Genomic DNA, 120,402 nt, shown 5'->3' with positions numbered 1-120,402 from the left:
TGTTAAGATAAGAATGAGTAGTTACGATATCCTTTTGTCTGCATTTGTGTGACATCCAGTGGCTGGATGGCTTAATCACAGGCTCCCATTGCTTGTGAAAGGTGTTGAAATGGCTCACAACTCTGTTTAGAACATGAAAGCAGGAAATGTATTGGATATTAATGCTAGCAGAGCAATTGCTTAATTTTGGTTTAAAAAAAAACAGGTGATCAAAGCAGCTCGTTCAAGGGAACACCTTACAGATTTGTAGGTATGTAAATTGTTGTAGCCGTCAGAGCACTTTCCCACCGCTCCTGATGTGAACTCATCTTCTCAGTGTTCCCCCTGGGCACGGAGAAGTGAATAAACAATATCTCACCCTGGTCAGAAATGAGTAATTTCTGTTTTCCTGCATTTAACCATTGAATGCACCACGAGTGTCAAGACTGTAATCAATTTTGTCAGAAGCAGTACTGCGATGGAGCCAAATTTTTATTAAAACCTTTGAAATATCCAAAATAACCAAATATAGTAAGATTGACTGTGCCACATAATATTGAATTAGGCTTCTAAAAAGTTGTTTTAATGGAAGGGTCTAGAACTCCAGTCTCATGTTTGAAATAGCTGCCTGAAATTAAAGTAATTGGTGACAGTTTTGCAAAATATTTTCTATGCCATCCTTGTAATGACAACGACTTGGCAGCAGCACTGCTCTCAATATTTGTAGGAGTTTGTCCATTCTCTTTTTCTTCCATGCAGATAATGAATTAGTAACAGTTTTGTTTATTGCACACTCACATAAAAACCACAGTTATCCCAGAGCATTTTTGTACACTATTATAAGTAGCACCTACTAATGCTGAAAAGGAAAAAGATGAGAACATAAAAGTTTCTCTGCTTTTCCAGTCTGCTTTACAAGATCCATAAACCTGCTTCATAAATCCAGCTAATTTCTTGTGTGTGCAGGCTTTTTATACAGCAAAAGGAAAAATACAATATTTTAAAAGAAATATTATTTTTAATCTCATAAAACTTAACAGAGAAATTAAGCACTGATGTCTAGTGTCTGAAATGACTTTAAAATTGTGTTTTCAAACTGACTAAATTGCAGGCTTAATATTTATTGCTGGTGAACTATTACAAGGATGTAAAAATATTATTTTTGCCAGTAAATTTCCTGTTAAATAAATTGGACGCACACGCAAAAAGACTGTGCAGGCCTGCGTACTGCATACGAGGCAAATGTTACCGGCAGAGACAGGAAAACAGCAGCTGTGCACCATTCTTGGACACAAAGTCCTCCGGAGTCACGAGGTTAGCGCAGGATCTGTTTTTTCATGCCTGGTTTTGCTGACTACAGAGTCACTTAGTCAATGATAATAATCAGAATAAAAGTCCTCTCCTAAAGTTAGTCCAGTTTTATGCTAATCTATGGCAAGGAAAAGCAAGTCAAATCTGTCAGAATTGTATCTAGAAGAAAACAAAGATCAGATATATGAAAATGCCCTTGCTGAGATCCAGTCCTTTGAGCTGCCTCTTGGAACCACCCTAAGGTATGCATATTTTAGATAATTTTATATTGTTCATTTGTTCCATTCTATAGCTGTTCTTTCAGTCAGCCCAACATATCAGAACCTTTGTTTTCCTGACCCTGAAATCTACAGGAAAGTTGAATTTAATTTCAATGTGAGGGGCCCTAAATGAAAGAACACAAACCAAGGTCACCTACTCAGCTCTTTCTTTTCACCAGGACAAAGCTATCTGTTACTGAAGGCTGGCTGCAGATTCTCTGTGAAGAAAGAAATTACTCTTAAACATGAAAACAAGGGGAAATTTGCTCTTCCCTGTAGAAGTGTTTTTAGTGTGATGTTAAAGGCTACATTTAAAAAGAATTGTTTCTTATTCTTAGATTTTTAATAAATGCAACTTTTATTAATCACTAAAGAAACAACCACTTAAGGTTTTACCATTAATATTCCTAAATATCTGAAGATTTTAAATATTTTTTTTTTCATTTGCAGCTTATGGAAGCTGTTTAATGATAACAGTGCAACTGAAAAAAATTTCCTCTACATATTAATCCCTACAAAAAGTAATACATTATTACTATTATGATGTTATGTACCTAAGTATATTGTCAGTATCTGTAGCAGAGTTTTAAAAATAGCCTGCCTGGCACTGTAGGCATCAGGTTGCAGTGACTATCGGGCTAAAGAAAGAAAATTTAATTTACCCTGAAAAATGTACGTGTCATTCTATTAATTCAGTAATTTGGTGATGGGAAAAGAAAGGATCGTGGGAAGCTTGTTACTGCATTTGAGTGATTTCTTGAAGGAAATACTATTGCAGCAGTAGCCTGTAGGATTTTTCCTATTTTCTTTCTGCAGCATTCACTTTGTAGGCACTTGTCTACATTTGGAATAGCCCTTGTTGATTTAGTAGGTGTCATCAATAAATTCATCTGAATCAACACTGAATATGATAAAACCACAAGCATAGACAAGATGTGTACGGTCTTCAGTGCCATTTATTAACTAGCGTCCAGGTGTAGTTGCACCAGGGCAGGAGAGATGGTGAGTGATTACAGTAACTGGAAGGGTGCCAAACACAATTGTAGCTGGCTGGTGTCTAGACTTTGATGCATTCACAGCTGTAAACTGCTGTCAGTTCCTCACTGGAAAAGTAGCCACACATCATCACCCTGAAGTTTTAAACTTCAGGCCTATCTCTTTACATTGGCTTCCCACTCGTGCACAGATAACTTTGCACAGAAAGCAGGTGTATCCTGTCTCCTGAGTATGCAAACAAAACCCAAGGACTAGCTCTTCTTTGGCCACAAACCACAAAGTGTAAAATTTAAATAGAAAATGGGCTATTCCTCCTTCTGTGAAAAATTAAGCCTTGCTGTACGTGGGCTCGAGGGCACTAGGAAACAATGCGCCAGTTTCTAGTGAAACACAGCGAGCCAACGCACAAAAAGGTGCACTTTTGGGTTGTTCTATTTTTACCCCGTCCTCCAGATTTCTATCACCTAAAGAATGGAAGGAAACAAGCCGGTGACCTAACCCGAATGCAGTAACCCCTGCAGAGCATCCCCCGCGGGGTAGGGGTCGGTGCCCACCCCGCCGCCGCCTCCACGCTGGGGCCGGCACGGCCCGCGGTACGCGAGCGGCAGCTGTTAAAAGCAAAACAAAAGAAATAAACAATTTTTTTAAATCCCACCCCCAAAGCCAAACGAGAACTGGGCCAGAGAAAAAGACCGGTTTGGACCCTGTAAGGCGTCTGTGGCGCGGTGCTGCGGGGCGCGGGCGGCCCGTCCGCAGCGCAGCCGGGAGCGCGGTCGGCCTTTGGGCGTCCCTCCTGTCACAGGGCGCTGAGGGGGCGGCAACAGGCAGGGGCGGCTGCCCGCGGTCCCCACCGGACAGCAGCGCCCGGAGATGCCCGGGAGGCGGAGGGGCTTTGCCGGGAGACCCCGGCCCAGCCCTTCCCCTGACAAGGGCCGCGGGGCAAGAGCGAACTGGGGTGACCCAGGCGGGCGCTGCCCCAGTGCGACCCGGTCCTCCTCGCCCCGTGCCGAGCCGCCTGCCCCGGTCTGCGCCGGGAAGCCCGCCCCGGCGGCTCCCGCTGCCCCCCGCCCGGCTCCGCGGCCGCCTCCGCCCTCGGTCCCTCCCCGCCGCCTCCCGCCCGCAGCGGCGCGGCCGGCGGGTCCCTCCCATCCAAGATGGCGGAGAGTCTCCCCGAGCATGATCGGATCCTGCAAGAGATCGAGAGCACCGACACGGCCTGCGTGGGACCCACCCTGAGGTGAGGGGCGGCGGCGGGGGCCGCGGCGCCGGCGGCGTGTGGGGGTCCCCCGCCCCGCCCCGGGGAGCCGCGGCCCGGCCCGGCCCGGCCGCGCTTTCTGACAGCTCCTCCCCAGAGACGGCGCCGGGCCGTCCGCAGCGCCTCCAGTGGGAGCGGCCGCTCCGGGCCCGGAGGGGGATGCGCAGCCCCCCGCGGAGGCCCGACCGCCGCCTCCCGCCCCGGCCCTCCACAGGGTGGCGGGGGGAGAAGGGGCCGCCGCGCTGCAGTGAGGGGCGGGAGCGGGGCCGGCGCGGGGGTGGGCGGCTGTCACCCCCGGGCCGGCGGCGCTGACAGGGAAGGGGGTCCGAGGGGAGGCGACGGCTGTGCCCCAGCCCCTGGGCTGGTCGCCCTCTGTCGTTGTCTGCCGGGGAAGCGGGGCGCTGCCCGTCTTCCGGCGGGGCCTCGGGGCGGGTGGCGGGGCCGGGCCCGCTGTGGGCTCCCGCTGGACCCGGTGCCGGCCTCTCCGTCGGCCCGGCGGGGAGGGCTTGGAGATGGGGCATCTCCCAGGGGTGTGCCGGTACCCCCGGGCCAGTGCTGGGAAAGGGACCGAAACCGTGTTGTGGGTGGGTGTTTGCATCTGCAGGGCTCCTCCGTATGCTGCCTTCCCTAACGCAGCCTGAAATCTGCCCCGGTCAGGTTCCTTCTGGAAACGTGACAGTGTTCAGAGCATTTCTGAAATGCCATGACTTCAATATTTAGGTTTTCTTTCCCCTTTTCCCTCCAGTTCCATATACAGCCGAATGGTGTAGCGGCATGTTGAAGAAAAGGGTTTATCTTTTAGAGAGGAACGTGTCAGTGCCCTTCAGCGTGAGCTGGGGAGAGAGGGGCAGGGCCTGGAGGGAGGGAACCGGGGTACGGAGGAGGTACAGGAGGAAAGGGCATCTTCATCCTGGAGCTGTGGTGATGCTGCCCTGACTGGAGATGTTTGAAAGAAGTGGAAAAAGCACGGACACTGGCCAAACCGGGGAGGGAGAACTGTGAATTTGCACGTTATCTCTGTGGGAAGGCACGGAGAGCCTGTGTGCAGGGAACTGGAAAAGGCAGTTTGTGTGGCAGCATGCTGCAGGGTGACGAGCACGTCGCTGCTGGCTTTCCCTGGAGAGGCAGTGGTGTCTGCTGGAAGGCCTGGGCAGGGGTGGGAAAGTTCAAACGCTGGGTAGGTGGACGGGGAGCCCAGTCCCAAGAACTGATGGAAGAGAAATAAATGTACATTGCATGTGAAATGGGTCACATTTCACTTTGCAGTGAATGTTTTTGTGATGGGCTGCGTGTCGCTGCAGTGGGTCCACCAGCACCAAGGGCTGTGTGGGAGGTGGAAGTCCAGGCGTTTGTGCGAGGCTGGGGCTAATCAGTCTTCAAAGAACCCAAATGGGGAGTGTGTCTGGGCCACCCCACCATCACCCAGGGGCTACTTGTGGAGTCAGCCGTGTCCTGGAGGCCAGCTTGGAGCAAACTGTGCTCTCATCTCCCCTTACTGTTCCTTAAACACAGCCAGTGTTGGGAATAGTGTGGAGGTGGTGAAGCTGAGTGTCACAAGATGCTTCACCTGTGAGTGCTTGTGAGCTCAGGTAGAGAGAAAGCAGCTGAGATGCTTTCAGACTTGAGTTGACCCTGGAGACAGATTAACCATGTTTCAGCTAACAAGCCCAGGCAAGTTGGAGCTGATATCTGCAAAAAACACACCAAAACAGAAAACTTAGCAACAAGATATTAAATGTAATTGCAGTTTTGCTACCATCTTAGTATAGAGCTTGTATTGGAGGAACCAATGTAAAGGGCGTAGAGAGAATCAGGCTGCACAGTGGAAGAAGGCCTTTGGGTGGGGGAGGGATGTAAAAGGGGGAAGGGAAAATATTAATCTCTCATCCATGTTAAACATTTGAGATGTGTAAAATTTTTTATAAATATGAACATTTAGTTTCTTAATTTCTTTGTGTGTTCCTGTCCTTTCTTTTTCTATTTGTGTTCTATCTGTTATCTAACATCTTGTTATCTAACTGAATTTTCAGAAGGGGAGTTTTGCATTGCTGAATTTCAGAATTTTTAGAAATGAAGTACATGTTGGTCTGATTTAACCTCTAGTGTTCATTTACAAATCAAAAATATGAGGCTAAAGAATGGTTACAGCTGGCTGAATGTTTTGAAAGAAGTCTAGCCAACATTATAGAAACACGCTGCTGCTTTATAAGAACAGCAGTGCTTAAAATCAAAACTGTAGCTATCTGTTCAGCTATGCCTGTTGAAATTTGTGAATTGCTGTGTGAAACTGAAAAATCTAAAATCCCACATCTGATTTCAAGATCTGTTTCAGTGAACACAAGCATGAATGTAAAATGGAGCATTATTTTCTTCACAAGATCTAGGTTTTACTTGCCAAACAATATAAATCAAAGAAGTGAGTGGAGTCATTCTATGTGCAGTTGCATAAGGCTACAACATAAAATGATCCATTGATTTCCAGTCGTGGAAGCCATTGATGCCAGTTGTCTCATGTAATGACTGAAATGACATTCATTTCATTACATGAGATGGAATATTTTTGTCATCTATGGTCTATAATGCTGGAATAATATTTATAGCATCATGACATGAAATAAAGTACCAGTGTACCTACTTAAATAGCAGAACAAAAGGAGGAGCTTGAGGTGAGCAGTTCACATAAGTAGTGTGAGGTAATACTAAATGCTGAATATTGTAGGATATGCAAGATCTGACTTATCCTTAATTGTTCATATCAAGATCTTTATATCTAATGTATCTGTGCTTCACAAAGGGAGTGTAATTTTTTTGTGGGCCTTATGTAGATTCCATGGAAACATGTTTCTGCTCTTGTTTTTCTTCAGTGTTTCATTTGCTAGTCTGGTACAGCTGCCTCTGCCAGGGTGCTGTTTCCTACCCTGCTGGAAGAGCAGCTGCACTTGTGCTTGTGATGTAAAAAATAATAGCATGTATTCATATATAATGCTCTGTGTGTAATTTGCAGATAAGGAACAACATACAGAGTGATCCCGTGGGTGATTTTCTAGTGCTGAGATCCACCCATGTATAGGAACATGAAATGCAGGTCCTTTATAGGAGGAATCAGAGTACAGGTAGTACAACTGGGGTTATTTACTCTGAAGGAGAGTAAGTTACCTCCTGAAGATTGCTCTGCATCTCAGGAAATAGAAAATGAAGAGATTGTATTTGATTCAATTAATTCTCATTTAAAATTTTAAGTGGATGAATTTATTCATTTAAAATTGCTGTTATTTAACTTGCATCTCTAAATTTAGTGACACACACTGAATAATTTTAAATGAGACTTAAATCAACTGTATAACATGCCTTTCATTAAATAGGCAGACTGTGTATAAAGCAGGCCAGGATTAATTTTTTTTTCAGCAGACTGTGAAACTTTTATCAGTGTCTTTCTAGCTTTAATGGCTAACTAAATGAGATTAATGACAACACCTGTTAAAGGCTCATCACTCTCACCTTTTTATATAATGTGTTAATATTTTATAATTCATGCCATATACATACTGTTGGGCTTTGCAAAACCAGGGAGAGTTGTCAGCGCATTTCTCATGTTTGAAAAGGAAAAAGACAAAAAGAAATAAAGAAAGGCAATTCCCATATCTGTCTCCAAAAGAAAAGAAAAAAAATATTAAACAGCTAATATTTTCAGGCACTCACTGAACTCCGTACAAATACATATTAGCAAAATTTCAAGAGTCAATTTTTAAGAGTGTCTTCACACTTCTTGAACATTTTGTTGGACATGCCAGGGTAGTTAATAAGATAAATTCTATTCAGAAGGAAATAATTGACCAGCAGGTAAGCTGGTTAGTTTTACGTTGGTCAAACTAGGTCAAAGTGGCACTCAACAGAGTTGATGATGATGTTCTGCCAGTGTCCTCATACGCTATACTTCTGGGTTTTTTTGAGCTTATGGTAATGTGTAATATCTCAAAGCCCTTTAAAAAAAAAAAAAAGAATTAACTCTTAAACTCTAGTTTAGCAGTGTATTGCAGAAGCATATGGTGGACTTTTTCTGAACACTTCATCTCATGAGCTTTGCATCACTGAGTCTGCAGTGTTCTGTGATCCCCATGGACAACCTGCCAAAGGAGTACCTCCATGCCCATAATCAGCTGGCTAAACAACTAATACAGAAGTAAAATAAAATTTAAAAATTATGGGGGAATTGATGATGGCAATTTTATAGCTAAGGTGGAGTTGATAAGCAGGTGCTATTGCTATTGATGTGTCTGTACATGGGATGTACTCTGTGATTTTGACCCATTGATCACAGCTCAGAAAGCTCCTCAGAAAGTCAGTGTAAAAATGCTTTTAAGCAACTTCTCTGTTCCTCTGCTCCTGAAATCTGTCATCACCAAGCTGATGTAAGAGCATCTTCTAGACTGCCGTAAGTTGTGCTGGCCATAACACTTCTTTGCAGAGTTATTAGAGGGCCTCCTATGAAGATTTCTTACTGGCCCATTGTCTCTGGCTATGGGAGTCACACCACCAAGAGCTGTTAGGTTGCTGTGTTTCTGTCTGATGCCACAATATGCTGCGGTGACCTTCCGCTGACCTAGGACTGCATTTCGCTGGTAAAAGCAGCACTGAGCCACCCAGCTGCAAAGCAAAACCACTTCTGCATTGTGCTGCTTTTTTCTCATTTAGGTTGAACAGAGTTTGGAGGTAGGATGTAGAGTTGTTGTGAGTCTTATAAATGAATATGGATGAAGTGTTAGAAGTGGACGTGAACTTCCATCCTTGTGTTGCAGGAAAAGCTGAAGGTAAAAGGCTTGCTTCAGTGAGGCATCATTAGAGGAATAAATTGAGGAAGAAAAGGTAGCAATAGTGATCCAAGCCAAGACTATTTTTACCTTTTCTGACCAAGGTTTCGAAGAAAATTCAGAGGTAGAAATATGGGGTGAGAGTCTAATTCTGCTTTTACTTAGTTGTGGTACACTTTGCAACTGCAGGTGCCTTGCCCAGACTGAGGGCCGTAATCTGTATTTTGGAGATATTCCTGTATCCATTGAGGTGCCCTGTCCAAAGCCAAGTGAACAAAGTGCCTAAACTACCCTTTGGAGTATGACAGGATACTCTGAAGTCTCAATGTAACTTGCCTTAGTGAAAGTATATGCTGTTATTACTAGCAGGCATGATTTAGTTATATAATTCTGTATCTTTAGCGGGATAGTTAGCACGCAGTAGCATAGGCAGTATGAATGACTTCTCTAGATGTGGGAAGATAGTGCAGCATTAGCACAGTCGCAGGCTGGGAAATACTTTTTCTGAGTGCTTGCCAGTGGGCTGTTGGGATTTGTGATGTGGTTCTCCAATGACAGAATGTGGTTGCCCTCATTTTGCCCTGTGGTCTTACTTGTCAGGTATGATTGTCTAAAGGCATTTTTCTGTGTTTTAATTATTTTGGTTTTGGATTATGAGCCAGCAGTTCGCATTTTTATCTATAATTTATCCTTGTTTTAAATATAGAGCAGACATAAGAGGACTCTGAGACATCAACCAATGCTTTGAATCAGAATTGAAATGGTTTGATCATGTATTTCAATTTCAAATACTATGAAATGTTTTACATTGCAAGCTATTTTTATGGTTTTAAAAGCAGTAGTCTGTGTCTTCCTTGATGGTCTGTCTTCAAGCCCCTGCTCAGTTTTCAAGTTAATGTGTTTTGTTCCTGGTTCCCTTTCGAACTGAAGTTACAAAGTAGCCCAAAGGAACTAGAAATCCCTTGTATGCTAGCTGTGATCTTTTTTTGATCAGGTCATAGAGTGTACTTGGATGTGTATTTATGTATCAGTTTATCTTTATTATAATAGCTAACTCCTGTTTTGCAACTGGGTTGCTATAGAGTAAGGAGAATGGCCTGCTTGATGAGAACAGTATATCCTGAAAAACCAGTGGCTGGCTTGTAGTGTGGGTTGCAGGTTTTGTTACTTGGTGCAGGATTTGATGATATTCTGAGTGTTTGAGTTGAAAGGCAACAGTCAGATAAAACAAATGTGAGCAGGTCTATCGCAATGTGTATTTCTATGAAGGAGCAATATTTTCTTTACTGCTAGTCCATTACATAGAGTCAAAACAGTGTAGAAGAGTGCGTGCTGCAGGCTGATTAAGCTGGCATTTATATATTCAGCAGCAGAACTGCAGTTCTGATTTTTCTGTGGGCTAGCGTGATATTTCAGGCAGATTTGCCATTGGTGGCAAAAAATATTTTAGAAGTAGGTGAGGATTCACTTCCATTGATGCAAGTTTCAACATAGTACTTCTCTACTTTTTATAAAGCCTGAAACTGTTTGTGGGTAATAATATCTGCAATGCATTTTTCTGTTGTGCAAAAAATCTTTAGGTTCAATGCTGATTAAGTTTGTCATGAAATATGTGTCAGCAGATCAGGTTATCTTGATCTTTTTAAGTTTTCATGCATCAGTTTCTGACTCAGTTCTTGCAGTGTTTTCCAAATGGGCAACTGCCAAGTGAAGCTTTAACCTAACTAGTAACCTATGTGAAATGGCTCTCTCCAATTTCACAAATATTACCAAAGAGCTTGAAATTGTTCCCATGTTTAGGAAGCATGTTTCAAAATACATTAGAGCTTTTAAAATAGAGGGATCATCTGCTGAGATATCTAGTATAGTGTACTTGATAGGTGGCTCATGCAGTTTGTATCATTATGTCTCATCTAAATTTAACCTTCTCTTCATATGAGTGGCTTATTCACTGTTATATCAGTTAAATTCAGGAAAGCCAATTGTTATTCATGTAATTTCTTCATCAACTTGTTCCTCAAGCTGATTTTATTTAGTGTCTGTTGACCCAAATTTTGGACCTGCCATATGCATAGGAAATGCATATTTTTACATTCTTCACAAATACCAGTCACATGGGTACTTATTTTCTTGCAGATTTTGTTGGGAAGCCAACAGCATACACCGTACTCTACCTTCCTGTGTGCATTGCTGAACCATTGCTCCAAGCCTTTGCAGTTTCCTCAATACAGATGTCTACCTGAGGAGTCTGAGCGTAATTCAATTAAATATAGGCCTGGTTTTGACCTGTAAGTGCTAGAGCACTTGCACATACAAGGCTGAAATTACAGCAACTGCAGTTAAGCAAGTTTTGTCATGCTGCATTTTATGGATTCTACTACTAAACTGAGCTCATAAAAATCTATGAGGATGGATATTTCTTAAATAATGCTTCTAAGATAATGCCAGGAGTGGGTTTGCAAATAGGAAACTATTTCTATTGGTTGTAGTAAACTATTAAGTACTAACTCGTTCAAAAACATCAACCTAGCTTTGCATCAGCATGAAGTAATCACATTAGATTTTATCTTACTGAAGGGCTTGCTATGGATAGTTACAAAACTAAGCCTGTTGCCAGACTTTCTGCCTATTATCTGGCAATGGATGAAATGCCCAAACCACAGACCTTGGTAAAACAATGACATCATGTTCAATTTGATGTTCAGTTTAAAGTATGCTCAACAACACATCTCTTCCTCATTTTGTCCATGTCTACTGAGGAATTAGTTGTATGCCTGACAAACTGTGTCCTATGCAGCAAGGGGTTAATGATCTCTCCTGGAGCCTGGCTGAAGCCCTTCCTGTACCTCAGCTTTGGCCAGTAATGGCAAACTAGTAGGGAACTTAATCACTGACAGAGGTATTAAGGAGGAAAGCAGAAGGTTTTAGAGTGCATCAGCCTCAATGGAAAGACTTGGGGTTTGACAGAGAGGACTCAAAAGATGTCTTTGAACAGCTCTGCCCTAGGGACTGGCAGAGAGGGCTGGGACTTTTTTTTTTTTTTTTAATATAGCATGAGAAAGGTGTTCAGCTCTAATACTGTGAGTGAGATTTTCACTATGTCTCAGAGGAAGTAATGTGCTTGTGAAACTGCAGTGAGTGTAACTTGCAATTCTCCCATGAATCAGAGTAATAGAAAATTAATAATGCATGTACTGTAGTATGGGTACCTAGGGGAATACTCTTGAGACATTTCAACTTCAAAAAGAAGTGTTTAAACTTTCAAGTATCGTGTACTTCAATTTTAATACACTCTCCTTTCTATTACAGGCATTTAGATGTTTCTGTTGGTAGCAGCTCTCACTGGGACTTTCACAGTTTGCACGCTTCCTTACGCACAGAGTGACTTTGAAGGATCTCTACCCCATTGATTTCAGGGAGGCAGTGTTTTCTTCCAAGTTTTGTTTTTGGTTAATTCCAATATAAAAGTAACATAGTTGACACTGTTTTGTAGGGTATGTTTGTTCTGTTTTGTTTCATAAACTTCAGAAACAGTGATGAGGTAGCCAATGTGTGGTACCTCATCTTGAAATGTGGAGCTTGTGTGGTGTGCTGGAGTGTTGCCTTTCCCTGAGGCGTGAACAGATTTTCTGCCGCTTAGTCTGTTTATTGAGCAGGTAGACAACTGGAGTAAGGAAGCAGAGAGTAGTAGAAGTCAGTCAGTTCAACGCTGTTAGTTGCTTACTAACAGAGACAAACACTGAGTTAGTTTTAGTTGGGCTTTTGAATTAAAACCAGACTTTTTTTTTTAAAGTCATCTTTCATTTTCTTCAGTGATCCTGGGAGAAGTGCATGTGCAAAGGATATATAGTACAGGCTGTTGATTTGCATGAGAGAAATACACGATGATTTTCTATGTATAGGCTATGTGAGCTCATAGTTAACAAAAATTAATAATATAAAATTAGTGGAAAATATATGCTTTGGTTATATGTTTGCAGAGCAATGTGACACATCAGAGAATTATCTGGTTCAATCTGTATTGAATAGAATACATTCTTAATCAAATTGCGTTTGGAACTTTTAAATTATTGGGTATTTTATTTAATCTGGAACTTCATGATTTCTAAAACAGTATATTTACATCTGTGTAGTGTTGGTATTCAAAGCTCATTGAAATAAGCAACTTAGGCATTTGTGACATTAAATGTTCTATTTCATATGTTTCGTGAAGGCTTTACCAATAAGATTGGTACATATTTTTCTGATTGGTACATATTTATCTTTAGGTATTACCAAATACATAAATATTTGTCTAGATTATGCCTAAGGCACCCCAGATAAAGAAGACAGATTAGCTGTAGGTTGTAATAGATGGCTAATTATTTCTGGGACATGTGTCATAGAAATCTGATCAAATCTTTAAAAAAAAAAACCTTACAAGCTCACAATTCTATTTACAGATTAATCCATTGCTCCTAAAATGGAGCAGTTTATGTTACAGTCTGTGGAAATATCAAGGGAAGATGAGAATATTGCTATATGGACTTCAGTTTCTTCTTTGATTTTCTGTGAAATAACTGGTTCCAACTATTTTCCACTGCATCCATTTAGGCATATGAAGCACATGGCGAAACTTGGCATTTTGTTATGTGGCAATAGCTAGTACCAGAGTGAGTGAAGCTGGCATTTTCTTTGCTGTCTTTTTTATCTACTATTACAACACAAAATTAAAAAAAAAAATAGTAGCGCAGCACTTGTTTTTCAGTTTCTTGCTTCATACATCAGTAAGTCGCACAAAGGCTTAGCAGGAAGAGGCATCTCCTTGGTCAGCAGTGTAAAAACAGGAAGGAGGAAGTCTATTGCAAATCTGGGTTTACTGATTATCAGTTCATGTTTCGCTGCAGAGGATGTCCATTAACAGCCATCAGTGTGATCCATTGCTTATCCAGCATGAACAATGACTGCTGTAGTGCTGCTACTACAGAATATGGACCTTGCTTATAGGAAGTAATGTTAACTAACAAACTGTACTCGGACCCTTCCTGCTCATAGAAACAGGATACTATTAGTGAGAACAATTCACAGAAATTGCACATCCAGGAAAACCAGGCAAGTAAAGTGCAACAGCTAAACTAAGATTAAGAAAATCTTTTCTCTGATTAGGCCGTAGCTCGAGTTGTATGTTGCTCTGGCAGGTAATGAGATCTTTTAAATAGAGCGGTGAGATGTAATTATGAATAAGGATGGCAGACCTGGACCCTAGTTAGCGCCTCACATAGAAAGGCTGCTTAGGTTTTAAGAAATGTGCTTATTACCATAACTCTAGTTGAATTACAGGAAACACCTGGACATTATTTTATAAAGCTTCTTAGGGTGTATGCAGCAACCTATATGAAGTTACTCTGTGGAAAAATCCCTACAAAGTTTGCAGTTTGTGTAAACAGAAAATATCTTTGTGTATTGTAGGACAAAGGAAGTTTCTGCAGTGTTTCCTGTGAAATTGCAGCTTACATGGAATGTGTGATACAGTATCATGGTTAGGGATGCCATGGTTATAGTCACAGTGACAGGTCTGTTTTTAAGGGCAGGATCTTAATTTGCATAGTCAGTATTTTGTGCTTGCTTTGATCCAACCGAACTCATTATGCAAATTTGAACTGTAAATATTGCTTTATTTTATAACTTTGTTTAATCTCCCCCCCTTCTTTTTTTTTTTTTTGCTTTGTTTTAAATCAAATGAGAAATGGGGGGAGAGGACAAACATCTACTGGGACACTTCTTGCAATGTGTGTATGGGAACTAGTTGAGAGGCCAGCCTCAATACAAAATTGGTGTTTGTAGCAAAATATGAATTCTAAAAACATGATTTTCCACAAACACAGTTTCTTCATTTGAGAGTTGGTTTATTTGTTTGTGTGTTTTAAATATTGCTTTGAAAAATTAAATAAAAATTGTATATCTGAGTTTCTTTTTTTGTGATTTGGTTTAACTGATCAAAGCGATCAGCTAAAAATGAATTTTTTTCCCACATTGCTAAATCTGAAGCTCTACAAATGAATCTTTTTCTCTTGTGTCCCTTGCAGTTCAGAAGTTGCATGGTCAGGCTTACATTCCATGTCAAATTTGTACAACTATTGTGCAGATATGTGTAATTCCCATCATCGTTACAGCATTCATGGAGATGTAACTGATTGGCACTTATTAAGTGGTTATCAGTACCCTGAAAGGAATGTATGGATACAGTTTTTAATTGCTTCATACGTCTTGTGTAATCAGGAAATGAAAGACTTTGTGGCAATGTAGGCAGGGGTGGGAACCTGCAATTTGTCCTAGAAATGGGACAGAACTGGAGGGGTTGGGGGTGTTTGAAAATGGTGGAAGGTGTAAGTCATAAGTGAGGAGTTACTTTGTCCTGTAAAGAGATTGGTATTTTTTCTCTATATTCTGACATGCATTTTTTTTCCTATTTTTTAAATAGATGATCTGTTTATAAAGTCTTTGCTGCTTTTAGAACCTATTATTATAAATGATTACTAGGAAGAGAATTGTTCACTCTAAAAATTTGCAGTAATGCTCCATAAGCTTAGAGGTGTTTCTCCTGAATATGGGTTGGAATTAAAAATCAAATCATTGCCCATTTAAAAAAAGTAAAAACAAACACACAAAACCTGAAACCCCAAAACTGTCAAGAAATAATAAATTTTTTAGAACTCAGAAGGGATTTGTTCGATGTATTTTTTTTCTTTATCTAATAGACAGTTTTAGTAAAGATTTTAAAATGTCAGTTATTTATCACCAAACAGGAATTCATATTATCTTCTGAAACATTATCTTCTTGTGGAAGTATGGAAATTTTATTTTTAATAAAATAAACCCTTCAAATTAATTTTTGCTTGAAGCCTGAGTACCTGAGCAGTTCTGCTTACCGTTACTTTAGTTCTCATTCTGATCACTCTTGCAAATCCCATTTCCATGCTAAACTCCCACTAAGTAGATTACAGTGGAAGTTGTGTTCAGGTTTCTGATGATTCTCATTTTCTGGTGGAAAGATGATATAGATTTGAAGACTGGGGATGAGGAGGGAAAAAAGCAAATTTGGGGTATTTGCTGAACTCTCAAAAAATGTTTTTTAGGGTCTTATCTTTTTACACGTACTAGTCTACATGCACTTCTTTTGCCTGCCTTTCTAGAAGTCTGGTCAATGTATTAAGTTAATTTCTGGGCTTATGGGTTTGGTTTTTTTTTTTTCCTCCTGTAACTTTTTATATTCCTTCTCCTTAGTGAAGTGCTGATTCTCTTTTAATCCCATTTGCACTCAGGCATTTAATGACATGTATCCTGGTTGCATGCACAGAAAACATTAATATGAAATGATAGCAGAAATATATTTTTGAAGCTGTACTGTAACCATATGTAAAGACATCTGTGATAGTGGCTTTAGAGAGATAATGCATGTGTATGGACTTGTCATTATAGAATGGATCAGATGATTTGAGGGTAACTGAGTTTTTAAAAATCATTATTTTGTGAAGAGTCAGGTGGAATTCATGGTAGGTCAGGTTTTACAGTTCTTGGATGAATTTTAGCTCTCTGGAGATTAGCCTTTTTGCTTACTCAGTGGCTGGTATTTTTCTGTATAGAATGGTGCCCTCTGGTGCTTCAGTAGATTTTTGCATATAAACACAAAGCATCAATAAGACCTATTAGATAGATATTTTTCATATTGGGTATCAGTTTTGAAAATAAAAACTTTAGGGAGGTTTTTTAATGGTATAAAGTAACCTTGTTTGATTTTCTTCAGTTGGAAAATGGTTGCACATCTGAAAAATCCTCCTTCATTTTTTTTTTATTGAGACCTGAATTCAAATCTGTTTATGCTTGTCATTCTCCCTTCAGCCCAGCTGATAGGAAAAGATAAGGTAAAAGTATCTCTGTTGCAATAAAATTGAGCCAGTGACTGAGACATCTTTCTCCTTTAGGTTAAGCTGTCTCTGACTATTGCTAATTCATTTTTTGTCTCTTTCGAGTACTTTCTGCACTATCTTGTATTTACCTAGACTGGCATTAGTATGACTCATATTGTCCAGTTGTTGAGATGAGTCAGAAAAAAAGGTCTCTTTGTCTATATAGAGTTCTGGGAAATATAAACAAATAACCTGCTACACATTACCAGAAAAAATTCTTCAGCTCTGCTTGTGCTCTTTACAGGTGCCCTGCTTGCCCCATCAATTAGGAATGAAAATAGTACCTGCCCTGTCAGTGATTCACAGTACTGATCACTCAAGTTAATGTTGTCTCATTCCAGACTGAAAATTAAGGTGGGGTGGGGTGGTGTGATGTGTTGGGGTTTTTTGGGTTTTTTTTTGTGCCAAAATCAAGGACAAACTTCTGTTTCCACATCAGTGATTTTTTTTTTTTCTCCAGTTTGAATACTCATACTGAGGAAAAGCTTACTCTTCAGAGTTTCACAGTGTGAATCAACCACTAGTTGTCTATAGGTTTCTAAAGCTGTATAGGTCACAGGTTGAAAGCTATTATAACACAAACTGATCATGTCTTTCAGTTTTGCACAGTTCAGATTTGTGCTATGTTTCAAGCACCGGCATCCACTTCAGGGGCCCGTAACGCTGAAGAGGATCTTTCGTTCAGAAATGTTTAAATGTAAACAAAATTGGAAAGAATTATAAATTACACATGTAAAATTTATCTTGATAGCCTAGGCACGTTTGCCCCTTTTTATGACACTTCCTACTGACATATGTGAAGCATCTTGAAGTGAGGGAGAGATTTTTAGGGTAGAGGTAGTTGCATGTAGTAGTCATCTCCTGAAGAAATGCATCTGGAAGGGTTACCACTTCCTCACTTTCTTCCCAGCAGAACTGTGTGTGTGTTGTAAATTCTGTTAATTTTGTCTTGTAATTTAAAAGAATTAGCTATAGGATGCTTTCAGGATTCTGTGTCTCTCTCCAAGATGCTGGAATAGGGTGGTTTGTCTGCCTGATAGTTTATCTCTGGAAAGTGTAGAATTGCTATCAGGATTGCTTGCAGTGCCATAATCTGTTGAAATGTATGCCTTCAGATAATTATTCAAAGATAGCAATTACTTTATTTAGATACATATAGGTAACTTTTGAAATGTATGTATGCAAAACAAGCTTCAGTATCAGAAATAAACCTTACTGTACTCTCTCTGAAGTTCTATAATGGGCAAATCAGGCATGCATTGCCTCAGTTGTGTTTGCAGTTTTGAGAAAAAAGCCTAATTTCAAATAAGCCTAATTTCTGTCCGTGGCCGGAGGTGGGATGGCTCTCTTGAGTACACTTACACTTTCAAAAAGGCCAGTGAGTGCTTTAGGTCAGACTTCCTTCTGAAGCCTCTGAAATAGGATATGTATTGTGTTCTAAGAGTACAGCATCTTAAGAAAGTTAGTAAAAATGTTTGTGTTCTCACTTCACAGCTAGGTCAGAGAGTTGGGATGCAAAATGTGAATTTCTTTTAAATACTGTGATGATCTATTTCTTTAAATGTAAGCAGTCTGTCTCAGGAGTTTTTCCACTAGTGTGCTGAAGAGGGTTAATTTGTTATTGTTCCCACAAGATGGAGCTGTCTACATATGTAATTAATATGGAATTTATACTGTCAGTGAACCTTAAGGAGCTCTGTCAAAATACTGTTTTAGATCACAGATCACCATTTTATTAGTACCCCTGCAGAAAAGAGTGTAATGTAGAGCATAAATTAGTAATGCTTATTTTAATAAGGTAGGCTAATCTTGTGGTTAAGCGGTGCATTGGGATGTACACAGTATTGATTTCTTCCTCCTCAATTTTAAGCATTTATTCCCTGTATGATTTTGAATTAAATATTGTGATGATACCCCTGTTAATTATCAATCAGTACCTTATTTATCATCATTAAACTGAAGTATAAGTAGCTTTAATACTGAGGAAAAAATAATAAATACTGATTCTTGTAACAGTGAATACTGTATTGTACATCTTATGTGCTTCCAGAATTTCTGGCTCTGTTGTCTAGAATTGTTTGCTAACATTTTAAAGAGAAATGTTCTGATCACAAATTATTTCCCTCTCTCAATATTTTAACAGCATGTCTGCCAGCGTTGGCAGATCTGAAACTGATAAAAAGGTATCAAGACAGCCATGCTGAACTGCAGCTACTGGATACCCTAAACTCATCAGACAATGACTAAGTCCAAAAAGACAGTGCAATGCTACCACCAAAGAAAGTTTGGTGGTACAAACTCAAGTATGGAGCTCCTATTGCACCATCTTTTTACGGTCTTGTTCTCATTTTGGGTATATTTGGTCTATTGTGTTTTACTACTGTTTTCACTTACAGTTGTGTTACACAAATTACAGTTATGAGTACACAGCAATAGATGGAAGTCTCCTGTCTTTGTGGTAATGATACACCTTTCTCCCTGCCCTTTGAGAACACTGGAAGGAGACCCAAACTTGGAGACTCCTTCCACCCTTAATGGAAAGGCTCAAGGAAGCAGTAATAAATTGAACTTTTTGCTGGTTTTTGCTCTACCATCCACTGCAGTATAGATGGTGAGTCCAGCCCAGTCAGGGGAAGCTTATGCATGCCTGATATCTGTGAAGGCACTATCTGATGCCTCTGGTCCTCCTAATCTTGTTATTTCTTCTTGAGGAATGGTGCTCTGGAGACAGGTAGGTCTCCCTCTGTGTCCACCCTGTAGGTTCCAACATCTCTGACCCTTTTCTTTTAGAGCAGCACGCATGTAACCAGCTCATACTGTGTATTTTGGAGAACCACAATGTCAGTTGTTGAGCCCTTTTCTCATTCCTTCCCCATTTCTTTGCAGGTAACAGCCTTATGTTCTACATGCTTCCCCCCATGTCTTCAGATGCAGAACATTAGGTTGCCTAATGAGAGCTCACTTAATGCTGACTGCGTCTTGCACCTTCCTTTCCTCCCAGGCCAGGTTGCTGCTTTTCCCTCCAGCCAGCACCAGGTTCTGGGTGCAGGTGTTTCCTACTGGCAGGTGTGGGTCACTCATGGACTTCCACCACAGCCCTTTAAACCTCAGTCGTCCTGGGCAGCCTTGGGGGATCCCCTTCAGGCAGTCTGACAGGAACCTTAGGAGGAGAGACTGACTGTCACACATTTGCTCCTTTCAGCTGTCATTTTAAACTGTGGTGGTGGAAAGGGTGAGGGTTATTTTCCCCATAGTGAACCACTTCATGGGTCAACAACCTTGGATTTTCCCCTGGTGCCCTTTGGAGGAGAGAGCCTGCCTTTCAGTACCATGGCCTTATTTTCCTATCAATTGTAAACAAAAGGGGGGATATTCTAGGAATATTTTATTTAATAGATTTTTTCCCTGAGAAAATATCTATAGCAAGCAGGCTATCCGGAATTGGCTTTCTTCCTTTGGCTTGTTACCTTTCTCATTTCTCTAACTTCAGTTGCTTCTCTGAGTATATTGTCCAAGCTTAAAAGGAAATCAAGAAGGATGAATAATCTAGTTACAAGAGTCTTTTCAATACCCTGTTCTATATCCTTTTCTTCCTTGAAAGGTGAAGTCCTTCTCAGCTGTAGGTCTGTTGAAGGGGTGATGATGACCCCAGATCTTGGCAGAGCCCAGCTGTCTGGTTAGCAAAGAGGTTCTTGAAGAATATGGGAAGTCATACTTCTCCAAGAAGATCAGTAGGGAAGTCATACTTCTCTCTCTAGTCAGGTGTTTTAGGGGCTTTGACTGACTGTGCCTGGGTCTTGAATTTAAGACTGTACTACTTCTACAAGCAACGTTGGGACCATTGGAACTTCAGCCTTTCCCCCTGACACCATCTTAAGATTTTTATTATTTATTTTTTTTTAAAAGCAGCTTCTCCTTACAGCTTTCTGGAGAAAACTTTGTGATTATGGAAGGAAATTAGAGGCTAAAAAATAAATTTAAAGATTTTTATAATCTGATTTTTTTGAACGCTTGTAGATTGCAGTACATGTTTGTACATGTATGACTATATCATCCTCGTATTGCCACTCTCATTCTATCTGAAAAGCTGCTTCAAAAATTACCTGTCTCTGCTGTTGCTGCTGTATCAAGTTATCAATAAAATTTTGGAACTGCCTTTGCCTTACCTTTCTTGGGAGACTTCATACCTTTGTTTTCTAGTATTGTTCTCTGTAATACCTCTTTTTTTGCTTCCTCTGCTAAAGTCTAAAGCTTTAGATTTCCCCTATCTTCCTTGCTCACTCTCATGCTTGAGCATTTTTCCTGTGCAGCTTTCTATTTCTGACACAGCTCAACAAGCTACACCGGTAATTTCTGCTGGAGTCATGTTCCCTGATTAAGGTTTATAAGTGTACTGTTCAAACAATTAGTAAAATAAACTAAAAGACCTGATTTTAGCCATTCCTGAAAGTTAGATCCCATTGAGGTAGCAGCCTTAGGCATGTCCGTGTCATGGTTTTGCTTTAGGAGATGTTCGGCGCGGGCCGGAGGAGGCAGGGAGCAGTGGGGATTGCCTTCCACCAGGAGTCCGGCTGCTGCCGCACAGTGCTCTGGTTGTTCTGGCTGGAAGCATCCAACCCTGATTTAGTTGGATAACTCTGATGTTAGGAATACCAGAAAAGCAAATTTGTATGTTTGCACTTCTTTATATTTAGCGAAGAGTGGAATTTGATGGAAAAGCGATCCATGCTATTTGAGGTGGTCGGAGAAACTGATTCTTTTGTACCCGTATTTGAGCATTAGGGCATGAATAACAGACCAGTGAGGCTCAGGTCAACCATGATGTAACTGATTAAGCACCTGGATTAATGCCATAAGGGCTGGGTTCAGTTCTCAGTTTTGCACCATTTCTTTCTTTTAATGCTGATTTTGGTGGAGTGGATCACAAATGATGCCACTGCAACATCAAGTTTGCGTGCTTTTATTTTCTTTTTAAAAGAGCGAGACTTCAATAAAGATCCTTGCATACTGTTTTTAACTGGGGGGAAAAGTAAACTTTGATTTTGTTATTTGTATTTAACAGGTCTGTGTATGATGACCAACCAAATGCACATCAGAGGTTTATGGAAAAACTAGATGCCTGCATACGTAACCATGACAGGGAGATAGAAAAGATGTGCAATTTTCACCATCAGGGTTTTGTGGATGCTATTACAGAACTTCTTAAAGTTAGGGCTGATGCAGAAAAATTAAAGGTAAGGAACCAGTTTTTCAGAGTTTCGTATATCATTGTCTTTGAATTTAGAAGGAGGACTTGACACTTACTGAAGAATAAGAATTTGGTGATTATCACATACACTCTGATGTTTGCAACCATTTTTTATAAGTGGATTATTTAGGAGTTGTGATTAGAGCTGTGTTGCCTGATCCAGTAATTTACATTTACAAAGCTGAATATTTAATTAGGTCTAATTCTGATTTTTTTAAAATGTATGTTTTCAGAAAATATTACCAAAATTATTTTGCCCTTTTTAAAGGCTTTCTCAGAAGGTAAAGAACAAACGGTAAAACCAGTATTTCCAACATCGGTCTTGTTCTCATTATGCGCTTATATGTCAGATCTTAGAAAAATTTAAAATCTTGATTAGAAAAAAAAAATACTACAACTATTCATGAAAAATAATTTTGTTTTACTCTGTAGTGAGTATGAGAGTAGGTGGAGTTAGTAGTTTTCATTAGAAATGAGAACTAACATTTACTCCCAAATCAGAACGCGGAACAATGAATTATGAGATCCGTCCCTTTTAGCTCTCTTTACACTTTTGAGAGCAAAATATGCACACCAGACAGAATGAGCATAGTTCATCAGAGGTTATGATTAGAAGAGCATTATATAAAGGATATTCAGATAACAAGAGACCAAATACAGCGTCAATGAGGTCATTGAGCATCTTTGTTCAGAAATTAATGAGATTTTTAATAAACTAGAATGTGCTTCCTTATTATGATGACCTAATGAGTCACTTACTATGTGGGAAAATCTGAGGTCGAGCTTTGCCTGCACCTGCAGCATTAAAATGTTGCTGTGGTTTGGAGATTTCCACGTTTGATGTTAATCAACCACCCAGTGTTTGCATTCAGCAAAGTATGAATGTTTAATTACCATAAAATGCAATCACCATTTCTTACAGACAATGAATGGCCCATAGAGCTCATTGAGGTTATCAAAAAGGGACCAGTGGTCAATTGGGTCAGTGATTTGAATTGTTTGACAGACCTACAGAAACAAGGAAAGTTCAAAAATCCCAAGTAAATTTGAGAAGTTTGCCACAGAATCTGTTAGAAAGAACTGTCATAAGTAATTGAAGTTAACAAAAGCCCTTTGCGATCAAAAGTTCAAGTTCAAGCTGTAGAGTTAATTTGAATTTGCATTTCTTTGTTCTAAGTTTCTCATGAAGCATGATCTGATTACAAGGGTGAGCAGTCACATCAGGGCAATATATGCATATTTGTCTAACAAAGGTGAAATTATTTTTAAGGTCCAAGTTACTGATACCAACCGAAGGCTTCAGGATGCTGGGAAAGAGGTGAGAAAATGGTGCTTCCTATATGGGCATTATGTATATTTGTAGCAAATGAAACTTACTTGCATAATTTATTTGTGGTTTTTTTTTTTTTTTAAATTTTTGTTTTTTAAATCTCTAAGGTGATAGCCCAAACAGAGGAAATCATCCGATGTAGAATTCAGCAACGGAATATTACAACAGTTGTGGAAAAACTACAGTTGTGTCTTCCAGGTGAGTGACCTGTAGCTAAGTATGATAGCAAATTAAATAAAATAAGTCACAATAGCCAAAATGAAATTTTTTAAGTTGTAGGTTGTAGTCCTGTAACATCTGGCTTAACAAAAAAATTAACAGGTTTTATAAAGATGTAAACACGTAGCTTCCATGTCTTTTACAATACTTGACTTAGAGCAGTTATGCCACTTTGTGAGAAGACACTGAGACAGATTTTAATGATGCTAACAATGTAGCCACATACAGCTTTAAATGAAGTAATATTTTTAATATGATAAATAATGAATTTGTTGCTTAAGAGGGTGGTTTTTACTGTTTGAATTCTAGGCGAAATACTAATGATTCTATTTCAATGTTGTATTTGTAGCTGTGTGTCATCACAGCCTTTTTTTTTTAATAAAACATAAAAGCTCTAAATGATGTTTCAGAAAGGTAATATTATAGGATTGCACACAGCTCTGTAAGGGTTTTACCCTTTTCATGATACTGGCATAAAACAGATTGGAGAATTTTTCTTTGTAATGTCTTATTGTTGACTTGTGAGTGCAGTAGGTGGTACTGTTGCCATTTAATGGAGACAGGTCATAGACTGGTAATGCAGATGAAGTTATGGTATGTGGGAAGTGAATGAATATGTTCGGTATATATATTGTCACTGTTTTGTTTAATCTTAATTATTTTTCATTTAAAAGCTGTCAAGAGTTCAGTTTTTTCTTTCTTAGCTGTGTTCTAGAAATTTTTTTGGCTGGTTTTATCACATTTATGTTACAGTAGGAATTAAGTCAGGTAAATTTAGCATATCCTTTTCTATGGTTTATTTTGTCCTTTACAGTATATATTTTCTTCTTTTATTAACTAAAGCCACAGTAAAATCTCTGGGTTAATCTGCTTGTTTTTATGCAGTGTTGGAAATGTACGGCAAACTAAAAGAACAGATGAATGTAAAAAGGTAAGTGAAATTATTTCTGTGAGTAGAATATAATATTTGTAAGTAAAGTGATAGAATAGCAAACACTGATGTGGGCAAGTAAGTATTCTAAGTCCTGAAGCTTGGTACGTGTAGTCTTCTTTTCATAATACCTTGTCTGTGTTTCAAGAATGTCACTGCAAGCAAACAAGTGTTATATTAAAAATAAATACTTTTAGGAGCTTAGTGATTACCATGAAAAATAATGTTTACTTAAATAAGCATGAGATGTAGTGAAATTATGATTCTAAAATGTCAAGTAAAGTGTATTATTTTTTTAATACTTAAAAGAATTTGAGTAAGAGTAATAATATTCTTGGGGAGTAAAAATCTTTCAGAGTACATTAACACCTGATTAATCTGTCATGATGTATTTAAGTCAAATTCATAGTCCAAGAGAAAAGGACATTTCACTCCATATATCTTTTTTAGACCTATCTGGTATCTGTATGCTCATCTTCTGTGTACATAGGACTATGAGAATGAAGTGCAGAAAATGTGACTTGGTTTTTTTCCCCCTCTGTGACAAATTGATATGTTAAAAAAAACCAAACCATAACGGAAAATAGATTTCTAGAATAATGGTTTCTAACTGGTTTGTGACTGGTTGCTCCTTCCTCTGTTGTGTCTTCACTTTCCATCTTCTCAGAGAGCCACTCACTGCTGCTGTAACCCCAGTATCCCCAGTTCTCTCTCCATGGCAGTTTGGCCGCCCCTGCCCCCTGTAGCTGTCATGCTGTCCCGCTGGGGCTGCTGCTGCTGCCTTGCACCTTGTGCACACCCACCCCAAGAACACTACTGCTGCTTTTTATTTCTTCCTGATTTCTTCAGCATCATTGCCACCTTCATCCCTGCCTTCTTTCGTACAGCCTCAGTCACACCGATCGCTCTGTGTCTTCTCTTACTGGATTCATGATCGTTGTTGCTGCCGCTTTGTGTGCCTGGCACCACTGCAGGGAGCTCCTGCTAACAAGTCTGTCTGGACCCGACTATTTCCATTTGGAACGAACTATGCATAGTCAGGTGTCTACAGGGCTACTGTGTAATCTAGATTTACTTCTGAACTGTTTGTTTGGATTTCTTTTGTCTGGATAGCCAGCACCTCCTGCTATACCGCTGGACTCTGAAAATCCTCAACAACGGCCACTGTGTATGAATAAATCAGCTCTAAAGCCTGTGTGCAGACATGTCCAGAAAGCATCAGATGTACTGTGCACATCAGATCAATCAGCATTGCAGCAAATCCGATGCATCGTCATCAGGGGTATATGTGCTACGTGATACCTGTGCACACATGCTGTCTGGGAGGTGGTCTGCAGAAATATAAGAGCTTTAAGAATAACTTAATAGCTATGGCACTATGCTGGCTCTTATTACAATCAAAACTTGCTAGATGTGAACCAGTGTGGTAGATTTTATCAGCTTGGCTACTATACACTGTTTGCTCTAAACAGGACACTGGTTTGACATCTGCTTAGAGTAGCTGGCAGCATGTTGTTGCAGTGCTCTTGGAGCAGCTCAACAGAAGGGTGTAAATAGTCCAGTGCCCTTGCTACTCTGGTCAGAGAACAGACTGCAGGGTCTGCTGTCTGAATTGCATCGCTTCCTTCTGCAAGGTGGTCTGCAGAGTGTGCTATGTTTAGCGTGTTGAAAATATAGAAACACTGGGATCAAGGCATGCATTCTACCATTATCTTGCTCTGTTAGGCAAGATAAGCAGCCACCCCGATTTTAGAATTGCCAGGGAAGGTATGGTTCCTAATGTCATAATGGAGACATCACTTAGGTGAGATAAAATTGCAGCTGGCTTTTAGCATTTTGACTCCGTGTTTGCTAGTAGTTTTGTAGAGTCTACTTATGGTTGATGTGCTTTCTGAGAAATCATCAGTACTCTTTAAATCTAAAACAAAATTTCTATTATTTAAGAAATTCAGATCCTTCCTGTAGAAGGAATTGCCAGACAGGAAGCCTTAAAAGTCAAAGGACGATATACTGAATTGAGGGGTTTGGACATGCCATTGTCATACCATAAAAAGATCTAAGGGAGAGAGGAGATGCCATGGCTTTGATGTACCATACCTTGAAATCACATGAAGTGCAGAAGGTTTAGACTCTGCTTCAGGCTACTGCTCCAGCTCAGGTATCTCTCTCATTAGCTACGCTACAGTTACTACTTTGCCTGTGACTTACAATTCCCTATAATACAGCCTAGAGGTGGCTATCACATGGAACTTGCAGGTAATTCTAATGGTAATTTCTTTTTGGCTTAGCAGGCAACAAATACAGAAAATGAGTGTATCCTGGCCTTTATCACTAAGTAACTGAGCAATAGCAAGGGCATCCATAGCATCAGTGCAGAGACCTGATAGCTTATGTGTACAGGTACAAGGAATTTCAAAACTGATCTTCCTAAGTTTTGCTGTGAATATTTCCTGGAAGAATCAGAGAGAGAAGCATTCACAATCCCTGTCTTAATGAAACAATGAGGAATGTTTATGTTAGGCAAAGATAGTTTTTTCTCATAAACCTTCACTGAGGTTTGTTAATGCAGCAAAACTTTCATTGGTCTTTTAAAAAAAGACGCATTCCGTTTGACTTTCTCTGCTTGCAGACATTTAGAATATATTTTCATTATTCCATTGTCTTAGAGTCTTGCACTATGAATTTCTAATGTTTAAAGGAAGGGATAATGAAAGTATAGATAGTCTGTATTTTTGGGGGACAGTTGTTTTAGGATAAAGATGGGAATTCCATTTTCTTTTCTCCATGGCAGACACCTTTTAAGGTAATGCAGAATTTTTGGTCTGGAACACATACTGATTTATGCAGATGGAATGGAGGTTTACTGATGAATCCAAAAAGCCATCTATTGATAACAACTTTTGGTCACTATGAACACGGGCTACATTTGAACTGATGACTTAGAGGTGAAAGGCTCTGTATCCTATTCATATATCTCCTGAGCCATGCATAACACAAGTTGACAAGAACTATAGTTGTGAGAGGAAGTAACTGCGGAATCTGCTTTAAACAGTCACAGTTGGCTGGAAAAAGTTATGGAGGGTTTAAAGTCTCAGCTGAGGAAGCACAAGGGAGAGGCATGGTTTCTCCACTGCTCTCCAAAATGCCTAGTGGGGGCTATGCATTTAGACTGAACTACTTAGATCTTTAAGTTGGAGATAAGATCATCACACATTTTGTACAGCTTTGTTACCATAGCCTGTGTGTTTGGATTTTGATATGTGTCTGTGGAGAAAGTTCCCAGCTATTTCAAGAGCTTGTGGTCTAATTGGGAACTGTTAGAACTGGTGGTTTGCAAGTCGTCTTCCACAAAAAAACTGCAAACCTGCTGTACAATGAAAATAATGAAATATATCAATATGGTAAGGATGTTGCTGAATCTTCCTGAAACTACTGTGAGAAGGGCTAAAGAAAGAGTATGGTCTTTCAGAGTGAGCTTTTTGCCCTGAAAAACTTGAGTTTGTTTTCTGACCTTACTTTCTTCTGAACCCTGGTAAAGACAAGAGTTGATTAATTAATTTAGGTTACTAAGTCTCATTGAGACAGTCATGCAACCTTTCTCTGCGTAAACCTTACAAGCATTCAAATAAACCTGAAGACATAAAGAATGCAAATAGGAAAACTTCATAAGATATATAATTTGGTTCTACCCACGTCTCTATGGAAAGCTCTTGGAACAGATAAAAGTGATCGTGATTTGATTTTGGTTTTCTGCATTGTTTTGAAACCATGTCAAAATGAAGCACTGGATTTTATCAACTGCAAATCAATACTTCCTCGAGGTATCATGGATCTGGTAAAAAACCCCATCAAAGTGTATATTGATACTGAACTGTCAGCTGCTTTCTCACAACCCTATTTGTTTGATAATTTATATTTTTAAAAAATCTCCTATTACATCATTATGGATGAAAAAGGTATTCCACAGATCTTGTTTTTGACATACAGCAACTGTTTAGTCTGATTTTCAGAAATATTGAGCTTTTGACTCACTTTACAGAAGTTTCAGAGTTAGTAGTGCCTTGATCTGAGTTCATTGTCCATTGGGGCAACAGATGAAGTTGGTTTGCTGGGGAAGTTTAAAGATTAGGTTTAGAATTGTTAAGGCAACTAGATTTAAAAACAAAATAAATAAATAGTTGTTCCTGTGGTGAAAGGCTTTCAATTGCAATTTCAATATATCATCTTCAAGATCTCTGTGAATGTGACTTTTCTACAGTATTATCGAAAAATTCCAATGAACTCCCATAAATTTGGAGGAGTACAAAAAGCTTTTCATATTTACTTAATGGAAATGTAGTAAGCAGGAATATACAGTATTTGACTCTGAGGGAAGCACAAAAGTTGGAGAACAACACTTTTTTCTTTGTAAATGAAGTTTGTTTCCTTAATTAAAATAAAATGAGAATTTTAAGGTTATTGTCTCTCCTCTTGTTTTTTTTCAGCAGGAAATTTGGGGACGTGACTATGTGTTTCTTTACTCAAAAGGCTTGTGTACAAATGCGTTATTCTCAGTAAAATTCACAGCCTTTGAGTTCATCTTGCTCCTGTCCTGTGTAGCTTCTTGACTGCTCTAGTTTAATATGATGGAGCTTTTTTAGTAAGTTATAGTATTTGACTTAACTCTTAACTGCCTCCAAATGACGCTCTGATGATAAAAATCTTAAAAGTTCTGTCATTTAAAACATAACTTAATACTTTGTCTACACTACAAACTGACATTTCTGTGTAATGGTCACGTTCTTTTTCTTTTGGATTTTTTTGTGTGTTGTTTCAAATTCAAATACAGACCTGGCTACTCTGTGCCTGGGACTTGGACATTTGGTAAAATGCCAGCTCAATTTTAGAATACCATGATGCAAAACACGAATATTGATCTTCTGGGGGTTTTTATTTGTGATTTTTGTGTTTATCCCAGCCCCCATTCCTGCTTCCTGCTGGTTTTAGAATTTTCCATTTTTATACTTTGGAGATGTTAGTAAAATCAATTTTATAGTTTTCTGGTTCTGATGACAATCTTATATGACCTCTATTGGTGTTTCAAACTAGTGTCTTCAATTTCAAAGCTTACATTATAAATTTTCTTACAAGATTCTGACAAATTTAGCTGAGAAGAATGGACAGAGGACTGCTATAATTATATGAAAAAATATAACACTGAAGATACTTTTTTTACTCAGTTATAGTCAAATGGGCAATCTTCACCTTGCATGATTGATGATATATGATGGGAACTAATAATATTGTTGTCAAAATCTTTAGCATTGAGTTAAATCTATGGAATGTTTTTAATGCAAAATAAACAAATACACCATTCCATGAAATGATATGCAAAACTTTTTAGTTAAAATCCTGACCTGCAGATGACCTTCAAATTAATAAGACTTGAGTGCTTTATCAGAACAGATGTTAAAAGGGCAAGGTCCTGAGCTCCATATATGTATAATTAGTAAGGGACTCTAGAATGGATTTAAAATGGATTATGTTAATTCTGATCTTAGAGACAGCAGTCAAAAACCTTCCAGATGAACTAACAGTGTTCTGATAAGCTGATCTATATAATTTAAATAAAAACCTTTTATACGATTTTGATGCTATTATGGTTTTATTCCCCAGAAGTCTCACCATGTGGCACTCTTGGTCATTTACTATTTAAAAAAACAAAAGCCACACACATAAAACCCCCAGACCCTTTCTTATCTGCAACATTCTTGTTGCCTTATGTATATTTTATATAAACCAAGTGTATAATAAACAAAAGCTCCTAATTTACACTTGAAACCTCTTTATGTGCACTCTCCTGAAAGCAGTTGTGTTCTGGAATAAAAGAGAAGTTTTTTTCCATCCTCCAGCTATGCTGAACTGTTAGCTTAGAAATGTCTTGATTGAGAAAATTCAAAACAATGCATTTATTTCAGACTGGAACAAGAAGTTATGACTGAAGTATTAGTGATTTATTATTGCTTGCCTACAGAAGGGGAGCCAGCAGCTTGAATTGTATTTCAGTTTGAAAGTGTTTACTCACTGTATCTATAAAGTAGTATCCAGAGGCAAAAGAACTGGAAACGACACTTTGCCAGGTTTTCTTGAACTTTTGAAGGGACTTTGCACATATTCAGCTTTTCCCTTTCAAAATGATTTGGTAATTTTCCAATACTGATTGTGGAGGACTTTCAGGAAGAAAAAGGGAACTAAGGTTATAATATGAAAAGCTAAAAATGGCCTGAGGATATTCCTATGTATTTGTGGAAAGAAAGGGTTGGGACTAACAGCAAGTTAACTCAGTCTGATCTCAGTTTTTCTACTTTTCCTGTTGAAGACCAAGCTAGAAGGCATTGGTTCACCTTGTTCTGTTATAATAGGCCAAACTAAATGCATTTTTCCAAAACCCTCCTGGGCTCAGTGGCTGGTAAGAATCCTGCATCAAGGAAAACTCTCGTCACATCCACAACTAATTGCTGTCCTGTTCATGTTTAACCTGTTTGCTGCACCTCTCTTTAAAATGTTGACAACACAGATTTACTGATCGTGGTGTTTCTGTTTATTGCCTTCTTAGTTTAGCTGTCTATCCCAAAATTGGCCCAATTCTATTTAGCTTCATCTTTTCAAGAAATTGGAAATTTTCACAAGCATTCTGCCTTAGGAGAATTTGAAACATTTGAAAATAAAATAGAGAAGGGTACTGACTTCAGGAACAGGCATGTAGGAGCATGACTCAGCTCTGAATCACCTCCTTGTGGTGTTCATTTCTGTACTGATTATAAGAGGAAGCATGGAAAACCAATTTCCCTCAATTAAAATTTCCATCTTCAAATATTTCCCTAAATCAGCTGAAAGCATTGAAATTTTACTTATAAGCTACAGGCCTGAAGTTGATAAATGGTTTTAGCAAGTAAAAGTCTTGGCCCCACAACCCCTGTAATGTATGAGACAACTGAGAGTGAAGACATGTAAATAGCTGTAGTAATAGAGTTGATATTCTCAGTATTTGGTAGCTTTCTGTTGTCAAAGTTGGCTGAGTTTTTATTTATGATTTTAACTTATTTTGCAGTTAAATCACTTTTTATACTTAGTTTTAACTTGAATATTTCTTTAAACTCATTGTCCCTTATGTAGAATTTCACAACATAATTATGAAAGTACTATACAACATCTGCATAGTGTATGGGCGTGAGAGGAAGTATTTCTTGCCATTTTGTTTTTTCCCCCTCTCAGGCCATGTCTTCCATATTTCTGCTACAAATAGTCTGTGGGCTAACAGAACATGGAAGAAAAAGAAAATTATGGAGTCTTTGTTAGTTTGTTTTTTTTTTTTAAACCCTCTGACCTTAACGCTTGTTCAAAGTGGTTGTTTTCTTGGTCGGATATACTGTATTTTGTCAGAAGAGTAAATAGATACGTGGTTTACAGTAAAATATGATATACTGCTGGAAAAAATATTGCTTGTGATAAGTGTATACCTGTCTTTTCCAGCTAAGGATGGTGGAAAGAGGGTGGGTGTGGATGTGTGTATATGTTCACATGTACTTAAAAAAGGCAGATACATACAGGCATACTTCTCCAAGTTTTTTTTAATTGTTTGGTGCATATACTGTAATGTTGGGTGATTGGCAATTCATGTTTCAATAAAGAGAATTCATAAAAAGCCCTAATAAATTAAATCTAGAAGGGAAGATGATTGTTATGACTTTAATACCTCTATTCTGCAGGATGCTCCATGTGGTGTTAGGAATTTATTGGTCAGAACAGCTAATCCCATAGGAGCCTACTTAAAATTTTTACTTGACTGAGTCACTCAGACAGTTCACTCTTTTTTCCAAACTAAAGCATTATATGGATGACTCTTGGTTTCTTAGTTTTTCTAAGAACAGAGGAATTTCATTAGATATATATTGATTGTGGGTATGATATTGATATCTGATATTTGATAAACAAAGTATTGTATTAAAATTTGATAAGAAGCTACATAATTTGATTTTAATCTCTTTGTAGATACTATTCTGCTTTAAAAACAATGGAACAGCTAGAAAATCTATATCTTCCTAGAGTTAGCCAATACCGATTTTGCCAGATAATGATAGAAAATCTTCCAAAACTGCGTGAAGAAATAAAAGAAATATCCATGTCAGATCTCAAGGATTTCTTAGAGAGTATTCGAAAGCATTCTGACAGAATTGGGGAAACTGCCATGAAGCAGGTAAGCTGACCTCACGGGATGACATCAGTCCTGTTGTCCACTGAAAATGCCAGTGTTGGTAGCCTCAGGTTATCCCAAAAGGTTTGTCTGAGGATTATAGCCATCACATAGACCTTTGAGTAAAGATGGGGAGCTGTGAAATGCTTGCGAACATCCTGGGTAGTTTCTTCTCCTGGCCACGAATTCTAGCGGTCTGTGGCTAACACAGGAAGCAGCAGTGTGACACCTCGGTAGCATCATCAAACTTTCCTTCCAAATGTGTATCTGTGGCCTAGGCAAGAAGGAGCTTCCTCCCTGGGAAAGGAAGGAGAAATGCTATATTTATCAAGGTGCAAAAAAGCTGTGAAATACTTTGAGTAGTCAGCTCCTAGACAGTCTGTAACTCAGCAGCTACTACACCAAAACAGAGCGCAGCCCATCTGGGCAGCCAGCAAGGATGAGTAAGACTAAAAGAAATGTTGAGATAACTGCCTAGTTCTTTCTAAAGTACTGCTAACATAGGGCATGGCATTGGCATGTTACCCTCCAGAGAGGGCACACTACAGAGGAGAGAGGGCAGAGGACTGAGGTGAGAGCCAGGATGAGATTGGGACAGCTGGAGCCTGTTCCATCACAAAAAAGCACTGGTACAGGGCAAGCTTTAAAGCAGTTAATGCTTTTAAAATTTATTTGGGGAGCAAGTAAAGTTTTCATTTGACTTTTTGCTGGGCAGAGTTCAGGTTGGGTTGCTATTTTGTCATCTCAGGTTCTTGTAAAATACAGCATTGGTTATTATAAATGAAACTTAATCACAAGATTATACTGTGTTTCCTTGTTGCATTTCTTTCAATAGTAAGGTCAATATAGTGCATTTGGCTTCTGCAGCTGACTGCTCGCTAAGGCTTAACTGAAGATAGCAAACAAATATCTGGAAACTCTGTGATAACTGTACTTCATTTAAATATTGATTCTCTGTTTGCAATTTATGATCAGGAAAAGTACAGGTTATTTTAAAAATTTTTTCTACCTTTAAAATTGCATTCTGGGGATTAGGGAAAAATTATGCAAAAATTAGCTATTGAACTAATTTATCATCCCAGATTGATTAAGGACAGAATCATCGGTGTAGGCTGAGAACACACACCTTGCAGCTATACTGGTGTGTGTACAATAGCACCATCTGTTTTTCATGTCATAGCATATACTTATCAGTGATGAAATCTGCATTACATCCCTCTTTATTGGTGCTACTTTTAAAACAGGCACAGCAGCAGAAAACCTTCAGTACCACTCTTCAGAAGCAGAACAATGTGAACTATGGTCGGAATATGCATTTAGGTAGAAGCAGGATTTTGGAATCCAAGAATGAAATTACATTGAAGCGAACTTTTGAAGATGATGATGACCATGAAGAGGAGGTAACTTTACACTAATCAGTATGTCTTATTTAAAATGATTTTTGTAGGTTTATTGAACAAAATGTGCAGTATACTATTAATAGATGGTCAATGTTAGTTAGGAAGGACCAGAGAACACCTTCAAGGGACACCAGTCCAGATCAGCATTTTAGGGGGAGAAAATACTGCTGAAATATTAGTTGTGTTAATGCTAACTTTACATCATGTTTGAGGACATTCAAACTTGTAATTATTCAGGAATTCAGTTGTAATTTAGATTATGCAGTACCTGCCCACTGTAAATGATTTGTGGCCCACTGGAATATTCTGCTCTTGCTAAAGCCAGCATTTCTGTGTTTGAGGACTTCAGCTTGTGTTAGAACTCTTTTATCTGTCAAATACTCAGTATTCATAAATTGAATAGAACTAGTGTTTAGACCTTTAAATCTGGTGCTCTGAAACACAGTGAAAGGAACCTGGTCGTCTGACACAAATAAAATCTAGTACTGTAATACAAAGGGAGGGGAGAGTTGAACAATTAATTTACTCTTTTGTGATAGAAGCCATCCATTTTTGGGTCCTGAAATTACTGACAAAAAAACTGATACAGTTACTCTTTCAGTCATTAAAGCAAACTTCTCCTACCACTTTCTAGGAAAACAATAGTTTTAGTAGCTGTAAAATCTGTCAACAGAGTTGGCTTTTGCTGGTCCCAGTTTGGTCATGCTTTTGGATTCAACCCCAATGGATTTCCATGTTCATATGTACTTCAGATTCATCAGTCTACTAACTTCACACTCTACTAACCTACTAATTCTCCCCTAAGTCTCCAAATTTTAAGAAACCAAGTTAAGCAGTTGTAATATTAAGGGCATTAAAACAACTTGAAAGGATAATTCCATACCAGTAAGATGTCTTATGAGGTATTTATTAAGTGGACAAGTTCTGCTGGTAACATATCACATTTTGCAGATTATATGGTTTTTATGCTTTATATACTTTTTTTCCCCTTTCCTTCTTCAGGTTTTAACTGCTCAAGATCTTGTAGACTTTTCCCCAGTCTATAGGTGTTTGCACATCTATTCAGTTTTGGTATGTATTAAGGTGACTTCAAAAGATATTTTGCTTTTTGAATTTGAATGTTCATTTTCATATTTTTCATACTCTGGTAAGTTCCCAAGCAAATATATTGCTTCTAGTAGTGGTAGTTCTTGATGAACCAGCTGAGATGGGCAGAGTATTCAGGGCAGAACTGCATGTTTTATTTTATATGCCTAATAAGGACACACAGCAAGACATTAATTACATAAGTGTTCTTAAGAATAGATGTAAAATATGCACATCTCCCTCAATAGTGGTATGGGCACTTTTGCAGTTCCCCCAAGTGTTCCATGTTACCCAAATATTTGGGGGGATATGCTCAATATTACAAAGCACAAGAATATTCAGTCTGAATCTTGAAGAAATCAGAACAGTAGAGCAAAACAGCAAGCAAAAACTGGCTTGTGACAGACTGCTCAGGCAGATTAGATTGGATACAATGGCAGAGACACAATAGTCTATTTTAGCTGCTGTAAAAGAGATACAATGCACAAGCTAACAAGGATGAAAACTTTTCTTGAGGAAACTTCATAACAAATTATTTATTATTTTCTCACATTTCCTATTCTCAGTTACTTTTGAAGTCAGATTATTTGTAGAATAAGTATTGGGCATAGGGATGAAGTACTTTTAAGTATTGATAATTGTACAATCTCAGCTGGACTTGGCTTCAAGCGTTCAGGTTGGGTTATCCTCTATAGAATCCTTGCAGCTGTGTAACATGAAAGCTTATATCTTGAAATAATGTTTAGAGTGTTACTTCACTGTTACTTTTTTTAAAGAAGGAATCCAAACAAAAGCATCAGTAATTACATCAGTAATTATTCATCTCAATTAAAATAACATGAGGACAGAAAGACAGGCTACCAGACTATTGAAAAAGAGTGAACCATTTCTTTTACAGAGGAAATAAGTCTGAAATAACATAGAAAAAGAATGTGTAAAGTTAAATACACCAGTTACCAATTTCTGCTTATTCTTTGTTTAGTATAATAAAAGAACAGGAAATGCAATTGATAGATGACATTTAAAAGTAATACGTGATTATGTTTTTCACTTTGCTAAGGATCCTGGTGTTGGATCCTTGATCCAAGATACAATCTTTGGGTTTGCACAGGAAGTTTACCAGCTTCCAAATTTACTAGAGACAGAAAACAACTTAGACCCTTAGGAAAAAGCGTTGCTGAAATCTTCGGAACAGGGCTCCTGTCTTTCCTGCCAACATGATGTAATTAATAAGCTATGACAGGATAATCAAGAGTTGTGCATTAACCACTTCTTGGAGTCCTTCTCACTTACCTCCTGTTGTAAACCATCTCTTTTGGAGTTCAGATAACTTCATGATGACAGCAAAGGAGAGGAGTTGATGCCAGGTGGCTATTAATTACATTTCTATATTAAGGACTTCACAGCAAACATCACCTTAGTGAATTCTCTCTACAGCTTTCTACAGCTACAAAGCTGTAGAAAATATTTTATTTTTATGCAGGACAAGTGTTTTCTACTCTGCTGCTACGTGTTGAAGAAAAAAGCAGGATTTTATATACCTCAGAATACTACATAGCTTGTGATTGCAAGATACATACGTACCAAACATAGACTGTATTTATTGATAAGTAACCTTTCTTTAAAATAGAAAATTTTTGGTGATATATATAAAGAACTTTTTTTAGCCCACATATATTATGTGAAATGCTGTATATTTAAATTCTGCTGAAAACACCCTTGATCCCTTTGGCATGTAATGTTACCTTTTAATTAAAAAGCAATATAGTAGTATAAAATAAATGTAATTTTGGTGTGAAACAACACTTGATATATGAGCAATATTCCTAGAATTTATAACCCACCATGAACCATGAGTATAAACTCATGAACTTTTGGAAGCTGGGCAAAACAAATGCTTTGCTTCGGTGTATTTTATCTTGCTTTTCCTTTGCTTATTCAGTGAGTGAATCATCAGGGTTGTTGCTGTGTTCTGCTGATTGCGTTAGAACATCTGTTTAAAATAGTTGTTATGCCTGAATTGCTGATCTTGATTGCACAGGGACAGCATGGGCTATAAATAATCATGAGATATTTTACATCTCCGTTTTTGGTGTGGATTTGAGAACAGCTACTCTTTTTCACTTGGGAAGCTTGTGTCAGGACTGAGTAGAGATTTGGCATTGGAAATAGAATTCAATAATGGCTTTGTGCATCTGAAAACTGCATTGAATATTTGGGCTGGAGGTGAATGGTTAGTATGTCTGATCAGGATGTGTTAGTACGAATTATAGCACATAGTAAAGTTCTGCTGGAACAGGAGGTGTTCTAGTAAATTTGCATCTCAGTTTCAAGTAGGTTTTTGTTCTTAAGCCAAGTCTCTCTTTTACCGTTAGATTTTGTTAGGTTAGCAGTATTTCTAAATATGATGAAATAGTAATGCTGAACTGAAAATCCTAAATTTAAACTTTCTTTGTTATATCTGATAAAGGAGTTGGGTAAGTAATGCTGACTTAGTAATATACAATCTCTGTAATAACTTGAAGATTTTTGGAAGCCAAGTAATGGAATTCTAAATAGCACTGGCCTAATAATAAGCTCATGAGGTAAAAACAAACCTTAAAAATGCTAAGCTGCTTTATTCTGCTTGCATACAAATTACATTGTGTTCATTAGGTAGATGAATCAATGTAGCACTGATTTCAAATGGACAGATGGTTTCTACTGAATGGTCATCTTAATGAGATGGGTAGGAGGTCACTTGAATTCCTCACAATATAATCATTAGGCACAGAGGGTATTGTATCTTCAAGGACTGTGATAGGAGAAAAATCCAAATCCACAGTCATTATATTTACCAATTCCAAAGAGAATAAGCAAATACTAAATAAATCTCATGTAGTTTTTTTTTCTCAGGCAAAGCTAATGCAGGCAGTGTTCAGATGTATCATACTCGCAGATATGTTTTTGTAACTTACCTTCACAATGCAGTTAGTTTCTTGAATAACCTAGGGAAACATTTTAGGAGACGAGTTTCAGTTACAGGGTAATAGGTAATATGCCTTGTCTATAAATATTAATATACTCTGAAAGGTGTTGTTTGTAAACATAACTGTTGCTTAAAATGCATAATACTTGACAAAATTAGGGATATGAACAAAATTTTTATTTGCAGTAATTTCTGCATATTTCACACATGCATAACTTTGCTGGTGTCAGCTAGAGGTCTATATGTGGAATAAATGCAAAATATGTGGCTTAGTTTAAGAGAATTCTACCCTTAATTTGAGAAGTGTCTTTTTCATACTGAGACAATGTTCTCGTTTTAACTACTTTTGTCTTGGTTTAGGGTGATGGAGAAATATTTGAAAATTACTACAGAAAACAAAGAAGGAAACAAGCAAGATTAGTTCTGCAGCCGCAGTCAAGCATGGTAACCAATACTTTTGCTTTTGCATTTTCCTGGGTTGTACCTGATACTTAGCGATATTTTTATTCCTAAACTTGTTTTCTTTTTCATTGAAAGCATGAAACAGTGGAAGGCTATAGAAGATACTTCAGTCAAATTGTAGGGTAAGTTTTCTAAAGAGAGATTTCTTTCAGTTTTACTATATTTATTTTTAATTCTCCCTCTGTTCTCCCATTGTCCAAAAACTTTCTTCTGCAAGATTCAGTTTCCGCACAAATCATGTGGGTGGTTGTTGCTGGGTCTGAGCGGGGAAGAGCATTCAGCTCCTACCAATACAGTGCCCCACAAGGACCCTCCAGCGGCCTGGGCTCCAGCTGGCATGAAGCAAACTTTTTACATTTTGACTTCATGCTGGGGAAAGCAGAACACCAAAACTAACAAAATGTCACTGCTTGAATTAGAAGGGTTTGACTGTGTTTGTGCGTGAAAGGGTAGAATTTGCTCTAATATTAGAAAACAAGTTGATAATTTAAGCGTTATTTTGTTTTAGTTTCTTTGTAGTAGAAGACCACATTTTACATGTAACCCAAGGACTGGTAACTAGAACATATACCGATGAACTCTGGAACATGGCCCTTTCCAAGATCATTGCTGTTCTTAGAACACATTCAGTAAGTGAGAAGTCTTATCAGTATTGCAGTTTAAATCCTCTTACTTCAGAGTTCTGTATATTAAAAGCTGGGATAGTAACAAAGTGAAAAATTACACCCCTCTCATGTTTTCTTTTCCTTGTGATTAAAAATTGCTCAGATTTGGGAGGGAGCCTGCCAAGCTTTTGTTTTTCCAAACAGTATCAGGCTGTGATCTGCAGCCATGGGCTATTTGCATAATCCCCCACTGATTTACAACTCACTGGGTCTTCCAAACCTTCTCTTAGTCCAGCAGTTTAGAATATGCAGAGTTAATCTGCTGTTATTATTGCAATCCTTCCTCATTAGTCTCAACTGACCTCTTCATTAGATCAGATTGAATAGTTCAGCACTGAAAGCACCACCAGGAAATAGTTCCTAATTATCATTCCAAATGCTGTGTTTCCAAAATAAACTCCACCAGCAAAACCCTTGGAGCTATCTCTTCAATGCTATAGTAGTAATATGTTTTTGTTGAAGTAAAGGTATTAGAAAAATCTTCACAGCTGTTAAAGTGTAATTCTCTATCAACTGAGTATTTCAGCACCTTCAAAGTGTGTCTCCTAAAGTTACATTTCTGCCTTAGCTCCAATGATGCTGAATAGCTGCACGCTATATCTTATTCCTCTGTGAAAACCCATGGAATACCATTGTTCACTCAGACTGACTGATCGTGAATTGCTTCAGAGTTTATTATTGGTACAGCTTTTACTCACAGAAAAAAAAGAAAAGTTTTATCTTTCCCTTTTTAATGTTTGCTAGAAGCAAATGCGATGTTATTTTAATTTTATTACAGTTGAGCTTTAATTCAAGGAATATTTTACATTTCATATATACTGGGGAAGAAGTTCAGTGTGTACTATTAACTATAGTTTTGTCATAGACCCCTTACTGATCAGTGGTCTCATACTTTTTAATTCTTTGTAAAGGATTTGGGTACATTGAGATGTATTCAGCATTTTTATAAGCTAAATACTTTGCAAGTTAATTAGCTGCGTATGGTTTTATACACCTACGTAAGAATATGGTATTTTAAGGAGCAAAAGCAATGTAATCTCTAAAGAACTCTTCAATGTCTTGCCGTGTACTTGATCACTATTTCTTCTCAAAATGCATAACTTTCATCAAAACCAATTCTATCACGATCTTTTTCTAACATCAACTTAGTACAGGCTAATGTTTAGATAAGTGTATGTTGTCTAATAAGGGATTGTAAACCAAACCCTTACTTTAATTTTTGCTCTTAGCTTACTTTAATAAAGGTGAAACAGGTGTATATAATATTTAACCAATACTGTATTCTCATTAAATTATTTAAATTCTTTTTTTTTAATTTTATATGGTATTGCAAATAGTGAAGCTGAGGTGAAAGCCTTAGTTGTATGACTCCACAACTCTGAAAATCAAATTTCAGTTATTTAGTAGAGTAAATAACTTAATGGTGTAACTTTTTACCATGAAATCTGTAATTTGAATTTATTTAGAAAGTATTTTTTAGTGTTTTCCACATACAGCTGGGAAACTGCCTGAGGTGGCACAGTTAACACTAGCTAGACCCAGACTTACCGTTCAAAAGAACATCATATGGAAACATCTCTGAAGTTGATTTAGCAAAGCATTTTGGTATGTCCTTTTGTCCACTGAAATAAATATTATTTGCTGATTTTGAATCTCAGTACACCATAATGATATTTATTGAATGTCATATTTTAGTTTACTTTTTCTGAGCTTCTATACTACTGATAGTTCATATAAAAATTTAACAAATACTTTTAAGTAGGTGGACTAAGTGAAGACAAGTGAGTCTATGTTGTTTCTTACTAAGGCAGTCAATTAGGTAAAGGGATAATGCTGGAGATTTTAACCTTCTGTGTTGATATTCTCTGAAAACATATGTCCCATATTTTAAATCCTTTTAACAAAACCAGAATTTCTCACTTTCAGTCGTATTGCAGTGATCCTGACCTTGTTCTGGAACTGAAGAATCTCATTGTAGTATTTGCTGATACTTTGCAGGTACATATTATATTAGTAATTTAACTGAAATTCCTAGAGTCAATTTTTTCTTTAGGTGAGTAAGTGCAATGCTTTGGGTTTCCCTGAATCATATATGTGAATCAAGAACAAAAATACACAGTAATATTTTAAATATATATATATTTCTTGCCTTCATTCTTCCTTTTCAATATTCTTAATGTAATGTATGCATTCTGGGCTATCCAGCCAGCATCCAGTTATTCATATCTGTCCAAATTAATGTTAGCTTTGTAACTTGTGTATGTTTTCGTCTTTCATAAATGCTTTTTACTTCTAATCTTTAGCAAGAATAGCATTCCAGTTATCATTAACTCTCTAGCTGAAAGACCAAATTAATATCATTGGCAAATATTCTTGCAGCGTTTAACAGACTGATAAAGAAGATTAGTTATATGCATAAATAGCAAGTTAAAATATTACAGAGAAATGGGACAAATTTCTGCTTAAAACTCAAAAACATAGGATAAAGTATTGGGTAACAATTTAATATATAATCCTCTAATTGTAGTGGTGTGTTTGAAGTACTATACTTTGTTTTATAGAAGTGACAAGATTGAACAATAAGTCTCATCTTGGAGTCCTGAGTGATGTGATAGGAATTGAGTGCATTATTTCTTGAATTATCCACCCTTTTCATTTTTATACCTTAGGGCTATGGTTTTCCTGTGAACCGACTATTTGATCTTTTATTTGAGATAAGAGACCAGTACAATGAAACACTTCTTAAAAAGTGGTCTGGACTCTTCAGGTTAGTATTTAAAAATAATTGTGCCTTTTGTATTGCATCTATTGTTTTTGTCTAACTTCAAGTTTTTTTAATAAAATTGTAATTCTGGAAGAATTCATTAACTCAGTATTGTCTATGAATTTTGGGTTGGATAGGACTCGGATATTCATCACATGTAACTAATATTTAGGAGAAGAGCTATCGCGTACTGCTTCTGTAGCTAATGGAGAGAAGGAAGGTCTCCAAAAGGACATTACTGGAGAAACATGCAGGAGAGCGACGTCTGGTTTTCTTCATTAGGAACCTAATAACTCTAGGCTATTGCAACAGGGCATTAGGTTCCTAATTTAGGTTGTCTTAATGTTTACAGTTAGCTGATATGTGCATCTCCCTGACAGACTACTGCCATTGCCAGTACAGCTTCATGTCTTCTTAATGCAGGGTGGTTTCCACCTATTCTTTGGAACCATTTGATCGAGTAAATTGTAAACCCAGGAATATGGCAGCCTGGCGGTGCACTCCAAAGCCTGTTTGCTGATAGGGTGTGGTGGCTAAATGTGCAGAAATTGTTTGCCATAAAATATGTTACATTGTATTACAGAAAAAATTAAATGGACCACTTAGGATTCTGAAGCTCTCTAGACTCCTAGTATAGTCATTTGACTAGTAGAAAAGTTCAGAGGGTACTTAACACTGTGGTCGAGTGCCTAGCTGAAGTTCTCTGAATCATCTCTATTGACTTTCTGTAGCTGTGGTACCTGAGAGAGACGCTCTGGATATCTGCCTTAGTGTAGGCCACCATAATTAATAAGTGTCTCATTATGGTTTACCCTGGAGTAGAATAGTTGATCTAAAGTTCGTTTGATGTGTTATGTTTTGAGTCATACATATTAACATGCTTTCAGCTGTTTTTTTTCTCTGTGATTAGACACAGTGTAAAGAGTTGGCATATACAAGGTACTTTCAAAATAATCTAAAAATAGTTTGGGTGTCTGAAATGATGGTGATTGCGGCTCATAACTTTTTGAAGCTGCACACCTAAGTGTGGTAGTAAAATTTATATTCGTTTACATGTTTTAACACTGGAAAATACTGTAAATAAGTTACATGTCCTTAATTTTTTTTCACTTTACTAATTCACCAGAGATATTTTTGAAGCAGACAACTACAGCCCTATTCCTGTAGCAAATGAAGAGGAATACAAAATAGTTATAAGCAAATTTCCTTTTCAAGACCCAGAACTTGATAAGGTAAGGAAAAGTTTTGTTATTAAAGTTTGCCGAAATCCAATTAAGGCCACTTGGGACAGTAATTAATTTGATAATTAAAAAGCAGTTAAAATTTGAAAAGCTAGGTAGATTAAGAGGCCAGATCACCTTCTTTGTGTGTAATTATCTAGTCATAAATAAATATGAGAATTAAAGCTGATGTTTGAGTGAATAATGAAACCCTTTGTTTTGTAAACAAATAATACACTTTGATGCAGTCTTTATGTAATTAAATACAGTCTGTCTTTAATTACTTAAATTTTGTTGCAACTCATTCTGTTTAGTAACTCATAGTATATTAGATGCTATAGCATTGCAAAAATACATGTAAACCAGGGATCTGTTAGAGGCAGCAACTTCTCTATTTAACTCTTAAAATTAATTATTTGTATTTGATCATGTGGAGCAAAATAAACATGAAAAAACTGTAAATAATTCTGCTGTACCAGCATTCTAATATGATATTCTTTCATAGCTGCAGCCATTCTTGCACTACAAACTTCTCTCACAGAAAGGCGATTAATATGTTCTGCTCTTCAAATATGGTTTTGGTAATATTGATGAAGAAGTAACAGGGCCATGATGGAGTCTGTAGAGGGGAACTAAACCTAAGAACCACATGACAGTGGGAGTAACTGTTGTAGAGGGAAGCTGGTTTGTACACGACCCATCACTATAGATATCTGCAAAAGTAAAAAAGATGATACTCTAATTCTGCGATTCAGGAGGGATTTACCAGGCAAGTGTAACAGCTGCATGTCGTTTATACAGTATTGCAGTGAAGGTGAAAAACTAAAGGTGGGTTTTATGCTGATTTTTGAGTAAGACTCTAGTGTACTTGCTGGGTGCTTTCCTACATCAGATTAATGTTCTTAGCCATTATAATACTAAAATAAGCAACAGAATGGAAATCCCTTACAGTGTTGGAAGTATACCACACCCTGGATACTATTTAGCATCACATATTTTGCTAATGAATTGCAGAGATTTTTAACTTGCACTAAATATTCTCTGCTAGCCTCTCTCTCTCTGTGTCCGATGTATCAGCATGGGTGTGGACGTTACTTGAGCAGGCATGTGTAGTTACATATATGTATGATTAATACAAAGCTTTGGCTCTTATTTCACCAGAAGGGGAGTGTATTCTCTGTACCCAACAATTTTCATTTTGGTTTATGACACAGAGAGGGATTTCTATTTCATAGTGAGGAGTGCTTTTTGTAGATATTTTATGGGCAAAGTCTCACTGATGCGTAGTTTTTGGACTGGTGAGCTTGAGAGTAAAGCTGGGAATCAGGCTGGATTCTGTTCCCAACTCTGTCATTGACCGGCTGCATGGTGCTGGTAAGTCACTTTGCATCTCTCTGTCCCTGTTAATTCATCTGTAAAACAGGGATAACATTTTATTATGTATCTCTGGAAAGAGCTTTGAAACCTGTATGCAAAGCAGAAGGGTGTCATTAGAAATAAGGCAGTCTGATTTTTTTTTTTTCTTGTGTCCTGGCAATTTTTGAAGCAGTTTAGTTGACTTCAACCAAATTTAGCAAAGGGGCAGAAGTCTCAAAGATAATTGAGCTCCTAAAAGGTTTGTCAACTAAGCAGTGGGGCAAAGAAGAAAGAATCATTAAGTATCCTTGTTGAAAGAAAGACTGCAGTGTTACCTTACGAGTTCTTAGGTAGCAGGGAATCCACATGGAGGAGAAACTTTATAAATACTCCAACATCACTTCTGTTGGTTGCTGTTTATAATCTCATTCACTTCACCTCTCTGTTGCCTCAGGCTGTAGGCACTGGGAGGTCATATTGGGTTAAATTTAATCTACATTTTGATGTTGGTTTTTTTTTTAATTGAAATAAATAGTTATGTAAGTTCAGGCCAGTCACTGAAGGAGCCTGTGTAGTTGATAGAGAGGAATAGACACCCCAGAGGGCTAATTCCATTTGACGCATCTCTGATGCCTTTTACAGATTAAGGGGAATTTCACCTTTAAAAATATCTGTTTCTCTCTGTTTAGTATAGAAAGAGATGAATGTGAGTGTGTGTCTCATTTTTTACTGTAGGTTAGGATGAATCACCCTCACATTTTACAGGTAAGTTTATCATAGGAGTTGCTTGCAGCACATTTAGGCAGAATTACAACCAGAACCTCCTGGATATTTAGCATAGCAAATCCAATCTGATTGGACAAAACAGGCTTGTTTGCACTGTGCTGTTTAGTTTGAATGTGCCAAACTATCATGGTTTGATTATATAATCTAATTTTACTCCCTTTCTCTATTCAGAAGTGAAACAATTGGCTTGTATCTCAGTATCTCTGCTGTTTTGTTTTGGTTTGTTTTGGTTTGTTTTTTTTTGCCCTCGCTGCCTACTCTAATAGGCAGGCAGAAAGACTTGTGTTCTCCTGTATCGGCCAGGCACTGTAGAGGATAAAGAATTGCTTCTCTTAGACTGTTGAATATATGAAGGTTGAGACTCAAGCCCTGCTGACAGAATATTGTAATGATCTGAAATAGCTGTATGTAATAGCACTTGTTTTATCTGTAAAAAATAATTGCTTAAATCAGATGAACACACCTTTGAAGTAAATTTTATTGTTAAAAAAAAGTTTGCTATCACTGTTGAATGACACAAAAGCCTAGCACTTACACCACATAATTGTCACACCACCTAATCTTAAATAAAGAGATAGGATTAGGAAAATGTCAAGGTAGTCTGTTTTGTCTTGGTTTTTTAATACACAAATATTGAGTGGCTGTTGATTAATGCCTTTTTTTGAGAGAGAGAAATGGAATTCTCCACAGATTATACCAGTTGTTAATCATTTTTCAAATGCATTAGTCATAGACTAAACGGAAAATTAATTGTTTTTCAGATTTCAAAAATAATTTATTCAGTGCAGAAATATCTATTTGGTATGTGTAGATTTAATTGAACATATTTCTTTTTGCCCTCCCAAATAGAATATCAGCTTTAAAATTGACGTAGGAAGGACGATTTTATTCTTACAGTCTACTAGCATTTTCCACATGTTAATCCAAATTGTTAACATGAATTCCAACTGCTTTGGTTTTGTGAGCCATTGAGAAAAGTAAATATATGACAGCAAATATACATGCCTAAACATCCTCAAGATGCTTTGAAAATCCCAGATGTATTGAACATCTCAAACTTTTTTTTTCTGCACTGCTTTCTTTGACAAAAAAAGTTTGCATTTTTGAACCTCTCACATCTCTCTTGTTCATTCAGATTAAAAGTAGCTTGAGACCTGTTTTATAATGTGTGTTTATATATTGCTTTCTACAGGGGGGTCTTAAATTACATAAAGTTTCCAGACTTTGTTGTAATTTAAATAAGTTATAAGCTTCTCTTTTGCTTATATGCTATTTAAACAGATGTATAAGTCAGCCCAACACATACCACTGTTTCTATTTGATGAAAAAGAGAAGGTTAAAATAGATTAAAATATTGATACTGTTAAGTGGCTTTCTAATTGTTGCGTTTAATACCAAGATCTCCTTAAATCACTTTCAAGTGTAAGATAGTATTATCTTTTATTTTTACAGCAATCATTTCCAAAGAAGCTTCCAATGTCTCAATCAGTGCCTCAGATTTATATCCAGGTTAAGGAATTTATTTATGCAAGCCTTAAATTTTCAGAATCCCTTCACCGCAGGTAAGCTTAAAGTATCAGCAATGTGACTATAAAGTAACCTATAACTTCCAGGTGACTTAAAAATCTATATTAAATTGAAAATATATTTTCTTGTGTGCTTGCTAGTGTTGTGCTTGTTTCATAATTTACATATATAGTTCTTTCTATTTAATCTGTGATTCCCGATGTTTAGGATGTATTTCGTGTGTATATAAATTTTATGTGATATGTGCATGTCTGTATGGGTGAAGGTAGCTTGGCATGTTAAGCAGTCTAAAACACTGCTGGGGCTTCTTAAATAGTATTGACTGCTTTGAATAATCTATAGATTTTATTTATTTAACAAAGCATGTAAAGATTTGAAAAACGTACTTTGATACTGACCATTTCAGAAACAATTGTGTAGCATCCCTTATTACTTCAAATGGTCTTTCCCTTCTCAGTGCTTTGAGTTCCTTTAGCAATGATTTCTCCAGCAACAAAACATCCTGTCTACATGCTCATTCCCTCTTCTACCCCACCTTTTTCTGATGGAAAATGTCAAAATTCTCCTGTTTTTCTTTTCCTTTTCCTTTCCTTTTGTGGCCTTAAAAATCTTAGTTTTAATTACATAAAATAACATTCATAGGTCTGAAATCTGGAAGGTGTTTGTGGCTGGTCACCCACTTCTGCACTGTTAAAGATGTAAATTACTTGCTTTCACACATTCTTAACTGATAGTGTTTATAATTTACATGTACTAATGAGCGCATGTTGACCTCCTCAGTAACTCATTAAAACCCACAAATTACTCTTTCTGAACTGCTGTGTCAATAAACATGTCCAAAATTTAAAAAACCAGTTTTGCTTCAGTGTTGAAATTCAGTTAATGGATAATTTGGTACGTGAAAGAGGTTAGAGCACAGAAGACTGGGAGCAAGAAATTAAATGTGTATAGGGAGTTCTTAACGTGAAGAGTTCACTTTGCAGGGAAAAAATATTATTACTCTCAAAGGATTGCCATATACAGCATAGTTATAAAAATAAACATTTTTTTTCAGCTCAACAGAAATAGATGATATGCTCAGAAAATCTACAAATTTGCTGCTTACAAGAACTCTAAGTAGCTGTTTACAGAACCTCATTAAAAAACCTCATATAGGTTTAACTGAGGTAAGTTTTAAAACACATAATCAGAACTGGTTTTTAAGACAATTAGTGCTAAAACTATTCCTGTCACTGCAGATATACTGTGATATTACTATTTGTGTAAGAAAAACAAGCAGTGTTTGCTTTAAAGTTGAAAATTTAGAGAGGTGAAAGATGAAGTAGAAAAAAAGCATCAATATCTGTTACATAAACAATAACAATAAAGTATTGGGTCTACTTGGAAGTGTATTTACACAGGGGTGCCTTTTGACAGAGAGATGACTATGAGAGAGTTCTGTCTCCTGTCTGATAAACAGAGATTTGCAAGAAATAAGCCAAAGACACTTACTACTTTGGTTGCGTACAAAGCATGGTTTGTGTGTTTTACTCCTGTCTAACAATTAGTAGCCCATTGCTGAGTTTCTTTTTCTTCCTATTAAAGGGGGAGGGGGCGGGTGGATGGGCAGGGAATCTCTCTCACATGAACTGTGTAAAGTTTCAGAGTAAACCTACCAGATCAAGAAATCTAAAAATCTCAAGTTCACTCTAATACATGAAACATTTTCTATAGCGATTGCAGTTACAATATTTTAGTAGGCTTGCCCATATTGTTTCTTCATCAGGACTCTTGGTTTAATTTATTTATTGGACAGAATAAGACAGGGTGAGACAGTGAATCGCTCTGAACATTCACTGCAGGTACACCAATGTCAGGAGAGAGCAGGTACCTACCGAAACATGCTGAGAAGGACTTAGACTGTTGCCGTTAGAGCAGTGTTATGTCATATTGAATATTGGTTTTGAACTGCAAGAATCTCTTGTATAGATGAAATGAAGAAGAATAAGATGAGGAAAGAGCTCTGTAAATCATATATTGCCATGTTAGTAAGACAATCCATATATTCTTTCCTGAGACATAGTTTTCTATGTTCTTGAAATTGGTACAGGAATATTTTAAAGGATATGAAAATAAATTTGCTAGTATTTTTCTGAGGTGTTTCATTACCAAGTTGATCTGTTTTATGAGAAAAATGTTAAAAAGACAAAACTTATTTTACCAAGCGTTACATTAGTGTTCACTAAAACAGACAGTATGCAGTGAGAATTAAGAAATAACATACTGATATTTCAGTTACTGTGCATTATGTACATTGTCTAATTTGTGAAATGAATGCGAATGCATGTCCTACTTAGAAAAACGTTTATATCATGTACAAGCAGATTGTTACCATTGTTGGGGTGGGAAGGAGTTGACAACCTTATTTTTTAAATTCCCTAACTTCGGAATCCATCATTCTGCAGCCAATATTGTGAAATATTTTTTTATAGCAGTAATTTTTTTTTAAAGTTATTTTTTGTTACAAATCAGGGATTTGCTTTTGGCGATGTATTTTCCTTTATTTTCCCTTTTTTAATTCTAAAATATCAATTGGATTTATTTCAATGAGTAGGTATCTACAGTCTTCATTTTTAAAATAGCATCATTTGTATGTAAATTGTAGTATTACTCTTGAAAGCACACTAGAAGGCTAGCAGGTAATAGCTGATAACCTGATATACTGTAATTAATTTCTCGTGGCATTGTCACTGAAAGAAGTAACCATTTACAAAATCAAATGGCACTGGGTGATACAAAAAGGTTTTTTACAATATTTTTTTTTTGTCCCTTGTAGCTTGTTCAAATCATCATAAACACAACACACCTGGAACAAGCCTGTAAATACCTTGAGGATTTTATATCTAACATTACAAATATTTCACAAGTGACTGTTCACACTGCAAGACTTTATGGACTTTCTACATTTAAGGTATGGTGTATGTTATCTGTTATATGACTATGCCTGAAAAGTTACATTAAAATCACTATAAATGAAGTATTTTAAAACAAAAGGGAGTGAAGGAAAAGCTGCATGCTTTTTTACTCTAAAACAATTCTGAACTGTTAAGAATTCAGTTATAACACTGAGCAGATAAACACTGGTTTTTATATTATCGGTATGATCTGAAATATGTCAATGTGTGAGAAGCATCAATATTCTCTTTCGGATGTGTCTTTTCCTAAGTTACAGAATGACAAGCTAAGCTTAACTGCACCGGAAGCTTTCAATAGGTTAAGCTCTGGTTTGTCGAACACGTCCCTTTTCTGAATGGAATTGGGCAAAACAGCTAGTTTAATCAAAAATGTTTGTATTAATTATTTGGTTTTATTTTACAATAGAAATATTCTGTGGTATATCTTCAAATTGTGTAATTTAGTAGTATAAAAGCAGTATTAAGAATGTGGTACAAATGATAAATTATTCAATTATCTTTTTAGAATTGATATTTTATTTACATGTCCTTTATATACACAATAATACTTGTTAAAATGATCACTGGGAACTTGACTGTTTTTTATGTATGGCAACTGCTTATCTGCGCAAGCTGTATTTACTGACATTTTTCAGAAATGACAGAAGTACTTATGCCTGTATCTCAAAAAATTAAAGTAAATTTTAGGTGATGCATATTCAGCATAGACAATTGTAATTGCAACAGTTAGCATGGCAACTTTAGTAAGCCAAGTATAAAATAATCCTAAAATAAAAGATATTGTAGTTTTCTTTCTATATATGGCTCCTCATCTCATTAGTAGGGAAAGTTCTCCTAGTTGTTCTTGCATTTGTCTGTACAAAAGTTCTGAAGGATTTTGAAAAGAGGAAACAAAAGCGGACATTCCAAGTGACTTGTACGGTCACATCTGATGTCCTTGGAAGAGCAAAAATCACACCCTCATCTGTGAAATCACTTTCTACAATATTACTTAAAAGGCCTTAGTCCTGTTTCAGTTGCCAGGCAGACACATGTGTTGCTAATGAGAAACCTGCATGTAAAAATGAAACTGCTGAAGACAACTTGTACACATAATGTCGGGTAACTCAAGATGACAGGGGTTTATCCCTAAGATAAATTAGTCAAAATTCTGATCCTTGCTCAGGCTGTTTTAGGTCATAATGACCCTGGTAAGCTCTAAAACAAGATCCCAACAGCTGAACTAGCTACGCTGAGTGCAAAGATGGTTTGGTCTCAGGCTGCTGAATGGTCCTACACCAGAAACCCTCCTGCACTGTGGCACTGGGGACAGGTGTAGAGATGCTTAGAGATCCTTCATGCTCTGGGGGTGGTTGAGTACTTCTTTTGAGCACCAGATGGTTGTATACATCAAAAAAACAAGTTTTGATATTCATATACATAAAATATGGCAGAAATTATCTCATTGACTGAGTCTGGCTCAATAGACTCAGTCCCTCCCACGGGAGACAGCTCTCCATGGACTTCTCCAACGTGGGTCCTTCCCACAGTCCACAGTTCCTCACAAACTGCTCCAGTGTGGGTCCCCCATGAGGTCACGAGTCTTGCCAGCAAACCTGCTCCAGCATGGGCTCCTCTCTCCATGGGGCCGCAGGTCCTGCCAGGAGCCTGCTCCAGCATGAGCTTCCCACGGGGTCACAGCCTTCTTCAGGCATCTACCTGTCCTGGTGTGGGGTCCTCCACAGACGGATATCTGCTCCACTGCTAACCTCCACGGCTGTAGAGGGACAATCTGCCTCTCACCATGGACTTCACCACAGGCTGCAGGGGAATCTCTGCTCCAGCACCTGGAGCACCTCCGGCACCTCCTTCTTCACTGACCTTGGTGTCTGCAGGGTTGCTCCTTCCACATATTCTCACTTCTCTCTCTGGCTGCAGTTGCATAGTTTCCTCCCCCCCCTTTTTAAATATGTTATCCCAGAGGTGCCACCACCATTGCTGATGGCCTTGGCCAGCGGTGGGTCCGTCTAGGAGCCAGCTGGCATTGGCTCTGTTGGGCACAGGGGAAACTTCTAGCAGTTTCTCACAGAAGCCCCCTGTGTAGCCCCCCCCCCCCCCCCAGCCTTGCCATGCAAAACACTTTCTGAAGAAAACATTCTCACAGAAGAATAATTTTGTACAGGTTACCTTGTGCCATTAATGCAGCCAGGGCATTGCCTTCTTAGTCACTTGAGGCGTCCATAGAGAAATTTTTCAGAGAAACAAAATGAAAAGTCAAGTGTGATTCCAAAGCAGCTGCAACATGAACTTTAGGTATGTGGGGGTTTTTCAGTGTACACTGAAACAAAGGAGGGGTATTTCTTGTATTTATGGGATAAAGACGACTAATCCTATTGAGAGTAGTTAGTTCTGTTTTCAGTACTTCATTTTTCCCCTTGATGCAATATGTAGCCTATCCTATTATAATATCCCCTCTAGCATGGATGTTAAAAGGTGGGTGAGGTGGAATAAGACATCATCATTGCAAGACACTAAATATTTCCAGTTGATTGCCAACAATTTTCCCATTAACTGTCATTTATTTTGGTAAGGATTTGATGAATAAGGCAAGACAGAAAGGTTCTGGCTTAGCAACTGTAGTCAGGTTACCATTGCCCTATCAGCAGTTTTACTAATTTTACCCTGTTCTTAAGGTCTAGGCTGCCTAGCTTGCTTGTTGTGTAGCAATAGAGCATGTGTGTCTTTTGAATTTGCATATCTATAGATATTTTCATGCAAGGTCAATTCATAATATTTTTAATACTCAAACAAAACAATGCAGCCACAGTCCTTGATTTCATTAAGAGGTAAGGTGTTCTTTATCCTTGAATTTCATTTAATAAATGCAGCTGAAAGTTTGCATTGTATTTTGTGCTGATTGCTTATGCTGTCAATTATATTTAACTATCCTGTAAACTAAGTTTATTGGAGGGAATCACAGAACATTATATCTGTGTTTAGTGAGCTTAGTATCTATGCACTTTGGAAAAATACAAAATGACCGCTGACAAACATGTAAGAACTTTTTTTTGTGGTTTATTCCCTGACTCTTTCCCTGGAGAACTTGTTAGCACAGTGTTCTCCACTTAAGAGTAGAAAATTCTTTTGTCGTTAATCCCTCTTTTTTTCCCCTCTCTATTTTAATGAAAAACTGCTTGCAGTTCCCCAACTGGGCACTCACAGAGTTTGGTATGTTCTATTGTTATTAAATTCATCTCCTGGTGGCAAATCATGTCACCTCCATTCTTTCCGAGTGGTCAAAAAGCTCCTTTTATTAGCAGCATTGATCACATTTACATTCCATGAGATGATCTTATAAGTACATCTACACTGTATTTTTTTAGTAGAAGCCCTCAGACCTACTTCATGGCTACTATGTGAGGGAGCTGGTTTCCTGATTTTATTTTTGTATGTAAGATCTCATTTTAAGGTGTTCTTCAAACTCTCCAAGCATTGTTTCACGCGGGTGGAAATTAAAAAAAAAACCAAACAACCCAAAAAACCCCACCACCACCAAAGCTTGTTTCATTTTATCATATTAAAAAATTGTGTTGCTTTCAATATTTATAGCTATATTTTCCAGCTTTGGATGACCATGGTTTTCCTTTGTTTAAGTCAGCAGTCACACTAAGTAAAAACAGATGTATTTGCAGATCTAGTTCATAGAATTTTTAAGGTTTTGAGCCCAGGGTCTCAGCGCTAAGCTGTGTAATAGCTGTTGGAGAGAATCAAATCCTGTGCAAAGCTTCAGGCCATCCTCTGAGAAAAAAGCCATTTAAAAAAACCACGTCATTTGCATTTTCACTTTATAATGGGGGAGAAACTGGTGAACTTTCAAAAGTCTTGATGCAATTCTGTCACCATGTTAAAAGAAGAGATGGAGTTAATTAATCTGCCTCCAGGAGTCATCCCAAATCTGAATAATGGTAACTCACTCTTTCTCGAGTTGTGCATGGGACTTACTACTTCTGAGTGCTGCTTCTCAGAGGTATCTTCTGGGTTGGAAATCCAATTGCTCGGCTTTTCTGTTTTCTCAGGTAATAGAGCAACAGTCCTTGCTTAAAGTACTCCTTACTTGAAGTACTGACAGCACGCTGCTCCAATTGTAAACCAATAACCAAAGCAAAATAAAATGTAGCCAAAAACAGGCTTCCAAAACAAAAACTGAAGGACTAGTCTCGCCGTTGCCAGTAAATCATCTTTACTGGTACAGATGATACAACTGCTCCATAAATCACTTTGTTTTTAAACAAAAAAAACCCAAACAGACAAAAAATCCAAGCAATTGCACTAAACCTAAGCAGATACATTTGCAAGTCCCATCATTATAGATTGTTGTAACTGAGGCCTCACTGTTAATTAGAAACTTTAAATATAGACTTGACTTTAATTGAAGCTTTTATAGTCATAGCCATCTACAAAATTGTGGATCTCATCATATTCCTTTATTTGACATGTTAACAGGTTGCCACATTCTTGTGTGTTGGACTGGGAGAGCTGTTCAGTGGAGGCTTTTACAAGTTGGTTTGGCAATAAAAATTCTATTTTTAGGGAGTTGTACTTTGATATTTATACATGGCAGGGTCACATGCTTTGTTCCTTCCTCCTGAAGTGCCTCACGGCCTGAGGCCTGACTGAAGACTGAATTTGACACGCTCAATGCGATACCACCTTTAAGCTCAGATAATTTTGGTATTTTTTTCTCTTTTTTTGGCTTTCTTATTTAGACCCTTCTGAAGTGCCATGTTTTTGGACTCCTTTGTCCCAGGGGAATCTAGTGATGGGAATTTCATCCACTTTTATGTTGCACCAATATATACAGCCTCTAAACACCTTCAGCAACTGACCAGTTCACTTTAAATCAAATGAATTATTTCTCAAGATCAGTGAAGAAAGTTTCATGTTTAAAGTTAGAACACAGAATTTATGGAGTATCTTTCAACTCCAGGCTGGCAAAAGCGTGTCTTTCCAGCAAGATATATCTTATCAAGCCTCTCTACATAGATCCCATTGCATCTACAAGGATGGCCCCTAAACAAATAAGGCAGATAGAGAGCATCACAAACTCACTTCACAGTAAATGCTAGACTTCATCTCTTCACTGTTCCAAAAAGCAGAATCCAGGTGGGAGGAAGTAGGGGAGTGCTCTGAATCATGGTATGTGATGATCAGGATATTTAAGAGAGGATCAAAAATGATGTGTATTCTTTAGATGTGCAGCTTTAAGACATTAATTACATAAAAATCATACGATTGCTGGACCTCCAGCCATAACAGGTGAAATAATGAGGTTCTTTTATTATTTTCTTTGTAAAAGAGGGCAAATAAACTTTGTCAGGGTTATTAAATTTGTAAGGCTGAAGTAAAGGTGAGTGTTGTGAAGAGCATAAAGCAATTGCTTGTTTCTAAATTCAAATTAACTTCATTTGTCTCTGAGATCTAGCGTTATTCTGTAGGCATATTCTGTTATAAACAATCTTAGAGTATACGTTATGGGAGTATTTTAAAAACCACAGCCTCAGACTTATTGTAAGACAGAAGATAAAATATTTAAATAAAATATTTTTTCGGTCTAAGAAAAGCAGAAGACTTCAGTTTTGGTGATTAATACAATTTTATCTGCATTCTAATAAGATTTTAAAATTCTGACAGTTGCACGCAATTTTTTTTCAGGATGCAAGGCATGCTGCAGAAGGAGAAATATATACAAAACTTAACCAAAAAATCGATGAATTTATTCAGATTGCTGATTATGATTGGACAATGTCTGAATCAGATGGAAGAGCCAGCGGATACTTAATGGACCTTATTAACTTTTTAAGAAGCACATTTCAAGTATTTACTCATTTACCTGTAAGTGTTCAAAATTAAGTTTAATTTCAAACTATTGGAGCATTATTTTATTTTAAAATACTAAGCTTTTGAAGATAGTTATGACTTTAAATTGTGCACATACTGGCAGATACCTTTTTAAATTTTTTTCAGTACAGATGTATTTTCAGATACGTTTCAGTATGTTGATGATGCTTACCCATGGTAATACTTAGAAAATACTTTTGAATACTTTAGTAATATTGTTAATAGCAGCTAATTTACAAATAATGTAAGAAGTCATGCAGTTTTCTAGAGCATCAGATGGCCTTTTTAATTAACCATATTGGTTCTGTGTACACATGCATTGATGCAACCAATGCAGAATTGGTGCAAATCCTGCATTTGTTCGTAAGATTATGGAGGTCTTGGATTCTCCTAGGTTGTTTTTAGCTAGTTTTGATGATAAAAAGTAATTTGATTCTTGTTAACTGAGCTTCACTGAAATGAATCCTTGTTCATATTGAAATGTATACTGTGTTGTTTGGTCCGGGGTAAAGGGTACTGTTCACCTGTTTTATGTGCTAGTTGTTACATTCCGTTGTCTGATTTCCCCTTGTGTTAAGACAAAAAAAAGACTATTTCTAGTTTGATTTATCATCATAATAGTCTATAGCTTTATAGGTCTGGAGTAACTTCAATAAGTCTTCCAAGCTACATCTGCTTTTCATCAGCTTGTCCTTGGCTGCTACTGTCACACTGATGTCCGAGTGCTTTACCCACATGCCATGCCTATAAAGAGTAAGTCCTCAATGCATAGGATGTGTTGAGTCTCCAGACTGGAAGTAAAGTATAACTACTTTATGTGCACAGCAAGGTGTTGAAGTTGCTGGCATAGTGGGCTTATCTGGTCTTCCGGATCGCATGTGAAGAGGCTGTGATTCTTCAGTCTCCTTTTTTTTTTTTTTTTTTTTTTTAAATTACTGACTGAAAGATGTAACCCACTCAAAATGTATCATGTAATATTGCTGTGACTGTGACGTGTGAGGCATGTGCTTCTGTGCCAGATCAGTTGGGCATTTTTTGATAAAGAATAGAAAGTTTGTTAGATAGTTAAATTCATTGTAACTTAACATACAAAGCAGTGTGACAAATAGCACTGCTTCTCAATGGTCATATGCACATAGCAGGTAAGGGATGTGCAGCTTCTGGAGAAGGATGTACAGAAGTCTGTCATGAATGCGTGTTGTGATATAGGTGTTTGGAAATGAGCCACAGACAGAAGGAAGTAATGTGTTAAGAGGGATGGAAAGAAGCAGCTCTGGCATCAGGACTTGAAAAGTGTGAAAGGAGTAGAAATATGTGCCTGGGGGCACAAGTCAACCTTTGGAGAAAGCTAGTTCCTATGCAGAGATTATTTGGTAATTTTGAACTCAGGTCAGGTAACAGGCAGGATGTAGGACTATATGGATGACTAGTCTGGTCTGGCAAGAGGGTTCTTGTAATTTTTGACTTATCCTGTGTATCGCTTCCTATTCTGGCTCGGCCAATTGTAGAAACATGCAGACCTAGGAATGTTGTTGTGCATGAGCTGTGGAGGTTATATGAAAATGTGTTTATAGTTTCATTATGGTGATTCGGGTTAGTTTTGTAATAGTAAGTTATTTTCATTAAGAAAAAATTTATAGTAAAAGCATTTTCAAAGATAAGCCCAGAACTAGGTTCCATAACTCATTAAAATAGTAAGTGCTTTGGAGTGCTAAACTAAGCTAGATTCTGATATGCCATAGTTAAGATTTGGAATAGTTTTAGCACTCACTTTCATTAATGGATTATTCCATTAATGTCACAGTGTCATTTGCATAATAATTTTTTGTATGGCTGGCAGAAACATTCCACTGCTCAAAACAGTTTCTCAGAACCTTTTCTGTAATTAAAAAATCAAAGAACAAAAATCATAGCCACTGGCTGTAATTCTCGTAAGGAAAAGAGCAGGACAAGTAGAGGAATCTCTTCTCTTCCAACCTTAGCCTATCCGATCACGTTAGAGGGCATTGGGCTAGGGCTGGGGGCACTAGCCGGCCACCCTGTTTCCCCGTAGTCTTGTTCAAGCGTCACTGACTTTCTCTTTGATATAGTTTCAAATTCTAGTCGTCTTGTAGAAGTGTTATACTATGTTCTTTAACAGTTTTTTGTTGCAGTTGTTGAGTTCCTGTTGTTAGAGTCTTATTTTGTTTTAGCTGTAAGTGTAAGTGTGTAAATGCACAGGGATGTGTCTCCTTTTTTGCTTCCATGTGGGGCTATACTGAACTACTTCTGTAGCAATGTAAACATAACTTTTAAAAAATACATCTTGTGTTACATATCTGTTTTATAACATTTGTATTATTTTTATTGCAACATTTAAATCAGGTAGACCATGATCTCAATTTGACTGAACCTGCACGCTTCGTGGCACAACTTGATTGGGGTCTGATATCTCTATTGAATCACTGGAAATGTCTTGTGTCTCTGAAGCTTTTTTTTTTTTGTCTTAAGTTTTACATCTTGGTTTTCTCCTCTGTGTTTGTTTACTGTGCCTAAGAAGCAGTTTTGGAAAAAACACCAGCTTTATTCCACCCCGCAGTTATATGACCCTTAGATTTTTGTTAAAATTTATTCATGTTATGTTTAGATTCTTACTGTCCTGAGCCATTCTAAGTCTTGCTTGAACAAAGTACGTTAATGACATACAGATAGCCTCTGTAAACCAAGATGGTAAACATGGCATTTATTTTTCAAGCTAAGTATTTTGGAATATATTATTTCTTACAGTTAAAGCTTTCTGGAGAGGCATATCAACAGACACTTGGTCAGTTGAAGTTTGATACTCTGATATTTTGGCATACAGTTTCTTATTACAGAAAAATATTTTCTTGCTGAATTAGTATTATGTAAATTATAATCTCTTTGTTATGTCTCAACAAAATAACTATATAAGTTCACAGGTTTAAAAAAATAATTATATAGGTGTAATTGTTCTTTTTGGAAGCTTTTCCTTACCTTCTATTGCTACCAAATTTTTATTCTTTTTTTTTTTTTTTTTTGATGTTGACAGTACATCTTAACTTTTTTGTTTTGATTGCCTTACTGGTTTCCTTCTCAGAATAACAACAATGACCATGCAGCTATGTCGGTAAGTAGATGCAAGATGAAGAAAAAGCATGTGAACTGAAAAACTATGAACTGCCTGCAGGCTTATTGCTTCAATTTTTAATCATTTAATAAAAAGACCCTTGTGTTTCACTGATGACTTGCTGTGTACCTTGTGTGGTTGCATGCAGGGACCAGGTTAATGACTAAAATTGGGCTTTCGTACACTGGGACAGCAGGAGCCCTAAAAACCTTGCAGAAGGTTGGTGGGGTGTGCCTTGCATCCCAAATGAGATAATTTAGAGGGGACTATGAGACCTTTTGGAAGAGGGGTCAAGTATCAAAATGCAGCTATGAGACATGCATACAGAATAAGGGTAGAGTGATACAACAGAATAAGGAATCAGTGAAAGTTCCATCGTTTCCCTGCTACATCTGCCTGGGGTCAAGGGAATGTGTGTGCTCAGATTTTATTTTTTTTTAAAGGTGATGATAGGTTGCATTTAAAAATTCTTCTTAGCCCTGATTATTTTCAGGTCATCAGTTTTTGTATAAGGACTTTATTTTGATTTGGCATAACCGTTTCCATCATAATGAAAGTGTTGAAATTACTATTATTCTGTTAAGAGTGGCTTCTGAATACTGAATTTCTGAACTTACTTTTACTAATTTTCTCTAATAATGTGGTTGAATCTTGTTCACTGAAGCAGTGTACAGCAACAAATGCACACCGTGCTGTTCCCTGTTTAAGTTCCCTGTTTAAGTACTCTAATTGTAAGGCACTTAGAGTACACAGTGTGGGAATAACCCTGTTCATTGCTACCACCTGGAAAGCAACTGGCTGAGTAGCAGCTCTGTGGATCTGGAGAGAGGATCTAGCAGTGGGCTTACAAGTTGTTAGGAGTCTAGAGCGCATGACTAACAAATGGAGGTTTAGGGAGGTGGATTATTTAGTCAGTTAAAGAGAAGGCTGGGGAGAGATGTAGTGGCAGCCTGCAACCTCTTGAAGGACAGATACAAAGGTGATGGAGCCAAACTCTTCTTGGTAGGACTGACAAATTCACATGTGGCTATGGTCACAAGCAGAAGCTTGGGAGAGAAAGCTTTGACATTAGGGAAAAAGTTTGCATGAAGAGAGTAGTGTGGTGTTGGAGTAGGTTACCTGTAAAAGCTGTTGAATTCCCATCCGTGGTTGTTTTGAAGGCTTGGCCAGAAAAAAGGACAGCGGACCTGAACTAGTGTTGGCAATAATCCTGCTCCAGGTAGGAGGCTGGACTAGATGACATTGGTTGTTCATTCCAATGAATATTTCTATGACCTGAATACTCATCCTCATGTTGAACTGTCAAGCTAATTAGTGTAATGAGCACTAGGAATATTGATTATTTTGTGTAGAAATATCCCCTATTAATATTGAAAAGGTGTCAGTGTGCTGGTTATGTCATGAGCAAGCACTAGCAGGATTTCAGAGATGCAGATCACAAAGGCTGCATTACTTTTGAAAGGTTATAGTTTGAGTCATGCAGTTTTTAATGGTTCTGTTTTATGAAGTCACAATAATTTAGTCTTTTGAGATTATTGCTGTTTTCAGGTTCTTTTACATCCCATTTTAAGTCCATATTGCAGTTTATAGTGCCATTAGATACTTGGAATCAAAAAGAAATTAGAATTTCATTATACAGCCATTAATCTTATGAAATCAATTGGATGATCAAATTTGTTATTAAGGACCTGCATTTTGTTACTTTTTATTTTGAACTGTTAAAGAAAAATCATACCTTTTATTTTCAGATCAGTTAATTTGAAATTAGAGAGGGTATATATGTAAGTGTTTTTAATCTAAGTTTAGAATTAGCTGAAGTTTTATTTTAGATATGTGTTTTGTCAGTACAAAGTTAGTATTGGACAACTCTGGAAAAGAATGACTAATGAAAAGTAACAGTTACAAATTACTTTCAAGCAGGTATTTTTTATTATTTCAAGAGAATTTGGGGCAGAAACTGGAAGTAGAATTGATTCTTAAAGATTCCATTAGTGGTTTTAGTATACTTATTTTATCAATAGTTCAAAAGTTGGGTGTTAGTCCTGATGTTAATATAGTGCTTTAGTTACGACTGATAAAATCTGTGTGTTTTGTTCCTTTGAATATTCAGAAAGTTTCTCATTATGTCATTTCATATTGCTAAATTAATTCTTCAGCTTAACTTCTTAGATTTAACAGATAAGTTTTGTTATTTCCTTTTATGCTGAGGACAGCAGTTTGTGTTATTTTATTGTTTCTGTGATTGGCAGCAAAAGCCAAATTTCACAGCTTGCAGTGAGGGTGAAGGGGTGGTGGTTTTCTGCAGCTATATTCAAAAACTGTCAATCAACAGCCTCCACAGGCCTCTTAGAGAATGGGTTTTCTTACGGATTTCTCCAAATGCCGCTTCATGCTGTCTTTGATTGGCACAGCCTGGCAGGGAGGATGGATGAATCTGTCACTGGCCAGTTAATTGTGTTGCTGGTCTCAGCCTGACATCAGGTCTTTGACTCCTAAGTGGCTCAATACAAAACAAATTAGCAGATTGTAGTTATATTTCTCATTCTATATGCTTTGACTTTGTTGAATGCGGTCCATAAATCATATTGACTGACACCATAGTGAATGATGAAAGCTGCTTTTGAGACAGCTAGCATGGGTCTTAGCAGTACTGCGAAGGTGCCTTGGAAGGATGCATATGGCTGACCCTTTGGGAATTTCCTAGGAGCCAAATGTCTCTTTACTGCAATTGTTCTTAGGAGAAAAGCTTCTGGGTCCTATAAAAAAGGATTTAATATGTCAGCAGATTCTCTTTACAACTCCTTTGAAATATAAGAAGTTTGTCTAAGGGTTTTTCTCTTGTTACAAACTTGTATTTCAGCAAAATGTGAAGGCTGGGTGAAAAAACAGTTGCCTTTAACACTGTTCGCAGGTGTTTTTGCTTATAGAATAGGGTCCTTGTTTCTTAAACTTTACGTTGGTTGAGTGGAAGAATAGGTTTGTAGATAGCAGCAATTAGCATAGGCACAGTGGAGATAATAGTGGTGCCTCCAAATGGGAGGCAACTGGAGCAAATGTGAGAAGCCTGACGAATCTCTGCATGCTATTGAATATAGGTATTTAACTGCTAGATACAGTAACTGTGACTCCCCCCATTAAAAAAATAGTAATTAAAAAAACCCAAACTGACAAATAATAATAAGAATGTTTTAAAACTAAGTTTTGTTTAATTCTGGAAAAGAAATGTATTAGAGTTATTTTCACAAATCTTTAAATTTCCTCTTCAAAATGTTTTTGTAAAAAAGTCAAGGAATTGGTTAATTGGGAGATGGGGGAAGTTTAGAGAGGGATTTTTTAACTAGATCTCATTTGTCAAATGTGAATTTGAATTTCCTTCTGCTCTGAATATCATACATCCAGCGTATTTTGAAATGGGAAGCACTGAATTTTGAAGAGGATAACAGTAAAGTTCACATTTCTCTCAGTTAAAATTCAGCATTTTGATTGATATACACAGCTTCGTTTTCCCTCTAGATTTAAGGAAACTGAGTGACTGTATTGAGTAAGTATAAACTGTGTATAGTAGAATTCTTGTTTGTTGATGTGTCATGTGAACAATAAGCCTGTAGTTCAAGTTACATAGTTGGAAATAGTTTAAATGTTAGGATGTTTCCATTTTATGAAATTTAAAAATAAACATGAAACATACATATATTGATACTTATTTAAAGTCCAAGCAGCTTTTACCATGTCATTTCTGTATTGTAACCATTATCTTGTGCTCCAGTACTATTGATATTTGCCAGATTGTAACAATTAACTACAGATGCTGGTTAGAAATATAAAATTCGCTTTTATTTGAAATAATAGGAGTACACATTGTTTGCATATGAACTGGATAGAATGTTAAGTTTTTTCTTGACAACCTATTAATCTGGTTGAACTTTTATTGCATTACAGTGGCAACATAAATAGGACATGGAGCTGATTTGATGGAGCAGTACATTAAACAGAGATGCACTAGTTGTTCCATTAAATCAAAATGACATTTCCATTAAGTATTTCAAACTTACTACACTGTAATTAAATGAACTGTGGCCCGTTGATTGCCCTCCTCACCTCCTTTTTTCCTTGTTTTTTCCGCCTTTTTTTAATCTTTTTTTTTTTTTCATTCATATTGATAGTGTTCTGCTTGGGAAATAGAGCTGCATGTCTCCCAGTGTAATTATCATTGGGTCTGGGAGACTTTTAAGCATGCTGTTCTTGCATTATTTCTTACATTCCGTGTTGTCAGTTCATCTCTTTTGGTCAAAAATGTTATTTGCTTTTCTGAGATTTTCAATTAAGAAACTGACATCTCATTTTAGATATAAAGCTTCTAACAGTTCAAGGTGTCCTAATGCTAAAGATGTATTAGCAAAAGCCATTTACTGGTTCAGTGTGGCACGTGAGGAGAGTGAACGCTTTCAATTGTATTGTCTACGTTTGAATTACATTTTAACAAAGAATGAATTTTTAAAGTACAAAATATTTAGGGCCAAATTTGCTTTCTGTTGCATGTATACATGAAAATTCAATTGTATGAGCAAGTTGTCTTATTAAGGACAAGGTATGTTGGAGCAAAACTTACCAAACTATTTGGGACAGTGGACTTCTGTCTATCCTTATCGTTTTTCATTCCTTATGTATGTTTCTGTGAGTCAACAGTGAAGTGGTCAACCTGACTTTGCAGACCACAGCTGGGGAGCCATTGCTTTAGAGAATAGGTGTCATCACTCTGCTGATGGATCTAAGTAAAACGATAGTGCTGTGTGCTCCAGTAGGTGTATTACATAATCGTGACTTCTTTCGTGTAAGCTTGTTAATAGTTACCTTTGTCTCAGTATGTATTGTAACACAGACGTCAGTTGAAAAGCATGGTTTAATAAGTACATTAAACTACAAAGGTTCATATAATTGCGTTTGAAAGCCAAGATCACCCTGCTCTAAAAGATTGCAGTGCTATGAATAGAATGGTGGCGTCTGATCGGATATCTGGTCTTAATTAGTTTTCATAATTCTAAGGTAGAATTTCCATATCTTCCAATTTTTCTGTACTAAATTTTTAATAATTTATCAAATTAATGTCTGCTTGTGTGCTTTGTTTTTTGGTCTCATGTTTGGAAAATTATTTCTCTCAATTACATATACATCATAAAAAGAAATGTTATTAACTAGACTGTGATTGGGAAATAATTTCTATTTTGTACAGCAGAGGGCTACATTTCATTTTGTAAGTAGTTGATTACTGACAGCACTGATTTATTAAGCACCTGAAAAGATGATGGATAAGCATGAATATTTTAAATGATATAGCAACAAGCTTTGAGATGGAATTCAAGTAATTAAAGTGCCAATAATTAGCACAAGCTGTTATGAGAAATGCCCCAACTGAAAGCAATGGTTTTGGTTTATATACAGTTTGGGTTTTTTTAAATTATTATTGTTAAAAATATGCAGCATGTTGATTTTCATTACATTCTTGCTTTCATTCTCTTCAGGTAAATAAAAGAAATCCACAAAGTTGTTCATATGCTTCAGCAGCTTATATTGTTGTTATTTTGGAAATGGCCTTGTATTTGTGAAGGCTGTTAGATTTCTGGAAAAAATATCAATAATTGCTTTAACATATTTAATTTAGTTCCCTGAGTGATGTAATAGAAACAAAGCTAACAGGTCAAAGAAATAACAGAAAGTGTGATCTTTCTCCTTCTAATCTAAGCCCTGCATCATTAAGACTTGGAGTGTATATTAAAATCAGATAAACAGTTCTTTAGTGATGTGTCATTTGTCTCTGTCTTAAAACCTGTTGCTCTTTCTACTAGGGAAAAGTGGCCCAGACAGCTTGCATGTCAGCCTGCCAGCATCTTTCAATGTCCCTAATGCAGATGCTACTGGACAGTGAATTGAAACAAATAAGCATGGGAGCAATTCAGCAGTTTAATTTAGATGTGATACAGTGTGAATGTAAGTAGATGTTCCAGAATTCCTATCAAATATCTGTCTTAACACTGCAAAAAACTTCTTTAATATAAGCCATATAGTGATCTTTTTCCATAATCTATTAAAACTTTGTCTTTAAAAAAAAAAATTACTAGAGTACAACTTCTTGTAAAATCATTTATTAGTCAGTATGTTAACATTTCTGAGAAACTTTTTTACGAAATTTTTTTTTAAACTCAAGTATCTGATTAAAATGTACATCTGTTGTTACTCCTGATGGGATCATAATTGCTATATCCAGTAAAAAGACTACAGTCTAGTACAAAATTGCCCCTAACCACTACATAAATATTATGCTTTTATAGTTGAGAAAGGTAAAATGTCTGTAAAATTTTAATTTTCCAGTTTGAGTTCATTTATTACAATACAAATTTTAAATGTGCTACTATGTAGGGTTTCCTCCTTCCTAGAACTACTACTGCCTTACTTACTGTGCAGAAAAATAGTACTCATTTAGTAAACATCAGATGTTGTTTTATTCTCACTGTTCAAAATACGGCATCAGATTTATTTTATAAAACTGGTTTAATCCAGCACTGAAGGCAGGACTAATTTCCTCATGTTTTGCATGGAGCTCATCTCTGAGAGTGAGTTGTTAATCTGTATGAAGGAAGTTACTTCCATAACATTGTTGTGTTACGAATAGGTTTTAGGTCTGGTTTTATAGTTGAAGACTGAGATACAGTGAAAAGGCTCACTAATGTTTTTCCAAGGCATATTTTTAGATTCTTTATGCTCTGTTTTTTTCAAAGTGTCTTTCCCCTTATGTGTTTGAAGCATGGATCTCAATTATTTTGGTGACAGCTGTAAAATGGGGCAGTTCTGCAAGTCGTGTCCTGAGGTTTTAAGTTTGGACACGTGAAAAAATAGATGACTATTCAATTAGCAGCCACCTATGGGAAATTGGAAATCTGATTTCAAGCGATTTGGTTAGCATCACAAAGGGTTCTTGTGGGAGTCCAGGGACAGAGTTAAGAGGCATTTTTGACATTTTAACCATACGCTTGTCTTTCCTTCTCCTTCCTTATTCGTTACATTCCAGCTAAACTCTGTAACAGGTAGAGCAGGCATCTTTCTGACAGTCCTTCATTATATAGCCTTAAGGCCTTTCAGTGCGTGGAATGGACTGACGGGATTATCAGGGTCAGATTGAAAAAAATATTTGTGATCATGACATTGAAGTTTGTCTCGCGATTTTACAAGTTGGCCAAGCTAATGATGGTTTGACTTTCCTTTTTTTACTTTTAGTACGCTTGATGTTGCAAATTTAATAGTGTTCTTTTCAGGTGAGTGTATAGGGGTATGTGTATGTGCATTTGTGTAGTTTCCTAAATGTAAAAAGATCCCAGTTGTAAAAACAGACATTCCATAGTATTTGTAATGCTGCCACTACAATAATTCATCTAGACAAGCTGAATTGGGACACCCGCTACATAGTCGTCTCCCTTCTGAACAAATAGTGTAACAGTGAAGAAAGCTTGCCCACTACTGTATTGTTCTGTTTCTAATATTTAAAATATCATTTGTGAACAACACAGTACTTCACTACTCCGTATAGATTAACAGTTTCACTGATTCACTGGGGGATTTCTAGCAGAACAGGGGATAAAACGCATGCCTTGCAGGTGACTTTCACAGTACGAACAGAATGATCGCAGCAAAGTGGTAAGAAGTCCCGACGAGCCTGGCAATCATTTCGTCTCTGGGTTGTTTTCAGACCTGTTTCTTCTCAGCCATTGCCCCATTATGTACCGTCCTAATTTCTATTACCCTTCTTTCTACCATCTTTGGTTGCTGCACCGTGAAAACTTCAATCAGTGAAGAGATCTTAGTAGAGTTTTATTTAATCTAGCATGATAACATTTCATTATTTTAAGACTAAAATATAACCTTAAGACAACATGTTTTATTATATGTAGCTGTTACACTGAGCATATGGCATGGACAGGACGTGGGAAACCTGTGGCCAAAATGAGAAAGTTTCAGAAAACTATTAAGTTAAAGACTGAAAAATGCATTCTTCCCACCATTGCATAACTTCTAGCATGGGCTGTACAGATGTAAATAGAGTAAACTTTAATTCCTCTCTTCTGCAAAGCTTTTAAAGCATGTTAGAAAAAAACTTGGTTTTAGACAGAAATCATGCAAGTACTTTAAATATTATTATGGAAGCTTCTGAGAATAGTATGTTGCAACAAACGACACCTTACAGTCTGTGGAAGAAGGGATTGGCACAAGATTTTGCTCAAACTGCTTTGCTGTTGTGGTTTCATTTGTAAGGTCCATCACAGGCACATTCCAGGCCTCGCTGTGATGCCTGTGATTTATGTCCTTGCTCATCACCCTCCCCCAGCTTTATTCTGTGACACTTTGGGATTAATGGATATGACAGTGACATTTCAGTTAGTGCTTAGAGCGTGCGAATAATTCACAACTGTTGGGTAGTTTCCTACTGTATTGTATACATGGGTTTGACATTTTACTTACAGACACAACGGAGTATACTCAGATGCATTTTGAATGAAAAAGTTATGTGAGATGTAGAAAGTTATGAATACCTGAAGATACATTTTTTTTAAATTCTTGGCAATATTCTAGATGTTTGTTCTGATCTTTAATACTGCATTTTAATTCTTTCTGATATGAGTTGGAGATCTAAATAAAAGCAGGAAAATGTGATCGCTTGTCAGATTTTTTTTCTTTTCCACTAAAAAGCAATCAACAGTATGTTAAAGAGCAGCAATCTGCTGAAGTCAGGAAGTGCTAAAGTTTGTAGTCATAGCAAATAGGTAGAATGGTAAGTGGACTTCCAAGAAACGAAGATGGAAGCGAAGGAGGTGATCTTGTGGTGAGCTCTGGGATTTCATTATCCTACACTGTGTTTCTGTACAAAGTACCTAACTCTAAAACAGAGAGAAAAAAATCTGGAAGTATCTGATACTTTTGCTCAAGAATAGCATCAGGTGTTCTTCCCTGAACATTAATAAAACAAACAAACAAAAGTTACAATCTCCTTGTTCTGCTTCTAATAAGTTTTCTGTTTTCCTTCCAAACATTCCAAAAGCTTTCAGTTTTATTTCAGTTTGTCCTGTTCTAACTGAAGTATTTCTTCATTGTCTCTACATATTTTATAATTTACAGCAGTGTTTTACCTCTGTATTTTACACTGCTTTCTCAGTGGTGATTTTCCACTAGGATGATTGGGATTCTTGCAGCAGTATTCAGAAAAATACAATGTACTAGGTCCGTTGAATAAAACCCAAATAATAGGTTTTTGCTTGGACATTTCATTTCAGTGCCCTGAGGATGGAAATGGGTTGGAGGGGGGAGGTGTTTGCTATTCTTTAAGATGAAATTCAAAGCTGGGTTGTATCTCACTTCATGAGAAGCAAGGTGTACATAATAGAAAACGAGCTTTTCAGAGACACTATCCAGATCTAGGTACCACACATCAGCTTTTTATTAAGGAATTAGAACTTCTCAGAGATATTAATTGCTGGAAGAGTTAAATGAAATTTATATAATTTATGTGTTTTAACATAGCTGAATTGTGAGACAGGATTAATTGGCAGAAGGAGGTATGATTGAGTGGGCATCCTCCTTCACCCAGACATGAATCTGTGCAAGGATGAAAAGGTTTTGGGTCCTGCCTATAAATGAACACGGGTTAGCAGAGAATTAGCATAAAGCAGGATGCAGTAACCCTTCCTAACCAGCCCTGCGCAGGGCTTCCTGCAAGTCCCTCTTTTTTCACCGGCTGTGTGGAGAGCTGCAGTATCCAAGAGCAAGAGAGATCGTGATGCAAGTGCTCTCTGTTGAGTATACATGAAGGTAATCTCCAGGTGGGCATGCCAGAAGCTGAGGAACCTAAATCCTGTTTTTCCTTGAAAAGGCACTATATTCTCCAGAGGCCCCTCTCTTTACCTGCCTCCTATCCCATCTGGGAAGTCAGGTTAACTTAACTCACTTGAGACCATCCTTCATCTGCTGGTCACATATGGCAGCCTGGGAGAAAGGGGAAGCAGCGAGATCTTGCTGGTGCTGGGGGCAGGGCTGGGGGCTGCTCCCCGGCCAGCTGGCAGCTCCCTCAGCAAGGCTCCCCTCCAGGCATGTTTGAACAGCTGGAGCATCCAACAGGGCTGCGAAGTGGCTGAGGGTTGCTGAGATAGTCACCTGATTCTCTGCTCTTCCTTTAAAAATACATTTGTAGCTTTGCTGTCCTGCCTGTGAATCCATGCTATGAGACGAAGTAAAACTGTCCTGATTTATCTTTTGATCCAAAGTCTGAACTCTGAGTTTTAGTTTCTGCCACTGAGCAGCAAAACTCTCTGTCAGGAATTAGGTACTGAATTCCCAGACCAACAGAGAGGCACAACCCGATGATAGCTAAAAGATGGGATTTTGAGAGAATACAGTTAGAGACCTGTTAATAAATCTAGAAGCATGTAGAAATTGAGTACAATTTACAGTTAAAGATGTCTTAAATTCCATTTTAGCAGACATAGCCTTTTTCTTAAGATATCCATTAGCACACACATACATCAATTCACATATATCCTGTATACAAAATGTAATGAAAAGATCAAAGCAAAGTATTTAAAAGAAGATGGACTGCAGTCATCTTTACAATATTTAAATCCTGTGTATGTGTCACCTCCCAGACTGTTTTTGTATTATTACATACTTTTTTCATTAGATTCTACCTCCTGCAATTTCCCAAACTGGCTGTTGGAGGAAGTATGTTGAGACTTTACAAATTGCGGCTGCACATTGTGCCAAAGATCCTGTTCTGTATGCACGGAAAAGGTCTACACAGTATCAGCGAAGTACAGGGAAAGATGATGTTAACAAAAACCTTATGAATACCAGATTCATGTAATGCATATTTCCAGCTTACTTTCCTGAAAACATTGAAGTTTCTGATTCAAACTGTCAAGCAGCCAGTTGTTTGCCCCTATATGTGACAGTTTAATGGTGATCTTTGCATTTCATTCTCATCTATTATAAAATTCCTGAATGCTCGTATGCACACTGAACAACCGACTAACTGGCCCCCTACCTCTCCAAATCCTCTTTAAGCCTAGAATGAATGTAGGGGGTGAATGTTTAAAAAGATGTATATATGACAATGTTTCATTACTATCTGGAAAAGGACCCTTAGGACAAAGACATTAAGAATGTTAATCCTGTTCTTGTAATATCTTCCTAAAATGCTGTGCAGTAGAAAATATTTAATTAGCTTTGTAAAATTGTTAGCAAAACATAAAAGTCCTGAGCTGAGGGCAGAGGGGGAACTGTCTGACCATTACCATAAGTAGATTATCTTTTTGCCCTTTGAACTCATGAAATTGTAATAATGAAACAAATTCTACTGTAGTAGAATTGTGCAATGTTAATAGGTACTATGTAGAGAAACTAAACAATCTGCATTATTTAATGCATTGGGATAAATTCTGAGCTACATTAGCCTGATGAGCTGCAGAAAGGATAGAAATATTTCCCTGTGGGGAAGTAGAAGTACCCCACTCTAGGGAAGTGCCTCTCACAGTATAAAGTGCCGATAGCTAATTGGAAAGTTTTGCTGCAGGTCATACTTTTCAGTTGTATTCACTTCTCCGTTCTGTAGCCGTTCCTTGGCCATAGAGCTTCCTTCTCCCAGTGCTACCGTTGTGGAGTGGCTGGAGGAGCTCAGATTCTAGTGGGGGAAACTGGTCTCAGGGTACTGTGTACGAACGGAAAGTTATACAGGATCAGATACAGATGGGCCTTATCTTTCAAGAATAGCACAGGTTCTCCTTCCTTGTTTAGGGGAGGTAGGAAAAAAACCCCTTCTGACCATCACGCTCATGCTCCTTATTAGCGTCCTCCCGTGGCTCGCAACCCGCGTATCTCTTTTTAGCTGCCTGCTATGGGGCATTGCTAGGGATTCCCTGCTATAGCGTGGTGTTCCACTTTTAAACGCTACGTTTGGCTGGCCACAGGCGCCAGCATTATAGGCCTGTCTGTCCCTGAAGAAAGGGTGGTTCCAGTGGCCATGAAACACCTGGAGAAGAGAGCCATGGAGACACCCAGCCCTTTAACCTAGAGTGTTCAGAAGGGTGCTTTTGCAGGCCTGGAGATCTTTTGCTCTTCTGCAGGCGGGTGGTTATACAGCAAACTCTCTCTATAAATTGCTGGGTTTAGGACATGCTTTTTCTACTATTTTGAATCTTTCTTCATTTTTATTTAAAAAAGCATCTTTGTCATAGATTGAAACTCCTTGAAAACTCCCCTAGAAAGTTGGTGTTGCTTACAAAGTAGGAAAACCAGACAATATAAAATTTAGGCTTGAATACAGTAATCAGTGAGTATTTATCAACTGTCATCAATACTTGTGTGCGACATTATGTTGTTCTCCCTAGGGCATTTGATTGCTATTTTTTATTCCTTTAGCTGATGAAGAATCAAGTCCTATTCCAGTTTAATTCATTCTCCTATTACATGACTGTCCATAAAATTTTTTGCACTACAAGTAATAAATTCTGCCTCTGCTGGTAAAGCTGCTACTCTGATACTATATTCATCTATTACTAAGCTATTCTTAGATATTCTGAGATGGTCTTAGTAGCTTCTTGTACCACTTAAGTAAGAATCTTTACTATTTTTCCGTAGAATTGCATTCCGTATAATAATGTTTAGGCTTGTGAATAGTCTGAATTCATTAGTCTGCTTTAAGTTGAAACCATACATTCAGAAGTAAAAGATTGAGCCCATTATTTTACCATCATGTTACCTTGGATACCAGGGTCCTTCTGGATGTTACTTTCACTTGATGATCCAAATTTTCTAACTAGCCATTAAAAAAAAAACAGTAAGGATTTTATATTACTTGTGATGTTAGTAGGAGTCCATGTGGCACAGCAGAGGTGAGCCCTGGGTCTGGAAATTTTTTTGATACATATGTTCTCTTTCTTCTACCATTGAATGACCTGTTCCTCAAACTGGAAAACACTGTTACCGTTCACTGCCTCAGATGATACCCCTGTAAAGCTGTTACAGTGTTATCTACTTTGTTTTGTTAAGAGCTGTAACTGAAGAGCATAAGAAAAATTCTCTTAAGCTCTTTTGAAGTAAGATGTCTGACTTGAGTGGGGATGTGAGGCAGTGGGTTGTTTCTGCAAGCATCTGCTATTACCATGTGATGGGGATAAGAACAACAAAAAGTATATTTACGTTTGATCATTGATTGTTTCCTATTTAAACAAATAACTGACTTTTTCATTACCATAAGTGTTACCATTTTTTGTATTTTGAATATAGTTTTGCCTTCAAATATTGACAGCCTGTTTTGGGTTTCAAAAAGAGCAGAAGTTCGTTATTGATAAGCTGGCTAAAAGACATGAACAGGCATTTCAGCTCTGCTCTGAGTGTGGCATGTAGAGCTTTACACCTGTCGTCTACACATTAAACTAACTCCCACCTTAGTGTTTGTCTTTTATTGCTGTTTGGCGAGAATTGGGGGTTTTATAGCAAGGATGCTGTAACAAAAGCAGATGTTTGAAAATATGTTGACAGCCATGGAATTGGTATTACTTAGAAATTCCTCAATAATCATTCACCTCAGGCCAAAAAAAGATGTTTGCTTCTGTGGTTGCAGTATTACTACTGGGTTAGAATTTTAAGCAAAATTCCTAATAACACTCCTAAAGGTATTATTCCTTGGGATTACTGGAAAAATGATGTGAAAGTTCTTTGTTTGTTTTTAATCACTGTGAGTTATTAGTTTAACCTATTTCTACCAAACTAGTTTCATTTTAATACTAGCCAGCATTTATATTGCATAGGGCTTGATTTTCTATTAGATTTTTTAAAAAATCTACATCCATAACATTTTTAACCTTTCTTTGCAGTGTTTGCTAGTTCTGAGCCTGTGCCAGGATTCCAGGGAGACACCCTGCAGTTAGCTTTCATCGACCTCAGACAAGTAAGACACTGGTTGTTGTTTTTTATCCTACTAATTTCCCCTTTTGACCAATGCTGAAGTTATTAAATTCAAGAACCTTTCATGTTTTTGCATTCCCATGTAATTAGTTTTGAAAAGCGGTTATTTGAAGTGTTATTAGTGGCACTATTCCCTGTAATTTAGCGTAAAACTGTTTCTCCAGTGTGTTGTTAGGGGGCACTGTGCTACTGGTGGTACTGTTACATGGATGTAAGATTGAATTTTCGTCCTGACAATTTCGTAAAGATCCTGTGATGCCTTTTTGCAAGAGTCTACATGTTACCCTGGTGTGTGCTGGCCTGATTCCATTCTGAGCAATTGCTCCTGTCTACAAAACTAGTCCCTGGAGAGCAGAATTGGGCATGGTATTATGTAGCATTTCCTTTCCTTAATTTGTTACATAGAATTCTTTTAAACTGTTAGCAAGCAGCTTTATTCCAGCTGGCTGATCTTTATTCTATACCAAATTTAATTTTAAATGCCTTAATATTGGAAGAACTTTTCCTCAGTTCTTGCCAAAAGGAAGGTTTTTCCAGACTAAATTCTAGTTATCTTAAGTTCATGTAGTTATTTCTATTTCCTGCTCTCTGTAAATTCTGACACTATATCCACCCATAACAATTAATTTTGAAAAACTTTTCATACTTGAAGTAAGCTTTTAGAAAGAACTTATTATTTCACAAAATTGCGAGTATAAGTGTCATTTAAATAGTGAAATGAATCATTAACTGCGCATGGAGCATTGTTAGCTTTCTTCAGATGCTGGTGATATTTTTCAGCACCATTAGGGATCTCTCAAAGTCACCAGAAAATACAAATGTAGAAAGAAATTTCTACCAAATTATCTATTTCTTAAGAATATTTTTTCTTTTAATAGTTTAGTAGGTTTTTCACAGCAAGATAATGAAAAGGAAAGTGCCTGAGGCAAAAGTATTCCAGTTTCTCCTAATAGTTAGAAAAGACTTGATTAAAGTGTCTTTTTAAATGAAAAAGTTAAAAGGTAGAGTTGTCTGTAACGTTCTTATAGAAAGATAACAATAAACAATATCTACAATGGGATAAACGTAGACTACATGAGGAGGCTATAGGATCGTGGCCATAAGATTTGTTCGTCTGATACTTGTATATTAGGAGTTCTAGAATTCAGTATGCGAGGGCGTCCTGTGCCAGACTTCAAATACTGTAAGTCTTGCCTTGACTAGCAGCCTTCCTCTTTTGGATTCTTTTTTATTCTCCTTTTATTGTCAATGTTAGAAGTGACTAAACATCATCCAATTTGTACTAAGTCAATTTAGCTGAAGGGAAAGGATGTTGAGAGATTTTGGCACCATTTCTGTCATCCACCTAAGTGGTATAAATCCTTCCAGAGCCTATGTTTGTTTCGAGGGAAAACATTATTTCCAGCTATGCAGGAGGGCAGGGTGTGTACATACTTGCTACAGGAAATAAATAATATTTTTGTATGTTTTAAACACTGACTGACTGGTGAGCATGTCACATAAACAGGGATTGTGTTGCTTATGATAGCTCTCAGTTTATGTTAGCAACTACAGTTAGAATTCTTTTGATGCAAGTAACACTTTATAGAGGATGCTCTGTATGCCATGGGAATCTAATCAATTTCAGATACTTTATAAACACCAAAAGTCTGGGCAACTCTCTTTACTGGATTGCAATTGGAGCTTGTAGATGTAGAATAGTTCTAGGATATTTGTTTTGGTTTTTACTATATTTTTGTGTGCCTCACCAAAATTACAAGCACACATTAAAAACATTTACCATTTAGTAAGGATTTGCAGGGTTTTTCCTCTCTTATTTGGGATCCATTTCTATCTTAATAGGGTGGATGACAGTTCTTTTCAAGAATACTTAGAAAGGCAACAGAGCCTTTTTCAGAAAGTTCTTATAAAAGGTCATGCTTCTGTTTTTTAGTTTGAATTTGATACTTCTTCATGAATTGCAGGATATGAAAGATAAGGAAGTAGGTCCAGTGGTCAGGTTTTACCTGCCCACCCGGACTGTGCCCTGAGGTCAAACTCCTGATATTGGCTGTTTGGTACAGAGGAGCTGTTGACAGGTAGGGGCTGATACAAGGGGGAAAGCTTGAACCTTATCAAAGCTAAAAGGCAGGAGATTTGGGACTCAGTGAGAGACTGTAGCTAAAAGATGGATCAGCAGGATTGCCCTCTTCTTAAAAAGCAGCTGACCTGCAAGGGAAAAGACTTTATCGTGCTGCCAATCACATGGTTGCTAATGGAAGCCAGTTATCTCAACAACAGCTTACTCTCTCTCCGTTGTACTAGGGCAGTGTATAAGATCAATGAGGATTGGGCAGTAGAATATTGTAGCATGTTTTACTAAAGAAGTAAAGTCACTTACAAGGAGCCGGCCTGGAAGACAGAGAGGGAAGAGCTACACTTGGATGATTACCACAGCGGGAGGAGCAGCTTTGAAAAGAATTGGCTTAGGTATTTTCATCCTAAGAGTTCCTGATCCTCTGTGTTTCCCCGAAGACAATGTATGGACAGCATGTTGTCCCAACCAAGCCCACTTCTTTCCTTCTTTCTTCCATAGAGGTAGAAGAGCAAACAGATAGAGAAGTAGCTGGCATGAGAAAGAGTTGCTCCTAAGAAGAGAACAGTAGTTAGTAGCAGGAAGCTCTAAGAGGCCAGGAATCACAAAGGGGCAGGCACTTACCAATGTCTCCTCTGATGAGCCACCTCTTTCTCCTTGTACTATCTCCTCTTATGCTCTTGACGTACTTAACATGCTCCTCAAAGATCTTATTAATCTGTAGAAACCCTACTCAGTAAAGATTTTTGTGCTATTCCCATAGCCGTAGTATCCCAGCATCTCACAGACCTGGTGTGGCTGGCTAATCACACATAGTGCATACTAATAGAGAATCACATGGCCATGATCATCTAGAAACTTGCAGCTCTGGCTAGTTTAGGAGCTCCTAAAGTGGGAAGCAGCTGCTGAGAAAATTGGGATAGATTCATGGTTCCGTACAGCTGCAGTAGTTGTGTCATGCCTCATGCCTCTTGTCTTAGCGTATGGCCTGAGGGCATACATATGTGCACCCTTTCACCCCACTTACTTAAAGCCACTGAGGGGCAGACCAGCTCAGCAAGGCGATTATCAAAGTGGCATGTGCTGCTTCAAAGAGACTGGTCTCTGGCATCTTGTGAAGATGATCCAGCTGTCCTGCGACCTGCATCACTCTCTGAAGATAATATCTTGCTACTGTCTATACAGGGAGCCTGAGTAAATAGTGCGGTGGTCCAAAGTGCGGTGGAATGAACTTTGGGGATTTTGCTACCAGTTCAGACCCTAGGTCAATTGGAATTAACCTTCAAAAGTAAAAGGGTCTTAGTTCGCCCTGCTTGAATTAGTCTCTGAGGAAGCTCAGCCTCCGACATGAATTAGTTTTTTCCTGGTTACGATCTGTTCTTTAGTGGCTAAAGACTAGGGTTACAGTTCTGGAATGTGAGACAGTTTCTTAGATGTCTTGGACACTTAAATACTGTGAGGAAAAGGCCTGAATCTTACAATTTGTGCATTATTTTTTGGAGAACTGGTATAGTGTGTAGCAGACAGGAACGATAACCTTGTGGTAGCCTGAGAGGTCAACAGTTGCTGTCCTAGGGCAAATTTCCTGATTCTTAACCAACCAGGTGGTAACAAATGCCTATTCTTGAAATCAGATCATTGCCTGCAGAGTTATAACCTAAGCTGCAAATGTAGCTTGCTTATTTTCACTTTTGACTTCACAAGTTGTCTCTAGTGTTTCTCTCTTCCATGAGCACTACTTCAGTTTCAAACAGGCCTTCTTGCTCTACTGTCTGATCTCAGACAAGTACTCAGCTAGCTTGATCATTGTGGAATTTCCTTATTTTGCCAGGGGTGAGGAGAACTTGAGTCTCATCTGTGTTCTTTTGGCACTTTACATGTTGTTAATATCCTCCAGTTGCTGCCAGTGCTGGTCCTGCAACAGGGGCAGCTGTCTCAAGTGAACGTAACCATATGCTGTTGGTAACCCCAGAGTTAAGCAACCACCGTAGCAGTATCTCCACCCACATGGTAACACAGAATTTACAGTCTTATAGCAGTGTCCCCCAGTCTGTGAGACCAAGGGCTGTGAACAGCAAGGTCCGTAAATTCTGTGTAGGTATGCAAGAAAATTCTCAAAGATTTTCAGCAATTTCTGTTAACATTTTGCTAACAATAGAGATAAATTAGACATGCAGTCATAATGCAATCAATGTGATTAATTTACAGAATAATGTACCATGGAAACATTAGAAGATATATTTTTGTCAGACTTCCGTTTATGTTGTGTGTAAATAACCATGGGGATATGCACTTCTATGAGCTCCAGCTTTGGCAATACACAATATTTTTTCCTTCCAAAAACTGATACCTGATATTTAAAAGTGTAATACATTTTCTTTTGATTCCAAAGCACAATGGAAATTACACTGATAGTTTCTTGAGTTGCTTGTCCATTTACTCTGTAGTGCGTTTTCTGGTGTATTGGTGAGGAATATTGCTAGCCTTCTGAACTGTAGTGTTGCATGCAACAGATGTTAAGTTTATGTGAAGGAGAAAATTCGTATTAGTACTTAATATAGTCTTCCTCTTTCTTCTTTGCTTTCCATTCATCACTGGCAGATGATGCCGTCCTTCTGATAAACTCAGAAATAACTCATGGTAGGTAGGAACCGTTTAACAGATCACTGGGCTTCAATCCCAGCCATGGGATTGTCTGCTGCTAAAGGCAGGCTGACAGCTCAGTCTTCCCCACTGTTTTGTTTGCAGTGTTTAATTTGAATTCATTTCCTGTGGTAGTAACTGCATTTCAGGTCTGGCTTGTCCCTGATTCCCCCAACGTGCACCATGCTGAAGCTCTCACCATCTGTGTTCCTTGCGGAGAATGCTCTTGAGCCTTTCAGTAGACCGCAGAGAATAAGTTGCAGCCTGTTGCCAAACTTAACCACCATGACTTTTGGAGGTTGAGGGCTCTAAAGGTGTGCTGTGGCTTCCTTCACAGGCTGCCAGCCTACGCAGTGCTTTGAAATTGGTAGGGTATACCCACCCCTGGCCTCTACTCCAGAGGAGGGTCTTGAACTGAAAAAACATCAGGATTTTCCAAGAGGGAGAGATCCCTCACAGCATATTTAGGAGTAAGTCTTACAAACTTCAGAGTGTAAAGATAAAAGTAAGCCTCTCTTTCATAACACAACAGTTTTAATTTTTAATTAGCAGTAGTAGTAGAGAATATTTCATCTTTCGCTTCCTGAGGGAAATGGTTGTTGAGACTTTCATCTTCACAGAGGCTGTTTCAAAATGCTTACTACTTACAATGATCCCTTCCCCCGCCCCCCCATGCACTCACCAGCTTCTCTGAACAAGCAGAGGAGCCTGTTACATCTGTAACATGAAGCCCAGCCTCAGGGTGCTATGTAATGGGATTTGGGCTTCTCTAGTTTTCGGTGCAATGCTGCTTATTCAGCTAAAGAAAGGAGCTCAGATTTCAGACAGCAATGAAACAGGAGTCGCACCTCTCTGAATTTCAGACCATAAATCCTCACTTTGCTGAGGGAGGAAGGCAACGCTCTTTTGGCCTTCCCCTTCTCCATAAATTGACTCTGGAATAAGGCAGAGGGAGGACTTGAGACACACATTTAGCACAACAGTTGAGTATGACTGCCTGCTAAATCTGTGTTACCCGCTTGCAAGGGATGCACAATGTCTTTGCGGAGTACTATATTCTCACAAGTAAGAGGGAAATCTTCACACAAACATGACAATTTGTTTGTAAGCACTTATTATTCCCCAGTGGGATCTCTTACTTTTGATTGCTCTTTTTCAGCTAGATTCTGTGAAGCCTGTAGGTAATCGCAGTAGGCTCAGATCACAAGTTGTGTATATAGATATTTGTGAGGAAGATCTCAATCAGTGCTCTGTACACAGAAACAAGCCAGCTCATTACTGTGATGGGATTTATACCTGCCAGCTGGTAAGAATTAGGAAGCTTTGGAAACAAGTGCACAGAAATCAGCAGCGAGGGGTCAAAACCAAGCATGGCTTCAGATGCACTATCTTGATGAGGATTTGCAGAATCAAAGCAGGATGGCAAGTCAGTCATTTCCTGGCAGTAGGTATTCCTACCCTGTTACTGCCAGGAAGCAAGAGCACATGTGCAGGTATTAGGTGTATGCAAGTTCTTTGGGACATGAAATCATTCATCAAATTCAGTGCAAAGCAGATTGTATCCAGTTCGACATCTGAATGCCCCTTTTCCAGCAGAGAAGTACAAATAACACGCTGACAGCATACCAAGTTTTCACTCCAGATCCTGGCTTATGGACAAGGAGGGAGCATACCTGAAAACAAGTTTTAAAAACTCGGTGTACAAATGCTGTTACTTCTCTTCAGTAGCCCTATCAATACCTTACTTAACTAAAACAATATACATATGTCCATTTAACTACAAGATACACTAATCCATCTATGGCAAAAACTGTACCAGTTTCTCCAGAGGAAAGCACAGTAGATTGTGCACAAAAGACTATGTGGCGAAAGGTATAATCCTTAAACTGAATGTCATCATCTAATTGACAGTAAAGAATGCTGTAGGTACCTAAACCATGGAAGTTATCAAAGCACAAGACAATTATTTTCTTTTTTTCCTTTAAGCTATTTCATTTAAGGGATGCAGTTGTCTCAGTACTCTATTTACTGAACCAGATATATGCAAGAATTAGATGAACTGCCAAGAAATCTGTACTGTGTATTTAGAAAATGGCAGAACTCATGAAGCACTCATGAGTGTTTCATGTCTAAGTCAAGCTCAGCTTGACTTAGAAACCTGCAGATAACAGCCTTTGCATAAGAACATAAGCCTTAGTTGAACAAGAGTGCAGCTTATGTTGTCATTAGGTGAATTTATAATTTTTGGAACTGAGATAGGAAATGGCATTTATTGATCTCATTTGTCATGTGCAGACTTCTTAGAGCAGTGGAGGGGAGTTCCTGCTCCTAGACACTACCATCATAGAAATTACTAGAAGTTTCACTGGAGAAGTTGATCAAAGGAGATACTACCAAAAAAAAACAAAGAAAAAAAAAGTAGGGAAAAGCTGCTGTCAGGACTATTTAGATGGACATATCTGAGTCCCTATCTGAATACTACCAGCTGTCACATTTAATCAGCTTTCAGCTCTTCTTCTTAGTCATCAGTACTTTCATAAGACAAGGTTTAGAAATAGTTAATCAAATAATTCAAAACCTACAGAGCTGCTGTTATGAAAACTTCATATCTCTAGGAAACCTTTCTGTTCAAGAAAGCTCATCCCATAGTTATAGAGGAAATTCCTGTGAAGTCATGACCTAAATGGCACTAAAATTGTATCCTTAGTAGTTGAAGTGCATTTCCGGATTATACCCTGTCCATAATGCCAGAATCCAAAGGCTTCCGTTTCTTGGGCAAGATACTAAATTTCTTCAATACCTGGCACGCTATGTGTCTGGGAGACTATGTATGAAGCAGTCGCTTTCAAGCGCTGAACCTTTTCTTCGAGTCACTGGTGTACATCTCATTCAGTGGAAGTTATATAGTGGAATGAAGTTTCTCTCTAGTTTTCCTCTGGTAACAGTTTTGCTCCCCATCTGATCTTCACCCTTATCTGTCGTGTAAGAAATGATGTAAATTCAAGGAAGGAAGATTTGGGTGCATGACTTTCCTGAAGTTTGTGAATACATTATATCAAGCTGCTGTCTTCCTGCTGACAGCCAGTTGCTGCAGGATCTTTACCATTGTGTCTGGGCTCATGTAGCCCTGAGCTGATGGATGGAGTTCAGTTTTGGAGCCTCTCGCTCCACAGGACTTCTGCTGAATCCTGTGGGTGGTATGTGGTTCCTATGAGTAATGAATGAGCATTGTTATTTGAACAACACAAGAGAAGAAAATTATTGTTTTCCTTCAAGTTACTTGTTATATGTATTCCCTTAACATCCATGAGTCCTACTCTGCCATCAGGGAGCCATAGGACTGGTAGCTGTACTGGTGTATTCAATGATTTCTGCCCCCAAAATGTTTACATCCTCCAGCCTTAGCTAAGCTGGCAGTATCACTGGTACGTAGTATGTATTGGGCAACACTACTAACCCCTTAACCTTACAGATTTGCCTTCAGTATTTTTTCAGTGGCATCGATCAACATTTTTACGTTCCATTCCTTCTCTAAATTATCTGTCAGTCACAGGCAGTAGGCAGAATATCCCTTTTTTTCCCCTTTTGTTAGTTTCTTCTGTGAAAAAGGAAGTTTGTCTGTCTCTTCTTTGGAAATCACTATAGGGCAAATGCAAAATCCAGCAAAATGAAGGGAATCTTTTAAAACAAGAAAACGAGAATTTTTCTCTGCTTCAGAACAACACAAGGAAGGAATTGCAGAGGCATAATGTGGCAAGGACTTCAGTAAGTGAAACACGGTTAATGAATGTTTATTCATTTGGATCATAGTGTCTTAGGAAAAACGATCAGATCTTCAGAAGTGTTTGTACAATATGTACCATAAAGTGACACTGATCTTCAGCTGGTGTTTTAGCACTGCAGAAATACAAATTTTTAAAAAACACCTCTTCTACCTGACTGCCGCCAGTCAGTCAGTGAAATCTGGGAGATTATATGCTTGTATTTTCTTTCTGTTAGTAGAAAGATACTAATAGGTGGCAAACGAAATTATTGAATTTCATACTGTTATGTAAACAACTGGTTTCTGAATGAACTGAATTAATTGTACTATAAGCAATACGAGTGAACCAGCATGTTCTTAGGCACAGTTTTACGTATCATACTGGCTTACACCATGTTAACATATACGGCTCTTACGTGTGTGTCAGGTTTTGAGCAGTTTGTCATCTTACAAGTTGCACTGTTTTAAAGAATATTGAAATAACAAAGTTTACATAGAAGATTCACATATAGGCTATGTTTCAGAACCTAAAGAAAAACTCTTGGAGAAGGTTTTCCCTAGACCATTAGTAGCAAAGGAGCGGTGCAACTTAAAAGGCCCTGCAATCATAGAAAAAGTTATGGTGGGAGAAAAAAGAATGAATAAGACCAGAAATGCAAAGAAGTGGGAAAAACAGAAGGAAAAGGTCAAAAGATGAGTATATGGAAGCAGTAGGTGATGGGGAGAAAAGAAGAACCTAAAGATATGGGATAAAGGACAAAAAAAAAAAAAAAAAAGTCGGTTCCTGTCTATAAATATAATCTAATGTTCTTATCCTTTTCGATCTATGTTTATCATTTTTCTATGGTTTATGCTGAGACGCATTAGGAACATTTCTTTTTTAAACAGTAGAAATTTGAAGAGATGTTTTTACCCAAAGGAAAGAAAGGACTTTCAGTACACAGTTATATGGTGTATAAAGTCCATGAAACCATCAGGTTGCCTTATTCCCGGGAGAATGCAAGCTTTCCCGGTTTCAGTGGCGTGCCTCCAGGAAATCGTTCCAGGAGGACACACAATTAGCCCACGCTCTTCCAGAGTGCACAGTGTAACATGATGCAGTTAAACCAGAAGACAGTTTTCATCTTTTGACCCTGTGTCAAACGCATCAGTTGAGTAGCTTACCTGAGATCTGTAAGAGAACATAGGCTATCAGATATTTTCCCATAGAAAGGAACATGCAGTAGACACACACACAAAAATGCAATTTTAAAACCTGACTTATTTTCAAAGTAACAGAAAAAGTGCTGAGCCAGACTTTAAGTGGTGTAACTCAGGGCATTCGGATTCTCCTTTCTTTTTGCCAGTCTAAAGTTTAAATAAAAATCTTTGTCCTTGCTTAGGATGTATGAGAAGTACATTAAAAGCGTCTCTTTCATTTTAAGCATGAACAAGATATTGAGCCCTGTGGAAGGATAGATTTGACAATAACATTAAAATGCATATCCAAATTATAGTTTTGGGAATGGTAGTATGTTCAGTATAGAGTCTAAGTCTTGCATCCAATGCCATAGAGGATAGTTTAGAAAGTTCATGGTGAAATAGAATAGTTTTGAATAACTCCTGGACAGAAATACACAGGTAACGGGATGGGGTGGGGGGTGAGGTGGGGGAGACTTGTGTAACTGGTAGATTGAAAAGGTACAAGCTGAAAACTCAAATGACAGTGTAAAACAGTCCCTGCAGCTTAATTAAATAAAACCAATAATGCGATTTAAACTTCTTTGAGTTAAAATTACTTTAATAAGGGTGTTAATTACTAGAGGATTAACACTGCTTACATGTGATAATAGATGTGGTCAGTCAATAAAGGGTGAGAATAATGTTCGTTTAAGAAGCAGAAGAATCTAGCACAGGATTACTACTCACCAGAAAGGGATAACATTTCAAAGTGGCAAGTAAAATCAGGGGAAGAGGTTTTCAAATTGCAGGAGGCATTAGAGGCTGAATTGTGCTGGCATTACTCAGCAGAAGTTCCATGTATGTTGGGATCTGTTGGAGCTAAGATATGAAGAGTAATTATTACAAATGACACATTACGTAGTTTGGAATTATTCTGTTTTCCAGAGCAATTGTGACAAATAATTTTTCAGATTAAATGTTTTAAGAAAATATTGTCGCCTGAGAAGTGAGGAGAAAAGGCATATTCTAAAGGAAAATGATCAACTTCTAAGGAGAATAATTTCTTGAAGATATGTGTCTTAGAAAAGAAGTCATATTGGACTATTGACATTAAGCAGAAAGGATTTCTCCTAATATGTTTGCAAACATAGCAGCAGGAGAAGAAAGATCTTTTTCAAAAAGCCAACAAAAACAAATTCAGAGTTATCTGGGTTTCTTGTTACTGCAACTTACTGGGCTCAGAAGCCTTTGCTAAACCAAGTTTAGCGAAGTTATCTGGACAAGAAAAACAAAAACAAGTACCAGGATTTAACACGGGCTGTAGTATTTGCTAAAACGTTTTTAAGTTGTTTGATAGATATAAATGTGGAAGTAAATGTCCACAAAAAAAAGCTGAAGAAGAAAGTGAAGGTCGTCCGGGAAAGAATATGAAACTTTTGTCTAGTGATTTTTGGCTTTGCTTTTAACTTGTCTCTATTTACATTCCTGAGCTACCAATTGTGGAATTCCTCATCCAGTGGTTCCCAAGTCTAGTATAGCTTTCCCTAGGGGATGTAACTTCATCTGCTCTGAAGGGTGGTTATGCAGCCATACCCGGAGTGCACTACTTTGGAAGAAATAACTATCTGTTTACAGTAAACTCACGATGAGCACGTCTGTAAGTGTCTGTGCCTTATGGATTGCATTGGATTTTTGTTTCTGGATGCAAACATAATGGTGCTGGTTTCCGGCCTATTACATCTTAGATTTCAGTGGCTTTCCAGGTATTCTGACTAGGCATCCAAGATCAGCTGAGATAATTTATTGAACAGTTGCTCTATTTGTATCTGCTTCCTGCAGAGGTTTTTTAGAGAGACGTCTTTTATGTAAAATGCTGAGGGCTTTGATGGCCACCTAAGAGAAGAATCTGGAGCACTGAGACTGTTATTTTTTTTATTTTAATCTGCAGCTTGTTGAGTACTGCACAAATCTTAAAAATAAACCAAACCAAAGTTACAGATAAAAAATAATCAGACTGTTGTGTTGAAACAAACTATTTTCCTCGACCTACTATAGAACCCCAGGTTACCTCAGTAAAGGTGATGTGTTTCATTGTGCACACTAGAGATCATGGACCTCTGTGGAGACCAAATGCTGCACATTCAAGAGATGCTCATAAACCTTACAGACCTGATGTATATCGTCCTTTTAGGTTGGTAGCCTCAATCTCTGTAGCAATGTTATTTCAGCATTTTTCTTAGGTGTAATTTTCTCTGGTGTTTTGGTTCAGGTCAGAATATTACAAGAAAAAAACGGAAAGCTAGGAGAATGGACTATCCCATTCTACCATTGAATCGCTAATTTCCCAGTGGCCTGGTTATCGGCTTCCTGGGTCAGTTCTGTGAGCTGCAGCTTCACACAAAGAGCTGAAGTCTTTACCTCCTCTGTGAGTACAAGGCTGATGCCGTGGAGCTGTGCTATGCTTACTTGTCTTCCCGTCGGCATCACTTTATATTCACACGCCAGGGCTGTGTATCTGAAACTCCTTCTTTCAGTCCTTGCTGTAATCAGACTGAAATTTAAACTTGGAGTTGTAATTATACTTGGGCAGAGCACTACAGTTGTTTAGTTCTAGCATACAGCAGCCTGACTTTATGAATTAAATGTGTGCGTATTAGAAGGACAGTTTGGATTAATTAGTTCAAAACATCATTAGTCAGAAAATGACTTTTTGTGCTATAGTATATATACTGACCTCTGGTGAGTGTGCAGGCATCTCGAGTTACTCACATGGATCCTGCTAACTATTAAATATGACAGATGGGACAAGAGTGTTCAATTCCAGAACACAGTATGGAGGTTGAAGTGAATGTGTTTCGAGTTTAAATTTTATTCCAGTTACACCAAGTCAGATGATTTTTAAGTAGTCCCACCTTCTCTCAACCAGAGAAGGTAGTTAAGATCTAATTTTAACGTTAGATTTTGAGATTTTTTTAATACATCTTTTTAGTGAAACACCTGAGATGGATTTTTACAGGAAGGGTTGAGACAAACGATACAGTTCTAATCACCAGGAAACTTTTATTAAGGTACTGTGCCGCATCATGTGCTATTTATGGCATTATTTCATAAAGAGGCAAATAGTTTAAAGCAAGCCTGTTATAAGTCTCCTGCAGTTGAAAAAACTGCTTATAGAAAATCTAAGTTTAAATAAACTAAACTGTAAAAATTGTCTCTTCAGTTAATAATGGTTTTGGTAAATTTCCATGTTTAAGTACTACTGAAAAACCGGTGTTTAAAAAAAAAAACCAAACCAAACCCAAACAAACAAAACAAAAAAAGCTAAATGAAAATGACAGATTAAATGTAACTGTGCTATATTAAATGCTTCTTAATTTTAACAGCTGAAATTGTATTTTCAAAGCCTCGTTTAGGTCAGAGGCAGATGTCCTGTTTTGGGGGGCTGCACTTGTCACCTCTGCAGACTTCTGAGCATGTACGCCTCTGCATCAGAAGCTCAAAAACAAAAAAAATGGTGAATGACCTGAGCATTGCATAATACACAATTTTTAATCCACACAAATTTTACCATTGACATAGTTTTATGCTTTGTCTAAAGGGACTTCATGTACGGGCTAACGGGCTTGACAGGAGCAATTTGGCCCGAGCCCATGCCCTCTGGAGCCTGACTGTCTGCCAGGCTCCTGCTTTTCAAACTCTTCCCTGTTTCTAGACTCAAAAGATGGTTCTTTTGCTACTAGTCCAGCTTATTCTTTAATGATGATGATGAACACACTTCATAATAAACATTTGCACTGTAATTAAACAAATATTCTTTGAAGAGTTATTACTTGTTGCTATATTGTATATTGCATAGGGCCTAGCTATTTATATTTGCCTCAGTGACTATTTTTCAGTGACTTTCTTCAGATGTTAGATTTTGGGCTGCTTGAAGTTTTAATGGGATTTGTAAAAATTATACCTTGTGAGTGTTTTTCTGGTTATGGTAACAGCAACAAGCTTGTTCACATGACTTTGACAGTGTTTTATTTTACAGGCAGGCCTAAGTTCATCTGAAGTGCCAAAGAATTAAAAAAAAAAATATTTGGGCTTGCTTATGAATATAACAAGACCAGGCATCTCTCAGACTGTACCTCAAGGTCCATATTTTAGGAGAGGATTCTGCCCTTTCAGAGAATTTAGGTTGTAACGATCTTAATTGAACACAAGTAACTTCTGTTTTTTTTCTTAGCATAACAACAATTCCCAGTTGTTCAGTTGTCATAACCGCTGAGTTTATACATTATACACTTACAAATGTGTTAAAGATTGTATTCACGATAGTGACAGATATGATTTTCACTTATAAATTTGAAACGGATTAAAGCATTTAAATATAAAACTGTTTCATTCTTGTGAACATTTAAATGTCCCCAATTTAGGCACAATTTCTACATGCATAGTGCTTTAAAAAAAAAAAAAAAAAAAGGAACATGGCTTAGTGGCTTAAAGACTGAAAGACACTGCCTTTCTAACACAAACTATCCTTCCTTTGAAAATCCAGGGCTCAGTTTTCAAAGCATTGCCTAGGAATTTAGCCTGCGACCCCCATTGACACTAATGGGAATTGCATAGCTAAAACCCCATAACATCACTTTGAAAATGCATTTGTTATACCAATCCAGAAAAAGGGTAGCATAAACTATAGGGAGACATTCACAGATCAAGAGATCAATTTGCACTTTGAAATACAAGACCAATGTGTGTTATTCCAGTTATGTGATCAGTAGGGGGGATCTTAAAATTCACCACATTCACAAAATAAGTCACCAGGAGTAAACAAAACAAAATATTTGGGCAAGTGGCAGGCAGACTTGCTAACCAGGCTAACAAGATATTTGTCAGCACTAAGGAACACCAACTGATTAAGTGATAATTGCATTTGGTTGGTGCAATGTTATTCTACGGTTAGCAAACTCTGTCTTTTTCCCTCTAAGCTGGACTTAGATATCTATATTTTAAATACTTCTGTTGTTCCTTTGCGACCAGGAAATGTTTAGAGTGAACAAGACTTGCCTTTGTCCAGTTCTGATTCTGGTCCATCGTGTTTTAGTTCTAATCTAGTAAGTGCTTTCATGGTGTGCATGCTTTAATAAACAGGCAGATAACGTTTGGTGAATTAATGGGGGTGTTATCTTCATGTACAGGCAGGGGTTTTTGTTAATTCGTTGGAAGTAAATATATACCTGTGTAACGTATATTCATGTGTACTTGCGCGTGAAACATAAGCAGAGACTAAAAAGAAAGTGTCATCGTTGTGTAGCAGTGTTACTGCAGTACCTGGGAGTCCCAGCCATGGACCATGGCCCCATTATGCTGGGCAGAGTATAAATAAGTGTTTTAACAAAAGGAAGGCAGTGCTGCCTCAGAGCACGAACCGATGAGATTATAGCTCCACTGAAAGGTTAGTGTTATGTCAGAAATTATGAAACAACGATGATTCTGGTTGACAGGCTTCCTCTTTGGTCATCAAACCCGTTTGTTCTTCTGAATGAAAGGTGTGTATAGGTACAGCGTGAGCTCCTTGGGGTGGAAGATGTTGAGGAGTGGGACATTTGTGAGGGGCTTTTGAGAGATCACTGTGTTTAAAATGGAAAAGTCCCCCCCATCTTTGGAGCTTTTAGCTCCAAATCCCAATTCAAATAGTAATAATTGAAATATTAATATATTTGCCATTCATTTATGTTAATGACTTAAATGATACACAGCCAACAACAGTCACGGGGCTTTTTTTCTAGGTCAAAAGCCACGCATCCTCAAGGAAAAAGTTGCAATGTTATTTCTGAATTCTCTCCTAAGAAAAGATTTGGTGTAGCTTGCAGTTGTGTATGCTTAGCACCATTCATTTCCCAGGAGATTTCAACAGTATTCTAGGCTTTGGGATTTTTTTAATTAAAGAGGTCAAAATCCATTATATCTAAATTTCAAAGAATTTACCAATTAGCTGTAGTCTGTGATGCCCAGCAGGTGGCTTTTATACTATTAAAGGGAGATTGTTTCCATCTCTGATCAAAGCAAAACAAAACAAAGGAAAATATAGAATATTGTGCTGTACATAGTGCAAACCACATGCTGTGTGAATTATAGGTGAAAACTGTATGTGCGAAACTGTTCAGTCATACCACTTCAAGAAAAAATTCTATATATTTTCACACTGTTCCCAATGAGGATTTTAATGGTAATGTCTAAATCTGTTTAAATTACTGATTAGCTGAGAAGATTACAGTTTGCTATTTCCTAAAATGAATATTGTAGCAATTTTTTTTTGCTTAAAAGTAAAAGTAAAAATGTGCGATTAAGTAGATTAATGAATTTGTTAAAAATAAAATTAGAAAAAGCTGAGTGTGCTGGAATGTCACAAAATACAAAAAAGTTCCAATTGGCACTTTTCAATGAATCTAAACTTCCCCGATTTTTACCTACTTAAAAGAATGTTTGTGACCTTTTGACCCTTTTGTTATCCCTTACTCAGAAAGGCCTTTATTCTGTAAGGCTTAGGTATAAAAAAATAAAAAGAGCGTTAATGGCATAACAGTCCTTTCTGATCACCCTGTGTAAGATGTTTATGCAAAGTGTCAATAGAAGCAATTGGCCTAACAGTGTGACAACCTGCTTTGCTTGGAAATGGGCTAATCTCCTGTTTGGGTTATTCAGAGGTCAGGTAAGGATTTCTTTTTTTGCATTCCCTGTATTGCATGGGTGCGTAACCTGCAAACACTACAGGGCAGAAATCAGAAGCAACTGAGCCCAAGAATGTCACAAAGCTTCCCCCTGCACCCCCAGTCTAGCCTTTTTTGCTTTTCCTGATATTTTTTTTTTCTCTGCCTTCTAATTTTTCACTTTCTGGTCCCATCCCAAAGAGTCTACCTGAGCGCACAACATGTAACGATGACCCGTTTTGGGTTTGTTGGGGTTTTTTGTTGTTGTGGTGGGGTTTTTTTTTGTTTGTTTTGTTTTTTTGTTTGTTTGTTTATTTGTTTGGTTTTTTTCAAACAGGCATCATCCCACTGTTTTTTGAAGTTCATGTGGAAACCTACTTTAAGTGTCAGTTTTTGAGGGCTGCCCCCATTGCCCTGTCACAGAAGGCTGGAACTCAATAACCGCTCAGGCAAGCATTGCAGGCCAGGCAATGGGCCTTGGCGGGCTGCATGCTGTGAACTCCTGCCTTACTGAATCAGCTTCTGTGTGGGTTTTTTTTCCCTTTTTTTATGCCTTTTTTATGCCTTTTTTTTCCCCCCTGTTAATTATCCCCCAAGGCTGTGGAAAGACAGCATTTATCTGTTTCAACAGACTAAGCAGCAAGTGTTCTGACATGTTTATCAGGCAAATTGTACCTGACAAAAGGTAATTACACATGCAATCAAGTCCAAAAGTGACTGGGTGATTAGGGGTTAATAAACTGTTTAGCATAAGAAATATTCAGCTTGTGAGCAAGGAGAGTGAGCCAGAAGGGCATTACTGACAGTGATAAGTGAAAGAATTACCTTTTTTTAATTGAATATTTGGATTTAGATAGGTAAGCAGGATAAGAAGTGTACAACAACTCATTTTTACCTCCAGCCCCTGAATCACTGGTGCCTAGTTGTACAACCAAAGCTATTCGCTGACACTCTTGATACTTCAGAAGAGGTGATGGCATTATTCCAAGTTGTACTAAGCTACCTTGATAATTTCAAATTACATTTTTTCAAGTATAACCAACACGCTTAGTGTTGTCTAATGGACACTGCCCCCATTTCCTTCTGTGAAGCCCTTCTGTTGACTCTGCAGATAGCTAGTTCCCAAAGTTGTGTTCTCTTCCAAGATTATTCCTGACAGTTGCCCAAAAGTAAAAAGGAAAGGGCGTCTGTATGATATTTGAGGATGTGACAAGAGGTTGAAACAGCATTGAAAGGGCCGGATGGTCAATTCCAGCAGTTCCCAGTGCACAAAATTCTCATGCAATTACAAGATGGCCTAAATACAGGACTAACGGCTGAGCTACTCAGGACTTTAGGTAATAAAAGACAAAGCTTTACTGAGCAATGATTACAATTAATTTCTGTCCAAACACGGTCATATCACCTAGATACTGGGGAGAAGCAAGAGTTCTGAACTTGAAGAATAGGTGCAGCTGCCCTATTTGAAACAAGAATTCTGTCCCTAAAATCTTAAGACCTTTTTTTGCTGCCATGGCATCAATATTGTAATGTATTGTGTTAACCAAACCCATTACCTATCAAGGTCTTCAAGTAGGGCCTCTTTGAACTGAAAAATAGTTTAGTATGTTTTACAAGATTGTTGTGTTTAAAATAAAAGTAATGTAATTAAAAGCTGTAGTGTTATCTGTATAGTGTTAGAGATTGCTATAGCCTTTTATGTAAGTATATGTAAGAACCTTTTTTTTCCCCAAGTGGTGTTTATTTTGAGCAGAAAAAGCTTATGTTGGAGGCATAAAAGGCATTTAGAAAATAAATAGACAGGAACAAAAAGTTAGAAAACCAGCATATTGTAGGGCGTCATTTAAAATGCAAGTGTAGGACAGCAACCAAAGGCCTCAAGTTACCTATAAAGTTAGAAGTATATACGTGACTGATAATGTGGTTGGAGAGGACAACACTGTTTCATACACAGTAAAAAGAATGTGCTGCGCTCTGATCATCAGCCCTGATGGTCCCAAGGTGTTGGATAAAGGTTCCCCTTCTATCACCCCTTTAGGAGAGGCAAATCCTCTAAAGAAGGCAGAAGTGTATACCCCATCTATCTTGTTAGTAGACAGCCTATTGAACGCTTCATCTGGTATACTAGAAAGCACAAAACTTTTCCTGTGTTCCTTTCTTTTTTTGGTAACGATTCACGCATGCAGATGCACATGCTTCTCTGCAAACTCTTTTGTTAATTATTCCTAGTCAGAAGGGCTTGAAGATCTGTTCCCTTGCTCCTAGGGAAACATACTCTGCCTCATTATAAAATTCTCAGGTACAGCATTGCCCATCTTAGCTTATTCTTATTTTTCAGGGGTGCTATGGGATAAAGAGAGCACAACAGTGCCATAGTTCTTGCATAGCAGAGTACATGTACCTCGTTTATAAGGTATAAACAGTGTTTCGGCCTCATGATAAGCTGGTTCTGACAGAGCACCCTCAGGTGGCTCCGTAGGTGGGGCTGAGCAGCCGACTAACCACTAGTGGTCTGCACTGCCTCCAGACTCTGAGAGTAGTGGGAGAGATTGCCTTTCGGTCCAGTTTGAAGTATTTCACGTACATGTTAACTTTGGAAAGGTGCATGTGCAAAATAAGCATTTTTCCTATTGTAATTTCAAGGCAAACAATGCACATGCTAACCTTGAAGAAATCTCAGCCAGCAGCGCCAGTGCGATGTGCTACACTGTGTGGATTTTGATTGATTTTTGATGCAGGAGAATTATTATTCCCAGGACCTACTCTGTGCACATAGTTCTCTTACTACAGTGCATGTTAGTGTGGGCCCTTCCTTGCTAGACAATACATCTTATTTTCAGTTATTGTCTTGGTAATAGTGACAGTTTTAGTGGGTAAATTGTAGTGGGGAAATGTTGCTTTAATTTGGCCTTTAATAGGTTGATTGTAGTTGCCACAATAAGAACTACTGTCACAGCACTAGCAAATTCTTCTTTATGCTTCTTTATGCTTCTTTATACTTTATGCTTCACAACTGAGAAGCTGTGAGGTAAGCTCACCTGAACTTAAAACCCCTGAATGTTTTAGGGTGGTTTTTTGTGGTTGTTTTGGGTTTTTTTTTTAATTGTAGCTTATACTGGTTTTGGCAAAAATAATGCTTTTATGATTAGGCTTGCCCTTGATGCAATTTTTCTTTTTCCACATTAGTAATAATCACAGTATTTAAAACTGTGGAGATTTACAACCTTTTTTTTTTATTTCATTGGAACTTAACATATCCCAGATATTACATCTCTGTAGTATGAGTCACCTAAGCATGTCAAGCCAAATCCACAAAGTATTTCCATTATATCTTCACCTTGAGTACCATGTAACGTTACCAAAGGCTGTTCCCTCTCCTCGTGGTTTTACACACACCTAGTCCTGTCACATTACAAAATAATTTTAATATGCCTCTAATGTGAATGAGAATACAGCAAAAATGTAAGGAAAAATTTGGGGTTTTTTTTCGTCTGTTGAAGAGTTGGCCCAGTTTTCATGATGGATTTTATGTTGTTGTCTGTTGGCATGAATTAAAAAACAGGCTTCTTGTGTGTTCATGATGTTCTCTTATTTTCAATAATCTTTATGTATAAATTTCAATATAACTTTATCCTTTACTAAAATAAAGATCATCTACCAAAGGATTAAGTAGGCCAGTGGTTCATTATCAGCTTTGTCTTTCCAGAAGTATGCTCAAATCACATGAAGCAGCCCAAATGCTTTTCTGCATCTTTGAATGGATAGACTGTCTTCCAGACCATATGCCCGTGGCCAAGACAGTGCCATTTTAATAGAGGTCTTTCTGTATGAGGCAGAGGAATTAAAGTGCTCCGTTTAAAAAGGCACATGTTTTTGTAGCAAAAGGCAGCGTAAGTCAGAAAGGAACAGAGTAGCACGTGCTGAAGCAGACTGTAAGGTTGATACCTCTGCAGCATGGCTGCAGGAGTGAAGGTGATTTTGGGGCTGTGCTTGAGTGAAGCTTTGTATGCGTGGACTGCAGTTACTTCCCATACGTGTGTGACGGTCCTGGGACGAGCAGCTCATTTCTGCTAGGCTGTCCTTGCTGCCGTTGGCTGCTCGCCAACCTGCTCCCCTCGCAAAGTGCCCGCATTGACTGTACATCCGCCAAGTCAGATGCAGGTGATATGAATGGCCAGGACACAGATCCGAAGAGCTGCACACCAGGCAGCTCTTGCCCACCCACAGCGTACAGTATGCGCTGTCAGAGCCCATTATGTGCAGCAATATGCCGCAGCGCCGAACTGCAGCTGTGAGGGGGACAAAATGCACAATGCCTAATGTGCACAGCAGCAGTCCAGTCTCCAGCAGTGTCTGCAGCTCTGTTGCGTTTACCCCAGCAGCAGGGCACACTTGTCACACTGCAGCCCCTGAACACGTGCGCAGAAGGTGGGGACGGAGCTATGGTTGGGTGGCATTTGTCATTTGATTGCATGTCCCCGGTCCTTCGTGTTACTTTCCACTTGCCATGACGGCTGCTTTAACTGAGGAGATCTATTAGCATGAGGCTGGTTGCGTGCAGCTCTCTGACCAAGTGTGGGGCAGGGCTCTGGGTATATCCCCCTTGCCGACAGCGTCTCTCAGGGTGCTTGCTCTTCAGAGCCAGGACTGTCCTGGAGAGCACAGAATATGCTTCGTGTTCTCTTGGGACATTATTTTACCTCATGTTGAAAAGCAACAGACTCCATGGTCTGTTTAGAGCCCTACATGTCTACCTGTGTTTGGTCAGGTGAGGTGTAATCTCCCACCCCAGATATCACCGTCACTGAGATCTGGCAGAGTCACAACACAGACAGTTGGTTCAAGCACTGGAAGCACGGTGTGAAAATCGCTTAGGCAATATTGGCAGGAAAGTTTGTTTCAACTTGTCAGCACTATAATTGTATCAGTCATCAATGGCGTTGGGCCACATGTTGCTAAGAGGATACAGAGCTTCCAGGTTGTTTAGGATTTACCCAGAATCCTCAATTTCAATGTTACAATAGGCATAAGAAATGAAATCTTTCGCCTTTGATTTACTGAACGCAACCACTGCCTGAGTATTGACCCAGTCCTTTCTTAAGGACCATCTCTCATATGGAGCCTGTGACAAGTGGCATTGTAATTAGTAGTAATTTATTAATACATTCTGTTTGCCTCTCTCTAAGAGAGAGAGAACACGAAGTCTCCAGATTATGTAGTTTGGGTTCCTGTGGTTGTCAGCTTTATCCTCCTGACTTGTGTTGCACGTCTGCTTGTCCTGTCTTGCTGCTCCTTTGATTGTGCTTTTGACTATATCATACAGCCTCTGTAAGGACTGGGCACTACCGACTGTTGTAACGCAGTTAATAAGAAATTATGAGTAACATGCAGCAGCAATTAAGGTCATGGGTTTCACAAATGCCCCTAATTCCTGAGTTATCAGAGTCTTCCCAAGTCTGTTTGCTTAGTGACTATAAGGCATGTTCTCTTCTCTCCAGCTCAGCAGGAGAACTGGCGGTACCCTTCCTGAGAAAGCGCTTTGTGAGAAAGAACTATTTACATTTGACCTTGATGGCTGTCATGGATATGTAGTCTGTAGAGAATGAAATAGCTTCCTTGCTTTTCATACACCTTTCACCCAAATGAGACAGTCACATTTAAAATTTAGATGTCACTGAGGTTTGTAATGGTCCCTGGAGGACTTTGGAACAACAGAGCAGTAACTGTGTCAGAGGTCCGTTATAAAGCCAGGAAATGTTACTGCATATTCATAAAATACTATACTATAAATATGGAAGGAGTAATTAGAAAATTATTTAAATTTGCCACTTTATTTGAAAATAGCATAAGGGGTTAGGAAGTGGAAAAAAAATGGAGGGAAAAAACATAGATTGGCCTGTGAAGGCCATGTGTATGCTTTTATTTTATAATTAAGTTGATGTAAGAATTTTGGTGATGAGCATTACTGGAGACCTGTGACGTTTTACCAGGCTGAGAAGTTTGAGTAAGGCAAGGCTGTCAGAGGTGCCATCCTGCTCTTAGTGCATCCTGAGAAGTCGGGGGAGTGGATACCTGCTCTAAAGTGAGAAGGGTTATTTATTTAAATAGTAAAATGGTATGACCTGCAGTAGTCTGTTATGTTTCTTAGAATGAGGTTTTTATTTTACACAAAATCCTGTTCCATCCCACTTTTCCAGGCCATACCGATGTAGCAAGGCCTCCAGGCAAGCAGGGGCTCTAGGTTACAGTGAGGACCCAGCTCAGCGGAGCGGTCGTAGGCACTGTGAGCCAGGGCAAAGCGTTGCTCATGGTTCCCCATGCTTGTTTTAACAGTAGGTTTGGCTAACAGTGGGCAGCCTGAGAACAAGCCCGCGTTAGCCCTCTGCAGCAGGATGAGGCCAGGCGTCAGATGCGGGGGGAAGCTGGGGCACCCCGCCATTGACGTCAATGGGAGCGGGGCCCGCCAGCCCGCAGGTAGCTGTGGGAAAGGCTGCAGGGAGCAGGGCTGCCTGTGCCCTGGTCCCGGGGCAGCCTGGGCAGGGCGCCCGGCTGTGCCTGGCCCTCACCCGCGATGGCAGAGGGGGGAATTAGGCTTTGAGGGCTGCGAGTGCCAGTTAGGCATTGCGTCTGCTTGTAAAAGCAGGCTGTTTTGTTGAACAGCAGCTCCGGGATTGTGAGTCAAAGGCCTGATTCGAAATTGCGGCCAGACGCAGGACTGCATTTGGAGGCTTTTTCTTCCCCCGTTTAAGTGTTTGGGGTTTGTTTGGGCCAGAAGTGTGCCCAGGGCCTGGGGCTGAGTCACAGGGATCAGTCACCATGGAGAGTGCAGCAGGGGTTGTTTAATTCACTTAATTGAGACTACCTGAACCTCTGGTTTAAATTACTGTGAGCAGCCACAGACACGAGTATCCCCTTCTCCCTCCCCACAGTAAAGTAAGCTCGTAAAACAGCAAAGCGTGAAGCCATTAGCATCCATCCCCTCCTGGGGCCAAATTTGCAGAGCCGCTCTCAGAGAGAGGTGGGAAGGTGTTAAAGAACCAGGCAGGTGAAGGGGCTGGCAGCTGGGTTCCCGATGAGGGGCTGCAGCCGGGCCCGGGAGGCACCTCCTTCCCGCGGAGCTGCTCACCCATCTCTCCCCCGCCAGCTCCTGGACCTCTTCATGGTGTGGGACTGGTCCACCTACCTGGCTGACTATGGGCAGGCCACCTCCAAATACCTGCGGGTCAATCCGGGAACAGCCCTCACGCTCCTGGAGAAGTAAGTGGAGGGGTACGAGGGTCCAGGGATGTGGGGGAAGCAGGGGTGCGAGGATGCGGGTGGCCAGGGATGCAGGGGACTGGGATGCCGGGGACAGGGGATGTAGGGGTGCAAGGATGTGGGTGGCTGGGGATGCAAGGGTGTGGGGGGCACAGGGATGCGAGGGACTGGGGATGTGGGGTATGAGGGGTGCAGGGATGGCGGTGGCCGACAATGCGTGGGTCTGGGGATGTGGGGGATGCAGGGGGCTGGGGCCGGGACCGGGGCTGCCCTCCCAGGAGCTGCAGCAGCCAGAGCCCGGCGGCAGCGCGTCGCTGTCCCGGTGCAGAGCCCAGACGGTGCCGGAGCCCCGGTCGCAGTTTGCGAGTGTGCCCGAGTTGCCGCTTTAGGGAAGGCAAAATAAATGCGTTGGGGTTTTTGCCCTGGTAAAGCCGATGCGAGTGTTTCAGCTGGGCGGGCTGGGGAGGGCAGGGTAAGGCAGGGCGCGGCGCCCCGGCCGAGTGCCGGCCTGCTTTGAAAAACTGCATCAAAATGTACTGGGAGTTAAAGGCACTTTCTAACGGTGTTGTCTCTCCTCTCCTGCCTGCGGTGAATACGCATTTTGCAGAGTTCACAGAGGGTATGTATAGCCTATATTGTTACAAAATATCGTTGCTTCAATTTATTTTATTCCCCGAATTTTGTTTTAAAAACCATTGATATGGGAGATAAGCAACAACGATATCGGGTAATTTGACAGGGAACAAAACACGCCCGTTCACGGGGTCTGAATTTACCATGGATGCAGATGATACTAACGGGTTTTCTGGTTTGCTTCTCTCCCAGTGCAATTGGTGGGGCCAGTTTCCTGCCGAGGTGATATTTACTTAATATTTATGGGTTATTTGTAGAGTAATATTTATTAAAACAAGTTCTGCATTGTGGAAGTTTAATTTAAGAACACACAGATAACAGGTTTTATAACCTTCCAGTTCTTACTAGCAGAAAGATGAAAAGAGGAACAAAAGTAAACCTATTTAAATAGTCATATTTTTCCTTTTCAAATTATGTTTCTAACGTGCCTGTGTCATTTGCTTTTTTATTTCTCCAGAATGAGAGACTCTAGCAAAAAGAACAACATTTTTGCTCAGTTCAGGAAGAACGATCGTGACAAGCAGAAGCTAATAGAGACTGTAGTAAAGCAACTTAGGGGTTTAGTGAATGGCATGTCCCAGCACACATAGGCCTGTTAAATCGACGGTATCTCATCACGCCAAGAGGTATTTCTTAGCCACTATTTCTACTAAGCAAACAGTGATATCAGTAGGGACGTTCGTTTGACCGAGTAAAGGAAAAATGCAGTAGATGGCTTGTACACGGAGTCTTCAGCAAACAATTCTTTGTACGTATTTTTAATGGATCGAATACTATTTTGTATATTGTAAACAAATGATGAAAAATGAGACTGTACAATAAAAACCAGCTCAGTCGTGTTGTACATGGAACAGCTGAACTGTAAATACGTTATTTAAGTATCTGCAGACATGGTGTCCAAAATTTTGTTCCAGGTAGGAATTATTTGAGAAATGATCCCTTAGTTGCTTAGTTTTCTGGATGACTCCTAATTTAATGTTTTTTAAGCATTGAGATACTTGCGTTTCAGATGCTGCCTATTGTTTTCCTGCATTAAATGTATATTAGCCTTAAAGTGATTGGACATAATTTTGTATACTGGGTTTTGTAGTCTGGAGGTATGAAAAAGTCTTCTGATTTTTAGTACCTTTGAAAACTACCTGACAACTAGACTTGATATTTATTTACCATTAGGGCTTATAGGCTTTGTTCTCCAAAAGGGTTTAATCTTGAGGTTGTGAATGTAAATAACCATTTGAGTTCTTTATAATGTGACATTTTGGTTTGGTTTGTTTTGTTCCTCAGGGTTACTATTTCTAACTGTGCTTTTGTAAGATCCTGGGTTCTTTTCCCCAGGTTGCAGTAAGGAATAAGTTTGCCACTGTTGGTTTCGTGCCGCATCTGTTTGTCAGTATGCGCTTTCTACCGCCAGACCCATCCCAGCGATTCGCATTTCGTCCCGCCGCCGCCGGTCTCTTTGCACTGTCCCCTCCTGGCTATTTTAGACACAAAGAGAATGTCTAACAAATACAAACCAAATGGAACATGTAAAAATAATGTACATTTTGGCTGTATTTTTAAGTTATTGACGGTCTAAATACAGTAATATAAACCTCGCCCGTATTCCTGTTGGATTTCAGGCACCTCGGAGCGGGTTTCACTGGGACCTGTGCGGGTCCCGGCTCTTGGGTGATTCACCCGCGGGGCAGGCGGGGGGGTCCGGGCGGCCCGGGGTGGGGTGGGGGGGCTGCGGGATCCCCCCGGCTGCCGCTGCACCCTGGGGCGGCTGGGGGCGGTGGAGCGGGGCCGGGGCACTCCCCGGCCGGGGGAGCCGGGGACGGGACTCGCTGCCTTCCCCGGAGGGCGGGAAGGGCCGGCCCGGGGGGTCCCGGCGGGGCAGGGGCGGTGTCCCGGCCCCGAGGGCAGCCGTCCCGCCGCGGGGCCGGCCGGGCTGGGGCTAGGGCGGGTACGGGGGGATGGCAGAGGGGCGGCGGGCCCCCGGCCCCGAGGAGAGGGGGGCTGCCCCGGCCGCGTCCTCGCTCGCCCCCCGGTCCCTCTCCCCGCTTCCCCCGCTCCAATCACCGCACTTGGCCGCGCTGCTTAAATATGCAGCGGATACGTCATCTCCGAAGGTGGATCGGGCGTAAGTGGCCAATATCTATATAAATGTGGCCGAGGGGCGAACCGGCGGCAGGAGGAGGCGAGCGGGGCCGGGCGGCAGCAGCCGCGCAGCGCCCGCCGGCGGCAGCGGAGTGGCGGGCGCCCGGCCCCCGCGGTTGGCAGCCCCCGGTGCGGGGACCCGCCGCCCGGGAGGAGGATGCCGGCGGGGCTCTCCTGGCCCGAAGCGGCGGCGCTGGCGCTGCTGACCCTGGCGCTGCTGGTCAGCCTGTGCCGGCACCTGTGGGCGCTGCGCTGGAGCCTCAGCAGGGACCGCGCCAGCGCCCTGCCCCTGCCCCAGGGCTCCATGGGCTGGCCCTTCTTCGGGGAGACCCTGCACTGGCTGCTCCAGGTGAGGCGCAGAGGGACAGGGATGGGGTGGGAAGGGACTGGTGGGAGCCCCAGCCTGACCTGCAGCTCGTCCCCAGGGCTCCCGCTTCCACAGCTCCCGGCGGGAGAGGTACGGGAACGTCTTCAAGACCCACCTCCTGGGCCGGCCGGTGGTGCGGGTGACGGGCGCTGAGAACATCCGCAAGATCCTGCTGGGTGAGCACACGCTGGTCAGCACCCAGTGGCCCCAGAGCACCCAGATCATCCTGGGCTCCCACACCCTGCTCGGCTCCGTCGGTGACCTGCACCGCCAGCGCCGCAAGGTGAGGCTTGCGGCCGCGCCAATGGGGCACGCAGCGCAGGCAGCACCTCCTGCCCACGCTTGGGCCTTGGTGGCACGTGGGACCCCCTGCTTTAACCATCTGCCTCTGTTCCCCCCCTTCTCCTCCTAGATCCTGGCCAGAGTGTTCAGCCGCGCTGCCCTGGAGTGCTACCTGCCGCGGATCCAGAAGGTTGTGAGCTGGGAGCTGCGGGGCTGGTGCATGGAGCCAGGCTCCATCGCAGTTTATTCCTCCGCTAAAACCTTAACTTTCCGCATTGCAGCTCGGATTCTGCTGGGGCTCCGCCTGGAGGAAAAGCAGTTCAAGGACCTGGCCAAAACTTTTGAACAGCTGGTGGAGAACCTCTTTTCCCTGCCCCTCAACATACCCTTCAGCGGGCTGCGCAAGGTACTGCCGCCTGCCCGGCTCCCTCTGACGGGGGGCAGGGGCCCAGGCCCGGGCCCTGGCGGCACAGACCCCCTGTCCCCAGGCCTGCCAAGGGACGATTCCGATGGGCCAGGACACCTGCAGCACCCTGTTCTGGGTCTGAGGGCCTCGTGCCTTGCTCACCCCAGCCATCTCCCCTTCTCTCTGCACTTCTCACCTGCTCCTGCTTGGCTTCCAGCACTTCTGGTCGCTGGCTCCAGCTCATTGTACAGCGCAGGGCTCCCCTTCTTCTCACCCCTTATGTTGCCTCTGTTGGTTCTGGTTAGTCCATCATGTCTGGTCATGTCTCATCCTGCCCAGACTCATGCCAGCTCACTGCAGAGGGGTCTGTGGGCAGGAGCACAAAGGCAGGTGGGCACAGTGCACCTCAGGTTAGCACTCCCTGTGCACCTCAGGGCAGGCCAAGGACTTGAGGCCCTTTTATGGTCCTTGATCCCTTGTTCCCCAGCAGCAGAGAGACAGTGAGGGGTCCTGAAGGGGAACATGGCAGAGGGACAAACTCCTCTGCCTCTTTCAACCCGCAGTTTCTTCCCCGCTGCCCTGCCCCTGTTCGCCTGCCTCTCCACTCTCCTGCTCTAGGTGTTGGTCCTGCATCCCATCCCCTCTCTCCCATTTCAGTCTGTGGTCCCTCCTCTGGCTTTGGGTTCTCCATCCTTACCACAGCTCAAGTCTCCTGCCCCTTTTAGCCAGGTCTTGCCCAATCTCTTATTTCCACTGTGAGCTCTGCCCCACTGATCACCTTACCCAGCCAGTCCCAGCCTTCCTGCTGCTCTTCTCCACCACTTCAAAGCTCTTGTGTTCCCTGTCCAATTTCCCTTTGCAGGTAGTCACCAGTGTGAGCTTTCAGCCCACATCCAGCCCTCCCTGCACTCTCTCAGGTCAGCCACAGCCTGACTGGACCTCTTCAAGTTGCATTTAGGTCCCCTTGTCTTTCCCCTTGCTCCCTGACCTGTTTCATTTGTCCAGTCCTTCCCACCTCAAACCTCAGCCTTTGTATCTTCTTCCTGACATCTGATCATGGCCATTAGTCATCCCAAATCTGTGGTCCTCCTGGCTTTTGCAGGAGGCCTTTTGATACAGAGGTGTGCACTCCATCCACCCCACTTTGCAACGAGATTGCTGATCACTTGACTTACTGAGATCTTACCTAAATTTTTGCTGCACAGGAGTGCAACGCAACTGGAGATGAGCTGGGTGTGATTAATGTGTCTTTACCTACTATACCCTGGTAAAGCTACTCATTTGTTCCTGTCTCAGATGTGCCTTGCTGCTTGGACTCAGTTTTTTTAAGGAACTCTTCTTGTCTCTTTGGACAAGCTTCTTTTGGACCTGACACGACTGTGGGTTTGTTCAGCACAGATGCCTCTAGACTCGGTTTTACTGCTGTCTTTTCCTCTCAGAGTGTTTCTCAGGACTTGTCGTATTTGATTCACAACAGCAAGGCAACAATTTACAGCAGTTCCCCCAAACTGCTGCCTCTTGCAAGGCTCTGGGGCAGGGCAATAGGTTAAACGGTCCTTGTGGTTACAGATCCTGGGATTAAGGATTGCCACACTTGGGGTCCCCCAGTCTCTCTGGAGAGTGGGGCAGTTCCTAAGGCTCTCCTGAACTGTGTCTGCCTCCCACAGGGAATCAAAGCACGGGACACGCTACATGAGTTTATGGAGAAGGCTATACAGGAAAAGCTGCAGAGAAACAACCCAGAAGACCACAGCGATGCTCTGGATTTCATAATAAACAGTGCCAAGGAGCATGGCAAAGAATTCACCATGCAGGAGCTAAAGGTAAGGAGAACCCCACCCCTTGCAGTGTCCCTTCTGACTCGGTGGCTGTTTGAGAGACCTGGGCTGAGGGGCAGGAGGATGGTTGTGTGGGGACCCACCACCAGCCGCTCATTCCTGCCCTGCTCTTACCAAGTTAAAGGACACCATCTCCAGCACAAGCGAGAAAGCCTGGGCTCGGCATGCACATATGCTCTTGCAGGATTGTGTCTCTTTGCATTAGAAGAGAGCAGGTGTTAAAAAAGGGAATAAATGCCTCTTCTACCTTTCCTCTCCATGGCCACCAGGCTTTAGCCTGATTTAGGATGCTGGTAGGGTTATGTGGCTGTGCTAAGGCTCTGTATGTCAGCATGCACTCAGTAACCTCCAAGATACTATCTTGGAAATATTTAGAGCTAGTCATGTGCTCCTCAAAGATCCCCCAGCTTCTGGCATAGTGCAGTGTGCAGATCACTGCGTTCCTTGGGGCTGCAAACCCAGAAATCTCTGAGATGATATATCAAAATGGGCCTAGGGATGGAATGATGGATTCTGCATCATTCCCTATCACCTCATCATTAATTAGATCATCTAGGTTGCGGATTGCTATGATGCAACATGATGACTGTGACTTAGGGATGAACCCAGTAGTCCGTACTGAGCCCAAACTACCAACTGAACGTGAAGAGGATTTTGCCTAAGATCTTGGGAAAAGTTGTCATTAGTACTGCATTGTTCATAGCTCCAGGTCACTTGGTGTCAGTGAATGATAGATGACACTGCATTTATATGACAATTTTTGAAGCAGTTTTGCACAGGTACAGCAGCTGAATATAGTTGAAAAGTATTTGAGTGCAGTTTAAAAGTATTGAACATACGTACTTTTACCATTTATTTAGGTATTTAAGAAAAACTATCTAAAGACTAATGTTTTATAAATATGTTGTGAAAGTATAATCTCTAAATCTAAAAAATTTTAAAGACTTCACAGCGACTATTAGATACAATTAGAACCAGCATATATTCTTCTTCAAGTAATTTTATTATATTGTTTATTCTAATAGAATGGGATTTATTATAATACATTTTTAAAATAATTGCCAGATTCAAAATGTGATTGATTAAGATTGATTACTCTCTCTCAGTATTCACATGGATATTACACATGAATAATTACATGATCTCTCATCATGTCCCTGTCTCTGGCCACACATGGAATAAGGGGGTATTAAATGTAACATGGAGTGACACGGCTGTGACCTGGGGCCAGCTGATTCGAATGACAGTATATTCATATGCTGTCCTGTATCCTGTACTTTTACGGTTAGAAAATTTCTACCTTGTCTGTATTTAACAAAATGGCTTGTGAACCAAACTGTCCATGCTTGCAATTATGGTGATATTCTCCACTTCAACAAAACAGTAACATCCAGTGGGATGGTGTAATTGGATAAAAAGTCCAAAGCTGTTGGAAAGTCATTAATATATCTGACTTTGAGAGACACTCCAAACACTGGCATGCACTAGTTACTAATTTGCTTTTTGTTCAAATTATTTTGAAGGACAGTTTTCCCAAAATTTTTCCTATAAACACTGTGATTTGCACTGCTGGCATGAATTCTTCAGGACCCTTGAAATGTAACAGTCATTAAAAAGATATCACTTTGCCAAAAGTACTGTTTTAAAACATTTAAAATTTTGGGAGGATTAAAAAAACTCCCATCCTACATAATAGTGCTGTCACTGGGTGGGTGGGTGGAAGCTTAGGGCCGCCAGTCCTGCCTCCCAGGACGGGGCTGTAGCACAGGGACAACCCTGGTGAAGCTGCGGGAGGATGCTGCCTCCCAGTCACGGGTTATGTTGGCCTTGTAAAAGCAGGGAGTGAAAGTCAGCAATTCGGTGTCACTGCTTACGTAGCAGCACTCTCGGAGGTTGATGCAAGAGAGTCATAAGGGCTGTTATTTCAAATAGCAGAGCCTGCCCTAAATTCCTTGCATGTTATTAAAATGTCTTGGGTTTTAACTGCAAGTGGTAGAACTGAGAGATTTCTTTTCATCTGGGTCTGCTACCTTGTGAAGGTAAAAATTCCTGCTAATGCCTGCAGGAGCTGTGATAGGGTTCGACAGGGATCTGTTATTTCAGAGGCTTTATTTCAGCTGAAAGATGCCCTTGAGAGCTGCACTTTGGCAAAAGCCTCTAGTCCAGACAATATGCGGTGCTGGGGACGGTAGCAAAGAGTAATCCTTGTTACGTTACCCTTGACCTTGCCAGACTTGGCTCCAGGTACCTTCAGGCTTCAGGTGTCCTTCCCCGTGTTTTTGGCTTCACCTCTCTAGAACCAGTTGTGTCAGAACAATTTAAAACTCGGCACATAGCTGTGTGAAAGGAACGGCTCTGCTTCCCTGGGGGGTTGTGCTCCGCTTTGCCTCCGGGCTGGAGCTATTAGTGCTGGGTAGTGCCAGCCAGGTCCCAGCCCCTCCCAGGGTGGCAGTTCTCTGTGCTCCTCCCTCGGGCTTCTCCCGTGGCTTTTGGGTTTGGCCGCTGGCCTCAGCGCACCCAGTCCAGTGCTATGGGGCCACTGGCACCTTCAGGTGGGGCTGTAAGTTAGAGCATTATGTTTGCTGTCAGAGAGGTGACATGCCATGACCCAGCTCCGGACAACCCTTAACTTCTGGAAAACGGTTTCCAAAAGTTGATCACAGAGTGCTGCAAACAGCCTGCAGCAACCTGGCATGTGCTGTGTCATACAGACCCTGCAGACAGTGCTGGAAAGACTGGGAGGCTCTGTGGGGATCTGTGAGCTGGGACAAGGCTTGTATTATGATTTTGACTGTGCTGTGGTCCGTCTGAGCTGGTTAACCTCTTAACTTGTTATGGACACATCTGCTACAGAGCTATCAGAAACACTGCCGTGCTTCAGGCTGTAAAGCTTGAGAAGCGAGCAAGTCCTTTGCCTGGTGTGTGCATCCCTGTGGGAGAGCTCCCTGCCGGCTACAGCACCTCCTGGGATGACCTGCTATAGCGGGGAGGTATTTCTGCTTTTGACTCTGTTGGTCTGAGTCCCCTCCCAGACAAGCAAATGGTTGATTATAACTGGAGGTGGATCAAACGTAACCCCTTTTAGCTGCCAGTGCATCTAGGATTTATGCATGAACACACAGCCTCATAATCTCTGACTGGGCAGAAAGGTAAAAGCTGGGCACAAAGGGGAATTGGCAGATGAAGGTAAAAACCGTCATACTTGAAACAAACTTTACTTGGTATGCTAAAATGAATGTTAAAATGCTTTTTAAAAATTTGTAAATCTTGAGAGGAAAGCTCAGTGGATTTGGAGGTCACGTGTACTCATCTCAGTTGTGTTTCTGCATCAGTCACTTGGCAAATGGATGTCCAGTTTGTACGGAAATGGAAGAACAAGGGTGTCTTGTTTTGGTCCCTGCCAACCCAGGGTGGGCACAGGTTTGTGGAGAGCGGGGGGGCGCAGGACCCTCTGCACAGAAGCAAAACTTGCCTAAGGTGAGAACAGTCTGAATCTCAACCGGTTTCAAATTACATTCAAGCTTGTCACCTTCCTTCCTCTCCCAGGAGTCAGCGATTGAGCTCATATTTGCTGCTTTTTTCACCACGGCTAGTGCCAGCACTTCTCTGATCCTCCTGCTACTGAAGCACCCCTCAGTGATTGAAAAAATAAGGCAGGAGCTGATGTCCCATGAGCTGTACCAGCAGTGTGAGCGCTGCCCTGTGGGACCCTGCCCTGACACCCTGCCCGCCCAGAGCAGGGACAGTGAGAAGCCACTTCTCTGCCCCACGGCCAAGGATGCTTGTGAGGACCAGAGCCAGCCCCCAGGCCCAACAGAGGAAGGTTCCTCCCAGCCCTGTGCCCTGCTGGAACCTACCCTCCCCCAGAGCAGTCCCCAGCTCCGGGTGCCGTCAGGGCAGAGCTCTCGCTGCCCCTCGGACATCAGCCTGGAGAAGCTGAGCCGCCTGCGCTACCTGGACTGTGTGATTAAGGAGGTGCTGCGGGTGCTGCCCCCCGTCTCCGGAGGCTACAGGACGGCACTGCAGACTTTTGAGCTGGATGTAAGTGCCCCACACGACGGTGGGCTGCTAGGGAGCTGCTGTCTGCCACTGCCTGCGAGCACCCTGTGTCCAGCACAGTGGTGGTGCTTGGCAGTGCGGCTCAGGGGAAGGTGGCACCCAGCAACCTCCGTGGGTCCCAGCTGGGCTGGGGAGAAAAGGAGCTGCAGAGCAGATGGGCAATGCGGTGGGGCTGTCCGCAGGCACCCTCTGCTCACTCTCCACTAGCACAGCCGGCTGCGTGGGTATGTAATGCTCCTCTTCTCCCCTCTTCTTTCCCCCCACCAGGGCTACCAGATCCCCAAAGGCTGGAGCGTCATGTACAGCATCCGTGACACACATGAGACAGCTGCCATCTACCAGAGCCCCCCCAGCAGCTTTGACCCAGACCGCTTTGGTGCTGCCCGGACGGAGGCCGCAGGCCGCTTCCACTACATCCCCTTCGGCGGCGGGGCGCGGAGCTGCATCGGCAAGGAGCTGGCGCAGGCCATCCTCAAGCTGCTGGCCATCGAGCTGGTCAGCACGGCCCGCTGGGAGCTGGCCACCCCCGGCTACCCCGCCATGCAGACCGTGCCCATTGTGCACCCCGTCAACGACGGGCTGCAGCTCTACTTCCACCCCTTGCAGTCCGGCTGCGGCAGCGAGGCCTGAGTCATGGTTCACTGCCCCCCTCAGCCCTGGTGCCGGTGCCCCTCCACAGCTGCCGGGGCAGGCCTGTCCTGCCCCAGGCTGGTTATGGCACTGAGTCACTGCAGAGCAAAACCCCAAAGGTCTTTTTATTCTTCCTCTCCTGATGAGCAAGCTGGTAGCGAGGGTCCTGCAGAGCCCTGCTCCTGAGCACTGGGGTAAGCCTCAGCCCCAGCCTGGGGGCAAAACCTGCTGAAGCTGCTGGCAGTGAGCATCCCCCATGGGGGCTCAGCCAGCCCCTGCCCCACACAGGTTTCCAGCCACTGGGAATGGCGAGCAAAACTCCCAGCTAAGGCTCCCAGAGCTTTTCCGTCCCAGGGTTATCTCCTGTGGGTGTGTTATAGGAGAGGTAGGATGAACATCCTGCACACTGTAGCTTTTTAGATGTGAAAAGAGGGAAGATGGGGGGGCTCTGCAGGAAAAAACAAGCCAGGGCTGCCCAAGCCACGGCATCAGCTATAGCTAGAATAATAGGATGTAAAGTGGTTTTTATTGTAAATATTTAATCTCATTCCTGCACTTCCCATTAGAGCCGGCACAAAGAGGATGTATCTCATTCAGCCAGTAGTAGTAGCTGTGTATGTTGTGCCTGAGCACCGTGCTGCTGCTCAGGGTGTGCCAGGAAGCCCCCCTCTGGCGTCCCCACAGGACGTGCTCTCCAGCCACAGCCTGACCGAGGGATCAGGCTGAAGCAGGGGAGGAGGCTTTGGGGAATAAACATTTGGAAAATGGAAATTTCTGAATAGTCTGATTTGTGGTAGAAAGTCCCCTGTTCCTGATGATGCTATTCACATTGCAGAGGGGGCATGTGCAAGGTGACACAGGCCCCATGGTGGCTGGCTGGCCAGACTGACCGTGTCACCTCCCGCAGCCTAGCTCTGCCAGGGACAGTGCCAGGACAGCAGCTCTGTGGGTCCATCCAGGGGCTGGTGCCTGGGGCTAAACCTGGGTGCCGAGGGCACCTTTTTATGTGGCTTTTGAGCAGCACCTGCCTTGCTGAGACACAGGGTATTTCTCTAACATGTAAGATAAAGTGAGTCCTGTTGCTCGTGCAGTGAGAACAGAGCTGGGTCCAGGTCCTTGCTCCACTGCAATCTATTTATAAGCTCCTTTCAGCTTCACCTCTGCTCCCTGCTGTCACGTGTCCTGCATAGAAGCAATGGGAGAAACCATCCGCCTTGTCCCTCCAGCACATCCCAGGCCTGGTGGTGTGGTGTGCTCTCTGTGAGGAACCAGCAGCAGCTTGATCTGCAAGGGCAGAAATGTGGCTCCAGGACAGAGCCTCTTTGGCAAGGCTCTGGGGAGCTCCCCGGTCTCCTGAATCTCTGTCATCATCCTGCTTCAATGCCGGGCTACAAATGACCTTGCCCTGGCCAGTCCCGCTTTGCACACTGGTGCGGGGGCACTGCAGTGGGGCCTGCGCTGCTGGAGGGCTGTGCAGCAAGCACAAGGCTACCTGGGGCAGAAATGTGGCTCCCAAATGTGACAGGTCAAATCTGGAAGAGGTTGAACTGCAGGGCTGAGTTAAGCGCTGTTGGCAGGTCGACCCCGTAGTGAACCAGAGTCTCTGCCCCTCCTGACCTTGTCCTGAAAGGTGAATCTTTCTGGCTATCAGAGGTGAAATCGGTAGGTGGTGGCTGCAAGTGGCAACGAGTAATCAGCAGGAGCTGCTCGTGTGGCTGCAACCTGCAGGCTCCCGCTGCGGGCAGGGCTGCGGGCAGGGCTGGGCCCGCAGCACCCAGCACTGGGTGCGGGAGGTCCGGGACTCCTGCAGCCCACTTAAAAATTACCCCAGCACCAATGAGCTGCATAGCCACCAGCTGAAAATGTAACATGAATCTAGCTTAAAAAAAAGAAAAATTGAAACTGACTTTGCAGATAAACATGAGAATTTACAAATGAAGTGTAATAACTATTACTTGTAATCAGTTTGTTCATATTAGGCTGTTATTTCTTGACCCCCTTCCAAGATGTTTTTAATTATCCCTTTCACTCTTTACCATTTGATTCTTTTTGAGCCAATGGCCGGGGAATACACAGCTGGGGAGATAATAAAGCCTTCCTGTGGCTATTATCGGTGCTCAGGCCACCGTATCTCGTTATTTTGATAGACAGTGAACTTGGCGCGGTTGCCGGCCGGGTTCACGCAGATGTCACGGTCCGTGTTGTAGGTCACAAGCGGGTCAGCGCCCGGCGAGGGGAGGGCGCCGGGTCAGGGCGCGGCCGCCGCCCCGGGCCGGGCCCCGCCGTACCCCGAGGGGCTGCGCCCTCCGGGGGGCGGGAGGTACCCCCGGGCGCGGGGGGTGTCCCTCCTGGGCAAGGGGCTGCGGAGGCGGCCAGCCCCGCTGCCGCAAGGCGTCGTAAGGGGAGGGAGGGTCCAGTGTGATGCGGTGATTGCCAGAAAAATATAATTACAAGTGACACCTCTCCCCCCCCCCGCCTCCCCCGACGTGCAGCGTTTATTGAGCTCGTCTGGGTGAAAGGAAGGAAAAGTAACAGAGAGGAAAAATGGAACAAAAATGGAAAGAAAACAAAAATAGCGAGCACGATAGTTTATTGGTAGCAGCCGTACGCAGCGGAGTGTTCCCCGGCCCCCTCCCTCCGTCCGCGGCCCCGCAGCCGCCCCTTCCCCAGCGGCCGCGTCCCCCGGACGGCGCCTGCCGGGCCGGGACCCCGCGGGAGCCTCGCCGGAGCCGCCGCTCCATCCCGGAAAGTAAGCCCTGGCGCCTGCTCGCCGCCTCCGGGAGGGAGCCCCCGTGCGCCCCGGCTGCAGGCGGGGTGCCCGGCCGGTGCCGAGCGCCCCTTCCCGGCAGCGGCAGCCCCGACGGCCCCGGGATGCCGTCGAGCCCCGGTCGAGAGCGGCCACCGGATCCCGGGGAGAGGTGCCGGGCACGGTGGGTTGGGTGTTTCCTTTCCGCGCTCACCTCCTTTTCCCTCGGTGACCCGCGCTTGAACCTGCACCGGTAGGCTGAGACGGACGGCTGCCCGCGGCTCCTTCCTCCGCGGCCGGGCAGAAATACAAGCCGGGCTTTTCGAGGTGAACCAGGGAGCAGCGGAGGCTCCTCCGCCGATGCGGCGGCACAGTGGCAGCTCTGCCCCGCGGGCCACCGGGCAGCCCCAGCGCAGTGGGACCGCCCGCCCCGTCCGGCCCCTGCACCGGCCCGGCTTCTCCCGGCTCTGCTCGCTCGCCTTTCCCGGCCGGCGACAGCAGCCCGCGGGCGAAGGAGCCCCGCAGCTTGCAGAGCGCACCGGCACCAGCCGGGGAGCGCCCCCGGGGATCGGCGCCTCCGGGCAGCCGGGTGCTGGAGCGGGGCATTTCTCTAACGAGCATCGGCGATAAATCCGAAGAGGCGGCTGCCAGCGGGCCCCGCAGCCCGGTGTGCCAAGCCCGGTGCGGCGGGGAGCGAGCCCCGCGCTGCCGCCGCCGTGCCCGGCAGCACCTTTCTCCCCCCCCCCACCCCCCCCGGGCGGCTGTCTGCGGCGGGCGGGATGCGCCCCGCAAAGCAAATAGTTAAAGATTTTGGGGGGAGGAGCCAGGCCGCAATCCGCAATTAAAGATGAACTTTGGGTGAACTAATTTATCGGACCAAGGTAGGGTGGGCAGCAACCTGGGAAGGGTATAAAAGGCGGCCCGCGGCGAGCACGGCCCGCGCACTCGGAGCTCCCGGGGGGTCGGGCTGGACTCGCTCCCCAGCCATGGGCTTCTCCGCCCTGCTCGCCAGCGCCCTGTGCACCTTCCTGCTGCCCCTTCTACTTTTTCTGGCCGCCGTCAAGCTCTGGGACCTGTACTGTGTGAGCGGCCGCGACCCCAGCTGCCCGCTGCCGCTGCCCCCGGGCACCATGGGGCTCCCCTTCTTCGGGGAGACGCTGCAGCTGGTGCTGCAGGTAAGGCGAGGCGGGGAGCGGGGAAGCGCCCCGGCTCCTCCTTTACCTGCAGGGGAGGGAGATAAGCGGCGGCCTCTCCGGGCTCCCGTGCCTAGGTGGGAAAGAGCTGCTCTCCCTGCCCCTTCCTCTCCTTTTTTAGATTTATTTTATTATTCCTCCCCTTCCCCTGTCCAGAGGCGGAAATTCCTGCAGATGAAGCGCAGGAAATACGGCTTCATCTACAAGACTCACCTCTTCGGGCGGCCCACGGTGCGGGTGATGGGCGCCGAGAACGTGCGGCACATCCTGCTGGGCGAGCACCGGCTCGTCTCCGTGCAGTGGCCCGCCTCGGTGCGCACCATCCTGGGCTCGGGCTGCCTTTCCAACCTCCACAACGGGCAGCACAAGCACCGCAAAAAGGTACGGCCCCGAGGGCGGGCGGGGAGCGGGTGCGGCCGCGCCAGGCGCGGTGGCTGAGCCTGTGTCCCCTTCCTCCTCCTCCTCCTCCTCCTCCTCGTCCCCCCGGGCAGGTGATCATGCGGGCCTTCTCCCGGGACGCCCTGCAGCACTACGTGCCCGTCATCCAGGAGGAGGTGAGCGCCTGCCTGACACAGTGGCTGGGCGCCGCCGGGCCCTGCCTGCTGGTGTACCCCGAGGTGAAGCGCCTCATGTTTCGCATCGCCATGAGGATCCTGCTGGGCTTCCAGCCCTGCCAGGCCAGCCCCGACAGTGAGCAGCAGCTGGTGGAGGCCTTCGAGGAGATGATCCGCAACCTGTTCTCCCTCCCCATCGACGTGCCCTTCAGTGGGCTCTACCGGGTAAGGCTCCTGGCGGGCCGGGAGGAGGGGGGTGCCCCTGCAGCCGGGGTGGTGGGAAGTGGGCGGGAGGGCTGGCAGCATTGGCTTAGGTCCCATGCTGCTCTCCCTTGCTGCCTGGCCAGGGCTTGCGGGCACGCAACATCATCCACGCCAAGATCGAGGAGAACATCCGTGCCAAGATGGCCCGCAAGGAGCCTGAGGGCGGCTACAAGGATGCACTGCAGCTGCTGATGGAGCACACGCAGGGCAACGGGGAGCAGCTCAACATGCAGGTGAGGTTCCCCTTCCCCAGGGCCAGATCGGTCCCTTTCCCCCAGCCCCTCTGTCAGCAGCGTGCTTATCCTTTGGGGCCAAAAGGAGAGAGCAGGAGGCTCAGCCCCCTCTCACCATGCAGTAAACCAGCTTGTGTAGTGCACTGGGGTGCAAAGGCTGCAGCCAGGCTATAGGATGGGGAGCACAGGACCAGGGCCATGTCCCCAGGGAGCATAAAGCAGCACCCCCATCCTGGCCCTTGAGTGTCTGCTCCAGCCCGGGAGTGATGCACAGTGATGTGGTGGTGGAGTGGGCCTCGTGGAGATACTATATTCAATACCTGTATTGTGTTCTTCTGTCCCCTGCATAAGGAGCTGAAGGAGTCTGCCACAGAGCTGCTGTTTGGGGGCCATGAAACCACTGCTAGTGCTGCCACGTCGCTGATAGCCTTCCTGGGGCTCCACCATGACGTCCTGCAGAAAGTGAGGAAAGAGCTGCAGGGCAAGGTGTGTGTCTCCCCCAGTGCCATTTCATAGGAGCAGGCAGTGGGAATGTACCTCCAGGAGAGGGGTCCCAGGCAGGTCCCCTCGACCCAGTGGTGCCCTTCTTTTAGGGGGTGGCGGGAAAACCCCACTCGCTGGGGGGCAGCTGCTTTGCAGTGCCGGAAGCCCTGGCCACCTGCTCCGTAAAGTCACGGCAGCATCTTCCTTTCTAGGGGTTACTGTGCAGTCCCAGTCAAGAGAAGCAGCTGGACATGGAGGTCTTGGAGCAGCTGAAGTACACGGGCTGTGTCATCAAAGAGACCCTCAGGCTGAGCCCTCCTGTTCCTGGAGGATTTCGAATTGCACTCAAGACCCTTGAGCTAAATGTAAGAGGGGCTTGGGCTCAACTCCTCAGCGCAGCTGCAAAGTACTAGTGCGTTCTCGTAGCCTATCTGCCTTAGAGTGACCTGCGGGAAGCCAGGAGGGGAGGTGGGGTGCATCGACGTGTCCTGTGCTGACACTTCACCTTATTTAACACAGCAAGGTGCTTCATGTCTCCTTTCCCTTCTTTTCGTAGGGTTACCAGATCCCTAAAGGTTGGAATGTTATTTACAGTATCTGTGATACCCACGATGTGGCAGATCTCTTTACCAACAAGGATGAATTTAACCCGGATCGCTTCATGTCTCCATCTCCAGAGGATTCTTCTAGGTTCAGTTTCATTCCTTTCGGTGGGGGCTTGAGGAGCTGCGTTGGCAAAGAGTTTGCAAAAGTCCTTCTAAAAATATTTACAGTGGAGTTGGCTCGGAGCTGTGACTGGCAGCTGCTGAATGGACCTCCTACAATGAAAACAGGCCCCATAGTGTACCCTGTGGACAATCTACCTACCAAATTCATAGGTTTCAGCGGCCAAATCTGAGAGCCCGATGCTTGCCTCCAGCTGGATTTCTATATAGCATCTAATATGTACATAGTAACTTTTTATAGTAACAAAGGCTTTTAAATATTTAAACTTGTAAATGTACAATAGTTATTTATGTCATCTAAATATATCAAAAGGCTATGATATTTTTCCCCAAGCACTACAATTATGGGTCTCTCTCTGATTCATAATTAGATAATGTTATTTCTATAGAAATAAGTTTTCCCCTATTTAAAAATCTTATTGAAAGCTGGCCAGCTAAGCATTTGAAGACATTTCACAATGGTGTACATATTAAGAAATGTTCTTAAAGGCATTTGAAACAATGGTAACTAGGTACTCATCCAAATTACCTAAAATGGTTATTGTCTGAGAATGTTTTCAGGTTTTTTTGTGTCTAGATCTTATGTTTAATGTGTGAATTTTTGAGTTTGATAATAAAGTTTATTTTTGATGATCCTCTGTATAAAGATTTCTGTGTATGCTAGAGAATAGCTTAACCAATGGGTCTCAAGGGTTTGGTTGTAAAGTCAGGCCTGCTTTTGTGAATGAGCTGTTCATTATTTCTATGCTCATAACTCTCCTGCCGCCCACCCCCACTGTGGTTCTCACTTGAGAACAGTAAATTGTTTTAAGGTTTAGCCTGTAAGTGGCAAGAGCAGAGCAAAAACATACGTGCTCACTGAAAAAAGTATGGAGTGATAGCAAGTGCTACAGGTCTCCTTATCAAGCGCATAATCCTGAGCCCATAGTAAGTAAAAAGTAAAGGGAAGCAGAAGAATAATGTATAACAGGAGCCTTTCTCTGTAGCTGGAGAAAATAGGTTGAGGAAAAATTCCATAAAGGCTCTCTTCCCCCATATTACTGCTGACCTGTGTAAACAGACCACTGGATCTTGTTCTGTGTTGAGTCTGCTGTCTATGAATCTTTACTTACGAAGGTGTCTCTTATCAGCTGGTAGAGCAAATACAGTCTGCTGTCATTTCTTGAAATGCGACAGCCCTGACTTGGTCAGAGATAGAGCATGCATTTGGTCTACGAACTTCTTTCCTGGAATTCAGCAAAATGAAAACTAAAAGGCAGGCACTAATGTGAATTGATTAACAGGGAATCAACTGTTGAGATGCAATTCCCTGGGGGTGTGTAAGCAGGGCAGATAAAATGCCCTAGGCATGACCCCAGTTTTGGCTGAACCATAAGGTTTTCTGTGCTCTTCTCCCATCCCATCCCGTTGTCGTGTCCCCCCCCAACCCCTTACTACACCTATTAGTCTTCCCTCAAAAGTCAAACAACATAGGCTGCCTCTATAAACATCTACAATGTAAAACAATGTGATTCAGCATCATGAACACTTACAGCACCGTATAGACTAATTTAATTTTCTGTTTGCTCCTGGAAAACAGTCACTTTTACATTATGTTCTCCCAAGGTCAAAATTAAGGATGGAGTTAAATTACACAAAGTTGCTGCAGGTCTTTAATAGCATCTATGATGCTTTGGATTTTTTTTTAAGGAGTGTTTCTATAACACATTTGATGTGTTTCCAGCTAGCATTTTAAATACAGAAGCTTCTAATGTAAGACCTTAGATACAACCTACATATGCGCATAACTACAAGACTTTTTCACATGCAGTTTTCTGTAGTCTTAAAATACAAAAGATGTTCGTTTTAGATTATGCCTGAGTCTTCGTGGCAATGTTTATACTCTCAAATAATTTTTACTATGCAAACCTCTTCTACCATTATGTTTTTCAGGGATTTGATGAATAACGTCAGTTTAAGACCCCTTTATTACTGATGTAGTACCGGAAAATTGCAAACCCTGATCCTGATTTGGAGGTGATCTGAAGTCCGGAAAACAGCAAGACTCTTGTATTGGTATCCGTCATTAACATTTTCTTCGTTAGCATGACAACACTCGGCAAGTCCAAATAGATGCTGATATTGTTTAAATGTTTTGTTTATTTTTAACTGAAGTCTTTTATATGTGGGAACTTTTACATGGTCTTCATATTATTTTAATTTATATATTGTTTTTATAAAGAATGGGAATCTAAGTGCTGTCTGGAGAATATGAACACTTTCACAGTGAAGTCTCAGGTCATACATGCATTTCTCTTTCCTTTTTTTAATTTTTGAGTTAAATTTGCAAGGCTTTTATGTTTGGAGGAAAAGAATCATAATCTTCATTTTTGTCTGGACATCTGGGGGTACATCCTCAGCTGTTGTAAATCACGACAGCATAACCTACGTTAGGCACTGCCCCCGTGCAATTTATCTCCGCAGTTAAATGGTCTGTCACTGCTGTGTAATTTAGGCATCTTGGAGTTCGCTTTAAACAAGCTCTCCCAAGAAATGGTAGCAGTGTAGCTGCAGTAATACGGAGCTCAGTGTGGGTTAATTGCTAAAATATTTGCCCAACTTCTTGAGCAGGTTTTACAACCCGTCCTAATCTCTTTGCAGCTGTATCTTGACAGCTTAGATGCTGGCTGCAGACGCGTTTCAGGTGAACTCTGGTATGATCGTCGGTAGCTTTGCCTGCTCAGCAGTGGCTGGTGCGGGCACCTGCTAAGACTGTGGCTGCTATTTAGGGGCTGACTAGCTCCTGCACCCCCAGCCCCTACTCCTTTCATTACGCTGGATCCCGGAACTGACCTTGCTGAAAAATCATCTGCCAAACCCCGCATCGTTTGCCAGGCGCACCAGGTCCTCGCTCCAGCTCCCTGTGTGACTGCTGTTTGTGCAGGGGTGCTGCAGTGGAGACGGGGCGGCAGGAAGAGCAAGCAGCTGCTTCAGCCTGCTCTGCGCCTAACAGGTAGTTCCTTAAGCCACGCTCTAGCTTTCCTTTTGCAAGTGTTGCCATGTGTTACTCTGACTGGTGCTCCAAGGCTCACAAACTGAAGCACGTTAAAGGGCCAGCCTTGGTGGGGAGTGATCGCTCCCTTCTCGTAATTAGGCCTTTTGGGGGCATTTCATACGCCACCTCGTAGTCAACCTGTCGTTTAAAGGAAAAATCCTTGACTAGGTCTCTCTCCAAATAATGCGCATGAGTCAGTAGGCGCTACGCTTTGTAGCGTGCTGGCCCCTCTCTGAGGGTGAGGTGGGTTGCTGGAACCCATGCTTCCCCTAAGCCCGCGTGAATAATAGCTCCTGCCAGCCAGCAGCACCTCTGGTGCTTAGAATTTCGGCAGTCTCTATGTGATGCTAAATGTGTGGTTCTTAACAACACAGTTCTATCCATTCTTGACTAAAAATTACATCAAAGAATGACATTTGTGTAAATTGACATTGAGGAATGCTACTTGATAAATCAGTTCCTGATGGAAAGGCGGTAGTATTTCCAGAGAAGGTCAGAATAGGTAATAGTGAATTATGGTAATGGTTACATGAGTAAGGAAAAAAATGTGCAAATGAACACTGAAGCCTCTTTGGAAATTAAAAAAATATTGCTTGATTAAAAATAATTTGACCAGATTGATTTATTTTGTCCTAGTGAAACTACGACATGTTACATTCAGCAGCTGAGGCAGGAAAAGATTTTTAAATTTTGGTTCATAAAAGCACCTATTGAAGGGACAGTATCATTTGTAGTCTTAAATGCTTCAGGTTTCACACTTGCTTCTCTGACATTTTGTTTTTAGTTTTTTGTTTTTAGTTTTTTTTTGTTTTGGGGGTTTTGTTTTTGGGGTTTTTGTTTTTGGGTTTTGGGGGTTTGGGGTTTTGGGGGTTTTTGTTTTTAGGGTGTTTTTTGGGTTTTTTTTAGGGTTTTTTAGTTTTTGTTTTGGGTTTTTGGTTTTAGGTTTTTTGGGTTTAGGTTTTTAGGTTTTAGGGGTTTGTTTTGTTTTGTTTTGTTTTTAATTTTTGTGGGCTTTTAGTTTTTGTTTTAGTTTTTTTGGTTTTACTTTTTCATTTTGTTTTATGCCTTGACTACAGGAGCCTTTTCCTAGACTTTGCAAGATGAGAGGCTGACAAAAAGGTTGCCCTTCTTTCTACCCCTTTTCAATCTACAGTATGTTTTCTTATTTTATTCTGTTCAGTGATTTAGAATAACCTTTGGAGCAGTACCAAGCAAAATACTTAGTAATATGTAAAATATTCCATCCTTGACTTTCCTGTGGTACTTTCCTAAGTGCTATAGGAAGTTTTTAAATCTGTTTTTACAAATCTGTGTCTAGTCATCTGTGAGAACAGAACATGCTGTGTTTTGTTAATTGTACACATTGGCAGAAGCATTCAGGGTGAAGCTGATAAAAGAATACATCCCAGTCATTTAAAACTAATATGCATAAAATTAGACCCCCAGATCCACCTCTGTCTCCTGTTCTTTTTTTTTTAAAGCATTAGAACTTATTTTTATGAGGTATAAACCCTCAAAATTTTCTATCTCTCTCAAAGGGAGCTACACTACTGAGGCTCCCTGGAAATCCAACTACTTTTGACTTAGTCCTAAATACAGATTAAGTAGCCCAAGGGCAAGCAACCCATCGCAGAAATGCTTTACCTTAAAATTATTACCTACCATCTTTCCTAGAACTAGCAGGTTCCTATACAAGCCCACAGGATCCTATACAAGGCTGTGTCTCTGCTGAACGTTCACGTAAACCAAACTTCTATCTGTTGACTTTTGGTGATGTTCTTGAAATTAAAAAAGGCAGTCATGAATCTTGTGTCTGGGACATACTGCTGAGTAAGGTATGTTCCAGCCTCCAGTTAGTTACTTTATTTACAGCTTAAAGGTACCATGTTGCATGTAGTTGTCCTCTCTGTTATAACAAAAAAGAATGGGTAGGTTTGGCTAGCATTTGTAAATCCAGATAGTTTTGTTTGCCAGGTGGTTTGTATTGTAAATTCTCTGTCAAGTTATACATCCAGCATGCAATGCAAAACATATACAGATTAGCAGCAAAGATTCAAAAAGTTTATTAGTTGCAACCATTAGAGTGATAGATTAGGAGAAAGGAAACATAACTGGCAGCAAGTTTAGAGAAGGCTCATTACTGGACTGGCTTGCTTCACTTGTTTAACGATGTCTTATGAAAAATGTTATATGAGATGTTCAATGAATAATGCAGCCTTCGTTAAGTTATGTAAATGAATGTAACTTCGTGGGTGGGTTAGAAAAAAATATTTAACAAATCTGTTTACATCCAGAGAGTATGAGCAGTGGAGACAGCTTTTAAAGAATCTCAGATTAAAATATTTTAAAGGTGACAGACAAGAAAGTTTGGTAGTGGGGCATAACAGTGCTGTTTTAATAGGTGTTTACAGCCCGCCTTGCAGTTGCAACATAGGCAGGGCAACATATTAAGTATTCTCAGTTAATTGAAGTGTTATTTGTTCCTTTATCAGCTGTCCCAACCACGCTTTTTCACTTGTGTATGCTCCTAGTTCCCCAGAGACACATGCGGAACTTGTGTGATTTGCACGGCTAGAAGGATCATTTTAGCAAACGTGACTTATGACACACTGTTTGCTGGGTCATTTTGTTCACAAGCACACAATCATTCATACGCTGGTTGATTTCAATGCTTTTTTTACCCCCAGTTTATGACCATTTAGGAACGCCTAAGTCTCCACAGGTTAAGTTTACACTGCTATACAGGATAACTGCCACAACATGAGAAAATTATAAACCAAGGACTAAATCAGATATTGACAACGTGCTTTCGTACCACACCCACAAATGCCAACCTTTCTAATGCCTCTCCCAAAACAAATCTTTGGATTCAGGCCTCAGAGCTTACCCAGAAGGTCAAAGAGTGTTGGAGGCTGTTTTCGAGCAATGGGGGGAATAAATTCCAGAGCTGGGGGCCCCTCACAGGATCCCTCCAGAGATAAGAGTAACCAAAAGGCAGTCCCGTTTGCACCTTTCAGGTAGGAGGTAGGCCAGTAACTTTCTGAGGGGTTGGGAGATGAAAAGACCAGTGTCGATATGGAGATGGGTCCTGAGCAGTGGTCTAGGTCAGGTGAGACAGTTTAAGGAGGAGGTGTGCACAGGCACACATCTACCAAGATGTGTTAAGTCATCTTTGTTAATGCTGCTTGAAATGAAATAGCTTCCTCTGCTCAAGTCACTGTTTTGAGGGAAGAGCACCAACTTAGTTTTGAGGGTTTTTTTTTTTGCTTTAGATGTATAGGGCCAGCATTCATTTACTATATCTGTATCTCAGAAATATAATGCTTTCTTGTGTAAAATGTCAGCACAACAAACATCTTTTCAGGATTAGATTCGAATTTGCACTGGAATGGTGGTAGGTCTTGGTTTTCTTGGCTTGCTGACTTAATTGACTGATCAATTGAAAGAAGCAAGGGGCTGTGGTATGCTTTACCTAACAGCCTTTATTTTACATCTAGGCCCCTCTGAATTAGCAACCTGTCTGTATGCTATGAGAAAGGAAGGAGGGGACTGGGTAGTGCCCTGCTAGCCATAGCAGTGCCAGCCTGCATGAATAGGGTGGGGTTTTTCTCTCCCTTATGAGTAGGTGTATGATGGAGACTTGTAAGCAAACCACCCTGCTTCTCCCCAGAGCTTCCCTTGGCAGCCTATGGACCACAGAGTAACCGGAAACTGCTCCCTGACCTGGCAATAGCCTCCTCTTTTGTGAATTGTCCTTAACTTTGACAAGAATGGAAGGAGATAGGCTGGGAACAAAGAGGAACCACCAGCGAGGCAAACAGCCCCACCGCTCCAGCACCGCACCACAGCCCTGGCTGCATTACACACAGGTGATTTTTACCCTAGTGTCATCCTTCTTGTCCTGACTTCTCTTGCTCTTTGGTGTCGTTATATTAAATATACATTATTGATGTTAATGATGCTGCCTACAGCACTGCAGCAAGCTAGCGCATGCATTATAAACCTAGCAGTTAAAGAGAAAAGTTCATTAATCTTATCAACAGATTGCTTGAAGTAATGGCATGTCATGACCTTTTTGCTCATTGTATGAAATGAAATGGGTCAGATTTGTGACATTTCTGAGGGAAACTTTCCTCTAACTGGGGCTGAGAGCATGCTGGTCACTGAAACGCACTAATTGCCTGTCAGCATTTCTAGAAAAAATTGCAAATTTCAATCACGGGGATGAAAACAGAAAAGTAACATTTTACAGAGATAAGTTACATGCCTTCAAAGTGAGACTATTTGCTTGTTATGGAAAAGTCTTATCGTTCTCCTGTTTTGCATACTGTTAGCACTCTTTTTTTTTTTTTTAATCAACAGTTTACAGATGTACTTATTATCAAAGTATTTAGGAGGAGAGAGAGGAGATGGGCTGAGCATGCTGATGGGGAAAACTGAGAATCCTTAAGCAGTCAAAGGTACTACATGTTTATTTTGGTGGCTCCTTGGTGATTGTTCTTTTCACCTTT

General features: G+C 40.7%; 3 protein-coding genes across 9 annotated transcripts; all 3 read left to right on the top strand.

Moving 5' to 3' along the window:
- Positions 1-1,336: 1,336 nt before the first annotated feature.
- On the top strand, positions 1,337-98,533 carry EXOC6 (exocyst complex component 6). Of its 5 annotated transcripts, XM_064463824.1 has the most exons (24): positions 1,337-1,532; positions 21,618-21,789; positions 23,074-23,121; positions 23,241-23,331; positions 24,238-24,283; positions 32,315-32,519; positions 33,761-33,916; positions 34,919-34,987; positions 38,331-38,414; positions 38,508-38,554; positions 38,941-39,061; positions 41,024-41,095; positions 41,767-41,864; positions 42,988-43,093; positions 46,676-46,785; positions 47,805-47,916; positions 49,566-49,700; positions 55,396-55,575; positions 58,679-58,708; positions 64,552-64,693; positions 72,619-72,692; positions 96,193-96,305; positions 96,913-96,924; positions 97,396-98,533. In XM_064463824.1, the coding sequence occupies exons 1-24, from the start codon at positions 1,411-1,413 to the stop codon at positions 97,526-97,528; spliced, it is 2,478 nt and encodes an 825-aa protein (XP_064319894.1). In that variant the 5' UTR covers positions 1,337-1,410; the 3' UTR covers positions 97,529-98,533. The 5 variants fall into 5 exon arrangements, with proteins under 5 accessions (XP_064319894.1, XP_064319897.1, XP_064319895.1 ...); XM_064463827.1 differs by lacking the exon at positions 96,913-96,924 and having other exon boundaries at positions 1,338-1,532; positions 96,193-96,317; positions 97,396-97,519; XM_064463825.1 differs by lacking the exon at positions 58,679-58,708 and having other exon boundaries at positions 1,339-1,532.
- Positions 98,534-98,916: 383 nt separating this feature from the next.
- On the top strand, positions 98,917-108,758 carry LOC104050368 (cytochrome P450 26C1). The gene is made up of 6 exons (XM_064463829.1): positions 98,917-99,426; positions 99,503-99,727; positions 99,857-100,132; positions 101,800-101,955; positions 105,517-106,011; positions 106,297-108,758. The coding sequence occupies exons 1-6, from the start codon at positions 99,235-99,237 to the stop codon at positions 106,657-106,659; spliced, it is 1,707 nt and encodes a 568-aa protein (XP_064319899.1). The 5' UTR covers positions 98,917-99,234; the 3' UTR covers positions 106,660-108,758.
- A 588-nt stretch (positions 108,759-109,346) lies between these two features.
- LOC104041391 (cytochrome P450 26A1) lies at positions 109,347-113,492 on the top strand. Of its 3 annotated transcripts, XM_064463823.1 has the most exons (7): positions 109,361-110,580; positions 110,755-110,979; positions 111,090-111,377; positions 111,500-111,649; positions 112,001-112,135; positions 112,345-112,497; positions 112,689-113,492. In XM_064463823.1, exons 1-7 carry the CDS (start codon positions 110,392-110,394, stop codon positions 113,028-113,030), a joined length of 1,482 nt encoding a protein of 493 aa, XP_064319893.1. In that variant the 5' UTR covers positions 109,361-110,391; the 3' UTR covers positions 113,031-113,492. The 3 variants fall into 3 exon arrangements, with proteins under 3 accessions (XP_064319892.1, XP_064319890.1, XP_064319893.1); XM_064463822.1 differs by having other exon boundaries at positions 109,347-110,979; positions 111,126-111,377; XM_064463820.1 differs by having other exon boundaries at positions 109,350-110,979.
- Positions 113,493-120,402: the final 6,910 nt, after the last annotated feature.

The sequence above is a fragment of the Phalacrocorax carbo genome, chromosome 12 (assembly GCF_963921805.1).
Source record: "Phalacrocorax carbo chromosome 12, bPhaCar2.1, whole genome shotgun sequence".
Classification (NCBI taxonomy): domain Eukaryota; kingdom Metazoa; phylum Chordata; class Aves; order Suliformes; family Phalacrocoracidae; genus Phalacrocorax; species Phalacrocorax carbo.
Note: the sequence above shows the minus strand (reverse complement) of the source record. Positions and strands in the feature narration are given on the sequence as shown.

Excerpts from the sequence above, each read along its gene's own strand:
- EXOC6 (XM_064463824.1), top strand. The coding sequence starts at position 1,411 with ATGGCAAGGAAAAGCAAGTCAAATCTGTCAGAATTGTATCTAGAAGAA. Across the intron at positions 47,917-49,565 it reads CTCATATAGGTTTAACTGAG|CTTGTTCAAATCATCATAAA; the intron begins GTAAGTTTTAAA and ends TGTCCCTTGTAG. Across the intron at positions 64,694-72,618 it reads AGATGTGATACAGTGTGAAT|TGTTTGCTAGTTCTGAGCCT; the intron begins GTAAGTAGATGT and ends CTTTCTTTGCAG.
- LOC104050368 (XM_064463829.1), top strand. The coding sequence starts at position 99,235 with ATGCCGGCGGGGCTCTCCTGGCCCGAAGCGGCGGCGCTGGCGCTGCTG. Across the intron at positions 99,427-99,502 it reads CCCTGCACTGGCTGCTCCAG|GGCTCCCGCTTCCACAGCTC; the intron begins GTGAGGCGCAGA and ends GCTCGTCCCCAG. Across the intron at positions 101,956-105,516 it reads TCACCATGCAGGAGCTAAAG|GAGTCAGCGATTGAGCTCAT; the intron begins GTAAGGAGAACC and ends TTCCTCTCCCAG.
- LOC104041391 (XM_064463820.1), top strand. The coding sequence starts at position 110,392 with ATGGGCTTCTCCGCCCTGCTCGCCAGCGCCCTGTGCACCTTCCTGCTG. Across the intron at positions 111,650-112,000 it reads GGGAGCAGCTCAACATGCAG|GAGCTGAAGGAGTCTGCCAC; the intron begins GTGAGGTTCCCC and ends CCCCTGCATAAG. Across the intron at positions 112,136-112,344 it reads GGAAAGAGCTGCAGGGCAAG|GGGTTACTGTGCAGTCCCAG; the intron begins GTGTGTGTCTCC and ends CTTCCTTTCTAG.